We start from the raw sequence: 144,179 nt of genomic DNA, 5'->3' as shown, positions 1-144,179 counted from the left end.
GAAAGAAATAATTTAAACCAGCACAGTTCTTACATTTCAATTTTACTGGATGCCTACACATTTATTAACTCTCCCAGGAAATAGGTATTAAGTGCAAGTGAACGGTTTTATCCATTACAATCTTAGTGACATACTGTATGAGACCGAATTTATGTCATAAAATTATGTTCACCAATTTTGCAATAAACAATCTTCTGACCCAGGTGAAATCACCTACCAGTTGAGAATGCTTAGTTCTGCTTGGGCCCTTTTATGGCTTAGTGCTTTCAATTCTCAAATACTGGAGCGAATTTTACAAAAAAAAAAAAAAAAATCTCAGCATATCCACGGAGTCCTTTCGTGCTTCCGTCCGTCTATTCGTTCTTGCTTCTGTCTGTTCCTGCGTCCTTTCGTGCTTCCGTCCGTCCATCCATTCGTTCTTGCTTCTGTCTGTTCCTGCGTCCGTCCGTGCAACCATTAGTCAGTCCGTCCGACGGTGCATTTTCTGTCCGTCCTTCCATCCGCCCATTGTTCGTTGGTCTGTGCATCTGTCCATCCATGGGTCCGTTGATCCCTCATCTGCTTGTCTGTCTGTCCGTCTTTCTGTCTATCCCCTGTGGCACATACCCGCTCTCTCGGGTATGTGCCACCTGCAGTTACGCACACCGACAACAGGGACGCACAAGCCACGTCATAAGGAACTTCCCCTCTAAAAAAAAAAAAGTGCGAGGCTTGTACTAAGCTATGCAAGGGTTGAAATAGAGTAATTAGATGATTCTGAAGATTAATCTGGTTGCTTCTAGCTTGCTGCTAGGCTTTAGCTCAATGATGCTAAGCTGTTTCTACATTGATTCTTAGCGCAAAGAGGTTCCAATTACACTATTCGTGGCAAGATCGGGCTATAGGTGGCCATCCCTGCGCAAATGTGGATAGGCGGTCGGCGGCCCGTATACAAATACACGCAGCGGCGCTTCGTTGCGTGCGGTCTGAGCCGATTGTCGGTGGACACTCCATGTCGGCGGATAAAATGCGTTGAATACAGTTTACTGTTAATATTTACGCTCTTGTCTACTGAATCCGTGCACGTCGCCTATGCAACGTTAACATTACCCACGAGTAAAGCGCATTCTGCCTTTCATAGGGATGCTCACCCTGGGTGACTCTTCATGCTTATGCACTAAATCACGCCGCTGCTGTGTTGCTGGTACATGGTTAGCTTGTCTTTTGCCTGCTACGCACTGCTGTAGCGTAACTGAACAACTTATTTACATCTTTGTCCTCTGCATACTACAAGAAAGACAGAAAGAAAGATCGTAGAAAGCCCGCATATATGTGCGATTAGTTCAGTACCACCCCTTGCACCTTATACATATATGATTTTTTTTCTCTCATTTATAGTTCAACAGGAAATGTGGGACAGTCGATTAGTCTAGTCAGGAGAGCTGTGTGGCTGACGGCGCTTTGCGCTACACTGCGTTTACCACATGTACGCACATGTTCTTGCACCAGTAAAAATATTAAAATATTATATAAGAGTTCGGGAGAATGCTTTCATCGATGGATTACGTGCATGACAACGCAACAAAGGCCTGGTAATGAGACAACAAGCACTATGAGGTTTCTGGATTGCTAATTAACTCTTCCGTTACCGCGCGAGAATGGTCGTTTTTCATATGTCTCGGGAATATCGTTTTTGCCTGTTTGAAAAGTACTTCAGCATGCATTGTAGCATACCAAACTTTGCAGAATAAAATGCTCTTTCCAAAAAATATAGGTTGTAGAAAAACAAAAATATTTTAGAATGAATCAAAATGTGAAAAGCGTGAAATTTTTGTCATTAGCTAGCAAACAGTGGAATAAAAACACTATATACCCATATTCAAAACAGAGAAAATTTTGAATATACACTTTGTAGATAAATAACCCAGGACTAGTATGTATAAAAATAATTCATGCTGTACAATATGTTTCTTTTCACATAGACAAAGAAAATCAGAACCAAGGTGCTGCTTCACTGCTCATGCCATGCGGTGAAGCATTGCATGGTTTTTCGTGAGAAACAAGTGTACTCGTACACTTTTCTCGGTAAATTTTCATTGCCTTGCGATAAGAGTCTCTAGGTGTTCCAATATAAATGAAAACCCGTGATGTCAATAATCCCTCTATATATGAAATGTCCAATGAATTTCGCTATTTCATTTAGCGTCACATCTTTTCATGAGCCACCTCACTCAGCACAGGTTGGCGTTCCAGTATATGCATACAAGCATGTTCCTTTACATCTTTGCACATATCGTAATAAAAAAGGACAATATTGCGGGCAGTTCTAAACTGTTTCGCACTGCTCTATAGTCAGAGCCAAGATGTGCTCCGAAAGCCTTCTTGCCGTTAGGAGAAGCTCTACAGCCACACGGTGCCCTAGCGAAGTGTGGACCACGCAGGTAACCTGAGTAACTATAAGATTATGCACAAAGGTCAGAAGCTATATGCACTTGCGGCATAGGAGATATCTTGAGGATGTAAACAAAACAAACCCATGAACGCTACGGATGTCTCAGGCTGACGCAAAACATCGTTGCCATAAAATTTAAAGCTGAGGTGCTGTCATCCACGAAATCTCAGCTCGTTCTCAATTAAGGTGGGGTCACAAGACAGTTTCAAGCAGTGCATGTGCTTTGCAGCGCTGATGCGCACCAATGCGCGCGTGACGACTGCGTAATAGGAGCGACTTGTGACACTAGATGTGACCATGTGTCTGAACGATACAAACAAAACCAGAATGAATTGAGACTATCTGTGAGAGCCACGTGCACACTTTATACATGCGGTGGACCTTGGGAAATATTTATTTGTAGAATTAATTTTTCCTGACTTTTAGCAGTGGCTCTCTATTGATTAACTGGCATAAATTTCCGACAATCATTACTGCTCAACTCAGTCAAATTGTGAAGCCAACACATCAATTTGATATTTAGCTTGCAAAGTTCCTTTTCATTACAGAACTTCGATGTTACTGTAGCATTATCACGAGGGGCACGCACTTCTGTCAAGTTTGCCAACCTAGTGCATTTTTCCAACTACAAATGCACATTGGTTTGCGCGGAAGTCTGTAAAAAATCGCTATGTTGCCTAAGTTGGCAAATTAAAAAAAAATTCTGAAAGTTGAGTGGCTGAACTAAATACTAGAAAGTGCTGGGTGCACGAGAAACAAATTTAACCTGCCAAAATCGATGACCAAAAAGTGTCGACCATTGGTGATCAATTTGAATAGGCATGATAACGAAAGAATTAAACAACCCACATCAATTCCATATTTACTTTGAGTGGCACTTCATGGTTTTCAAAAGGCACAAATAATATTTTCAGTTTTACAATGTGTTACAGTTGCATGCTATTGGTTGTATAACTTGGCTAGGAGACCTTAATTCACACAACACACAGATAAATGCCATTTGGCATGTTTGCAGTAAAATGCACTGTGTAATTTGTTCCTGGCACTCAAAAGACCCCTCAAGTAAAGCAATATATACAAACATCATCATTCTTCAATTTTATGTTAGCTTTCACACGAACGCCGACGAAGTAAGAAAGCACTTTTCAAAATATAGTAATCTTCTTTCATTACCAAGCAAGTTCTACAATTGACAGGGTTAAAGGTAGTTAAAAAAAATCTGGCTTTTATGCTTGTGGAACACAATAAAAATTTAAAAATGACAGATAATTTATCTAAAAATAACAGACACGGATAAATAAACCACTACGACAGACACATTCCACCTGTCCTCTTAAGAGCCAGAAACACAATGCACTAATTCTTCACGCTGCAATATGCGATCTTTACAATCTAAAGTTAATCTGAATATAGACAAATATAGCTCACCTGTGACACATTAACTACAGCTTTCACATTTGTGGCAAAGGAGCTGCAGTGAGATGCAAAAAAAAGAGCATTAGCCTCGAAACATTACCACACAGTTGACTTTTACAAGAAAATTTTACACTCTTAATCCTACAAAAGACACAAAGAAACTGGCCTGATATACTAGCAATAAAACAATGCCCCTTACATGCTCCTTATTTGTTAAAAAGTGATATAATTCCACCTAACATGTACTGTATTGATTTACTAATGTTACTTAGACCAAATTGGGCATAGGACTGTTAATCATAATTTTGCAAAATATCCCATGCTTGTCAGCAAAAATATGAATGCTAGTAGATAAGATAGAAGTAAGGTCATTGGTGCAAACTGAAATCAAGAGACATGCAAGTACTGGCCTCTGTGGTGTACTCAGGTATAGTCCCATAGTAGGTGATTAGTTATAACCATTAGCCATTACATATCGTAGTCAATCAATTAGGATCTCATCTACTTGAGCATGTTTATGTCTAGACTAAGTAAGCACAGCTTATATAATAATAAATTACAAGAGACCTTGTCAGAAGCCTTACTTAAATCAAGAAAGGTCCAACCAACACACGAAGTATATAAAACTTGTTGTACTTCATGTGTGAACAACATAAGCTACGTCTTGTATGAAGAGGATTAGAAAAGTCCACGTTGCATTGGTGCAAAGGATAACTTCGATTCAGGGAAAAAAAATAAGTTAGTTACAGTCACATGCTCTAATAGCTAGCAAGTGCAAGAGAGATTGGACAATAATTAATAGGATAAGGTGTGCTGCCTCATTAAATATTGGAACCACCTCCCCAACTTTTCATAATTTTTTTAAATGGCAGAGGCATCTAAAGACTGCTGAAATATCTTTTGTAAGCATCAGTGGACTACAATGAGGTATACTGTGATGAGTAGGAGATAAGTGAACATGGTGAACCAATGACTACTCGGTAAACAACTGACTACTCGAAGCATTGCAACATACTCATAGCACTATGTAATTTGCACAAAACATTTCTAATTGAGAGTGAGTTAGGAATGTGCATTCAGAAGGTTCACACATCTATTATATTACAATTATATTATGCCATCTCAATTCCCTCTGTACTGCCTGGTGAGCCTTTTGAGTATTTAAAATAAAAAAAGAAAAAAATATGAAGGTTTAGAAAAGTGCTTCATTACTAAATACACATCTCACATATCAAATGACTCTGGCTTGATTTCTCCCACAGGCTCCAAAATGGCAACAGCTGCATTGTTCACAAGCAGATCTACAGGCCCAACAGTGGAGAATGCTGTCTCAGTAGCATTCCAGTCAGCAAGGTCAACACAAACAGGCACTATGTTAGGTACCTAGAGAGAGCACAAAATTAATCAGCAATCAAGCAATACTTTAGGAAATGAGTAGCACATGCCACAACTGAAAATCACTACACTGCAATTGAAAACCAATTAGTATATATAGACCTAGTTTAAATCTCAGATTTATTGAAAATCTATATCTATACAAGCAATTGTATCACAAACTTAGTTCAACCTCAACTTCACCAATGATGAAGTTGAAGCTACTTACATGTGAGATCTGTATAATAGTTACATATGAGCTCTGTAAAAGGGTCGTGCATTTTCTGATATGTGCAGAATGTCCTTGGTATTAATGTACCCCTTCACAGGAACCACTTTTTAACGATATGTTCCTAAATGCGGTTTGTTTAAAAACAACAAAATGTTCCCACTATCACAGCCTAGTTATCATTCAATGCTTTCCGTGATTTGAACTACAGTCATAATAAAGCTTTGCTACTTTTAAAGCTCAACCACTTCACTTTTGCCCATAAAGTGTGGCCTCACTGCATACAGTACAAACTATTTACCATAACTTAAATGTATGTTACTACATGTACAAATGCCAAATATGTTTATGCCATAATATGTTTGCACTTTTCATGCACAATGTGTGCCATGTTAGCCTAGTGGCTATGCCATTATGCTGCAGAGCTGAAGATTTTCAGTTCTTGAGGTCGATGAGGGCAAAAATGATAAGGGTAAAAACATCCATGCGGGTAAAAATGCAAAATATGCCTATGGTGAAAAAAATGCTACATGCAACACCTGACAACTCGCAATTTTTTGCACTCAAAGGCAAATGAAAATCTCAAAATGGCCACTACTATCCTCACAAAGCACCACTTGGGAAAAAAACCTGAGTACAGCTCTGCAGCCACAAATTAATATATCACATGTCCCTTTTTGTCCCTTTCTGTCAACATGCATTGGCTGTGTATTTGGAAGACCCATCCACAAAATGCTCAGTTACTTGTACCGGATGGTGGGCAGCAGAATTTCATTCGTAATTACACACCTGTTCACCAAATCATGACAAAATGGGTGAAGGAAGTTAACAACTCTTAACTTCCTCAGCAGACTCACCTGTTTCTGCAGCTCCTTGAGTTTGTCAGCCGATCTGGCAATGGCTATCACTGTGGCTCCATGTTTCGCAAGTTCTCGTGCAATTACATTGCCTATTCCTAATAAGGCAGAAAAATGGAATGGTATTAGTATGCTTATAGCATCCTTGCAAAGGAAATGCAGGTAACCTCATTGCAGCTTGCAACGCTTACAAAGCAACAAGCTCACTTGCTTTATTCGCGATGGCAAGTATTCAGTAAAAGCTCATTAATTTGAACTTAGTTCATCCGAACTAATGCTCTGGTACTGGCACAGCCCTGTGTATTTCCATGGGAAAAAAACTCCCGATCATTTGAACACGTCAGTAGCTACAATGAATAATTCAAACTGGGAGCCCGCTGGCTTTCTTCCCTCCTCGCAGAAATTGGCCCAGAATAATCACTCATATTACTCATTACTTTCGTCTGAGTAAAACAAGTGTAATGATTGATTTTTATGTATGCATTTGCGGTTTTAGATGTTGTCTGTCCGCTGCTACTGCTGTATGGATGGCACGGCCAAGTCAGGCAATGTTTGCCTTTAGTCGTGTCCCCTTGGACAACTTCGATATTGTTTAATACAAACTAAGAAAGAAAGACTAAATTTTGATTGCCTTAACTCTACCACATAAATAAACGTGTTTTCGAGTACAAATAACTTTGTATATTTTGGCATTAGGGCTCACATGATTGCAAGTCGCTGCTTGTTGTGGCATATCAATGAGTGATCAATAAATCCTGTTTGCTGCTAGAGCCTAAACTTAATTTAAGAAATTATCTGCCACAAACGTGTAGTATTGCCAAATTTGTGGCAACAAGTCCAGAGGTGGCTTCTCTCCGCACAGTTTGGCACAATGTCTGTTCATTCTAGCACCTGTCCGCTACTTTGAACAATTATGTAGTCTCCTTCAAATTAACGAGCTTTTACTGTACTCACTACGGGAGATCATCCAAGAAGCCAGTGGTTAGACTTTGCAGGAGTGATATAAATTACAAACAAAAAGTACAGTACACAGTACAAGGTCAAATAGGCAAACTAAATATAGCCTTAGTGGCATTTTTTGAGATATTTTCAATGAAGCCAAATGTATATGACTTTACAAGAGAATCAAAATACTTATTACAATAACGATAAATGAAACAAAAGGAAAATTAGAGACACAAGCAGTTGTGTACATTGTTTCACGTAGGTCTTGTTCAATGTTTTTGGATTAACAAGCTTGATCATGGGATACGAAATCTCCAATTTTACGAAAAGGCAGCAAAGTTGAGAATATTGACTTTAATTCTATTTACTATTTTTGGTGTACCGACTAATAATTATAATGTTATCCTGGTATCCTTGTGTCCCAAAGTTAACAGATGGCCATGCAGAAATCAATCGTACGTACGGAACGTTTCTTATCGGGATTTGTTGCGGCTTGCATGCCTGGTTCTACCTGGTTGCTTTATCGTCGCTACGATTTGTTCATGCGGACACTGCAAGATGCAGCCCCGCCGCGGTGGTCTAGTGGCTAAGGTACTCGGCTGCTGACCCGCAGGTCGCGGGTTCGATTCCCGGTTGCGGCGGCTGCATTTACGATGGAGGCGGAAATGTTGTAGGCCCGTGTACTCAGATTTGGGTGCACGTTAAAGAACCCCAGGTGGTCAAAATTTCCGGAGTCCTCCACTACGGCGCCTCTCATAATCAAATGGTGGTTTTGGGACGTTAAACCCCACAAATCAAATCAATCAAAATCACTGCAAGATGCAGTACTCTCTCAGTGATTTAGCCGATTCTACTTTATACCTGCGAGCGTCTTGATTTCGCCACTCCATCTGGCAAAAAGGAACTTTGCCCTCCATCTAACCCTCTGCCGTCCTCAGCTATACGTTTCCCATATCTATTACATCGCTCTGACTAGTACCGGTTATCTGACCTTCGCATTACGTAATCTACCCAGGTCAAAGCGTCCCAAGAGATAGTAGAGAATTTTAGAATAATGTATGCAAAGTTCGCGGCATCACTGCGTTTGCTGGGGAACTCGCACGCTAGTAACAAGCGAAGTGTCTAGGATCCCACGCACGCTCACAATACCTATGAACACTTTATTTACTCAAGGTTGCGTTTCGCGACAATCAATAAACTAATTTGAGGTACTTGCAGATCATGTAAAACAATTTTAGCAAAGCAGTTGTAATGTCATCACAAACGAATAACTGAACGAAACTTGCCTTGGCTAGCACCGGTCACCACGGCTCGCTTCCCGCTAAACGAGAGCTCCATTGCAACCTCGCCGCCGAAATTTCGCTGATGATTGGATAGCCTGTGGATACGACGATGTACTGTACGGGAACACCTGCTTCTCACATAACCCTCTTTCCAGAAAGTACTTACTTGAGACGCTTCCAGTAGATCCAAAGATCAGAGAGGAGGAGGCACCGGACGAATGAATGACAACCAAGCACGCTGGATACGCTAGACATCAACATCAAGCAGATGACTCCAAAACCGAAACTTGAATAAAAGTTTGCACTAGATCATTGCACATCTATTGACGTAATACCTGAACTAACTTAAAAAATATAATGCATGGATTTCAAACATTGTAAAAGCTCACGTCCTTCACTCCAAGAAACGATGCCATAAACTCCACTGGTAAGGTCACCCTAGTGAGGTCGTTCAGAAATACTGGTCGAAACCGGATATTTGTGGTTCATGGAGAACACCAGATAATATATTTGTATTGTAATTACATTCCACAGTGTGCTCAGTGCTCATATTATGGTTCTTCATTTACGCGTTCTTTATTTAGATCTCTAAGGTTCAGAAATGCGTTGCAGTGAGCCGTTGACGTTATTTGCCATAGAGTTATGTTTAGAACCTCAGGGCTATGTTTATAGAAAAACAATAATTTCAAGTCGTTGCTAGGTTTTCGAAACATGAATGTGTCGTGCACGTGGTGAATGTAGAAGCCCGCACATGGGCACGCGTGGAACGGATTGTTGTTGTCACGTGACCACGTTTAGGGCACGCGTTAACGTGCGACCGCGTTGGTAGGTGTTCTGTGACCGCGTGTTTCGTGTGACTGGTGCTACCACGAGCATGTGTTGTGCTGCGTAATCTTTTTAACGTAAAATGTTGTTACAGTTCGTTTTCGTCTCCTAATCTACAAAGTTGTTCCAGGAAGAACGAAATGGCAAGAGATTACTGCTGATATGCAACCTTGTTTACGTGGCGGAATCGAATGTCAATATGTTTTGCCATTGTAAAAGCATACCTTGATGGTTAAACTGTTGGTTAAACTGTAGTTGACTGTGTGGATCGTACTTGTATAAAGTGGTCAAATGGCCTGCTGCGGACGCTGAAGCTAAAAAATTGTGTATGTTGACACTCTAGATCAGGGACTAGACATGCGGTATAACTATTAGGGCGTCGATATCCTTATTCTTTACTGTAAGATGGGAGCTGGGCGGTCACTCTAGCTAAGCGTGGTTCAGACTTCACTAGTTGGAATAAGCGTGCATCGCACCCATAACGTTAATAGGCTCAATTCCACAAAAGCTATTGCTTGCAATTTCCTTCTTTGTCCAAGCTACTTGTAGTTTTCTGTGGAAATTTTTGTTTTGCATCTCTAGTTGCTGTAGATGAATTAGGTGAAACTTGCCTAATTGATTCTCGTGGAAATTGTTATGTCAATCACTTAGGAGTAACCTGTGCAAGGAACAAGCTGTACGATTGCAGGTTTTGTCAAATGATGCACGAAAGTTAAGCAGCTATGATCTGCGCAAATCCCTTTTTTTTTTCTGCTTCGCAGGAGACTCCTACAACCCACCAGTGACTTGAGTGTCGCACGAGCAAGTGAAATGCAGCCGGTACCATCAACGGACCCGTTTCAAAACCATCACAAGGAAGCATCTGATCATGACAGCATAGTGGGGCAGCAGGCCTCATCTGCTCAAGGCACGAAAAGCTTGGAGCCAAAAGTGTCATCTCGTCGTATTACAGCCCAACGTATGGTAGGAGCCTCGGTAGCTGAAGAGAGCATAGAGCAGCAGGCACAAGTACTTCCTGATGATGTGCTGGAACAAGTAGCAGAAATTGAAGCACATTGTGCCACTAAAGCTGTAAAAGCAGTAGCCCCAAAAAGAAGGCGGAAGAGGACTGCAGCTGCAGTGTGGACAAATGGGTGAGCAAATGACATATGTTCTAGAGAATTTCACGAATGAATGTAAACAGTAGCCATTAATCATTGATTGTAGGCACATTCGCTGGTTCAGGTACAAGCTGTTGGCAAAAGCCCTTTAGTGGGTTACAATTATGTTGCCAGGCTGGCACGCTACTCTTCCAGACATTGCATTGAAAATAACCTTGGTTGGTGGCTGTTGGATACTTTGCCAACACCAAGTTGTATGTGAATTCGCTAGAAACACCAGCAACAGATATTGCCATAACATTCTCCACTTCATTTTCACATGTATTTAATGATAGCAGCACTTAAGTCGATACAGATTGTCATTGCCCTGCTGTAATGTGGCTGCTGTAATACTTCAAAGAGTGCTCAAACCATTTGCGTAGCCAGAAATACAGGAGAGTAGACAGGAGGGCGAAGGAGATCCAACCATGTTTGCAACCGTCGTCTTTGGCCCTTCCAATGTCGTTGCACCTTGATATGATGTGTATTACATTCAGGCACAAACATTGATATGAGGTGTCGGACCTACACTTTAAAGTGGTTCCAGTTGTGTAGAATGCTCACTTGAGCTATTGCAGGGGGAAATCCAGGTCAACCTGTCACAAATGTTTACCTGCTTTTAAAGAGTCCCTCACAAGGTTTGGGCATTGCAAACATGCAAGCAAGCAATTTGCATGGATGTTGATGTCAATAGTGCATTAAAAGTGTGATGTGCCCATGTAGCGTGAAAATCATGGGCAGTTACAGTGACTGCTTCGTGGGAAACTTAGGCCTGGACAGCACAAGCACTGCAGGACTTCCAATAAAGTTTTCACTAACGAAATAGTGACTGGAGTTGCATGGGTTATCTATTATTATCATAGACCTGTATAAAAAGTTACGGTCCCCTCACACCATCTGTAGTCAAGCTAGTTTGAAAAAAAAAAAAAAGCGACAACAGATTGCTGCCATGCCATATGCAGATGTCATACTTATGTAAGCACACCTAAGCAGAGCTGAACCCAGAAGCCTTAGCAGCATTTCCAATAAATGAAAAATAAAAGCAAGTGCTAGAATGGAGAGTGATATCTCTAACCTATTTACTTGGTCTCTTATTTTGCTGGAGAGGGTTTTTCTTCCTTTTTATATGTAAAGAATACTTGTCTGAATTGCTTGACTAAGGCATCTGCAGGAGGCTTATGGATCACTTGAACTTGATACGTGAAAAAAAAAAAAGGAAACGACAAATTTCCTTTCTGTTAAGCCTTTCATCAGTGGCTTTTGTTTTAATTTCCACAGATCAAAGAACTGGCGGGAAAAAGTGCTTCTCCTTTTCTCTGTTTTGTTTCTTTTTCCTTTACACACTCTAAATGTTTTTTCAGCCAAACCGCTCAAAATCTTTAGAGTTTTGGAGAGCTATGCTGTGCGGTCAGTACTATGTCAGCATGGCATCCTTTGACAATAGATAGCTTGTACGTGACATCATAGGCACCGCTTGTGAGCCCAGTGGAACTCCAAGGTGGCAGCTTTTTTGAGAAACAAGTTGCATCAATCTTTTTTTTTAATTCTCCTAGTCCGCCTCAGTGGATCAGTGGCTAGGGTGCTCAGCTGCTGACCCAAAAGTCACAAGCTTGATCCCGGGACCCGCATGTTAAGGGTTCGATGGAGACGAAATGGTAGAGGTCCGTGCACTGTGCGATGTCACTGAACCTTAAAGAACACCAGAGGGTCCAAATTTCCGAAGCCCTTCACTACGGCATCTCTCATAATCATATCGTGATTTTGGAATCTAAAACCCCCACCTAGTACTATTATAATTTTTTTTAATTCTCGACAATTTGTGTCCTATGCCTTATTATGTAATATCCACTGTCTTACACTAAATGTTCTCTTTTTCCTAACCTTATGGGAAATGTGTGTTCAATATGACTAAGGTATGATGTTCTTTTATGATGTGTGGAGGGTATCTTGTTTGTTTGCGTGTTTCCTTGCTAGTGGACTTGGTTGTCTTTCCAAACTGAAAAAGTGAATGTGTAAAAGTCATTTCTTAAATACTGTTGTACAAGTCACCCATGTATATAATGGCTGTTGGTGAAGTGAAAGTAGTGGCTCATCTAGTCTGCTTAAAATGCAGGGCTCTGTGCCTTCAAGCAGTGGAGCTAAGCCGCCCAGCCCCAATTGCTGAGAAGGCTAAGCAGTTCCGCGAAGAGAGCCTTTATGGTGGTCGGATTCGCAGAATGACAGGTGAGCTTCCAATGTTTGACTTCTTTGTAGTGACATTTCGGAAAAATTTATTGTGACATGCTCCGGAAAGATACTGCATGTAGTTTTGAATTCATGAATGACACTACGACCAGTTGTTCGCTTTGGTACTCATTATTGGTTTTGAAAACGAGGTTATAAAATGCACATCCATGTGAAATCTGCTGTATAGTTTGTCAGTAGATGATTTGGGGATGTTGACATAATTCATCTCGCACTTGCAGTTCGAGCACGACTGAAACGTGGGCCAGACAGTGTAATGTTATCTTCAACACTGGGCTGCACCTTACTCCTTCTTTGAAAGCCTTAATTCATAACTAAATGGACAGAAAATGTGTGGATAGTCACCATGCATATATGGTTTACTGAATTGTGCCAACTTATTATTTTTTATGTTTAGTGATTATGTTCTTAATGTTGCACAGGGTAAAATGGGAGGAAAAGAATGGCGGGGAGATTAACCAGTCTATCGCAGTATCGCCATGTTCGTTGCCTATGACGCCGCAGTGACTTCGCAGCCACTGAAACGTCACATGGTGCCCTTTCTCGTGGGAAGTGGGAAGAAGGCATCGAATTTCGAAAACAAGCTGTTCATACGGCCCGCAACGCAGTGCTGAGAGCACAGATTTTAGGGCAGCCTTTGAGTTGCTAAAAATCGACCATTGTTACAGTGGTTTCCGATTGACCACACAAAGTGCAGCGCGCAAAGCAGCTAGTTCCACTGCTGTAGATGCCGTGGAGTGGTCAACCCTAAAGCTGATGGTAACACCTTTTGCTGGGACAACTACTGCACCAGACGAACACTGGCAGTTTGTGGAGCCATCGGTATATATATGTACACTGTCTGAAGATTTCTCGTGCAAAAGAAGCAGAGACAGTTCTATAGCTCGGGCGACGAAAGCTCAGATTTCCTCCCGATCCCTGGTACACTAAGATGCACTGTGGGTCGAATAAGGCACTAAGGGAGTATCGGTGGTTTAGATGCAGGAGTCGTCTGCATATATTGAGATTTTAATGGTACTTGGCAAGTATTCAGCAAGGCCAATAAGTGCAAGATTGAATAGCGTCGGGCTAAGAACTTCGTCTTGAGGAACACCCCTGGAAGTATAGGGTCATGTAGTTGGGCCATTTTCTGTTAACACAAAGAATGACCTTGCAGCCAGGTAACTCGAGTTTGTGGAGTAATGAACCTGAGATCTGCTAGCAAAATTCAAATTCTTTTCGATGTTGTAGAAACCAACTCTCACCACTCGGCGCCCGAGACGCACCACCCGAGGCGGTACAGCAAAGTGAGAGGAGAAAAGTACTGCCGCTTTGCAAATAGCGGGGATTGACTTGCTGGTCACTTCAAGATGAAGCAGAAACGCTGGAGAAGTTCTAGAAGGCTGAGAAAAACTTGTATTTACAGAATGTACAGAAGTTACATAATTACGGACATCAAAGTTACGAGAATAAAAAAAAGAAGAAGAAAACACTTTGGAAATGAACCGCCTTCGGCAGGGCAACCCTGCGGGATTCGGCAGAGCGGATGGGGTCTAACACCTTAAGCCCGGTTCATAACCCTTGGCCGAGCTTCGGGGCCTTTTCTTATTCCCTCAGTGCTGCGCCCTTACACAACTCTTGGTTAATCGCCGCTTCTTTGTCCTCTTATAGGGCAGTTCCTTGGTCAATCAAGAACTTGTCACAAGGAACTTGTCACAAGCCTTCATGTACCTGAGGGCTCACGCCCTCTCCCCAAATAACACAACAACCAAAATGTGAAGAAAACAAAACTAGAAAAAAGTCAGAGAGGCAAGGGCCAGCTCAGCGGCACGTCATTATCTAGACTTAGAGCTTGCTCAGATTTGGGCGCACGTTAAAGAACCCCAGGTGGTCGAAATTTCCGGAGCCCTCCACTATGGCGTCTTTCATAATCATATGGTGGTTTTGGGACGCTAAACCCCACATATCAATCAAATCATTAGACTTAGAGCTACACGTACTGGGTTTTGCGGCCATAGGAACGGCTTCCCTGGAAACACGTCAACTTGTTGTCAACGGGGAAATCATGTGCCTGACCCCTGTGCACTGTAAGAGGACCCGCTCGCTGACTACACGTGGCTCCACTTACAAGCTCATTTGTAAGGGTTAACGCGGAAGCAGTTGAAGACATGTCAATGCGACAATACGCACCAAATCACCGACCGGGCGCCCCAGCATCGCGACATCAGCCACGCTCTCACGTGTCGCCAGCCTGGCTGCTACCGAAAGCTACCGAAGCTAAGCCAGACTGGGATGAAAGGTTGTCGGCGGCTTCCGCGTTTTCGCAACGCGCGCTCCCCTAAAACGGCGTGCGCGAACACAGCATGCGGCTAGGCCGCAGCTGAACCGATGGGAGGAGTCCCCACGACGTGCTTGGTTTTTGAAGAGGCCCATTGATATGCTGGCTGAATGCGCCGTGAGGCAATTAGGGGTCGTCACAATGATGTTTTTGATCCCCCCCTTTTGTCGCTCACGTGGGGGTCGGTTTCTTTTTCCTGAGTTGACAGGAACTCGGAACGCTCGGAAGCCTCAGGCACTGCAGCACCTCGTGAGGGGTCATGCGTGCACACGGTATCTATGCGGACAAGGATATTCCGTCGGACACGCTTCGACTGAGTGTCATGGAAGCAATACTGCAAGCCAGAGCAAAATGCAGTGCGACGGCTGACATGCCTCACCAAGCTTACGGCACTCGTTAATGAAAGTAAACCAAAAACTGCTGCGCGACCACATCTTATCGCGGTCCTACACTGCTCCTTCATCTAAACCTATAAAACCATACACATTGATGTTCGAGCATGGTGGAAGAATAAGAGACAATGTGTGTAGTGTGTGGCGTGTGACACTATAGAGAGCATGAAAAATGTTAGCTATTGTTTGTTGCTCTTACGTGGAGATGGTATCATTTTTAAAGGGCTTGTCTTGCACATTGAGCTATTGGGAAAGTTTGAGCTCAGTATTGCATAATCGGTAAAAATGTTTTGTCCACCACTGTAATATGGGGTGCAGGTTGTGCAAGAAGTGCATGTCCTTTTCTGAACTGAAAAATGACAGTCATCTGTACAAGAAGAGGCATGTAATCTCAAGGAAAGATCGAGTTCTTCTACTAACAGATTTTTGTCTGAAAAAAAAAATATTTCAAGCCAAGACTGATGTATAATTGACAGCACACTGCAAAGGACACGTTCTGATAAACATACCACGATGGGCGATGCTATATAGATGGCTTGCACTGACGTCACTGAAACCACCATGCTGAAGCACCAGTATGTGAGGACGCGACGTTTGCAATGTCACATTAATGTTATCGGAGCGACACATGCAAGTTTTTTCGTTTTCACGCTCAGAGACGTTCTTGCCATGTTGTTTCAGATTGACACAACTTGTTTCTCATTAAAGCAGCCATCGTGGAATGCCACTGTGTTCAGAAGCAATGCCTATAATGTCACGTGCTAGCTATCTATTCGCAACTTTCACAACCTGTACGTGGCGTAACTGTACATCCAACATGGTGGTCGTTGAGATGATCGCCCCAAGAGAGACGATACTGGAAAGTACACGTTTGGCGAAAAGTGCAATTATTCGCACTTTGATGGCTCTTCGATTTATGTTTTGGGTGAAAGTACAGGAGCGCTAGCATACTATTTCAAGTAAATAACTATCAGGTATCACGTTGGGTAAACATGTGCAAAATTAAAAATGAGGCAAATATACTGGTCACATTGCTGGCTGTGGGTAATCGCATGCAATGTCTGCTGTAACGTTAACAAAATATTATAATTGGAGCCTCAGTACAAATTTCTCAGTAATGTCAGAGACATTTTCGAAAACGCACTTCATTTTACAGTTTTGCTTGCATTGCATTCTGCCGTGAAGCTTGTTCAGATCACCCAAAATTTTGAAGTAAAATAAGCAGGCAAAAATAAAAAAAAAAAGGTGTTGCTTTTCAGTACCAAAGCACAAGCACCAAGTTAGGCATGTCCTATTACTTACGATATGATTTTATGGTGCTTTTTTGATTAATAAAAAGAACAGCAGAATATGAAGAGAATAAAACCCTGGCAAGCAGCAAATGAAACCAGTGGCAATATGCAACTTTCACGTTTAAGAGCTGATGTTCCCATTACTATTTTCTGTTTTCTGTGCTTGAGAAGTACGAAAGATAGCATGGTATGGGGCAGAAAGGAGAAAAAAAAAATGCCATCAGAAAGTAATATCGAACAAAAATTGCTGCAGATGTGAAGGTCATGGAGGTACTTTGAAGACGCTTCAGATGTGGAAGGATGCGATGAATGTTTTGAAACTGGTCCTTTCATTCTATTCTAGAGGCGGAACACATTCTTAATTAGTTCTGGTACTGTTTGCACAGTGACCGTGTCGAGCGGACGAACTAAGCGCAAAAACTGATATTTGAGGTGCATACCTAGAAGTTGCTGTAAAAAGAGTCCTGCATACATTCACAGGCCTTGGTTGTTTGCCTGCTAAATTTAACCCTCTTAACAACTCATGGCCCTTTGGGGCGCTAATTGGAACTGGAGGTTTACTTTGCCTCCCAGGGTACAGGCTGTGAGCATTGATGCTTGCAGTGAAATCAGTGAGCTTTTTCTTTTCTTTTTTTCTTCTACTTTTCGTTTAACCTGACAAAGTGAAAGGATCATGATAATATTGGGGCCATTCACAATGTTGCAAAACGACCACAAACACGGGAAAACAAGCAGAAACATTTGCTGTTCAAAGCAGGTCCAAAACTTGAATCATCTTTACGGAGCAACTTTCATGGTACTTGGAAGTTGCGAATTGTAAAAGGGTGCCATGCTTACATCGTACTGACTGCATAACATAGCTCTCTAAAACTCCACAGAGCTGGAGTGGTCTGGCTGAAAAAAACATTTTCAGTCCTGTCAAAAGAAAAGCGATTTGTTCAAGCTTCTTGTCAGGGAGATTCCAGTAGCACTCATTGTTGCATGTCACAACATCTGCAATATGTAAACTCATTTTGCTTTTGCTTTTCGATGCCAATAAAATTTCTTTTGCATATTCTGTAGCAATTGTGTATGCACATTCATTGAACCTGCTAAGACATGTGTGAATTTTGTAAACATCTGTTCATGTGAGCCAGTAACACACACACACACAAAATTTGGCTGATCCCTCTTTGGAGGAATCGGAATAACACGAAAATGAAATGTGTCTTCACAGAGGTAATTGAGCATTTATTGTGCATTGTTTCGCTACAAGGGCGAAGGAATAAATGCTACAGAAACAAATTACTAAGTCACGCGAAGAACAGCACCCAACTCTAAACTTGTAGCATGCACCTATAAGCAAGCATGAAATGAGCATACACATGATGAGCACGGACTAATAACTGTCACAGCTAGACACTTAAGTGCACCATGCAAACAGAAAAATGGACGAAAGGAATGCATAAGTATACACAGGACAAGCATGAACGACTGTCACAATTCTTCTTCGTGTGTGAGCAGCCTGCTCCTTTTGTAAATGCGGCTGCGAGCGAAGTGACCTTCGAGCTCTCCCAAATCAACAGTCTAATAAGTGCACACGCAGGAGAGACCCTGCTCCATGGAGGCAGAGCTCAGAGAAACTCAGAGGCGACGACCGTGCCGAATGTGAGCCCGTCGCACCATCTCGCCACTGATGACAAAAACGCGCTGAAGTTGCAGTGCCCTGAGGACTGCCAAATGGTGTATGGTGTATATAAATGGCTTCCCATTAGCAGTGCAGGCTGCATACTCTGCATGTCTTAGTGGCCAGCGCCACGGACTGGAGATCGCGAGGTCGCTGGTTCGACGCCCTGCTACAGAACTTTTTATTCGTGCTTTTTTCTTTGCGATCTGTTAGTAAATATTTTACGTCATATCTATACGGAAATGCGTCAGCACAGCTGTGGTGGACCCCAGCATTAAACACTTTCATGTTAAAAATTCGTGCATTTTAGTGGCTTTGTATGCTTTGTAGTGAAATCGCATGAGATGAACTTTCAACACTTTTTCTACCACTTGCATTACTGCGAATGCATCATTTGGTAGGAGTACAGAAAATGTCTGGGATGGCTAAATTCAGTGCTACGCACACACAACTTGACTACTCATTCCTCCTACAGAAATTATGTTAGTATACCATATTTAACAAGTGTGATGCAAAAATAGTTATCGGAAATGAGAGCACAACTTGGGTGGTGATGTTCAGGCACTCATATACTACAACTAAAGAAGATCTGAACCAACACCATGTACAACAGTGAATAGCGTTATTGCAGGGTGCAGATGTTCAAATCTACATAGCAATATAGGATATACTGCATGAATGATATGAAAGATCAATAAATGCCAATCACACGTCTTTTATGATACAATGCTGATGGGGTCATTATTTAGTGTAAAAACTGAAGACGATGTAAAGATGATATAAATGTATCAAAATAAATGCTACCACTCTAGCACCCTTTGCTCCATTTTGCAACAGCACAAAATGTACTTCCAGCGCAAATATGTCAATATAGGCATTGTCTTGTGAGCAGAGGGCTCATGTAGATGTTGGGTGGCGCCTAATTTCAAAGTCACTGTTACCCAACGCACTACAAACCACAGGCTAGAGAAACTGCTTGGCTCCCTGTGTTTTTGTGACGTCTATTGATACGTACCTGTATTACTTGAGTGTCTTTTCACATGAATGGAAAATTCACAAAAAGTATTTGTTATATAACATGTAGCTTGTGCATTTTATATTACAATATTCGTCCTCGCTGTTTGTGATTGCTTGAGCCTTGTACTTAAGGTGCCCATTTGTGACCGTTAGTTCGTCCTCACTGTTCGTGATTGTTTGAGCCTTGTATTTAAGGTGCCCGTTTGCGACGGTTAGTCAAGTATCAACCAATCGCAAACGGCAGGGGTTGGCTACCTTTTGTAGCGGAAGGCTAAGTTGCATGATGCCAACATGGCACAGGCCAGGCTGCAGATCGGAGAGTGAGTGGGGCTTGCAGGCAAAGAGGAAATATTCAGTGCATTTACAATCATGTATAAAACTAGAATAGAATTTATTTTTCTTTTCAGCATGCATGTCACAAGGTTGAAGTTCAATAACATAGGTTACATACAAAGATTCTATGTGAAGTCACAACTGCCATGTCGCCCTTCATATAGGAATTGACACAAGAAGGGGCAATAGGTTCTGATGACGTGCTTCAGGCCACATAATACTGCCCCTGGTTTCCGACCCTTGGCATTTAGCAAGAATGAACATTCTTTGGTACAGTGGATACAAGATAGTGACCCTGTTCTTGTTGCAAACAGTTTCACTGAGCTTGCACATTGTGGGCCCCCAGGTATATATAATCTTGGTGGTTGCTGGCGGTACATTTTGAAAATTCATGTATTTGTCAAAAACCTCTGCAACTATTTCCATTGTTGTGCTATTGCTAGTGAGCTGATGTTGTTTTTATTTTTCTCTCTCTCTCTCTCTAATAGCTGAGACTTTTCGTGGGCTGCAGAAGAAGAAAGCAGTCAGAAGAAATATGAAAGCAAATGTGAAACACAACTAAGATTTTGACTGCATTGATGCTTTCATTATGTAAATACAGAGATCACTTTTATAGTAATAATAATAATAATAAAAAAATAAAACACTTTCATTGGCTTTGTATTTTGTGAATGTTTTTGTGCTCTAAAAATTTTTACTAGTGCATGGTTGCTGCTGCTATGGTTTATGGACAAATATAATGCTCTTTTTTGTCTCCTTCCAAATATATACAAAATAATCTAGTCGTGCTCATGGAAGTTGTGCACATGATTGGTACATAAAAGCACTTAGTCTTGATTGAGCGTCCTCTGTCATTTATTTCCCCATTGGTCTTGGTAGAGTTCATGTTAATGCAACATAGTAATCTAAAAGCATACATTTGCCCACTGTAATTACACTACTTGCATGTGAAAAAAAACAGAACATTGAGCAGTATTGATGCCAAAGTCAAAAACTCTCTGCCTCAATCGTGGTAGCTGTCATTTCTCATATGTGCTTGCGTCTAAAAAATGTCCACATGGCACTGTACCACTCTAGCCCAAAAATAATGCTGTTATTCATAAAGTGCTGCATTAGCACTTTTATTCACTGTAGAGCAAAACCAATACTTATGAATTATGAATGATGTTTACGGAAGTAATATTGTAGGAAGTGGACCTCCAAAAAAAATAGGTATTAAGTAGATTGCATACTCTGTGCCAGCCACAGAGTTGTGTAGGAGGTGCAAGTGTTAGATTGTGTAAGATGTACAATTGTTAGGTTCTGTAGTGGGTAATCATCAGCGGTCAGTTAACTCCAAGATTGCCTGATATTGAAAGAGGAAAAATTGGAAGAAGTGGGCTAATAGCAAATGAACTAAGGCTTGTGCACATGAATGCATGGGTGTCCGCAGGAGGGTGCAAAAAGGGCATTTGCCCTCCCCCCCCCCCCCCCCAAACCACAGCAGTACTTGCTCCCAGCCAGACTATACCAGCACTCTCCCCCTTCCTCAGCCATCGTGCAACACGGGTACCCCAAGACCAAGTCCTGCCGATGCCCATGCATGAATGTTTATAAATCTGTAGAACAAGAGCAAGAAAATAACATATATGTAATTTATGAAATGTGAAAATGATTTCACATGCCCATATCAAAATTGTAGGTTAGGCAAAAATACGGTTAATGGGCAAGCTCTCTCATGTAAAATGTACCTAACAAATGACAGGTTACAATAAAACTGAAGCGAATTGACAAGGTGAAAATTTATTGTACTTAAAAGTTTGATGTTGGAAGAAATTGAGAAATTATTTCAAGAAATGAAAACAAAATGAAGTTGCCTGTTTTATTGATATAAATATGGTAGCTACATTGTACAGTTCCCAGAACAGTGATTTGATTAAATGTGGTGTAATAGGTGATGGGACCCGTGGCAGCGCAAGGCATACTGATGGGAAAAGTGGCAGATGGAAAAATACTTGACTTGAAAAAAAAAAAAAGAAAAAAGAAATCTGGGTTAAAGGGAAGATATTGTATTTTGTGGCCATTCGTTCACAGTGCCTGATGACCTCAAGTTTACCGAAGACTTGTAAAGATGACATCTCATGAATCTACCAGAAAATATACATTGAATATTTGTACATATAGGCCTATTAGCTTGTACAAAATGTACACTCAGACAACAGGTTGGCTTAGCAAGAAATATTCAGCTGTTGATCGCATCAATATCATTCAGGCAATTTAATTGTGTGCAGTACAGGGCAGGCCTGTACACTGATTTCACTCAATTTAAAAGGCATTCAATTCAGTAGATGCCAGCAGTCATGGAGACATTACATAGTCAGGGGTAAGCAAACAGCTTAAATGTTTCTACAAATACCTGCAAAGTTGCCGTAGTTGCTTTAACTCTTCAAAAGTAGCAAAAGCAATTATTAATAAAAATTCTGAGTGATTCCACTCTATGAAGATGGATGACCAGCAAGGTTGTTTAGCACATGATGCAAAATTCCAAACCATAGCTGATCACACACACTGCAGCTAAATTTGATTCTGTCCAGAAAGTTCCTCTGAATTCAGCTTGTGCTCCTTTAAATTTGTCCATTTGTATGGCATGTTACTTGCATCTTTTTGCCATATTGTCCTATTCATGGCATGTGTCGTCTGGCTTGCTGCATTTGGGCCGGTGGTGAGTGCTGGAGTTTGGCCATTTTGTGTGGAACACACATTTTTCTTTACTCATAGTAAGGATACATGAAACCCTTGCAGTATGCAGCTTCACTGTAAAGTGAGGTTAGGCAAGAAACAGAGCCTCTCCTGTTGTGCTGTACCGTTTAGTGCATTCAGAATTATTTTGGCTGTTGGGCTGTGAAGGACCAGCAGGTAAGTATTAATGACGGTGTTCTTGGAAACCAATAATTTCTGGGCAACATTCTCTTGTGTAAGAAGGCTGGTGCCAATTCGACGTAATGTTGCACACATCAACAGACAGTCTAAAGATAGGTTTCAAGGACCAATAGGCAGAATACTATGTTAATGTTCAATGCTCTCTTTGCTCAGTAAAAATTTGTCTGGAAGCTGGCCTCTAAAATCTACACAAAGGTGCATTTATCTAGGCCACTTGGCTATATATGACCTGAGTCATCTGAAGGTAACAGGAGAAGAAAGAAAAGCTATATAAATGCATGACAGTCTTAAATAGTGGCCATTAGTAAGGTAGGAAAAAAATAAAATTGTGTTGAAGTGCATATGGCTGGCACCACGAAGGCCTAACTGTTAACTTACTGATACTTTGCAAAGTGTAATCTTCGCATTCTGCTGCTACACTGCACCAGATACTTGAAGGTTAACAAAACAACAAAAAAAAAAAAACTTGGGAAGTGAACAATCTCACAAGAGTGATGAAACAATAATTATTGGGCGTAACATTAAGAGACCGGAAGTTAATGTGCATAGGTGTTTTTGTAATGTCTACCTGGCACTGCAAAAAAAAAATACTAATGGTCCACATCACAGCCTTTGTGGAAAATTAGTAGTATCAAATGAGCTCTCCTGGAAAAATTGTTAGGGCTAGAGTGTCTTGTTTTTAGTTGTGTTGCAGCACAGTTTTCATTGTGTATGGAGGACCTTGGAAAGCTATTCCGCCCTTCTGCATCACACAAGGGAAGAAAAACTTGGCTAGACAAGCTCTGACTATGGCGCTGTTTAAGCTTGCTGCAGCTCACAAGTACGGTGAGGATTGTTGCATTCATGGTAAGGGCTGCAACATTTTCTTGCAACTAATTTCTCCATGTTAGACTTTTGCCTATATAATGTCAAGGCAGTAAAGTGTGTGCAGAATCAAATTCAGTCAGTATTAGTGTTCATAATCAGATATACGAAGCCCACTTCATTGTGGGCAAACATTCATGAGCGGCCTTTGCCTCTCTGATAGCATTCTCGCATCAGTACTTGATTTTTGTGGATTTAGCCATATTATCGTTGCATCTTCGAACCTTTAGTTGACTGCTGTCTTCTATTTTTGATTATACGCAAAAGTGGGTGGGAAACATGTTTCCTGGCTTCTGCAGGGTATAAATGCAAGCAAGGAACAAAAAGACAGCTGCAGATCTTTGTGTTTTCTCAGGGCTGCCATGGCACACTGTGTTATCCAATATAAAAACAGCAGAGTAGCTTATTTACAAATTTTTGTGAGTGGTTGTGTATTCAAGGACACCAATTTTTATTTAGCATCCTATCCATGAATAGTGCATATCCAGCATTGTTACCTGTTCTTTGTTCAACTGGAATGAAATTTGACAAGGGAAAATCTAGATCCATTCATTGTTGCTTGTGACGGTTGATGTTTGTTGGCACCACAAAGTGCTGTAGCACTCACTTTAATTTTCTGCATGTGTCTGGTGAATGAGCTGATTGGATCCTCTGCTACAGCTTGGCATGTGCAAAACAAATATAGATATCGTGATATGTGGAGTTTAACATCCGAAAACCACCATATGATTATGAGAGACGCCGTAGTGAAGAGCTCCAAAATTTCGATCGCCTGGGGTCTTTTAATGTGCATCCAAATCTGAGCACACGGGCCTACAGCATTTTCTCCTGCACCGAAAATGCAGCCGCTGCAGCCGGGATTCAATTCTGCGACCTGCGGGTCAGCAGCCAAGTACCTTAGCCACTAGACCACCGCCGCGGGGCAAGTGTAGATTTCTTAGCTCTTCTAAATACTAAATGTGCCTGAAACATGCAACACATGAAATAAAGTTACATCACATCTGATAACTGCACAGCTGCCTGACGAAAGAAGTTGAGCTTCCCACGAGCCAATTTTATTGTTCTTTGTGTCAGCAACTGGCGCCGAGTCTCTCATAATCGTATGGTACTTTTGAGATGTTAAACCCCATACATCAATCAATCAACTGGTGGCACAGTTTTTCTTTTTTAATTTCTGTGCAGGAGGCATGTTGGAGGGGCTTTATATAACAGTTGAGCACGCAATGCAACAGAGAAGAGAGTAACTCTGGTGATTTGGTGTAGTAGTGGAGTTATTGCTGAGGGAAGCAAAGTATACTATTACAAATTAAATTATGGAATTTCCTCACACAGGATGAATAGGCCTCTTTGAGTGCACCTGGGCACTACTTACTCTTCATGATCCAAAACAACCGTTATCTGCCACTTGTGGCTTGGAGTGTCATTCATGAACAGTTTTGCTTACTGAATCAGAATGGAAGACAGTGCTGCATGTGATCACTGTGGCAGGGAGGAAACCATTGCACACTTTCTTTGTAATTGTCCTCATTACAGCTCTCAAAGACAACAGCTTTCGACAAGTTTAGCACAGCTCGAAGGCCGGCCACTTTCCGAGCAGTCAATTTTGGAGTGCTAGGACGGTTCCAGCTTCTAGAACCGGCAAAGAAAGTGACAAAGGTGCTGCTGAATGTATTGCGGTCAACCTGACTCTCAAAACGGCTGACACTCCCGTGCTTGAGTGTGTGTGCATTTTTTCTTTTCTTTTTACCATTCATTTTTTTCTCTTTACTTTTATATATCCCCTTCCCCAGTGGAGGGTAGCAAATAAGAAATTTTCTTGTGGTTAACCTTCCTGCCTTTTACCTAACCTTTTTCTCTCTATATATTTATTCATTGATATTACAGTAGATGACCCAGAGAAACATTGACTAGGGCAAGTAACAGTAAAATAACAAGCAAGGCATAAAAATGAACAAACAAGTCAACTGAAAAGTCCCTTATCACAAGCAATAAAGAAATTTGTGCAAATCAGTTAAAGAAGCACACAAAACAGGAAAAGCATATAGTTATACAAATTCATTCTCAAATACTGGGCATGCAGACACGGACACAAGAAAGAAGTTGCAACACTACGAACGCCAGTGTTTGTAGTGTCTGTGTTAGCACGCACTGTCTTTTAGAATGAATATACTTAACCAACTAACCCAGCTCTCCGCTATTAATACAAATTCAAGCTTTCACATTTTTCAGTGTTGTTTTTTCAGTGCGGTATGATTTGGAACATTAATTATTTCACGACACAAAGACTTATGGCAAGCTACAATTGTTGAATGCCTGTGAATGACCAAAACTGTTTCTGAAGTAGAGTGAAATCATGAAATTATGAATGTATTTATGGAAAATTAAGGCATGTGAAATAAGGAGAACAGTGGTATTCCATGGCAAGTAATAGGTGTAGTGTAAATGTTCAACAATTCTGGATAGAACATTTAATTGCCTTGTACAAAGGAGGCAGCATGATTTTGGACAAATTCTAATTAATTTATTTGGCTAAATGCTTTTGATGAAATCAGATCGATGAAGCATAATTCAGGTGGGTAATGTTGTAGATTCTAACGAAAGAAAATTTCAGTGTGGTTGACCTGGAAAGGTTAGAACAAAAGAGTTAGATGCACTAAATCGGTCTGTCTTCCCTCCGTCCCTGAAGCCAAAATACGCGTTTGTACGTGGAAGCAGTTCAACAAATTTTGTACTCGAAATATCCTACAGCTGAAAGAAATCACGCGGTACTTAAATGTACTTCTTTCTTTTTTTTGCATGGCCCCCGGCATACATATCGTGCCACCAATCCTCTGAGGAGGCTGACACATTGATGGTGGTGGCAAATGTGTGGATGCATGCTCTGCATGATGATGATGATGGCCTAAATGCATGACTCACACCCACTGTGGGGGATTGGTCAAGAAATGAGTAATTAGATAGAGGGAATCATGTATTACTTGTAAATCTAATTAACTATAAAATGGTTAGAAAAAATTAAATTTTACTAGATGAGAGATTTGAAATCGAAACCACCTTGATTTGATTAATAATCTTTTCACAGCTGAACAGATATCCTGGTGACAATGACCTATTGAGGAGGCTCCCATGAAGAATATATTAAAAATAATAAAATTCAATCTAATTCGATTAAAAGCCACTTTATGAATATTTTTCCTCAGTAACTTGGAGCAACTACATGATAAAAAATAATGCTAAATTGTTTCATCTTTTTTATGCAATGAGCAAAGAGGGGAAGGAGCCATATCTGCTCTATGCATGTACTAGTAATTTAGTTTTGGAACTCTGCAACGTAATTTCGTAAAAATAACTTCTTCTTTGCATGTTGACCAGAACTTCCTATGCCAAGAGAACAAGAGCTAGGTGTCAATACTTGTTTAGGTGAGTGATTAATGTTTCACCAGAGTCTTGAATTGTGGCACTCCTTCGAAATCTGTCCCATATTGTGAGTGCTGTTGTGGGAATAATTGAAAGTACCAGACCACTGAGGGTGGCTTTCGCCAGAGTGTCCGCCATGTTATACATTTTTATCCTCTTGTGTCCTGGAACACAGATAAATCTGATTAAAGTTATATTAGTTGGTACCGTAAAATGAAACTTTTGTGATAAATACGAATCGCTATTGGAAGTGAGCGCCGAACACAAAAATAACGAACTGGTAACTATGGTTACACTTGAGGCTGGCGGGCTGAGCTTTCTTAATGCCATAATCACCGCCATAAATTCTGCCTAAAATACTGACAATAAATCTGAAAGTCTTAGAGAGAGGGACCAGTTGAAGGTGTCAGAGAAAATGCTAATGCCAGATTTCTCTTCAGATTGTGAGGCATCTATAGCTATGGTATTTATTATATTTATCTCTTCGAAATGCTGTTGCAAAAGGCCACTTAATAACTGTGAAGACAAATTTTTCGCATGATTTAGATATATATCGTCAAAAATAATTTTTAGATTCTGCCTTGCATTGCCAAGGGGAGGGATTTCACAGAGTTTAACATCTAATGGACCAACAAGTGATTGTACGTATCCCATCTGTGGAGTCTGAAGCTGAGGCCAATAAGATAAAAACATAACTTATAATTGCACTTTTTACCATTAAGGCTTAATTGAATAGCCTTGAACCAATTTTTAATGGCACACATATACAATTCTAAGCGAGTATATAACAAATGTATATCAGTATCTAAAGCGAAAAAGGCTATGTCGTCTGTATATACTACATATGTGTATACTCAATCATGGATAGGAATTGTGCTTAGTAGTACATTAAAAAGGAGAGGCGAGGTAACTGCTTCCAGAAGAACTCCTCAGGACTGTGAATGTATATTTGAGGAATGACCTTTTAGTGAGCAATAAAACACCCATCCATTTAAAAACTCACTAAACCATTTTACCATGTAGTTAAGGATGCCATAATACTTTAATTGATCCAATAATATTTTATGTTCTACGCTATCGTAGGCTTTTGAGACATCCAATGTTACCAGGGCTGCTATTTGCCTGCGACGGTGCGCTAGTTTGATTTGGCTTTCCAAGTCCACATGGGCATGCCAAATAGAGCATCCAGGTTTGAAACCAATTTAGAAGGGGCTTAGGGTTTTTTTTGTCTTCTACTAATTTAATTAGACGAGCATAAAAATTATTTATATTAATTTAACCAGATTATAGGCTAATACAATGGGTCTAATATTTTCCAGGGTGTAACCTGCACAGTTGTTTTTAAGAACTGGAATTATTTTAGCAGTTTTTCAACTAAAATTAATTCATGAGCATTTTATAGAATGGTTAAGTATGGTTAATAAAATATCAGGAGCCTCATTGAAAAGGATTTTAAACATTTTTGTAGTTATTCCATCACCACCTGGTGCAGAATTTAGAAGTCCTTGCATAACCATGGCCGGCTCAGTAATTGATATCTCACTGAAATAATCACTCTGTGTTTTGTATTTAGTGTAAGATAAAAGAGAGATAAAAATCTGTTTTGTAGACCACTTGCTATATCATTCAACATTTGTTTGATTTCTTGGTCAGTTAAAACTGATGAATTAATGCTTGGACTATGAAGGATTTTTCTACTACGGAGAAAATTGAAAAGCATGCTCTTATTTTTGGCTTTCGATAGAAAATTATGATGCTTAGTGTCATACGCATTTTTTACTTTAGTTACTATGTGTTTGAATATAATTTGGTAGAATTTTTTCTCACTCCAATTTTTCGGACACTGGTTATGTAGTAAGCTTTTCCAGGCTACTTTCCTTCTCTTGTAATCTTGTGAACAATCCACGTTCCACCAAGGGTTTAACGAATGATCTTTCCTTGATTGAACAGTAAATTCTGGCTTTTTTCTAGAAGTTTCTAAAAGACCACAAATTTGCTTTAATTTTTGTTCATCAGAAGCATCGGAGTGTCATGAAAGTGTTGACACCAAGCAATTCTTGAATATGCTGTAATTTATGAAGCTATTAGTTTTTTTCAGCAGCGAATGTCACTGAACAGACAATATCATAAATTACAGGAAGATGGTCACTATAGGTGGCAATATCAATGATCACCCACGAAGATAGAGAGAGGCTACTGCTAGAGAATGTTAGATCGATTGTAGAGCAGGTTAGACCTCTCACGAATGTATAAGATGCAGGGCTTTTGTAAGAGAAGATTTTATCTAATGACCAGTTCCACAGCCGGTTACCAAAGAAATCTGTCTTTGAACACAAAGAAACATGATGCAAATTTAAGTTCCCAGAAATCAATATAGTATTGCACCCGCAAAGATTTAGAGCCCTTTCAAGATGGCTAGCACACTGAACACCGTAAAAAAAAAAAAATGTTTATATCTCTGAAAACATGCTCGGAGGACTAGCTCTATACGGTTAAAATTTGACAGTCCAGATCCATAACTTGGAAAATGATTTCATCTTATGATATATTTTACCCGCAATGAATGTGGTTAGACCTCCACCTATAGTAGGTCAGTCCAATCAAAAACACCTAGCTGTAAGACTTTAAATGGAAACTTTTTCCCCCTAGTTAACCAAGTTTCTTGTAGCAAAATTACATTATGTTGATTTCAGCTGAAACAATTCGCTCTTTTTTCTTCATTACTTTCATCCCGCTACTTCATAAAGCCCATATATCTTCTGGACCACCTGACCATAACCACGCTGGTGCTTGAGCAGCAAACATGGCAGCAAATAAACCAAAGGTCCGTTCGATTCACCTGCACCAGTCGGAACCGGTTCACGGCTGTGCACGCGAAGTTCAGAAATTGTGCAGCGCGAGTTCAGTGGTGCAGGCACAGCGCGACCCCCGAAACGAATGACGATGTGCCAACAAGGTGCAGGCCTTATTTCTGTTCGCTTAATTTACACTGTTCAGTGAGCACTGAACGATGGTGAACCGCACATGTGGACAGTTCATGAGGCGCAAACATCTTGGCAAAACACACCGCGTTAGTAGAGGCGGGTACGGCGCCTACGCCACCTACGTCTAAGTGCTGCGTCGTCTGCTCAGCTGCACGCGCGCCTGCACCAAGCCGGCACCGTCAGCGAAGGAGGTGCAGGAAAATCGTGAACCGGTGCTGCACCTCTTCTGCACCTTTCGAAACGAATGGCAGGGTTCAGCGGTCGTCATTGCTGCACCGCTGAAACGAATGGTAAGGTGCAGCACCTCGTGAACTGGTTCACGTGGTGCAAGCGAATCGAACGGACCTCAATTCGACGCTGTACCACAGAACACCTGGTGTACAGTAACAGTGTAGACGCTGGCATAGCGTGTGAAGCTTAAACGAATGCGTAAAGATTTCGGGCTCATCTCGCGTCATCGATGCCATTTTTTTTTTCTTCTATGCTTTCGGTCTGGTCTGCGGTGTCTTGTTTGAAAGTATCAAACTGTATGGTGGTGTCCGTAAACATGCCGTAAACCATAGCGTTTCCTAAAATTAACGCTATACTATTAGGAAACTCTATGCCGTAAACTGGTAGGTGTTCTGTGACCTGGCCACGGTGATCTTTGCGCAAGCCGGTCAAAAATTTTAGTGTCGCCAAAATTTAATGCTAAAACGTTATTTTAATGTTAACACTGTTTTACTTTGGACGTTTTAATGACAATTTAATATTCTGACAAAAACATTTGTTGTTGCTCGCAGTGTGCAGTTGCCAGGCGGCGCTAGCGTTCCGCGCATGCGTTAATAGTATCGCTTTTACGTGGCATGTCGCTGCTGCGAGGATTCTGCTCGCAGAAGCGGCGAAAATACTAGTTATTCACTCTTGTTTATAGTAAGAAAGAACAAAGTTATCCGTCTGTTTAGACAAGTGAGTCAATTTTACTCTTTTCTATGACGCTTACAATTAGTTATTTAGTTCCATAGCCTTGCCGTAAGTGATAAGCGCTACTGGTTGGGCCGACTGAGCACGTTACATACGTGCGCAAAGCGAGTGGTTCGAAGGCAATCCAGCTGATTTGCCGCCCCTAATGCCCCACGGTTCATCTTCGACTGACAAAAAAAAAATAGTGTAAAATAGCCGCAGCGAAAGGCCGTGACCGTACTTTGTGTTTTTTTTGTGAGATCTGTACTGACTTTGATTACGTGTAACTTGTGGAGTAGGTGACGTGACTTGGTGGAGTGAGGAACATTTTTCCTGGTCCATCACGTTTCCAGTTTGTCGGAAGTAGGTCTCCTCATGCTGCTTTTATCTGATGCGTAGAAACGGTGGTTGGGTACGCACGAGTGGGACATGTTCTTGCGCTAGCCAGAGTAAAATGTTGACAGATGCGGTTGGTTGCGGATGTGCGGTGGCATGCTCCGGCCGTACGCTGCAGTGACCGTCACTGTCAAGAAAATGTTGTCATATACCCAAACTAACACTGCTCTATTTCTACATTTTATGACACTGATTTTTGATAGCGATCACAACACAGCGTTCTGTGTATTATGTTTTATTTTGGTGTTTCCATCTGCTATTAGTACATGCATGTGTTAGTCCCGTTTTTTTTTTTGTGACGTGTAATGTGTATTCACTGTTAAGCGCTTTCCGTTACTGTGTATTGCCAGCAAGCAAGCTTATTTTACCAACTGAAGTAGAAGCCATGGGCCAACTGAGGCTGAGGGTTGTTTTACTTATCAAAGTAAAAAAAACAAACACGACTACCAAGTCTCCCGACATTCATATCTACTAACAGCTGAGCCTGCGGTGCGTCCGTCATCGCATTTCAGTCCGCTCGGTATTTGTGTTGTCAGTCTTCATGATCTTGCATCATTCATACGGAACGTGTGCAAGCACGCTGCCTTCATTGAAGGTCCCATAATTAGCACGGTAATAACAAGCCGTCTTGATAGCACTTTCAGTGTTATTTTTCAGCTTCTTTCACCTAAAGCTTCTATTTTGGTACGATCTGTCTACAAACAGGTGTCACAAAATTGTGCTGGCTTTACCTGCCCATGTGCACAATAATCCAGTCACTCTTCTATTTAAGTTGCGTTGTGCCACCATGAAAAGCCTTAACTTTTTAGTAAAAATAGAGTAATTTCATTTGGCTCAGTTCTCAACATTTTTACCAAATGGTCGATACCAGTTTTATCAAAGTTGTGGTGTCAGTGATGAAGGGAAAACGGTGTGGAAAATTGCAAGGAAGCTTACATAAATGAGCCTCTTGTGTCCTGTGTAAGTTTTAATTATTGCATTTGTCAGGGCTGAAGGTAGTGTGAAATAGCACAGGCAACTACTCATCGTTTGAGTAGCCACCCTTTAAAACGCTTATCTATTCTGACGTAAACAACTTGATTTGTGTTGCTGTATTCAAACTAATGGAAATGCAGGGAAGTACCCTTTCCTTTCAATTTTGCTGTATAGAAAATGGGAAGTGAAGGAGTGAACGAATAAATAGACATGAAGTCGTATGAAGATTGTGAAATGAAACCTGTTGTCACTATAACCTCCTCGGTCCCTGGTTACCTAATTGGGTACCGTTGTTTTAAAGGCTACAGATACCCACAGTTCGATATCCGCGTGTCCAAATTTGTCTTGGCACAGTAAGGGTGAGTTGCTTTCTCGAAGCCCTGAGAAGTGGCGCTGCATGTCTTGTCATATTCACAAAACGAGCGAACGAAAACGACTGAGTACTGCAGGAGCGCTCGGATGTGTATTGCACGAGCACTTGGCTGCATCCTCGTCATAAGTGAAAGCTTTTTTTCTTTATTTGTAGCATGAACAACATCGTCTATAGTGTATTCCTTTAACTGTGGATGCCTTGTAGATCATATTGAAAGTCATTTGGGTATGATATTTTTGTTGCACTCAATCTTAGAGACTTCAAAATATGAGGAATATGCAAATGGGTAACAGCACATTTTGAGACAATCGTTAAATTTTTTTTTAATTCATAATTTTTCTCCGTGTGTTTTTAAGGGCAGGGAATCAAATAATACAGCTTTGCAAAAACTTTTTTTATTGGTGCATTCTTGGGACTGTGGAGTATCGATAATGTATGGGACCAAGTTTTCAGAGTTAATTATGGGTGTTGTTTATAAGCCACGCCACAGAGAAAAAGTGTTACTTTGAATATTTTTCACCTCAAAAAGAGTTTGTTATACATTGTGCTTTTATTGTACAAGATATTGTCTTGTTCTGCTTGTGTGTTTTGCTGTACAGTGCACAGCTGAGTAGCAGGTACTGCTGGGCTAGTTGGTTACTCGAGGTATGAGAACCATAGCACACGTTCAAGAGCTGAGGACAGCACTTTTTCACACAACACTTGTGTCTAACTGCAACTATGGTTTTATTGCTGTGCAACTCATATTTATAGGTGCTGCCTGTGACAAGGAGCATGTGCATGCAAAAAGGCAGGAATAACAAAGATATGGGAGCCATGAGAGATATCACATGAATGTGATACCTTTCAAACATATAGAAATGCTCTGAATGAAAACCTGACCACTCTACAAGGAATATAACTGATCATTTTGCCTAATAAGGGGACCCTTAAGCTTTGCCTTTAAGATTGGACGTGACAGCAATATCCTGTCCTTAGTGCGTTCTTCAACTACTTTGTGCATACTCTTTATTGTATGATGTTACTCGAGAACTTTAAATTGTGGATTACTATGATTATTGATAAAGTTGGATGTGGCTTGCGTCAGTGAAGCTTTTGAATGTGGCTGCATACTCTGTGATGGGTAGCAATTATGCGTGTGAAATATTTTTGAACTTGCTATGCACCCAATACGTTGTCTTAAGGGCATAGTAATGTGTGCCTTTTGTAATGGGTGTCCGGCTTTATACTGTGAAGTCGTTATGATAATCACATGTTCTGACACTAAAAGGCAATGTACTCTTGTATCATGCAATATTACTGCGATATTACATTTATTGTGAAGCCTGTATTCAGGACGCAATCGTGTGTAAAGCATGAAAGTTATTTTCAGTGCATTTCCAAGCAGAGAAAGTTATTTTCACTGCATTTTCAAGCAGATGCATGGCTGTGTGGTAGAATGCTTGCTTGCCATGCAAGCGGCCTGGTTTTTGATCGTCACTCAGACCCGGAAATTGTTATTATTTGTTTTATTTACATCTTTCACGATTTTTGTGATTGCAGACAAAATGATGATTTTTCACTCCCAACCAGCAACACTGTCGCCAAAATTTCTGTGAAACTAGGTTTTTAACGCTATCATGGTAATACTAAGTTGCACGGCAGGAAAATAATTGTAGCAGTTCAGCACCAGTGTTGTGTCTAAATGTGTTGTCCTTGTTCTGTTCTGTTTTGCTCTGGAGAGGTTGAGGTTCATGTGGCCTTGTTTCTTGTCTCAGAATTGGCTCTGTACTTCTTGTATAGCTGAAATCTTTAAATGCATGAGTTAGCGGGCACCAGAAAGGAAGATTATTTGTCTGTGAGCTTCATTTAGACATTAACTGTTGATTTTCTTTCCTTTTGTGTCCTTTAGCTGTGATGCTGCTCATTCACACCTCACGAACAACCGAAACACTCACATCTACCCCTGCAAATATTTAATGCTTTCATTATTCTGCTTATGCCATTTTTGATTATCAACTTTTTATTATTGCATTTGTTACTCCATTTATTACTTGGTTTATGAAGATAATCACAGGAGGGCTGTTTGTTAGAGCTGCAGTTAAATGGCCCCTCACCAAGTCCCATTGCAAATTTTTTCATATAATGGAAGGTACAATAACCTGCCATCTAGGTAGGAGCATTTTGCCAAAGTAATTTCTGAGATTGGTTCATTATTGTCCGACATAGACGAAATTGAACTATTCCATTGCCACGCCTCTAGGAGGCGACCTTCACTGCCAGAGCAGACTCCTTTTTCATTGACTAACATCTACAAGCTGCATACCTGCGCTGCATTCTCCTGATAGCCAGCTGTCGTGTTCATGGGATGAATCAGACCTCTTTTTTTTTCTTGTTCTCTTTTTCATATTGCTTGACAGTGCATTTCTTGTAGCGGAATTGCAAACTTTGCATTGAAGTCACATGGTATGGTGCTTGATGTTCCAGGATGTTATATAAGGAATGCATGCATGAGACTTTCTTTTGAAGCACAGTTCTCATGCCATGCAAATGTTCCATGCTTTGCCAAGCACAATCACCACAAAGCAATCTGAGTGCTACGCTTGTTTGCAAAACCTGAACCTGATTATCGGAATAAAAAATGAAACATTACACAGGTGATAAACTAAAAGGGAAGATGATATGTTAATTGTTCAGCACATTGTTGTCACCTGAATGTGTTGAAATGGATCTTACATTCTTCTTCACTTCCATTTTCCTTTTTGTATTTAGCATGAATCCACCACAGATAGGAGGAGGAGCAGTGTATGGAGGGCAGCCCTTTGGTGAGCCCCACATGCAGCAGCCTGGGCCGCCTGCTTTTCCCCAGGGACCACCGGCACCTTTCATGGCCCCACCTACTAAGGCATACAATGGCGTGGATGGTTATGCAGCTGGTGCAGCTAGTGTTGCCGGTGAGTGCTTCAAAAGAGGCGACAGTCAGCAATTTGGTCATCTGGTTGCTTTACTTTGCCCCTGCTGTGTATACTTATTTTTTAAGTGAGCTCGGTCTGCTGCATTTCATTTTACACAATGGAAGTTGTAAGGTGCCGTCTGGGAAGCATTTTACGGATAGAATTTTTAGATTAGATCTTCATTGAAGGGGTTTGAAGAAATTGAGCTTTCCTGTTGCCATGCTACCAAAAAGCAAGGAAAGCCACTGTTAAGAGAAATGCTCTCCCGGCTAGCAACCACAAGTAGTGTACCTTTTTAGAATTCCCACATGTGCTGGAGCTGCCAGAGGGTGTATCTGTGTTTGCGCTGCATTAGCTGGTGAAGTGGCATCCTAAAGCCATCTCAGTAGTGCACGTGACTTTGGCTATGGCTTAAAGCACATTTTTCTTTTTAAAATTGCTATCATATGCAAGATATGGGACCATTCCATACTAAGTGGACACACTCACCACTGCCTGACCTACGCACAGCAAATGTCTGCAGTGCCCAAACCCAGTGAAGGACACTTTGAAAGGACACAAATTAAAAGCACTTACTCCGATATTTTGAAACAAGCGTCTGCTCAAAGTTGGTCTTTTTCTCAACAGGGTTGAGCAAAATGCCAGCACTCAACCATTTCTGAAAATAATGTCACATTTCGCAGTAAGTGCTGTCGAATAGCGCTCTTACAATACAGTGACCCCTTCTGCCGAGGGGCAGTGCTGCCATCGACATTATTGTTTTAAGGTGAAGTGTGTAGTGAAGGGACCCTCTAGAATAATGAGGCAGATAACGTTGAATTAATCAAGTATTCTTTAAGAGACATTTTTATTGATATATTGCCTTAATGAATTCATTATAAAAGAAATTGAAGATGAAAGCTGAATTTTCTTTATATTTCAAGTTGGAGCCCCAGTGTTTATACATGTCTAACTACTTCAGAATTGATTTTATTTTTTCATTTTCAAGCTGCCATTGGCTTAAGGTTCTTAGAACTTGCCCCATACAATCATTGGCTCCTTCAAAAATACAATGTATTTATTACTTACAAATTAACAATAGACTAGGCTCAAGTGGACTTTGAAAAAATTTGTGGTGTAGTGATAAGCAAGTGGACAACAATTAGCTGGCTTAAAATAACTTCTCGTTGGGCGAGTTGGTGTACATTCATTATGTGTCACTTGTCCTCTTCTTGCACCATTTCTGGTAGAAAGATTGCACCATTTCTGGTGTATTGTAGAAAGACCATTTACTAATACAGGGGAAACGAACATCTTACTTATTGATTCTTATTGAGTGCACGTGCCAGTGCATTATGAACTAAATACTTCAAAAGCCCCTCACCATGCCCCATTGCAAATGTTGTTATGCACTGTAATCTTCAAGGTGCTGTCCAAGGACCTTTCAGCTGAAAGAATTTTTATCGGTTGGGTTTTGATGAAACTCAAGTGCCGATTTGCCAGGAGCTCAGCTTCATTGCCGATGTGGGCACTGTCCTCTTCTGGCTTGACTAATAGTTGCAAGTAGTGTTCCATCCCTGCTTTCTCCCAAAATGGAGGCGAAATGATGGAGTCCCATGTACTGTGCGATGTCGGTGCACATTTAAGAACACCAGATGGTCAATATTTCTGGAGTCCTACACTATGGTATTTCTTATAATTATATCGTGGTTTTGGGACGTAAACGCCCACATATTATTATTTCATGTCCAAGAGCCGAGAAACTACGCAACATTCATGTTAAAGTTGCCATTTTCTTTTTTTGTTACCTATTTCACTTCATGATTCTTTTCAAGTGGTCGCCTCGTGCGTTCCACACTGAACGATTAAACCAGGTCATATGGCATGATCAGTAACATTACAAGCAGCTTGGGGAATGTGTGCATCTTACTTTCATAGTCACTTCAGACGCTTTTCCTCAATTGGGAGGGCACATGTGTCTTTCACTTTGAAATTTATGCAGTTTCTACATTGGACTGAGTTTTGCAATGGCCAAATGTGGAAGGGTCCCTTCAAGCAACTTCTTTTTAAAGCAAGTTGTTTACACATGGAACTAAACTGTGTATCAAAATGACCTTGTAACATACTAGTCTCTGCTAAAAGGGCATTACATTGTGCTGATGATAAATAATATTGATGAGCCCCTGAGCTATGTACTGATAGATCGGCATGCACAATATCACATGGGACTTCTTTTAAACCTTGAAGGCTCTGTACCTTTGAAAATGTGTAAGCCAAGCTCTTCAGAGTATATTTTGAAGTTAATATGTAAGTTTTTTTGTTCATCGAATAGTATATTTCCTTCCATTGTCAGTATTATTCAACCATCTGCAATACAGCCGAAACCCGCAATAACGAAATCGCCGTGAAAACTGAAAAATTTGGTTTTCGCGAGAATTTCGTTGCCGCGAGTATGAGACATAAAAACAGTGATACAGCCAGCAGAACGAAAATTTATTGCCAGAAGTCGGTCAACTTACTTTGCCGACCCTTGCCATGCAATAACTTCAAAGCTCTCCCTTCGCACTGGAAAAAGGGGTCCATTGCTACGTCGTCGTCATGTGTGCCGAAGAAGGAGTGAAGGGTGTCCAGCGCATCCAAAACAACCCGCGGGTTGGGTTTCTCCGCGTGCGTCTCTTCTTGGTCCTCGGTGTCGTCAGCTTCGCGCATGCTTTCGATAACGGCCTCGTCGGTCATTTCCTCGTACACAGCTACGTCGTCATCGGTGCGAACGAACGCATCAACGGTGAGTTCATCTCGGATGTCAATGTCGATGGCTCGAAGTTCCCCCAGGTGTTGGTCAAGATAGAGGCACTGCACTGCCACCACTCTCGCCGTCAAGTGCGCCTTCGTCCAAATCTTCGTCTGGTGAGGCCGAAGCGCAATCCGTGTGTGATGCTTGCGCAGTGGTGGTGAAACCCACATGCTTGAAGCAGTTCTCAATCAGCGACGGGGATGTTGCAACCCATGCAGCGGGCACCATCGGCGGCCAGGCATGTTGCCGGACACAGACCCCATTGCCGTTTTAAGTAAACAGAAATGGTGGTACCCACGCTAGCACGGCAAAAGGAGACATTTACAAATTCTGAGTGCGCATAACACGCATACGAGCATATTTTCGACAGTTAACCTTTGGCGGGAGGGTAAAATAAGGCCCGCGCCGTGGTAGGAAATTCATTAATACGGGAGCGCTGTCCAAAAACAATAAGTTGCCGCGAGATACGTAATGCATGGGCTTCTATGAACGTTCGCCGGGGATCCAGAAATATTTAGTCGTCGCAGGGATTTCGTACTCGCGGGGTTTTGACTGTGTATATATATATAGCTTGCGGCGAAAATTACTCGTAATCATGGAAAGTTGAGCGCCAGTATCAACAGGAGCAGTCACATGCATGCCGTCTACTTGAACGTCTACAAGGTTCCGTTTCGTCTGTATGGTCAAGAGAGGATGTTTTGTCAGTCCGAGCGATGCAGCGCCACCTCTGGGGCTGCAACATTTATAGTTTTCTGTGGAGGAACCTCGTAGTAACGCTGGCAAAGATGGTGGTGGGGCAGCGGAGAACTAGACTGGAGACGTTGGGGAGATGGAGAGTGGGAGTAGGGGTGTTCAGTAGCAGGTTCCTGGGCAACGTGGTCGGGGCTGGACTCATGGCGATAGGTGGAACATGCATGGATGGTACGAGGGGAAGCTTGTGCAGGAGGACCCCAGCGACTTTTGCATTGGCAACAAATGTGCCCTATTGGCACATATTGGACAAATGTGGCAGAGCAGGAGGTCGGGGGATTGGAGAGGATGTAGGCGAGTCTTGAGTGGTCATGTTGAAAGCTGTGAGCAAGTGCCCTTTCAGAGTTCCGTCGTGAAGATGGGGATCGCACAACTCCACCAAATATGTTACGAGAAGGAGACCGACTCGGAAGAGTAGACACAGATATATTTACACAGCCGGTCAAGCGAGCAGCGCCAGCCACGCAGATTCGCTCGCACCAGTCTATCTTCTTTATCTTCATCTCCATGCCACTGGCATATATATATATATATATATATATATATATATATATATATATATATATATATATATATATATATATATATAATTTTTTTCGACACGAAGCAATACTCACTCTAGAACAGTGGTGGTCTGACACTCAATTCAGCTGGCAGGCCACAGTGACACAATTTACTCTCTCGGAAGGGTCAGGACAGAGAAGAAGCTAAAAGCAAAGGGGTGGTGAGGTGGGGGTGCTTGGTTTGTACAAATTGTCAGCAAATGTTACCATTTGAAAGAAAACCTTTCCCTTGTGTCATATGCATGTCATTTCTTAATAAAGGAGATGTAGTGCAAACGTTCCAACAATATGCCGATACCTATCCGCCAAAATGACTAAAATCTGAACAGCGATTCGGAAATATGGTTTTCGTTTCTCAGTTATGTTTCAACACAGGGTGACCACATGAAGTGCCTCATGAAAACAATCTTATAGACCAGTGGTTCTCAGCCACGGATCTGTCAGGCACCCCTTGTGGACTGGTGGAAGTAATGGGGGACCCCTTGTAGCGTAGGGTAGCAAGGGGGGATGGGTATATAGGTAAATTAACACAACTGGAGTGGGAAACAGGTGCCTTTTAATGCTACCAAAAACATCAAACGTGCCACATCACTTCATTTTGGACAGTAACATCAATACATGGCACAATCGTGCTTTAACAGAGTTGCATATGTAGACATTTTTTTTTAATGTAAAAAAAAAAGCGGGTGAGGGTTTCCCGGGTCAAGGATCCACGGACCCCCATTTGAGAACCACTGTTATAGACCATGGTCATGCCTGTGTGGCTGCAGAAAATTTTTAAAATGTGAGACGTAGACAGTCATGTGCAGGGCGCGGGCTGCAAGCGAGAGGTGTGTCGGCCGCATGTTTGAGACCCCTGCTCTAGAGCACTCACATTTTCCTTTCTTTGTTGCTTTTGACAAAATGTAGCCTCTGTCTTTGTTTTATAGTATAAAAAATTTAAGCATCATCAAAATAACAGTGTAAACAGAACCTTAAGATGGAGTACTGTACTGTGGTTCTTTTGTTCATCCCTTGTTATCTGGTTTGATTTTTTGCTGATTAAAAAGAAGCTGGTAATCTGAAAATTACTTGTGTCAGAATATTTTTCTGTGTGAAATACCTCATATATACATGAAGTTCTTGGTGCTGCAAAGAGCTAAAAAACTTATTTTTTTTTGATATTGTGCTGTGTATTTCGTATTCAATATCTTAGCCTGATATATATTGATTATGAGGGTATTGTTTATGCAGGCGTAGTAAGAACATTAGCTAGGTGTCTTTTAGTAGTAGTGCTGTCTTGTCAAAACCATTGTCGAAATAACAAGTAGTGACTTTCCCATTCTTTTTCTGTTAAAATGAAGATTAAGTGGTATAGACGCAGAGCTTTCTTTGGTTTGTGGTGCAAAGGACAAGACAGAGAACAAGAGCCAACCAAAAGGCACCTCATGTTTTTTGCTCGTGGTCGTTGTCAGAGCTTGTACACAGCAGAGCTATATGTATTGTTGGAGGAGTTAATGTTGAGGCAGCTTACTTTTAGCAACATTGTGATGTGGATCTAAGTTATGGATTGGGCATATGTTGATCTTTACTGCAGGTGGCCTACCAGTGGGGGTCCCTCCCCCTAAAATGGGAATGGGAGCTCCACCGGGTGTTTACTCAGGGCCTCCACAACCTCAGCAGCCGCCTCCTCACATGCATCAACCACAGCCATTGCCACCACAGCACTCACAGCAGCAGCTGCCACCGCCTTTGCATCAGCATGCGCCACACATGCACCAACAGCAACCTCAACTACAGCAGCCACAGTTTCAGCAGCAACAGCCACAACAGCAGCCAGGTGCACCACCCAAGGGCATGCCTTTTCAGCAGCCAGGTCAGTTTGCACCAAGACAAATGGGTTCTCAGGAGCCTCCTGGAGTTCAGAGAGCACCCATGCAAGCGCCGCCCATGCAAGCACCGCCCATGCAAGGGCCACCCATGCAAGTGCCACCCATGCAACCACCACATATGCAACCACCGCATATGCAAGGCCCACCACCTGTTGCTGGCCAGAGGCTCCCTATGACTGCCACACCGGAACAGGTAAAACTTTTGTTCCATTGCTCTGGTCTACTAGCTACATTTAGCTACAATCCCTTAGAAGTCACCTCTCTGTTAAACAACCTCATGGCCTGAAATGGGTGATGAAGCAATAACTGTGCACTTGATGATGTCAACATGCTGCTGCAAGAATTTTACGAATAAGTGCTACAGTAAGGAAGTTCACGAGTGTAGAACAGCCCGCTTCGGCTGGTTTTGGGTTCTTTCTTGACCTTCCCATCTATCTTGGCAGCTAAGAGGGGCAGGCGTAGCCAGCTGTTGTGATGATGCACACTTCAGTAACGTAGCATGGAATTGGCAAATATGTCATCAGCACACTTAGCCAAGGGCCAAGCAATGCTGCCTTCATGGGTCGCTCATGTCTGAGTGGCGCTAAGGTCACCCTAGCGGTGCTGTGCAGAAGTGTGACAAATGCATAGCCAAAACTGTATCGCAATGGGGCCAAGGTGCCAGAGGACCACTCAATAAAGGTGGTGTTACATAATGTTGCCCATGGGCAAGATTACATCACTTGGTCACAAGGAGGAATGAGCAGGAGCTGGAAAGGGACGCAGAAATTGCTTTTCAAAATGTAGCTTTTGTATGGTGCACCGCGCTGTGGTAATCATGAAGTGTGATCATTGTGGCTGTCTGCATGAATCGGCGAGCTTGTTTTGGAGATATAAAAAAAAAAAAAAGTTGGGGAGCCTGTTTAGTGTACCATTTTTATGTGACCCGTGCAAAAAGTATGCCATGTGCAGGGTGTCTTTGAATGGGGAAAAAGAGGCCATCTAATTGAAACCTGTTGCAATGGTCTCATGGTAAAAACATTCGTTCATGCACCCGTAATATGGTATTGCCAAAAAGAGAGACCATTTAGCACTGAACAGAACAAAAGAAAAAAAAAGTTTCCCTTCTTTTATAACAAAACAAAGCAAACAATTGAAAGGACCTATTTTACAGTTTTTTTCAATGCGGTTGTTCTTTGGCTCTCTACCACTTCACTGTGTTTACTGTCGACCTTTAACATTATTTGAAATACCTCCAATGTACAACTTTGTTGACATGATTACTTTTTTTTTACATTCAAAGTCGTTTCACACTTGAGCTCTGTTTTTAATAGGCCGTTCGAAAAGTGCTGTAATCACTTTAGCATTCTTAGACATGTCAAAAGACAAGTACTAAGGTCTTTTGAGTATGGCATCATGCGATCACAGGTATTCCTTGAACAAATTTCGTTCTATGACCATTAGCGCTCACTTTGATAACGCCTATGTGATGAAAAGTGCTTGCTACCGCTTACTTCACGGCATATACAAAACTTGGTCTTACCCAGCTTCCAGTGCCAGCCATATAAAAAAAACATTATCGATGAAGTCATCAGCTTCTAGGCCTTTCGACTCACCGCCAATTGCTTAGTGAGGTCACCTGCACGGACAGCCATGTAGTCACAGCCGAGCCAGAAGAGAGGATGTGTGCTCCCCTTTGTCACTCTGCACATAATCATGTGACCTTTGATCATGTCACTCCTTTTAAACAAAACCTGAAGGGACCAGGAAAAAGTGTTTCCTTTAAGAGGAGTTTCGTTTACTGAGAGATAAATAGGTGTACAATATTCAAGTAGAAAACCAAACATATTAGTGCCACTTGTTACATTTAAGTAGCAATTTCATTTAAGAGAGTTTCGTTTGACGGGAGTCTACAGTATATATACTACTGTTTATATATATGTAGTTTTTTTTTCTCCATATATCATGCTTGCAGTTGAAACTGTCTGACCATTCTTTTTCTAGTGATAGATGGGATTATTTAAGTATATTGCTCTTTGTCCCAGATATTTCTGTCAGGAAACATATTCACGTCTGATGTAGAAACAATATACCCTCACTGCTTGGTAGAAAACCTGGTCTCTAGCTTGAAAGCTAGACAGGTCTTCTTGTGTAGTGCTTACAATTTTTTGGTGCAGGAAACCCTGCCTTTATTTTTACTTTCTCACTTGTTTTCTTCAAGTTGGAAGATAAAGGATGACAGAAATTTTATCGGTGTTTCTTTTCTTTCTGCAGCTGAGCAACCAGATGAGCAACTTGCAGTTGAACCAAAGGCCACCACAACCTATGGGACAAAGGCAGCCTATGGCCCAGCAGCCACCATATCCTTACCCCCCTCCTCAGGGTGGTGCACCTCCACCTCCACAGTTCTATGGTCCTGGAGGTGTCCCACCTCAGGTCAGGTTTATCTCAGTTGTGTTACTACACTGTGCATTATTGCCACTAGAAGGTGTGCCGGTGTACTTGCTTCATGCAAAGGAAGTGCTTTACTTTGTGCAGAGGAAGTTGTCCTAAAGGGCCCTAAACTGTTCAAGGGCTCTGCAACACTTTTCCATGTAATCATCCTCATTGTTGGAGCATATTGCCTCACGAATTGATCGGAGCTCAAATTTTCATAATCTGTCAAACTCGAACAAAGTTCGAGGAATTGGTCGCATGGTTTTTAATTTATGGAAGCTACACAAGGGAAGGGGGATTCTTGATGACAAAGGGGCAAAAAGCTACCACAGTGTGTGTCATGACCTTGCCCACTTTGTCCTTTTTTCTTTGATTGTGTCAGCTGACTCACTGTGTGATTATGAGTGTGATAGTGTGGCTACTGTGCAATTCTAACGCACTTTAGAACGCAGCATTAGCGCATGGCTTCACCCTGTGGTGGCTGCACTAACTATACAGCACAAAAATGCTTAACTGCATCATAAGGAAAATTTTGCTCTTGAATTATCGCACGGAACCATCTTTTGCAGATGTTGATAAGGTGTTGATACTGCTTGTTCTACTCAAGTGACCAGAAACATGTTATAGACATGATTGGGATTACAGGATGTCTTCCATCTCAAAAAGCCAGCTTCCCCTACCACTTGTTGCAAGGAGTTGGAGCACATGAGTTGGCCTCTGTATCAATACAAAAAGGTCACGAAAGTGAGGGGGGGGGGGGGCACTTATAGAGTAAAGAATAAGGTGAGACAAAGCAAAGCAGAACACTGTGGACCCACCCAACCAATGTAGGACTCAGTTATCTCCCTGTCCCTCACTTTTCTTTTTCTTGAGACTTGTTGTAAATAACAATCTTAGTTACAAGAGTGTAATTTTTGTGGCCCTTAAATATTTTGATAGGTGGGTTCAGCTAGACAATCTCACAGTAAAATCAGTGTATAGGTTATAAAAAATATATCTTATCATAGCAGTTTTACCTAATGCTTTGGGGAAAGTGGGTATATCTTTACTAGGGACAACTTAAATAGCTACAAATTCTGTTGCTGGTCGGTGGTTCCATTCTTTAAATGTGTGAAGAAAAGTGTCCGTATTACAGAATTAAATTTTGAGGTAATCAATACAGTCAGTGCAGGATCATGAACAAAACAGGTGTTAACCCTAGATCTTTAGGAAGCAATTATGCTCTTCCTAATGGTAATTAGTTGTGCTTTTGTTTCTATTGCTTTTTGTTTTCTTTTTGTGGATGTAGCCATGGTAGTCTTCATTTTTACCTTGCTGTGAGCTATGAACTGTGCAAGAACGCTAAGCAGTGTTGGCTGTAATGCGTTACAAGTAATGTCATTTCCGGTAACATGTTACTCGTCGAGAGTTTTGAAACTGTATCAAGGAACGTACTTACGTTATCATTTTTCGGTAACGTGTGGTGTCACATTACTCGTTAATTTTTCATCTTGTAGGTGCCATTCTCCCAGAGCTCGTGCTCACAAATTCTTTTGTCACAGCATTGGATAGCTGCTGACCCTTCAGCATGGACAAAGAAAGCAGGGGTAGAATCGCTTTTGTTTGTGGAAATTGTGGATGGAAGTATTATAAAACGTGCCGACTTCATTTGGGGAGTTTAGGGCCATCGCTACACTAAGCTTGAAGAAAGCCGGTCAATCCTCCATTAGAAAGTGTACAGACGTGCTTTTGGAAGGGGATTGTAGGGGGCCGATAGCTGGCACCTGTGCCTTTCCGTGCCCAAAAGACAGACTGCCTGAAGCGAAAGTGTATGGGCTGGTTTACTCCATACCACGTGCTCACTGTGATGCTTCGTTTATGGGGAAAGCAAAGAACTTCTTCGAGAGCCTGGTTTGCCACCCTAGCCTGGAGTAACATAAAATGACGTCCACCAGTTTGAGTGTCAAAGGAGTACACTCGCTGAGCACATTGTTGTGAAAGACCACTGCTTTGAACTTGAGAAGTTCCACGTCTTAGACTTTAAGGCCAATTACTATAAGTGACCTTTTGTGGAATACTGGCCCTTCCAGGGGAGAGCCGGTATGTTTAACCAGTCTACAGGTGCGCATTGAAAATCTGCCCGGCATGGACTACAGTGAAATCTCGTTAAACCGTAGTTGGCCGGAGCACGGAAAAAGTACGTACTAAACGGTAGTACTGCTTAACCAAAATAGTGTCAGGTCACTCATTTACCTGTCAAAAAAAGAAACCTTCAGGGAGTGCGATGAAACAACAAAAAACGTGCAGTAATTTATTAACTTCGCATGACAAAGTCTGTAATCTTCATTCGACGACGTGGCGGCCTAGCAGCAACGACAGCGGCCTCAAACTCACTTATGCTGTGAGCCAGCTTTTCCGCCAGCCCCCTCTTTTGGCAAATACCTGCATGACGCTGACGCAATGTGCAGCTTCGGCCACTGTCGGACATGGATCACCCGTGTTGTCGCTTTCCATGTCCGTCCTCATCACTATCATTTGGCGACATTTCGACAACCGAGGCAACAGTGGCTTCGTCGGACATGTCTGGAGATGTCTGCACATCGCTGTCTGCGTCTCTGAAGTCGGGGAAGGAAATGCCTTCCGTAACGCCCTGCCGCTCCAGCACTTCAGCTAGCAGAGCTTTGCAAGCTTCGTCTACAATGTCCAAAGTCTGGTCGATGGTGTCACTGGCGTCATCTGCATCGCCCGCACACACACTGAAGCCAGCATGCTTGAAGCAATCTTGAACTGTCGTTGCTTCAACCTGCCGCCACGAGTATTCGAGCAGGTGAATCGCGCCAATCAGGTTGATGGAGAATAATTTGCCACATTCAATGGCGAGAAGAAATCTGTGCAGCAGATTCTTCTTGTAGAGCTGTTTTACAGCTTGAATGATGCCTTGGTCCAAGGGCTGGGCAATCGCTGTTGTGTTGGGGGGCAGAAACGCCAGCTTCACAGCCGTCAGGTTGTCTAGGGCGACGTGCGCCGAAGCATTGTCTAAAATAATAAGAACTCTTCTGTTCTTAGCCGCAAAGCGACGATCGATGAGGCGCACGTACTCCTCAAAGAGTTTTGCCGTCATCCATGCTTTGGTGTTGCTGGGATATATGACCCCTGATGGCAACTGGGTGCCTTTGAAACATCTAGGCTTTGCCGACTTTCCAATCTCGAGGAGCGGAGTTTTGTCGGTTCCAGTCATGTTTACGCAAAACGCCACTGATATTCTGTCTTTTGCATGCTTGCCGCCGGTGCAGGTCTCGCCTTTGAACACGAGCGTTTCGTCTGGTAGCAGCTTAAAGAATAGTGCCAATTCATCCATATTAAAGATGTCATTAGGTGCGTAGTCTTCCAAGATGTTTTTCAGCTGACCATTTTGCCACTGCTTCGCCCCATCTACGTCAGCAGCAGCACCTTCTCCCGAAACAGTCCTCGTGGTAATGCCGTGCCTCGCCTTAAATCTGGCCAGCCAGCCATTGCTGCACACGAAGTTGTCATGGTTGAGCTGCGAGACAAAAACCAGGGCCTTCTCCACGAGCAGGGGTCCGCTGATAGGCAGATTTTTTGACCGTGCAGCTTTTAGCCACTTCACCAGCGCCTCCTCTACATCCGAAAATGCCGAACCGCATAGCCGGCACCTTTTTACAGTTGCAGCAGCACTGCCAAGTAACTTCTCTTTGGAATTCCAAATTCCACACACCGTGGTTAACGGCAGGTCCTTTTCGCGTGCCAGCGCAGATTTTTTTCGTGCCACTTTCAATAGCACGAATTATGTCCAATTTCTCCTCTATTTTCAGCACTCGATGCTTTTGTCCCTGCTTCGGAATGACGCAAGTACGAAGCAGCACAAGCACACATACACAACACGTGAAAAATGACGCGAGAGCTGTACGGCACGGATCAACCAGAGAACACCTATGCACGGCGCCAAAGGAACAAAGAAAGCAAAGCAAGCGCATACTGTGTTTGTGCAAAGCACCATCGCGTGGACAACACCAGAATCCTAGCCGGCCGAGTGCTTCTTGTTGCAGAAAAATTCAAGAGATGGCGCTCACCAACACAGCCGCCATCATCATCAACACAAACAAGCGAGGCGTGTTTCGATCTCTGGGGCTTGCTGTTCTGTGGGGACGCCTAGTGGGGGACGACATGCCGCGGCGAGGGCGCAACGAAAATTGGAAAAACTGCTTATTAACCTATACATACACGATAAGCTGGTACGGCTTATGCGTATACAAAATGCATTATGTTCAATGGCCGCCGAGTCGGAGATTTGACTTCACTACTTTTAAAACGAAACTACTGTTTACGCGGGTACGGTTTAACGAGGTTTCACTGTACTATAAGTGTGACCCATGGAAGGAACTTGGTGATAAGAATGCAAGTGAGGCGCGAAACATCGACTTTTTTCTTGTAAAGCACCAAAAAAAAAAAATTGTTTTTTTTTTTCTCTCGCAACCTCGGTTGGCATCCCTCTTGTTTCAACTAAAGCCCATTAATATTGCTGTCACACGATCACTACGGCTAACCACAGGTTCAGGTATCTACATAGTAGACATAACCGCAGCTAGTCTCTTTAACTGTGGGTATTGCAGCCCCGCCGCGGTGGTCTAGTGGCTAAGGTACTCGGCTGCTGACCCGCAGGTCGCGGGTTCAAATCCCGGCTGCGGGGGCTGCATTTCCGATGGAGGCGGAAATGTTGTAGGCCCGTGTGCTCAGATTTGGGTGCACGTTAAAGAACCCCAGGTGGTCGAAATTTCCGGAGCCCTCCACTACGGCGTCTCTCATAATCATATGGTGGTTTTGGGACGTTAAACCCCACATCAATCTGTGGGTATTGCAAGTGGGTGATTTCACGAGAGATCAACAGGACATGTTAGATTTGATTGAGCATTTCATATTTTGTGCAAATATCACCCAGTAGCTCAAAAAGGAACTCGTTTTGTTCTTGCTGCATAATTTACAAAGTGAAAAACGTTTAACATTTTCAACACGAAGGGACTAATTTTATCATCTGTCATTCTTAAAAGTTCATGATAATGTAACACACAGTTATTACCATTACAAAGACATCTTGTGCAAAAGATATATGCACAACAATGAGTGAAGGAACATTGTTTAAAACTTGTAGAGTGAAAGACACTATTTCTCAAAAGTGCCTAGATATGCGACACTTATGTTAGTTGCTACATAATAGTTACTACAAAGTTGATGACACTTATCAACTTTGTTTTGAGAACAAGCTTTGCTTCCTTTTCTTTACAATGGCAGCTAAGTTTTTTTTACTGAACTCCCGAGCCAGCGAGGCTGATGTTTAACACCCTCACATAAACGCTGGCAAATTTTTGCGGTACATATAGAGGTTAAAGTGAATAAAAAATTTTTTTGCACAGATATTTTTTTCTGTGACTAGGCCGTAAAGCATTTCTTTACTCCTACAAAAAAACGCCCCGCCGCGGTGGTCTAGTGGCTAAGGTACTCGGCTGCTGACCCGCAGGTCGCGGGATCGAATCCCGGCTGTGGCGGCTGCATTTCCGATGGAGGCGGAAATGTTGTAGGCCTGTGGGCTCAGATTTGGGTGCACGTTAAAGAACACCAGGTGGTCGAAATTTCCGGAGCCCTCCACTACGGCGTCTCTCATAATCATATCGTGGATTTGGGACGTTAAACCCCAAAAAATCAAATTACTCCTACAAAATTGGCGCATATAGTTTGATAGTACTAGCACGCTCCAGAATGGGACGTTTCCACTGAGGTAGTCTGCGCATGCATGGCATCATCGATGGGGCACTTGCCGGGATTTTTGGTGGCCAAAATGCAACGACAGGTGCGAACCAAGGGACATATGATGTCACAAACATGCAAATGTCCTCCCCTCCCTCCTTCCAAAAAAAAAAAAAAAAAAAGCTGCCTGCACAGGCCTCCACGATTGCCTACTGGTGCGGGGCGGGCTATTTCGAAGGCCAAAGGCCACTAGTTTCGATTTGACAATCATCGAGGTGCCGTTGAAACCCATAAAAGGCTGATCACTGTAAATTTCTTGAGAGTTCAGCAATGCTTTTTTTTGCGGATAGCATGGATGATTAAATCTCGTATTGTGTGTAATGTCGCATTGAGAAAAATGGTTTCACCATGCCACAGAGCTGGAAGCCATTGCTTGTAACTTTATGCCACTGTAACATTGCTTAAGTCTGGTACATTAGTGCAAATGATTCTCATTCCTTAAAACTGTGGGTGTGCATTTCATATTCTTAGTGGCTCTTCCTCTGCCATCTTGAATTTTGCTCTATGACCGAGCAAGGGGCCTCCAAATCTTGTTGAATTATCTTTCACGGTAGAAGGGGGAGACACTTGCTTGGGGTTTTATGGTAGTGCAAGTCTTACTGCATGCTCTGTATGGTCTGGGCGCCCTTGAAGAGAGGCATATCAACTACTAGTGCTCAGCAGTAGTAGATACACCTATGGTAATTTCAACATAGCTGCTTTTTAAGTGTTTGCACATGTTAAAAGGTAAGGATGCATGACCTTAGCTAATAGCCAATTTTTTTTCTTTTGCAGGGTACACAGGCTAATGGACCAGGCAGCTTAGGCCCTCCGCCAGGTGCTGGCTATGGTGCTCCACCCGGTGCTTCAATGCCTCCTGGCCATCCCACGATGACGGCACCACCACCACCGCCGCAACAGCAGCAGCAGCAACGGAAACTTGACCCTGATCAGATGCCGAGTCCAGTGAGTGCGCAACTTTAAAAAGATCCCTCTACCTACTGGCTTGGTTGCTGCCTATGATTAGCATTCATTAGTTGAGTGCCACAGTGGTCGTGTATTAGCAAGGTTTTGCCTTGGGTGGTGCAAACCAGTGTCGCATCGCGGTGGCGTAGGGTGTCGATGTGCTCTGGTGTAGTTTGGGGGGGGGGGGGGGGGGCAGTGCCATTGTGCTCGAGGGGGCAAGTGCCCCTTTTGCACTCTCCTGCTGATGCCCATGATAGTAATTACCACTGTTTCAGGAAATTGCATCTTTCTGGTAAGTCATGTTCTGCAGGGGAGTTGATTGGTGGGCTAGTTGGTATAGACTCGTTATGACAACTTGGTAGCGCAAAGCTACTTTTTACTTTGTTCTGTTTGTTTGATCTGCCAAGTTGCCATAATGAAAGTAATCTTCTGAAGACTTGTAATAAGTGCATGCGGCATCATGGACTTGATGTACGACATGTAAACAGTGGCACATCTCGTTGAAGCAAAGAGCTTGCTATTGTAGTGTGCAGCCATTGCCTTCCCCTGCCACGGTGGTCTGGTGGCTAAGGTACTCTGCTGCTGACCGACAGGTCGCGGGATCGAATCCCGGCTGCGGCGGCTGCATTTTCAATGGAGGCGAAAATGCTGTAGGCCCGTGTGCTCAGATTTGGGTGCACGTAAAAGAACCCCAGGTGGTCTAAATTTATGGAGCCCCTTCACTACGGCATCTCCCATAATCATTGGTGGTTTTGGGTTGTTAAACCCCACATATCAATCGAGAGGTACTAAGCTGTGAAAGCACCTATTTAGGTGCATATCAGCTCGCGTGTAATCCTCTGTAAAGGGTTCTCACTGCAGTTATGAGTTGGTAAGCCGTAAAAACATCTATTCAAGGAAAATCTGCACTGCCTCGAAGCCCACCTAATGGTTAACTGAACGTAGTGTGCTCGCACCAATTTATGATTTTTTAAGTTTAAGAGCTTGTTTTAATGGCTTATATGCTCTAAGTATACTAAATTTTAAAATGTAGCGTATTTTATAGCCTATCACTTTCATTCTGCCAAAAGTCAAATCCTGCTACCATTCAAAGTTATTTCCACTTCCTTTGGACCAAAAATAATGTAATTTGCACAGGTTTGTTTTTGCACAGCTTTTAGAAAATATTGGGAAGGTTAGTTGGGTCATGACAAGGTTGACAGCTGGGCTAGTTGGTATGGTTCCATATGATCAAAATCGGTGCAAACTACAAAACAAGAAGTAGACATTTACAATACTTTGTAAGGGTTGAAACTACTGCTTCGCTTGTAGTTTGTGTTGGAATAAATAATATGGGCCATGACAAGTATGCCTTTCTTTAAATTATATGTGATATATGCTATTTGAATTTGATTCAAATTTAGACAACCGAAATCACTACATACACTTTAACCTCATTAAAACAGAGTTGTATCTTACAAAAAAATAGGTTCGTTATATCCGACTATTTATTATAAAGGTCATTCCTAACACTGTATTTATTGCAACACTAGTTTTTGTTTACTTTGTTATAACCAATGTTTCGTTATATTCATGTTTGTTATATTGAGGTGTGAGTGTATTTGCTTTGAATGCACTTTGAACCTTAAAATTCTCACAAGCCAGTGATGTGAAATATTGTCTTATGCCAGTTTAATGCTTGTTGACCATTTTGTGGCCGATTAGCTAAGTATCTAAAGATGCCATTCGTACATTCCATAGAAATTGTGTACAGGCATCCTTCTATACTTAATTTCTGAGTTGTTTTTAGGTTTAGATGTAATGCTTCGTGAACCACCTTCAATGAGAATGATATTTTAATTAGGATTGTGTAAATGTATGAAATTTGTGATACAAATTGAATGAGTCATGCTATTCATTTTTTTTTAATCTATAAAAAATGCATCATTAATTAGAGTCTTGAGGGTTAGAAAAATGGTAGAAGTGAAGGCTCTTCTAAAGGATTCCCCTTCTAGATAATATTATTATAGTACATATTCTGGCATTCATTAATCTGTACACATGAATGTATGATGTAATAGCATGTATGTATGCCAATGTATTCAAGCTCAAGGTCTTGGTAGATCCAACAGAATTCATGTAAGCTTCATACTTGCTACTTAAGAAATGTAAAAATATAGTAGTTTTTTTTTTAATAGAACCTCAACAGACTAAGGAGGGGGTTCAGTTTATCAGGAGTTGCACTTACTGAGACACTAAGCTTAAGAGTAGACAAGGTGCTCCTGTTAGAGAGGCAGATACTTTACTGGCAACATCAGATAGTGCCTGCTACATAATCGCAAGAAACTGTGAAATGTAGTTAGTATATGTACTTAGTTTGCACATCGTTGCTGACAATCTAGCACGATAAATAGTTATTAGCCATGAGACTAAACACTGATTCGGGCTTCTTGTTTATTGTCAGTAGCATTCTTCCATTGTCGAGCACTATTCTCAAAAGTGTGCCATGTCAGAATAATAAAATGCCAATAATATATATTCCTGTTAAAACATAATTGCTGTGGCCAGGAATTGAAGCAGTGGCCTCAAAGCCTGCTAGTAGTTTCTGATGAAAAGGATGGTGTAACTAAACGTTACACCATCCTTTTCATTGTGCTCTAAATCTTTTGTGGCACATATACTTGAACGCGATTGATAAGTGGGTATGTGCCACACTTGACTGTGGGATAGTGTTTCACAATACCTGTTACAGGCATATGCCTATTCATGTCATTCATGTTAGCCATGTTTATCATACTCTCATACCTTTTCTTGCAAAGGAGACATCCATGAGTGCACCCAGATGTAAGCAGCTAAATGGGTGGAAATAGTTGAAGTGCCTTTAGTTCTCTGTGAAATGCTTTTAAAGCTAGTCAGTTTGTGCACCGCTTTGTAAATTTTGATATAAGCCCTTTATTTGAAGGAGGAGCCTTGCGATGGATTTAATAGACAGTTCTGAAAGGTTTCACTGCTCAGTCATTTCTTTCAAATGCCTGTCGTATTTACAAATTTTGTGCGATGTTTTATCTCCAAATAAATGTAGTGTAGGTTATTTCTGCAAAGCTGAGTGCTGTCCTCTTTGTTTTTGTTTTATTTATTTACTGTACCTTATAATACCCGTGCCCCGCCACGGTGGTCTAGTGACTAAGGTTCTGGGCTGCTGACCCGCAGGTGGCGGGATCGAATCCCGGCTGCGGCTGCTGCATGTCTGGTGGAGGTGGAAATGTTGTAGGCCCGTGTGCTCAGATTTGGGTGCACGTTAAAGAACTCCAGGTGGCCGAAATTTTCGGAGCCCTCCACTGTGGTGTCCCTCATAATCTTATGGTGGTTTTGGGACGTTAAACCCTACAAATCAATCAATCATAATACCTGTGCCACACGGGTACAGGAAATGACATTCGGTAGTGAAGGCATTCAGTTCTCGAATGACATTTTTTTTGGGCGGAGTTGCTACACCTTTAAAATGAATGACATCTGACTCAGATGATGTCGATCACACCATCTTCTGTAGTAAGCAATTGTGGAGTAGTAATAGAAAAATAAACGTGCATTTACAAGCTACATATGTCTCCAAGAAGAATTAAATGTTGAAATAGGCATATTACGCTGCTGTTGGATTTCGTTTGTTACGTTTCACGATGTTGCAACCGACTGTGGAGCAACTTAAGTCAAAGCTAGTCAGATCCGCAGCATAAAAAGAAAATGGTGCCTGTCCCATTTATTTACAGTGTCTGCCAGTTGAAGATGAGTTTTCAAGCACTTGTTTAAGTGATTAGTATAAATAAAATGCTCAAGAAGTTTCCTTCCAGTCAAATTAAATGTTGTTTTATATAATTACTTGATCAGCTGTGCCGTCGAGAGTACGCATTTCTCAGTCGAATGAGTTCTGGCGGCGGTATTAGGTGACGAATGACATTTGGGCGAATGCCATTTCGTTCATTCGTGTCGCACCGGGCGAATGACATTCAATCTGAAGGCATGAGGAAGTAAATGCTATTTTCTTTATCCGTGTGACACGGGTATAAAAGTTATATGATTCACTAACGTGGAATCAGATTTGTTATACAACAGGCGATATGTCTTAAAGTGCTTCTGAAATATTTGGAGGTACAACATATACAGATAGTGTGTCAGGGTAATTTGTGCTATTTGCTATTTGTTCCAGATCCAAGTGATACAAGATGATCGCCACGCCCACGGTGGTCCCTTCTACACAAATAAGAGGGGCCAGGTTCCACCACTGGTCACAACTGACTTTGTTGTGCATGATGAAGGTAGGTTTTGGTTGTATATATATTTTATTTTTGCTGTTTTCATGGAACTTCTAAACTACAGGCATAATTGTGCCCTTTTAATTTCATCAGCACATTTTTATTTTATTAAGACTACCTGACAAGAGGTGCATTTTATAGTAAATGCATCTGTAATGCATATGCTCGTAACTTGAAAATTTTGTTGACATGAGTGTTTAAAGCCTTGTCATCAGTGTGCACAGCTGCCTGAATTCAAAGTACTGCTTATTAGATTATAAGTAGCTTTTTGTTCTATGGCCTCTTGTGACATGATTGTTCTATAATTCAAGCTACAGTGTAGTTTTTTCATGTTTAATAAACCAAAATACTGGTAGAATTTACTCCTGAGCTATGGTATGTTAATCTAATATGGCTACTTCTTCTCTGTGCAGGCATCTGCAGCCCTCGATTTATTCGTTCTACCATCTATAGTGTGCCGTGCACACCAGAGATGCTGAGACAAACAGCTCTTCCGTTTGCCTTGTGCATCAGCCCTTTTGCACGCCAAGCTCCTGGTGAGGTGAGCTGTTGGGCCTTGTGGTGATTATCTTTGACAGATCAGAATCGTCATGCGAAGAGAATGAATCGTTCTTACAGCTGTCACAGAGTCTAAATAGCTCTTCATAGCACTGTTCTGGTTGTAAAGAAAACCTTGAATGAATGTTTGGAACAAGACCCCATAGGTCTATTATATTATTTAAACCTAAATCTTTTAAGTTTACCTATACTTTTATTTCCAGTTTTAATCAAAGCATATTTATTGCATCTTTGTTCTTTATTTTTAGCAGTACATACTCCTTCTGCTGTCAAATTATAGCATGTTGTTCAGCTTTGGCTGGTAAATTACTGTCTAGTACTCATAAATGTAAAACATTTCACTGTCCTCTATCAACACAGCCTTGTATGGATCTGCCTGAGCAGTACATGTCAATCTCTGCAGAGTGCCCTGCCACTGAGTGATTTTGGGGAAGAAGGTCCTGTGCGGTGCAATCGGTGCAAGGCCTACATGTGTCCGCTGATGCAGTTCATAGATGGTGGACGCCGTTTTCAGTGTGTCTTCTGCAAAGCTACCACTGAGGGTAAGAATGTCCAAGCTCGCTAATCACTGCCTCTTTGTGTAAGCCTTAATTTGAGATCTAGTGTAAAAGCTTCTTTCTTTGATATGCAGTCAAGCCTGTTTATAATGAACTAAAAAGTGCTACGAGAAGTGGTTATTATATCAGTAGTGCATCGTGTACGAGTCTAAACGAGAGTACTTGCCCCGCCACGATGGTCTAGTGGCTAAGGTACTCGGCTGCTGACCCGCAAGTCACGGGATCAAATCCCGGCTGTGGCGGCTGCATTTCGGATGGAGGCGGAAGTGTTGTAGGCCCGTGTACTCAAATTTGGGTGCACGTTAAAGAACCCCAGGTGGCCGAAATTTCTGGAGCCTTTCTCTACGGCATCTCTCATAATCATATGATGGTTTTGGGACGTGAAACCCCACAAATCAATCAATCAAAGCGAGTACATATCGCAGCCCTGCAGTGTTTTTTTATGTGCATTTTTTATTGCAGTGCTAACAACCCCTTCGGTGACAAGTTGAGCACTCTCTCATTTTGAAGCGACAACCGCTGCATGCTCAAAAGTGCATTAAAACTGCTTTTGCAATCAACTGATACCGCTTTTTAAAGTGCGGCACCACCGCGTGAAAGCAATTGTTCCTGGCTAGTTGCGTGCAGCACGCCGCCTACTCTGCTCACCTAGTCATTGCAGAGGTGCTTGCTGTATACCATTCGTCGTGCCTGCTTCACTCTGGAACATGCACGAGTGTGCTGTGTAGCTTGGTCATTCAACATGGCAAAGACATACATTTTGGAAGGAACGTGAGCTCAACGTCTCCGCAGTGCTCTAGCGGTCCTGCACGACAAGCCATGGTGCATTTGGAATGTTGCCATATATAACACATGCAGTCTGTGCTTGCTGCCAATGCGTCAACACTAGAGACCGGATTATAGGCAAATGCCTATTTTGTTTCTTGCGTTCCTATCTTGCCATTTTGACATATGAGCACGAATTAGAGGGTAAGAAGAGCTTTCATAGTTCTTATAGTGCCTATAAATGTCTATTTTGGACATTGCTGCCTTAATTCCTATGTCTATAAATGCCCGTTTTCAAAATCGGTGCCTATATATATATATATATATATATACATATATATATATATATATATAACCTAAAATTTTACTCTCAAGTACCGCTGGAGTCTGGTATTCCCGTTGACTGGCAAAATTGAGCATTCGGAACACTATGGGGTGCAACCACTACTCTATCTCACAAAGCCTACAAGGCCTTTCAGTCAATAGGAAGGTCGATATAGCCTCTACACATGTATTTATCCGCCTTGCATCGTCCACTCGGCATATCTCCGGGGTGTGCTCGCTTGCGTAGGGAGCAGGAGGTGCTTCTGTACAGGGGCAGGATGATGAAGAATGAATGTGAAACAGTGGAGTGTCATCAGGGAAAAGTAGAGTAGGTAAAAAAATGATACTCATGTGGTTTTTGTTTTACTTGTCATTTACTTCCTAAATGATTTCTATTAGGTCACATGAGAAATTTTACTTAGACAGTAAAAGTTGTTATACGCCCAATGAAAAGCTTTGTATCACTAGAATTTTTTAATTGGGTCAATACATGCTGCATAAACATGACGTGAGGAGGTGAGCTTGAAACCTTCACCACTCACTCGATGTAGACTTCGCAAGTCAAGTTCCTTCCCTGCCCCATTTGGTATCAGAGCGACACGGAGCAGGAGGATAACACGACGTAGATGCATCTGCACGTCATGCGGGCGTTAGATACATTCGCATAACATGCCTGTGTCAGGCCATGCAAGGGGTGTTCTGTTGTTTTGATGTTTTCAGTATTCTACTGCCCGTTTCTGTGGGATGGATTCCTCTATGCGCCCACGTTTGAAAAGGCTGCCATGGATCACGTATCTTTACCATGATACACAGCATCACACTGCTGGAACTCTTCTAAGGAACGATGTACCGAAAACATGCAAAGCGTTGTGAATGCTGGCACTGGCAGAATACGAGAATGGCGAGAACACCAATGCAAACGAAATGGAGGCAGCTTAGTCTCGCATCTCGCTCAATATGAAGTTGTAAGAATAACGCACATGGATTTTGTCTGTATGTTTTAATATTTCAGTCAATCTTCCCACTTCTATTCAGGCAACAGATTGCACAAATTACACTCGTCGTCTCGAATAGTTTTTGCAGAGTCACGTACTACTTTGACATACGCAGGACCATTCCTTGTGTATACATCACCTCCACCATGTTGGGGTGCACACCCGTGAGATGAAGTTCAAGCGGTGTTCAGTCTGACATTTCATTTCATTAATGTGCGTGTAGCACAGCAAATCTTGGCAGATGAGATCGTGAGCGCCCAGTGCATGCATTCCTTTTGGCTTCTCAGAATTCTCAAACCTGCGTAAGGGCTCTTTGAGTTGTTCAGAGACAGAAGAAAAATTGAGCCTGTGCGGTTAGACCAAGTTAATACTAAGCAAACAACACTTCTGGCCTATTGCACTCTGGCTATTTGCACCTGTGTAGCCCTTCTCAGCGATGCTGAAAAGAGAAAAACGCAGACGCATGTTTATTTGACAGTGGACACCTAACTCACCATGCTGGACTAGAAATGGAGAGACCGTACTCCGCGAACCCTGCGGTGTAATAAATGCATGGCTATGCTAAACCATTAGCACCTCTGTACCATTATGTATAAACTAAAGCATTTCTGTTTGGTTGTATTTATTCGAAAATTAAAATTTTGTCGAAGTTTATTGTGCCTATATTTATGATTCTGGGAGCCGAAAACAGTGTTTTGCCCACCTACTTTTGGTGCCTAAAACCCGGTTGTTTAGTGCCTGTAAATCTGGCCTCTAATCAACACCTCTCTGGGCTCTTGCTGTTCAGCACCAATGTGCTACTTTCTTTCTACAGAGTTACCTGTACTTTAAAGCGATCTCACACCATGCAGTCGCGGTGGAGAACTTGCAAATTGCAGCATGGCACCTTGTACCTCCGTCAGTCCACACAGTTTACACCATAAGTGCAGCTGAGCAGACAGCTGCATTTAACTACAATAAGGTGTTGTCAATGATCAGTCGTCATGGTACTTTCCTTGGCGGCTGCCACCTTTCCTTTGCTCTTTTTAGGTGTTTTGCTATCACACAGAAGTTGGAATCATTTATTGGTCTCTGTCATTACTGAAAATACAGACTACTTTTCGCCAGCGCATTGTGGCGTAGACGAATTGAAGGGTGCAGTGGCCTCTCAAAACTTATCACAGTTATTGCTTGTTGCATTTATGGTTTCTAGTGTTAGACAGAATTCTTTGGCTTACCGTAGGCAGTCATAGCTGCAGAGAACAGAGCCGTAAAATGTTGCGTTGCAAAAGCTGACAGCAAAGCCTCATGCCGCCTTCTATTTCTTTTTCTTTTCTTTTTCTCACTGCAATTCCATCACTGAGAAAATGCCTGAAAAGTGGGCAGGTTGTTTAGTAATGATCACAACTAGGGCTGCAGAAGTTGAGTCTTTCCTCTCCTCATCCTCTCCTCCTCCTCAGTGAGCGATGTACCTTGCTCGCAGCATAGAAAATCTGTGTGTGCTGCTTGCCATTCCATGATATCTTTGTCGCAAGTAAACTTGAGTGGGGCACACGCCAATGTGCACCTCTCTCACTTTAGAAGGCCTGATCCAACTTTGTTTTCCACTTCATATATGCCACATTTCTATCGCGACCATGTCTGAAGTGTTTGTTGTAAAACTAGGAGGCTTTGAAAAATGTTTGCTGTACGTGGATGCTTTTTCAATGGGTAGCGTAAGAAAATTTCAATTGCACCGAAGTATGGTCGTTATACGCAATGGATTATCATATCTGGGATTGTTATAAATGGGTTTGACTGTATGGTTTGTTAAAGTATGGTCGTTATACGCAATGGATTATCATATCTGGGATTGTTATAAAGGGGTTTAACTGTATGGTTTGTTATTATTTTCTGGTGAGGTGGTGGTGATATTGATGTTGAACACAATTAACGCAGGAGAATAGTAGCTTCAAATGCATAATTAGCTTTCTATATTTCAAAGCTTGGAATTACTTATTAACGCCCCGCCGCGGTGGTCTAGTGGTTAAGGTACTTGGCTGCTGACCAGCAGGTCACGGGATCGAATCCCGGCTGCGGCGGCTGCATTTCCCATGGAGGCAGAAATGTTGTAGGTCTGTGTGCTCAGATTTAGGTGTACGTTAAAGAACCCCAGGTAGTCGAAATTTCCGGAGCCCTCCACTACGGCATCTCTCATAATCATGTGGTGGTTTTGAGATGTTAAACCTCGCATATCAATCAATCGAATTACTTATTAACACAATTTTAACATTTCAGCTTGGGACAAATGAAATGAGGCTGGATTTAGGTATGTGGCTTGATTGATGTTCATTTAAAATTGGAGCTGAGCACATTAGAAAACAAATATGTAACAGCAAATCCTTAATCGTTTGTTCTGGACAAATGTAACTTACTCTTTGATAAACACTCCTTGAAGGAACACTATTGCACTATCGGCGTCAAATGAAACTTGAACAGCGGCAAGCATTTGCAGTGGTATTGCGCATGCTGTTATCACCATTGGCAGGTACATGCACCCAGTTTGGCAGCAGCGTGCATATGCGTGCATGTCTCTGGTGATAACTGGAAGGTGCACTATATATCATTGCAAATGCTTTCCGCTGTTCGGTTCTCGTTCGACGCTGATAGTACATATGCATTAATCTAGCTTATGCATTTGTTCCACTCTCTTTCCTGAAACCAAGCAAAGTACTTGAGAAATTAAGTTTAATAATTAGGGCATATCCCATATTATAAATTACTTCTGATTTTCTGGTAAGCTTCAGATGCATAATAAATGGGAAGGTAAAGTGGAAGAGCAGAGCCTGCCACTGGCTGAGTCCAAACCTGTGGCAATCTCTGCCTAGCACCTAGAGTATTTTATCAATTGGTTTATGTTGCTGTCTGTCCCTCTGTCCACTTTCTTGAATATTTGTATATTGTAGCAGTATTCGTTTAGTATATCCCTGATAGTGTTCTCCAGTGGTAGTCACAACTGCAGTGGCAGATTTAGAGCATCCTTTATGGCATCATGCAGCGATGCTCCCAGTTGCACCAAAGTGCCCTGGCAACTACATCCTGCTGCATTTCCTCAAAATTTGTTGATTCTGCGCAAACCTGTGATAAAGGGTATTTTTCGACTTTCAAAACAAAATTAACTACTTGCAGTTTTTCTATCAAAAGTGACATTACGGTACTCTCTGCATATGGTGCAAAGCCAAGATAAACTTAGCAAAAGGTCTATGTGCGATGTCACGAACTAGGACCATGAAATCATCCCAAAAGATGAATTCATGCTGTTTTTATCCCGCTCAAGTGGTCAAATCACCACAGCCACGGCCGAAATAGTTTCAGTTCCTCCCAGTAGATTTATATCAGGCATTTTGGTGCACAGCCAGGCTCTCGTGAATTCATCGGGACTTGCCACGAACCCCATAACCACATCCAAACAACCCGTTGCAAATTTACATCTCGTGATGAGTGCTTCTGATACCAGGAAAGCGTGGATTGAATTGTCTCGCATGTAGCGTTTGGAAACGATGACTCAGCAGACAGAAAAGTCGACGACTCGTTCGAACGATTAGGACTTCGCTGATGCTTCTGTGCCTCGTAACAATGCAAAATCTCTGCTGACAAGCAGCCTTTGCTGCCGTGTGAAGCTGATCGTTTTCAGTTGTGTGCAGCACGTTGCTAACTCAGTTGGCACAGTTACTGTCGGGCCCTTGCTGTGCCTCCCGCTTTTGTCACGAAAGTGTTTTTGGTGCCCACTCCATTACTGACAGCACATGGGCACGGTGACGACGACCTGCTTTCGTTAGTGCAACGGTATTGCACACAGAGGCAGCGTGAACTGCTGCTCGACACTTTTGGCTTCTCGCTTATTAAAAGCATTCAGTATGCTTACAACTGGGCCAGACCACTTGCACTACCGAGCAGTTAACTGAAAATGCTTATCATAAAGGGATGCTAGCTATTAAATGGTACTGGTGCATTTTCTGCGTTGTCGACATTCCGCCTCTGTGTGACTCCGCTGGTTATCAGTAAATACATCGCCGCACTGCGCTGCGATTGTGGTGCTATTTGTTTTTCGGTCTGCTTTTCCCCCTAACATTTAAGCATTGCGGCAAAACTGACTTTCGGACACAGCTGTGGTGGCAAGAAAGTGCTGATTCAAGCCCATGTAATGGTAGACGTAGCAGAGGTGGGGCTTTCAGTAATGCTATTTCGGACCTGACAGGTGGGTGGACAGTGCGACAAACTGGGCACCGAAGTGTTTTGGCAACCGAAATTGCAGTCATTCTTGTACGTTGCCATGTATGGGGCTTGCGACTGTGCCATGAAAGCATCTGAATTTTTAAGAGTGGCTGAAAACTTTGGCTTCCGGAAAATCGGCACATCTGTATTTGCGAACATTTACGTGGCCGGCATGCAGGTTGCTGGGTGCACACCGAGACGGCTACTAGACATCACCAAAGCTTTTGAAGCGTGCTGTAGCAACTAAAGTCAACTCAACCAACTTTGGAATTCACTAGTTCAGGAGACTTTCTGCTTGATCATGCATCAAATGCAGTGACTCTTTTTGTGCTTGGGATGACCCGTAAAGGCATTGCTTACTTTTGGACTGATACAGTAACTGCCCTTTATCCAAAAATGTTTACGCTCAAACAGTCATTCAAAAGATTTAAAAAACCTGACACAGCTTCTGATGGTCCTATAGGCTTCAATAAAAGAAGTGATATTGAGCCATATGTGTTTTCTTTTATTGCTATTGGCCACAAGATCGAGCAGAGTCGCAGCCTGGCGGCAACCGGCCCAAGTGGTGAAATGTGGATTGCTCCGTGCGTCGTCAGCTAGCCACGTTGTGTTTCTGTGTGGGTGTATATCATGCACGTTCTCAAAGTGTGGTTTTTCCGGTCATGTCAGCGCGAGTGTAACTTTCCATGTGTGCATGAAACGACGTACGAAAGCATTTGGTCTTGCTCGGCTGCTAATGCATTGTAATAAGATCGGCAAGTGCAACTTTCCAGAGTGCTGTTCATTGTTGTCGTACCCTCCATTCACCAGAACAATTTCAGAGTTAGTGCCGCTTTCTGTTTCAAGAATATTGCAAAATGCTCTTGGCATCCTCCCAAACATGGGGACTTTTGAAGTTAAATGGTGTGTGAATGCAGCGTTCTTCAGCGACTCGGTTTAAAAAAAGAAGGTTCTAGGCCATGCACTTGCGCACTGTTGGTAGGTGTACAACTATGGCACGGTAGTCTATCAATCATGCGAGGAGCCTTAGTTGTGTTTATCTGGCCGTGGTACAACTACATACAATTATTACTATCACATAAACTATGAAACTTTGGTACTTCAACTGTAGTTAAAACAGAGTTACTTTGCGCAACCGTGTTCTTAGATTAAACAATGCTTCACAGAGCTCAGACGTTGAAAATTAGTTCAGACGGTATGCCTTATATATAGTGTCGTATACTTTCACTGAAAATTTCATTTTTTACATTCTCTTCAGCATTTGTATGGCATTGTTAGGGACCGACAGAAGGCAGTGGTAATTTTTTTGTCTGAAAAAAAAAAAAAAAAAAAAATGTTGGCTCGTGTGTTCAGATTTGGCTGCACGTTAAAGAACCCCAGGTGTCCAAATTTCTGGAGCCTTTCATTACGGCATCTCTCATAATCATATGGTGGTTTTGGGACGTAAAACTCCACATATCAATGTCTGAAAAAAAAAAAGAAAACATGCTTGTATTATTAACCAGGCCTTTCTTGTAGCAGTGTCATGTACGTAATCTATCGATGAAAGCTCTTTGCTGAACTCCTATATAAGATTTTTATATTTTTACTAGTACAAGAACATGTGCTTACAAGTGGTAAACGCACTGTAGCGCAAAGTGCCGCCAGCCACTAAGCTTTCCTGACAAGTCTCATCGACTGTGTCAGACTGTGTCAGAATTCATGGTGAACAGATTGAGAAAAAAAAAAAATTGTATGCATATAAGATGCGAACAGGGGTACAGAACTAATCGTACAGATATGCAAGCTTTCTATGATTCTTCTTTCTCTCTTTTTTGTGGTATACAGATAACAAAGATGTAAATAAGTGGTTCAGTCACGCTACAGCAGTGCATAGCAGGCAGAACACAAGCTAACTGTGTACAAACAACGCACCAAAGGCATGATTTAGTGTGAAAGCGTGAAGAGAGTCGCTCAGGGCGAGCATCTCTATGAAAGGCAGAATGCACTTTACTCGCGGCTAGTGTTAACGTTGCATAGTTTTCATGCACCTCTTCAGCAGAGAAGAGCTTAGATAGTAACAGTAGACTGTAGTCAACGCATTTTATCCACACGCAACGATGCGCCGCTGCGTGTATTTGTATACGCGCCGCCGACCGCCTATCGACACATTCAGAGGGATGGTGCTGCCACTTATAGCCCGATCTCACTGCGAATAGATAAAACTTGGAGGTGTAGCACAGACCTTTCTGTGTTTATTAAAGATGATTGTCTTTTTTGGGGTACTTCGATGCAACAGCTTTGGTCTGTCTGTTTATTTTTCTATCTGCCTGTCTATCTGTCCGTTTGTTTGCTTGTCCTCTGAAATGATACCCGAAATGGCCAAAATCCAATCCCATTCGCAGCACCCACCAATATTGCTCATGTTTCAGCGTTCATACTTGTACAATTGTCAATAAAGAGCAATTATTACTTATATCAGAGGCACAATAACAACACGTCAATATTCTGTGGTGTCTCTTTACTAGAAAAGGCATACATAAGTAATTCTAAGGACCGTTGCATTTATCACGCTTCGCTGACAATGCAATGCTACGCACAAAAAAGGGAAGTCTTTCCATCGCTTTGCTAAGATGACATGGTGGTGGCACCTACCCGTCCATTTGTGCTCTACACCTTATCGCTTCCGAGAAGGGCGCACACGCCGCGCTCTCGCTATATCAAAGGCCATACTTTCGTGTTTTTTTTTTTTTGTTCTAATATACAAGCTAATCTGTGATGATGATGTCACCTTTAGTCATCTTATAACAAGGTGCTATGGTTCTATATTTCACCATTGGCTTTGACTACTATGTCGGGTTAGACGTGGCTGATGTGTATAATTCTGTGCTTTTTATACTTTTATTGTGCTTGAATAGTGTGTAGAAAATTGTGCTTTTATCGGTCGTTTGTAATGAATGCGGTACATGTCTTAAAATTGCTTCTAGCGATATGTGCTCCAAAAGCCAGTTTCGCTGTTCCAAAATGCATTTTTGCCTGCTCCAAAACTTGCTCCAAAAACAACCTAAGCCCGTAGCATCACTGCATCATGCCATAGTACATAATCTTAGCATCAGGCAACTGACCAGTAAACCCTCGTATGCTACCTTATAGTGTCACGGTTATCATGGTTAGCCTTTTCTCTGCAGTTTTTGAAGATTGGGAAAAACTGATCTCATCTGTTCTCTAGCTACAGGTCCTGCATCTCTGTACCTTGGTAGCTATGGATTTTTTTCAGTTTATTTGCAGCCTAAATGCCTGCCTGGAAAGTGTTTGGTCATTGCTGATATTGGTTCATTATTACTGTGTTTTATCACGTTGGAAGCTGTAACGAAAAAGCGCTGCAGAGATCTGCCCTGAGTATGAGTGACTGCTTCGAAAGGATGTGCAAGACTGATGTTCTGGTGTCAAAGGAATTGACATGAAGCTGCACCTCTCACAAATACATGGATATTCAGTATGTAAAACTGAAGTCATTTAAATGCTAGTGCCGTGGCTCAGCAGTAAGCCAGATTTAAGAAATTTGAAATGAGCAGATTTGGCGGCATGTAATGTGACCCTTGCATATTTGAAAGCTAACATTGACGTTGTTTCATTGTCTACATAGCAGTAAAAAGTTGTTTTGTCTGAACTTTAGGGGTACGAGAAATAGAAAGAGAGAGAAAAAGAGGGTGCAGGGACTGAAAAAATCACAGTTCAAAGCATCAAAGTTTTAAAAGTTGCTCCACTCTTGTATGGAAGTTTCAAAGAATTGACTGCTGGTGGAATATTAGCAGTAATTTCAAACACGTGGCTTCGCCTACAAAATGCCGTGTTTTAGAATGTCTGCGATGCTCCTGCTGCAGGGAAATCGCAGCCAGGGAAGTATGAAAACACATCAAGACATTTCTGTGTGCACTGGGAGGATGTAAAATCTTAAGTTCAACCCTATTTTTTCTGATACTCATCAGTATGAAGAAAGCTTTTTCTGCTTTTAATTCAGCATATGTCATGCAGTGTTATAAATTGTTTGCGAGTGGCATTATTTCTTTATCTGTAGCAAGTTGGTGGGATGCTGCAAGCACGTAACATAGTATTTGCACACACTAAACAGTGGCGTCGGCATGACTGCACTGAAATTGCTATTTGTTGTGTGCAGTGCCTCCTTCTTATTTTGCCCACTTGGACCATTTGGGCCAGCGGTCAGACAAGTTCCAGCGACCTGAGCTTTGTCTTGGATCCTACGAAATCGTTGCCACCAAGGAATATTGCAAGGTACTGACAATACAGTTTGAAGCTGTAGCATGAATTGATGTGAATTTTTTATTGTTCATTTCTTTTCCCAGAAAATATTTAATTTCACAGGAACTATGTGAGAATAACTTCATTAGCAGCTTGAGTGTACACCATAGTGTTTAGTAGGACAGTGTTTTGTTACATACACAAAATATTAGTGGAGGTGATCTGTTCTACATGCCTATGTATAAGTTATTGTCCTTCAACATTAATTGGCTATGGAGTCAGTGAAAAGCCAGGCTATGGCTTCCTTCGACCCTGCTTCGAAGTTATTCTTCCGACACATTGATGATAGCTCTTGCATCATAAAAAAAATGCCTTGGCCACATTCACCAACCATTGAATAGCATTGAGGAAGCTATAAAATTCATCATGGAAGAGGAAAGCTCTGGACGTCTACCTTTTCTTGACGTAATAGTACAGCGGGACCGACAGCTTCTGTCGTTCAGTGTTCATAGGAAGGACACACATAGTGGGCGTTATCTTCATTTCACGTCGGTCAACCCTGCAAGGCACAAACGGTCTGTGGCCTTTTCTTTAATAAAAAGGTCCCAACGAATTCGCAGCAAGCCAGAGAACTTCAACTCTGACTTAGCATGCATCCGACGTGAACTCGGCGCCTGCAAGTACCCCAAAAGCTTTCTTGCTTCGTCCGAGAAACGAGCCTTGGGCCCAACTGAGCCACGTGATTCCCTCAGCCAGCATCGTGCCTCCACATCATACGTTCACGGCATCAGCAAAGCATTGGCACGTGTCCTGCCTGCATACAATGTGCAAATCACCCATAATCCGAGCCACAAGCTACGTCACAAGCTTGTCAGCGTCAAGGACAAACTAAAAAAAGAAAAAGTTCCCTGGCGTTCTTTATAAGATTTCTTGCGCTAACTGAGGTTATATCTACGTGGGTGAAAGCGGAGATTTCAAGCGACGCCTGAAAGAACACATACCGTATTTACTCGATTCTACCGCGCCCTCGATTGTAACGCGCACCCGATTTCCACTGCGAAAAAAAAAAAAAAGTAAGACATCGATTGCAACGCGCACCCATTTTTCTCGCTGGCCCGCACGATCACACCACTCAAAAAAACAACTCCTTTAGGGAGCGTCTTCCATTTGAATATGAAGTACGGGGGAAGCTTGTGCCCATCTGACGTGTAACAGAGCATTGCCATCACTGTAGTTTTACCGTGGACCGATGTCAGCACGCAAACTTGCTTCGCCCCCTTCTTCTCGACGGTTGTGGTGCCAGGCATGTCGAAGTAAAGAGGCGTCTGATCGGCATTCCCGATTTGCCCAAGCAAGTAGCCGTTGTTGCGCCGCAAGTTTAGAACGAACCTCTGAAAACTGTGAAGCTTTTCATCGTACTCCTCCGCAAAACTTTTCGCATATGCATGTTCCCTTTCGGAGGGAAAAGCCTTTCCTCTTCATAAAGTTAGTTAGCCAGCACCTGCTCGCTTTATACTGGCTCCGCATTAGACCTTTTTCTAAGACTAATTGCATAGCCCGCACTTGGAGCAGTTCTGTCGTCCCAGGCCGCTGTGCCGCTCGCTGCTCAAGCACATACTCGCCGAGCAGCTCTTTAATTTGTGAAAACCGACCCTGCTCTGGTCCACTGAAGCCTTTGCGTGAAGCTTTGCTGTCGACAATCTTCTGCTTTTGTTTCCGCCGGTCCCGCACGCACGTTTCGGGAACTCCGAACGACCGCGATGCGGCCCGATTTCCGTCCGTTTCTGCACACGCGATGACTTTTCTTTTAAAAGCGGCATCGTGGTGCGCTCGAGTTTTTGGAGTCGGCCCTTCGACGCCGTCGATGCTAATGCACTACTAGATGATGAACTCCTCAGCACACGTACGAAGTGCCGCACATGGGAAACACATAGGCAGAAATGGCCGACGCGCCATGCCGACGCACGTAGGGGGCGGCCATTTTGGATTTGCCGATGGCAATAGATTGACCGTAATTTTTTTGTTCGTACTCGATTCTAACGCGCATGCGATTTATGAACTGGCTTAACCGGAAAAAAGGTGCGCGTTAGATTCGAGTAATTACGGTAAATGACGTGAAAAGTAGTCACTTTCAGTGCTCTTGCAAAGCACGCAGAAAAAATGCACCACTGCTTTGACTGGGACCGTGCTTCAGTTATCGCCAAAGAAAAAAACTGGACAAAATGGCACTATCTAGAATCTTTGACTATCCAGACAACAAGGAACACACTTAACTGCAACGTCGGCACTCTACCTCTGATGTATGCAAGATTCCTCAAGCGCTTACTTTAGCGGATTCAAGCTGGAAGCTTCGAACTCTCAGCTTAGCGAACAATGCTTCTGTGTATAAGCCTAAACGTCTTTTATTATATTTTTGATACCCTCTTGGTCAGCGTCCTGTCTTTTTCTTTCTACAATGCCATTACTTCCCGACCAGACGAGATTTCGTTCAATTCCCGACTTCAACATTAACTGTAGCTAATGGCCTCTTGCTTGTGACAGCATAGCTTGCCAATTCATACGTGTGCCCAATAGTCATTGGTTATCATTATTGTGCAGTGTAATGTCACAGTTCACATTGCTATTACAGCGGTTGAGGAGCCAGGTATGCACTATTCGCGATGGTATAGTGCATGTCATCCATTTATCGGCATGGACAGGCACACATATATGCGCAGGGCTGCCGAACAGGATGCACGTGCCTGTCAATGGTGATAACTAGACGGTGCATACCATCGCAAAGGGTTGCCGCTGTTCGAGTTTCATTTGACGTGGATAGTACATTGGTGCGTCTGCGTGATTTCTGTAAATTTTGTCCTGATGTTTCACCTAAGAAGAGAAATCTTGTGAAATTATAGTTTAAGGAAAAAGAACTTTTTGTCTTTTTTTCTTCTTTGGTAATCCCTGAAGCTATTTACTATTAAATTTGACAAGAATGTTGGGTGTATTGAATGAGTTTAGTTGTAACTAACATGATGCTATGATTTTAGAACATTCAGTAATATGCTGCTGACATTGAGCAAAGGATTTGAGTTCCTTTGAACATGCCCAGTAGTCAGTTTTCTTCGTTTTACTATGTTGTTGATGGCAGATGTGCAGTAGGTTAAATTTTGCAGTTGTTCAAACCTTGTGTCTTTTACTCTCTCTCTTTGCCAGAACTCAGTGTTTCCTCAACCTCCAGCCTTCTTATTCCTGTTAGATGTCTCCTACAACAGCATTCGAAATGGACTGGTGCACATATTCTGCAGCCATATTCAGTCTATCCTACAGGAACTGCCAAGGTGAGGTAACCCTAAATTCCAGTTCCCTTTACGTTTCCTTTGTACAAACGAAAGAATTCGTAGCAGGTTGTGTATATAGTGTAGGCATAGGCAAATAGTAAATTTTTGGTTCGAAGCGAATAGTGATTCGTTCCAATAATTTCCAATAGAATTCTAATGGTATATGTCACATATTACATAGTTTATAGAAAAATGAGCATGTTTGTTATAACCCTACTAACCTGCATAATATTTCCCAAAAATGGAAACTAGGCATATGGATAAGTCATTCTTTATGGTTCAAAGAGAAGTAGAAGCAACTCTATATAGTAGCAGTATTTGACTTTCGGTAGAGTGTAGTGATGACCTGTACAATACATGGCATTTTGAAAATTATTATAACTAGTGCATGAACCAGTATAATAACCTTTTATACTTAAAAAAAATAATGAATTGATATGAGGTTAATATGTTCATTTAATATGTTCATTTAATATGTTCATTTTTTCTGGATAGGTGTATTCATGGTAGAGCACCCCTCCACTGCAGTGAAAGCATTTTTACATGGGATTACTTGTGGTTTACATGTTTATTCGCTCATTGTGAATGCACTTAAAGCTCAATATATCGAACCCATATATAAAGAAATATTGGTGTTAACTAAGTAAAGTAAGAATGGTAGTCTTGCAATAGATATAGTGTGAGAAATATACCTTTCTAACGTATTTTCAGATGGATGGATGTGAAACTTGATTATAATGAACTTATTTTGCTGTAAGATGCAACTTTGTTATAATGAGGTTCGAGTGTAGTTCGAAGTCTCAAACAATAGTGAATGCGAATACTGTAATATTTGTTCAAATATTCAAAGTGCTCAAATAGTCGCACATGCATAGTATGCTGTCTTATTTCTTGTAAAGCATAGGCATTTGTCTGCATTGTTTGAATGCTTTATGCACTGCTTTTTTGTTTCTTTTGTACAGAGCCGAAGGTGAAGCTGAATCCAATGTGCGCGTAGGCTTCATCACGTACAGTAGTGTTGTGCATTTCTACAATCTCAAGGTATTTCACAATTTCAGCTTTCTTGCTTTTCCTTGCTTGCTAGCGATTAGTGTGGGCCATTGCAGAAGTGTTTTGCAGTACTGAAAGTTGTGCTTAAAAAACAATATACAGCATGTATATTCAGCCACCAGTAGGGATCAAACCCACAACCTTCCCATTAGGCATGTAATGCTCTGCCAAATGAGCTACACTGGTGGTTATTCCCCCTTCCACATTGTTGGGAACTTCTGTATGTGTAACCCTGGGAGCCACTACCACTAAGGAAGGGTTATGATTTTGCAGGCAAGCCTGGCTCAACCGCAGATGCTGGTGGTACCAGACGTACACGACATGTTTGTGCCTTTGTTGGACGGTTGTCTCGTGACAGTTCAAGAGGCATCTGTCCTCATTGATAGGTAAGTGGTGTAAAATTATAGTTTAGCTTGTTTTTCATATTTTGAGCAATCGATAAAATGTAGGTAAGCCCATACAGTGGAACCCCTTTATAAGAGACGCCGATATATAAGAGACAAATAGGTACAAGAGATACCAGTGTGGCTACAGTAAAATACAGGTTGATAAGAAAATGCATACGAGCTACCCTGCTTATAAAAGGCATCCCATATAGAAGACAAAAAACTGCTACCTGGAGCATATCTCTTTATAAAGGGGTTCAGCTGTATGTGTCATGTGCAAAAGGCACACACACAACTGTTCTTGAGCCAGAACGTCAATGCTGTGTGTAGCTTCTTGTGTGATGTGCGTGCTCGAAATTGGGTTTTTAGAGGCTTTTGTTAAAATTTTTGTCGAGTAGTAGTAGAGCCATTGAACGAGCTGCTCTAAGGGAACTCATTAAATAAACTTAAATAAAGTCTTTCATAACATTTCTTTTCTTAGCCTCTTGGAGCAGATTCCTGCGATGTTTGCGGAAACCCGTGAAACAGAAACAATCCTTGGAGCAGCTATTCAGGCTGGCTTGGAAGCCCTCAAGGTAATGTTTATATGTGTTTTGTTTAATGTTCATGTTGAGTAACAAGCCGTTGCTTAGTTGTCTTTGAGTGGCATTGTTGTAAAGAATCGCCATCTCATGTTATACCTTGTGTACAGTAATTTTGCGACTTTTATAATTTTATTGCTGGTTATAATGCTGTATATTAAACTCTTTTTATGTGCCTACTTTTCATATAAAGTTTTTGCTGCAAACTTTGATGTCATGCTGATACTCTTCAAAGTAATTAAAGCCATGCACTAATGTTTTCAGGCAGCAGAGTGTGCAGGCAAGCTCTTTGTGATGCATACAAGCCTTCCCATTGCGGATGCCCCTGGAAAGTTAAAAAACAGAGATGACCGCAAGGTACTCGGTACTGACAAAGAGAAGGTAGGTATTAAGCTCAATATTTAATATTTAGCATAAGAGCGTAGAAGTGTGCTTTTAAATGTTCACATCTCCTCATCTCCTTGTGGGCAAAGCTAAGCTGGTGTGAAGCATGCTGTTGCAACTCGCTAAAAATAGAGATTTTGAGGCATGTTAACTGGTGATAGGTCGTTATTGGAACTTAAGCCGTACTCATAACTGTTTTTTAGGTTACTAGACACGGCTGGTAGTTGCTGAAGTGGGAAGTGCTAACCCAGGCCTTTTTTTTTTGTTTTCTTGCTCCAGTCGGTGTTGATTCCCCAGTCACCCTTCTACAGCCAGCTAGGACAGGACTGTGTAGCGGCTGGCTGCTGTGTGGACCTTTTCTTGTTCCACAATGCCTATGTTGATGTGGCAACGATAGGCCAAGTGGCCAAGATGACTGGGGGACAAGTGTACAAGTATACCTACTTCCAGGTTAGCAGTGAACTCTGTTGAAAACTAGTCCTTTTCTTTTTTCATTGTTTTTGAAGCAAAGGTTCTCCTGCATGAATATTTATAAGTGCTTCTCTGTTAGTGGTGGAGTGCTGCTGTTATTGAACACAAATGTATTTATGCAGATAACCTAATGAAACCAACAGACAATGAAGCCATGGTATAGGGTACATTATTTGTACTCTTTAACTGTAATGTAGAAATAAATGTAGAGGCTCTAAATTAATGTACATAAAAAGACAACTTTTTTCAGTAGGGTTTGTGTCTGCAACCTTTGAATAACATGTCCAAGGCTCATCCTGCCAAATTTCTAGCCTTGTAAGCAGCTTGATGACATTTTACTTATTATGGATAGGGTTGCATCTGATATTCAACCCTCAAGAGTGTTAGCCATTTCAGTGATAGCATTTGTTGGCCTCTGAGGACATGCAGGCAACACCACCTTTCCTTCTCTTAAATGTGCATAAAGTATTTTTTGTTTATTACTTTTTTTTCAACTCGCAGGAGCCATTATTTTGCTATTCAAATGCAGTCTTTTCTTAAATAGCTGTATTTTCTTACTTTCAGTAATAGTGCAGCTGGCTTTCAGGCTTTATTTTTTTGTTGACTATATAATTAATACTGAGATATTTTGATGTTTCTTCACCTATTCTTTGAATATCAGTGTATTCTAATATGAAAAGTTTCACATTGAAACGGTTTTGCATATTTCTGGTTTCTAGAGAAAAAAGTGTGTGCCACCACCAGAATAATAATTGCAGCACTCTAAATATTGAGCTTCTGGCAGGTTTGGCAGAACAGATTAGCAAAAGTTGGCAAAAGGTGCAGTATTATGCCTTAATATTTTTACCTAATAGATTGACTATTTTATAAAGAAATGTGATTAAGAGCACACATACCTAATGCAGTAGTGCCAGCTTTCAGAGCTATATCAAACATGGCTGGAGTGATTTGATCACTTGAGGAAAGCAAGAAGCTATGAATATGATAGCCCAAAAACTCAGATGTTAATTTATAGTATTAATTTTGCATATGCATGCAGAATACAATTTATACCTTAAAGCAAGTGTTTTATTTTCACTCATAAATGACTGATACCCAAACAGTCGGTATTTACATTTTTTGCACAAAAAATTGAAAGTGCTTCGAGTAGAAATGGCCAAAAATATGTTTGATGCCTGATTTGGGCTAAACCTCCGCTAACAAGAACTGTACAGCACTTTTCAATTCTGCATTTCTAGGGTTTAATATACCAAATGTGCTAGTTTTCATTTTTTTAGTTTATTTTACAGCATAATAAGTGAAGATGGAACATGCACAGCTTCATTAATTATTTGGGAAATAAGTTGTTTCTCATTGTCTATGCTCAAAAGTTTGCTAAAATTCACAATTTGCCTGTTTCTTCTGGACAAAATGAAATGAAAGGCATAAAAACAAAAGCATAATTTCAAGGGGAGAAAATAAGCGACTATTTCAGAGGTGCTGGCAAATCTTGGGTGATTTTTGAGACTGCCTATGCGATTCCGATACTACATTACTACATCATTTTGTAATAAAATCGATTTGTGACAACTTCGTCAGTTGGCTGCTGATGCATCGAAAAAAAAAAAAATGGTTGAAATGAAAAGCCTCTGCAAAGCCTAGTAAGGGCATATAAAACCGGGTCGAAGCACAGGTTACTTAGAGTCGAAGCACAGGTTACCTTGTGGATGAAAAGCTTCTACATCTAGGAACAGCTGCAAGTGCATTACACTCTCTTCCAGAACACAGGTGACAAAGCACTAGTCCAAAGGGAAAGTAACGTCCAGGGTCTGCAGGTAGGCCCCGCACTGTTGGGTGATGTACACATTACAACAGCTTATGCTATACTATGTGGTGGCAGGTGTGGGTTCGTTGCTTCCATCAGCTTGGGCAGGTTCCTTGGGGGTTTGTTCACATTTTGAGTCCTCCTTTCTTTCAAGGCATGCAAACAAATTGCTCTGGGCTGCACAATGAGCTGTGGGTTAAATTTTAAAGCATGCGACTCTGTGGTTTGTACACACCTTTGTGTCGCCGAAGAAAAACGGGGCAAGGAACTCTGACGCAGCTCTCTCTTTTTTTTTTTGCAAGCATTGACCGCTGCATGGCATTTTTGTTACTATTTATTGACATCTGTTTGCAGAGCACACTCCATCATGCTACTTAACTGCATGAGAAACTTCAGAAGCTGCCCCACCACGGTGGTCTAGTGGCTAAGGTACTCGGCTGTGGCGGCTGCATTTTCGATGGAGGCGAAAATGCTGTAGGCCTGTGTGCTCAGATTTGGGTGCACTTTATAGAACCCCAGGTGGTCTAAATTTCAGGAGTCCTCCACTACGGCGTCTCTCATAATCATACTGTGGTTTTGGGACGTTAAACCCCATATATCAATCAAACTTCAGAAGCCTATGCAGTACTTGAGTGCACCTATCGTCTTTTTTCTATGTGTTGCTAAATGCCATAGAAGTGAATGGGTCTGAATATGTCTTGGGCATCAAAGTGTAATCAGTTTTCAAACTGTGTTTTAAAGGTTCAAAAATACGAATCCACATCTTTTCTGGCAGGGAAAAGGTACACCTGAGAGATATTTATAACAAAGAATAGAACTGTGCATTCTTTTGTGGTCTTTATCACACTTTAGCAGCACAAACTGAAGTGTTAAAGGATAAATCGGTTTAAACGAAGGGTTTTTATGTATCTTTAAGCATTATGAAATTATGTACTTAATGTATCTTGATAAATGAATCAAGTTGCAAGAAGCTTCTTTATCATGAAAAGAGAGAGAGTGAGAATGAACTTTTATTAGCAAGGTTGAAGAGAGCCTTCATTAAACTACATTAATGGCATTTTGGTTAATTCAGCCAATTCTTATTTGCTAAATGTTATGCTGCCATAAGCTTTAGCAAAATGAAAGGGGCTGTAAATGGATGTCTAAGAGATTGTATTCAATTGAGCATGCTGTTGACTGTTCCTTTTATTATGTGTTGAACGGCACAGCCTTAGAGTAATGTTTGATATAAGAAACGTTTGAGAAATAATAGTCGCATAGAATGTAATTTTTTATATTCCGTAGATTTGATGTTTATTGGGAAAACCTTTTTCATGGGATTGTGGTTGAATTTTTTCTAATGTTTCAACTAACTTTGTTACAATAAACTTGCCACACGAATGAGTGCTTACAGAGCGGAGTTCACAATATCAATGGATCACAGCTGTTCTTTGGCGACATAAAAGTTTCGATTTTTACATTCATATATAGTAATTGATGGTGAAAACTTGTTTGCAGCATCTGCTCTTGAAGGAAATATTTCTACATGAGGGAGCACTTTCTGAGTTAAGCATATTCATTTTGCAGTGACCCAACCAAGGATGCTTACTTTATGAACAACCTCCAGATTTCACCATCCTGACTAATTCAAAGTTCAGTATTTAACCAGCCTTGTATTTTACCTGTCCTTGATATGCCGTTTAAGGAATTAAGAAAAAGGTACATACTATACAGGGTGCCCCAGCTATCTCTAACCAGAGTTTGAAAATTCGCCAATACAATTTATGACGATGCAACCAAATGCATGTTGGCGACTATTGCATGGAGTAAGTCATGCTATTGTCTTATTTCTAATTACATCATGAGAAATTTTATTTAATTAGCAGTTGAAGCACAGAAGCTGGGCGGCCCACCATGGTTGGTCTCCGGGTTATAGCGCTCGACTGCTTACCCACAGGTCACGGTATCGAGTCCTTGTCGTGGAAGCCACATTTTAAATGGAGGGAAAATGCATCTGGAGGTGAAAATGCTCAAGATCTGTGTACTTAGATTTAGGGGCTCGTTAAAGAACCCAAGGCGGTCAAAATTTCCAGAGCCCTCCACCACAGTGTCTCTTATAATCATCTCATGGTTTTTAGACGTTAAACCCAAAAAATAGGTAATTAAAATGAAGCTGGGCAAAAAAATTTCAAAGAGAAAGTGTTAGATTGGCTTGCAAAACGTTTGATTAGACAGTTCGTAACTTTTGTGCTTTTTATACCTACTACAGATGCCCGTAAAATACGCGAAAAATACCATGTGACAAGTGCGCGGCGTCTGCTTATCGCTGTCATGGACTGCTGCGAGGGAAGTATATCGTTTGTACATGGAACATTAGGGAGCATTGCAGTCACAGCGTGCTGTCTGACCTGCCGTGTGGTATTTCTTGTATTTTGTGGGCATCTATAGCAAGCTGAAAAACTCCTAATTAACAGATATGAAGTTAGCAACTGTTTAACTGGATGTTTTGAAAGCCGATCTAAAATTTTTCTCCATACAACTTTTGGCTAGCTTCGTTGCTTCGGAAGTTAATTGAAGGGACCCTGAAACAGTTTTTCAAAGTTTTCTCAGCGTTTAGACTAAAGGACTGTCAAACCATTTGCACCACAAATTTAGTGACAGGCCATGTACCAAGGCCGTTATGGACAATTATATCATACCCTCCTTCTCATTCCTGCCTTGCCCCCTCATCTCATCAGACATGCTGACAATTGTAGGGCTCTCGAGAATGCACTCGACAATTCGAGCTTCGCCCAATCATGGCCTCCGGGATTGCATGCCAACAGGTTGCGCGGAATTTTTGAGACCATAGCCCAGTGCACCCGGCAGCATGTACGCCGTCTGAAAACAGAGACGGAGATCACGGAGTAGTTGATATCTGCTCCTACAGGTGCCACCACCCTACTAGCCAATCTTACTTTTGCATATTCCATGCCCAATCAGACCAGCAGCCTGGGTGTTGTTACGTTTCCTGTGGATATTGTACTGTGAATGGGAGATTGAAAAGACGTTTGGCTTAGCTGCAGTGATGGACAGCGATTCGCATCTTTAAAGCGTGTAAATTACACAGCTTACTCAGAGAGTCTAAACCAGTTTGTAAATGACCCTTTGGGACTTGTCCTCTGGCACAATGTGTTTGTACAAAATCGTAAAAATCATTTCAGGGTCCCTTTAAATATGCCTAATTATTCAGTTAAGCTAAAGAAAAAAATGTTAACTTACTACATGCAGTAGTAAGCAATATGCATTTAGTCACGTCATCATAGAGTTTGTCAACATATTTATAAACTCTGGTAAAAGTTAGCTGCGGCACCCTGTATATATACAGATATATGTATTTAGCTTCAACTGTTCAAAGTTATGAATTTTAGTACTACTTGAAAAATTGGACACATTTCTGAGGTCACGTCGTTCACACTCCCTTAGTTTTTTCTGACATGTTTTTGGCATGCTGCTTCTAGCTATCCTGTGTTTAGACTACCTACTCATATCCAACCACATCAATAGCCTTCCTCTCTATGTATAGAGGCTAAACAAGCATGTATAGATGCTACACAAGCATGGGGGGGGGGGGGGGGGGGGATCTGGCTAGCAGATGCATAAAGCACATCCTGTTTACCCACATCAACAAGGCTGGGTTGTTTGTTACTGCAGTACGGTTTCCACTCTGCATTCAATATGGCCCTGCATATGTTCATGTTCACATTTCTACAAGGAACCACTTTTGTAGCCATGTCTGTGAAATTTTATCTTTGTTGACAGGGCCAGAAATTTCTTTCTTACAGGTGGATATTTTTGTGAATCATTTTGGTGCTGCTGGCCTTGCAATTGGGGAATAGGTCCACTTGTGTTTGGCCAAGGAAAATCTTGCAAGTTGGTTGTAACGTGTAGCCATTACTTCACAGGACATTGAGAAATTTTTTTATGCAGTGTACTAGTTATTTACATTAATAGTGAAAGAAGGTTTACAAAAATAATTATTTTTAGTAATATTTTAATGTATGTGACTGGGGTACATGTTAAATGTCCCTAATTTTTATGTATCATCTTGCAAGTACATCATCTTGCAAGTACATAGGATAGTACTTGGCACACTAGCTCGTGAAAGTTTGTTTCCTGTCATGTAACGGCATTCTCTTGAATAATATTCATATCATGGATGTCTTCAAAGCTACTATAAATGCCAGTATGTAATGTAGAAAAAACATTGTATGCTAGCTGTTGTCGCAAAATTTGTGTAAAATAGGGGCAGTCAGAATGGGCTTCACTTGGGAGTAAATAGGCTTGTATGCTGGTTTATTAACTAAAATTATCTAGGTGGGGCATTAGGAAGTTGGCAGATATACTCTCGCATCCTAAGAGATGGGTAACTAAAATATTTAGGTGGGGCATCAGAAAGTTGGCAGATATATGTTTGAATAACTTTCGCATCCAAAGCAAAGGGATTGGCTGTGTACACAGCATCAGTACACCTTCCGGCTTTTAAGTGCAGTGGCAATGTCAGTGGCGAGTCTCTGAAGATATTTTGGCTGCATGTTGAACCTTTGTTGAGAAATTTATTTGCATTGCTTATTGTATTGTAAGACCAGCATTGAGCCAGACCAATTTCACGTGTAGTTTACCTGTGCCCCCACTGCTTCAAGACATTGTGGTAGTTGTAATCTTCTGGCCATTTTGACACAAGGGGACTGCATGGAATTTGGAATGTGCCCAGCCTGTTGCCTCATTTACTTAGCTGCTGTAGGTGCAGTGGGATTGATTTATATGCCAATATTCAGTTAAACCTCAAAAAAAAAATTGAACAGCTCTGCTTATAGTTATCACTGTTCCACTCAGAGTTTGCATAGATGCTCTTTCGCATTACATTAGCTTATTTCTGCAGCTTCAAGCACTTTTATATGTCATAGATAGTCAATTTCGGCATGTGGATCTACATTTTGGTTGCAGAATTATGGTGGAAAACTTCAGCCTTCTGACATACTTTTTTATCAAAAGCAACAAACTCTTATTTTCTGATATGCCTATTATTTGCTTCAGTTGAGGAGAAAACAGCTTGTGCTTTGAATGAATGCCAGCAGACACTGCTCTCCCTAAAGAAATGAAGGGCAGGTGCACCCTTTTTTTTGTTGTAACTAACTGGGGATGTTTTAACCTGCTGAAATGGTCAGTGTATTTACTCCTTTTAAAAAGACTATTGGTATCTATCATTAATGTGGTAAAATACTTATCAGAATGTTCTCTTTGGCAAGACCTGAAGCAAAGTGGATTTGCACGCTTTAAGTGCTTTTTCTCTCCTTTCATACCAGTGAGCGCTGTGAAAGCTACACAGGGTGCAAGACAATAAATGCATTTGTCAATGTGTGTCATGACCTTGAGCACTTTCTTTTCTTTTCTTTGAATGCACAGCTTACTTTCAGTGTGGTCATTAGCATGCTGGTTCAATTCTATGCTGTGAATCTGGCACTGGAAAGTGCGTTGCGGGCATGTCGCATCATCTCATGATGGCTCCAGTAACTATGCAGCCCACTATGCCCAATTCAGCTTATGGCCGTAAACCTTGTGTTTATGACGCAGTCATCTTGGATTATGGCATTATTTGTTGAGAGAAAAACAGGGTTTTTTGGCCATGCCCAAAAGTGTCGCAGGGTTCCTTTAATATAAGGTGCCACAGGTGCCTTATATTATAGGCAGAAAAATGATGGGTTATAGCATGCTTTGCATGGCTGGTGCATGTAAACAAGTGGAAGCTTTGAATTGCATGCTTTTCAAAGAGACCGATTAGCCTGGGTGAAAGTTCGTTGGCAAATATACAATCTTGTGTTATGTTGAGTGCTATAGCTGCAAAATGTTGTGTAGCAAAGAACTAAAGTTAGTAACCACTGGGCAGAACTGTCATGCCAAAAAGGGCTCGTATGCACTACAAGTAATACTGTGGTAAGGGAATCTGCATGTTTAGGTCAGTTTATTTAGCTGTATTGCTATGCTAGCATCATCTGTCTGAGAAAAAAGTGTATTTGGCTGTACAATAGCATAGTGAGGATGACTTGCATGACGTTCATGCCGTGCTCTAAGCTATGAATAGGGTTCATGTGGTTCCTTGAAAATTTTTGAATTTGAAAAGTTTCTTTTCAAGGCCTTTAATGTGCTGGAATTTCCACAAGTCCTTGAAAGTCCTTAAATTTCTGTTGTTGTTTTTTTTCAATGAACATTGTCACACATTTCACAGCACATTATTTTTGATGCCGTAAATGTAGCAGGTGGCACATGTAATGTGCCCATTACAAAAAAATTGAGAATATCAGTAGCTTCTGCGCAGAACGAACACCATGCATTTCTGGAAACTTAGAAAAGGCTGGAGAAATAGGATGAGAAACTGAAAAAGAAATGCTTTAATGAGGAGGAGGTCGAAATGCTTTGAAAAAAAAGGAAATTAAACCAGAAGCCTCTGTTAAGGAAATAACAGCTACAGCAGACTCATATGTAGAAAAGGCAGAGACAATCAGCAGCTTGAAATGCATCATCAAGTCAAAAAACCTCAAGAAGACTGCCAAGACCAAGCAGCAGGAGATAGTGAATAGCGGTATAAAAATTCAGAAAAAGCAACAAGGTGTTGCATAATAACTGTCCCTTAGCTTTTCCTATTTCAATAAAAGTTTGCAACTTGTGTCATACTACAAGTGATTGCCTATGCAACTTTAAGAAACTATAATTGAAAGTTGTCTATAAAAAAATATAAATGAAGCCAAGTTTTTGATGTCTGCTCCAGGGATGTTATCCTTTTTTGATCAGTTCTAGCTATTTCAAGCCTTTATCCCCTCCTGAACATCTGTTAGTTGGCTTTCTAACAACAGACAGTGTGGTTCTTGAAAATTTGCACACATAGCCTTGAAAGTCCTTAAAACCCTTGAATTTTCGTCAAATAAACGAGCATGAACCCTGTGTGAACCAGCATCGAATCATGAAGGAGCAGTAGTTCATGAATGGAGGCATGCTGGGATTAGCCCCATGCAAACCGCCGTGTACAGGAGAACAAAAGTAGGCAGCTGTTGTAGCATAAGCAGTGGTGCAGGCAGGAGTTAAGAAATTGAGGAAGAAACATCGTCCACAATCGAAGGGATAACAAATGTAGTGTATAGACAAACAGTTATCTGGTATAGCTCTTTTTTTTTCATTATTATTATTTGTACACCCTAGCATATGTTGGCTTGTGTACACCCTGATAAATGATAGCATTTAGATATGTCAATATTAATGTGTTTGGAAGTTTGCACTTCATAAATATACCAGTCTTGTGGCCTGATGCGCAGTGATGTGTGGAATTCATCATGGATACTTGTAGGAGCATAAACTGTAGCAAATACTGATCTCAGTAGGAGATGTTTTGCAGGCCTAGAATTATTATGGGGATATTTTTGTCAGAATTACAGAAGAAATATCTCTGATAGAGCAGCACTCCATGGATTAGGACTGTTGTTTACTTAATTTAGTTGCATATGGTGGAGACAAGTGCACGTGAGTGCCATGTCAGAATTTTCTGTTCAGGAAAAATGAGCAATTGTATTTTTTTTCTGTTACATTGCCATGAGGCACCAGGCATTATAGGCTCAGCATTGCTTCGGCAGAGTCTGACTCTTGGCTACTGACATTGGCTGCAGCATTTCATGATAAGAGCTTCGTCGGCCAGTCTCAGGAGAACTTGCCAAGCTGTGCAATGTTTATTTCAAAGCAAAATGCTTGTTAGCATATGCTTGTGTACCAGGTGACTGGCTGTCATGGTTATCTTCCAGGAGGATGTCGAAGGGGCCAGGTTTCTTGAAGACCTACGGCGTGATGTCTCCCAGCCCACAGCTTTTGATGCTGTTATGCGAGTGCGCACTAGCACAGGCATCCGGCCAACTGACTTCTACGGTAACTACTACATGGCAAACACCACAGATGTTGAACTGGCTGCTGTGGACTGCAACAAATGCATAGCAGTTGAGGTATTAAAACTTCACGCTTTATATCTTGCAGTGAGACATTGTGTACATAATATTATGACATTATCACCAACTGTCCTTTTTATATTCACTGCAAGACATTTAGTAACCAGTGGTTATAATATAATAAATGCATATTTATGTAAAACAAAGGGACCGACAACTGTCCAAAACATGAAATGAGATGATTTCACGGATGGAAAGATTGTCTCTTATAGTGACTCAAACCAACCATGCTTTTCTTGTGAAAAGTAGAGTTATATTTTTATTTCTTCATTGAAAATCGTGAAAATAGCCACTGGCGCCACCTTGTGGCAGAAACATCAATTATCCGAGCTGCCCTGTCATGTGATCGCAGACTAGTGTACACATAAACAGTTTTCATGTTAGTGTTCAAATATTATTTGCTTCTTTATAGTGAAACCTATTACTCTACAAAACTGCACATTTAGGCCTGTGTCAGTCGTATGCATTAAAGTGGTGCTGCCTTCGAAGACATAATCATCTCATGCTCGTCAGCGCGTCTTGAGCAACTTTCTTGTGTGCTCATGAAACCGTGCAAGCAGTTTCTGGGTTGCTATGATTTTTGTAGCGACGTTGTTTTTCTATATACAATTTGCCTCGGAAATGACGTGTACTGCTAGTCGACACGGCCGCGCATATGCGCAGTAACGTTTTCGGTGACTTAGCTTGGCTCGTGTCGAGAGAGTAACGACAACGAAACAAGCCATTCACGACACAAGGGCAAGAGCCTAGGGTGCACACAACATCCAAGGTTGTTACATTGAAGCTGTATAAAGCCACATCGTATCATTGTAACGGCTTGTTATTTTGAAAAATAGTTGTATAACTCAAAATAAATGTGGTTAAGCATAGTTACAGGAACTCCTGCGAAAACATAACGACAGCGTGCACAAGTTGCTAGAAGAGCTACAGGCATCACTATCAATTCTCAGCATTGGTGGACAAAAGGACACATTCGTATTCAGAGCCTTTCAGATCGGAAAATACTGCTTATAAATTAACTAGGTGCTTTTGGAATACCTACTGCAGCTACGAACACTACGAAGGGTAAGCTTTCTGTCGCACTGGAAAATACTGGGTCGAAAAAAATCGGTTGTCGGTGCTTTTAAACATCAACCCCAACTTTGAAGTATGATCATTAATGATTAACATTCTCTCTGACAATCTGATTGAATCCTGGATATTTTTAAGTTCCCTACTTTGGGGAGTAAAATAAGCGGCTAAATTGTATTATAAAATATCATGTTAAAAGCACGAACAGAAAAGGCAGGGTGTTACAGTTGTGAGAAACCAGAATATCAGCCTTGTGGGAATATTTGAATGCTTCAAATATTTTGATTAATATTACAGTATTCAAATTTGCTTTGATTCGAATTTAAATTATTGAAAATTTCAAAGTATTTGAAATGAAAGAGCAAGTGTATATTAGTCTGGGTGTAACCCCTGTAAATGTGGTTTCATTGCAATAAAAGATTGGTAAGCCATGAAAACACCTATTCACGGAATATTTTCATTGCCACGAAGCCCCACTTCAGGGTTAAATGAACATATTACCCTTACATCGCTTAATTTTTTAAGGTTAAGGCCTTGTTTTACCAGCCTATATGCTCTAAGTATGGGAAATATTTAAATGTAACATATTTTACAGGCTATCACTTGCACTCTACCGAAAGTCAAATCCTGCTGCTATCAATTTATTCTTGCTACTATTTTTGTTTCCATTTCTTTTAACTGAAAAAAAAAAAATATTGTGCAGGTCAGCTAGGTCATGACAAATATGCCCATTTTTTTTTATAATACCTTACATATTCCCTTCAGGTACGAATTATGCACTGTCTGGAAAGGCGTCAAATTTTATGACATGATTTCAAAGGCACTCAACATTACATTTCACAAAATAAAATAAAGGAATGTGTTGTTTTTTGTGAGTTTGAGTCATTAATGTTAATTAGTCACCTTCAATCCATGCATAAAAAATCAAATATTAGGCCGAAAGTGTATGCATAGTTTGATTTTTGGTTCCACTCTTTTGGAACTAAGAAAAAAAAAACTTTACGTTGGCTGTGAAACGTGCCTCATTGAACAATCGTCAAACACTCTAGTGTCTCCACCAAAGTGATCATCTGCAGCAATACGACAGCAATGAAGTTTAGTGACTGCTGTTTGTTCACTCAGGAAGCCTGTACGTATGTGCACACTTAGTTTCAAGCCATATGAAGAAGCATGCTGTGTGTGACATTTCTTCGAATTTGATGCGTACAATTGTACACACTGCTGCTGGAGGGGATATACTATTTGAATTCAATTAGAAAGTATTCTACCAACATCACTTTTTGCTTCGAATTCTCTTCAAACCTGAAATTCACTATTCGTGTATGCCTACAGGATATTTTAAAGAATCTATACTCAAAAAAGCGTGAAAGCTTCATTGCTTCATATTCAGTTGCGCTAGCTTTCTCAATAGGGAATGTGGATTTCTGAGGCATTTTAATTTAATCATAGTTAAATAGTGCATTTGCTTAAAAAGACGACTGATTTGGCTTGCAATAAATTTTGCTCACTGAGTTTCAGGTTTTGACAATTTTGTACTAGCACATTGAGTTGTAGAGGAAGTCCTAAAGGGGACTTTTCATGAGTTTTTTTGGCAATGATGTCAGTTTACATATCATGAATACAAAATTAGTACAACACACGGAGCCCCAAAGTTGAAAACTGTCAGGGCAGCTCCCATACATCATCTGATTGTGAGAAGGTGAAATATGCATGAATTAGTGGTTACAAAAACTTTACTGTAAAGAACAGTGTTCTGAAAAACGAGAAAATATAAGGCTGTCAAGTAGGACAAAAGTGGCAAAGGTGACATCTGTGTTGAACAAACACATGACAGCAATGAACGATCTAGTATCATCACATCAGTTATTATTATAGCAATATCTGGCCGATTTAAGCTCTCTGCGTCAACTGTGTAATATATTGCTAGGTTTCAACCCTGTGAATTGCTGTAGATTGTGCTTAGGTAAATTATGAAGTGAATAATTTAGTGATGATGTAGCCTAAGCTTTGACAAAGTTCCTTAGGTGCATTTAGAGGCCACTTAAGCAGTTTAGTGAGTGTCTGGTTGGCATTGTACACTTATGTACACTCTCAGTTTGATCTTTCGTCTCTTGTTCATCGCATTGTGATTATCTTGTGCTTGTTTTTGGATGCAGATCAAGTATGACGACAAGCTATCAGAAGAAGAAGGAGCCTTCATACAGGTGGCTCTGCTGTACACGACATTTGGAGGCCAGCGCAGGCTTCGTATTCATAATCTTGCCCTAGCTACTTGCTCTCAAATGGCTGACATGTATCGAAACTGTGACCTGGATACTATTGTCAACGTTTTGTCCAAGCAAGGTTAGTTAGTTACCTCTTAACAGAGGATCACAAATGAAATGTTTTCTGCCAATAGATGTACGCAAAGAAACAGGGTAATAAAAGACATATAGGCACAACTTTTTTTTAGGTTTCTTTAATGGGGAGGAACTAAATGGTTAGCTGGCTTAATTGCTGATGTAGATATTGGCATTGGACTGATAATTGTGGAACATTGATGATAACAGCATAATTGATTCTTAGAGCGAAAAATGGGGCTTTTACTGAATAAGCTTTTAGTGAAATTTAGTGTATTCAAGCTAATACTATTGTAAATATATGTGCAATTTTTGCATAGAGATTGATTGCATTGCATTTTAATTGATTAAAGCATCTATGTGAACAAGTGTCAGCATACAATAGCTGCCACATAATTCAAATGCACTACTTCAAAACCACAACTCATTGTTTTGTTTTGAGTGCAGATAAAAATTCACTGTAAGCTGCAGACTGCTGTGTAGAAATCGGTCCACACGGCACTAGACAAGCATTGCTGGTTTTAGTATATAGAACCAGTAGGGCAGTTAAGCCTCAATGACACCAAGTTTTATCAAATTTACACATCGTTTCATTGGTATATCAACACTTTAGTGCTTTGTGTTAACTAAGCTTTTGTCCCATGCTGCCACCATCACTTGCCAACATTATCTTTGGTGTTTCTCCGAGTGGTATAACATGGAGTGCATACCTTGCATTAAAACTTCCAATTGATGAACCCAGTCAATGAGTGCAGCAACACAACTTACGGATGCCACAAAAACTGCAGGGCAGTGCTTTAAAATCATATGGAAGCAATGTGACAATGTGAATGATCAAAATGTTATTCACGGGCACCGCATTGCTTCAGTCAATTTTATAAAACTTATGCTGAGATTGTAGATAAAAATGTTTTATATGTTGGCATTAAGAGAACTACAACTAGAAAAATACAAAAAATTTTTTTTGGAAATTACTCATTTTTGTTTTTCTTGCTTTCAAAAATTTGGTTCCTCTACTTTTATGATGAAAAAAATCAAGGTTGTAATTAAACTTGGAGAAAATTAAAATTGCTTTGGAAATTCTCAAGGTTGCTATTAAAAATTGAAAAAAAGTTCATTGTCTATAGTCCCCTGAAATTTGTCATCTGGCTGCTTGCCATTGCATTTCACATTAAGCGTTCACTAAAACCACATTCTCAAAATAGCCATGATGACCAAGCTAGTGTGATAAAAGCCATCATTTTAAAAAGCATGGCCTTGCCACATGGATCAGCTCTCATTTTTAGGTTGAAAACGCGTTTTTCTAAAGATGCAATGTTGGACAACTTCTTGAGTATGCACATCGTGTTTCTGGTACTTCAGATGGCCAGGTCACAATAAAAATCTTTCTACGTATTCCTTAATATGTCAAGAATATTACATGTGGCTGGGAGATGTGACCAGAGAGCTATGTGACAGTGGGTATGGTACCCACTACTTCATGCACATTAATCTGATTATTTTTTAAATCTATGCAGCGATTCGGCAGCTATTGGAGCAAAGCCCTCGACAGGTGCGTGATGGCTGCATTGGTCGAGGTGCTCAGATGCTGGCTGCATATCGGAAGCACTGTGCTAGCCCCTCCTCGTCCGGTCAGCTTATCTTGCCTGAATGCATGAAGCTACTGCCCCTGTACCTCAACTGCCTGCTCAAGAGTGATGCCCTTTCTGGAGGTAAACTGCTCAGTTCACTTGTGAATTGTATGTTTAGTGACTGTTATTTATGTGGGTATATGTTAATTTGCTGCTGGTTAGCTGTACTGGATACAGAATGAACAGGACATTAGATGCATGTTTGTAAATAACATGTAAATAAGCACTGGCATTGCACTGTTGGATGCCCACATAATTGTTTGAAGCATGCAGAGAACAAGGTATTTTGTGAGCGATCCTAAAGAAACCCAGTAATAGTGTAAGACTTCATTTTAGGTGATATCATGCGTTGATGAGAAGTGCTTAGGTTTTTGAATCTATAGTATGCCAACAGCAGTCACAACAATCATTGTAGCATGATTGATGCAGTGCTACAGACAACAACGAAAGGAACGTAGAGTGCAAGTGCTGTGCACTCCGTTTCATTCGTCTTTGTCTGTAGTGCGGCATCAATCTTGTAAGCATTCCAGCAAGCCCAACTTTCCATTCTACTACAACAATGGTAAAGCATAGCATCGTTACAACTGATCCGCTTACAACAGACATTTAGTTACTACATACTAATTTGCGGCGTTATGCCGACCTCCCTATTTGTTCCATTGGTTGAGCTTCGTTTACTTTGGATTTTGGTACATCGGACATTTGGATATAATAGATTAAAATGTCAGGCCAGCAAAGTGGTCAGGACTCCTTTACAGCGGACTTTTCTACCGCGGACATCCCCAATTCAATACCTTCTGGCTTCAAACATCGCTTGGCATACTTTCAGGATGGGAATAGGGCTGCAGATATTTACGTACCGATTTAAAAACGAAGGCCGCATATCTCCAGTCTGTTAGTGATGAGTTATGCTTAGCTACGGCAACGAAAAATCGGCCCGCAGCGTAACTGATTTCGTGTGCTGGAGCACGGACGCACGAAATGGCTGGCCGCTGCCACCATTATGCCAAGTGGTCGGGTGCATGGCAAGCTTGGCTAGGGTCCGTTACCGATGCTCAAGGTTAGCGGTTTTAAGGATCCAGCAGTCGATGTGATTTGTTGCTTGCAACGAAACACATTACGGCTTCTTCGCTTTCACATATTCGCTAGCGTGACGGTCTTGCCGCCAAGTTCGGGGCGGATAGAGTTACGCCTAGACACAAATTCGAGCAGAAAGCGCGGCTGCAATGTGCATGGCCGTGGTGCGCGATGTTTCAAAGTACGACACACGACACGCTCGATCGCGGGTACAAAGATCTGTCCCGCAGTGGTCTTCGTTGCAAGGTCGGAAGCACTGATAAGCAGAACCTCCTCGCCAACAAGTCAACGCTATGACAATCAGTTTGAGATGTGCGCGTGCGATGTCCGACGCGCGATCCTAATATGAAGACTGATCTTCTGCTTGCACCTGTCTTAGCAACCCGTGAACGCAGAGTGAGCGTGAAAATGTCACTAAGTAGTGGGATTTTAGACAGCTGCGACCTCGCAACGCACAATAAGCAGATGTTGCTATCCCAGAGGCGTATCCGGAACGAGCATTAAACTTGCAAGGCGCACTGGAGCAATACGAAAGAAGCAGACAATTGGAATCCTCCAAATGAATTTTAAACATCTGCTTTTTGAACATGGAATGCTCTTTACAAAATACTTTTACGACGAGCCCAAAGTGGTGGTGGGCAGTTGTGCTGTCACAAAGCTATAAATTCTTGAAAAACGCGTTTTTCTTTTACTTCCACGATGGTTTTCACCACCTCAGAAGGTGCAAAAAACTTTTACAACACTTTTACATACTTTTCAGTGAAGATATTTTGGAATCGGATGGAAAACAGGCTACAGGCACTGAAGAATGATTTCCATAAAACCAACTTTTTATGCCCCATTGAGAATAAGTTTGATATAACTCGTGATTTTTTTCTGTGATAACAGACCCATTCAGTGTTTCTGTAAAAGTCTGTTGTAACAGTACTTGGATTTTGCACACCGTATTTACTCGCATAATCCTCGCACTTATTTTGGCGGAAAACTGATGCTAAGGGGGAAGTGCGAGAATTACGCGGGGAAAACTTTCCACGAAAACATACAGAGCGAAAAAAAACAAAACGAAGTGGCCGCAAATCAGGATTTTCACACCAGCAACTAACAGCAAGCTTTGAGACGTACTAATTAAATTTTACCTCAACAATAAAAGCACACATTCAACACAAGGCAAAATTTATTTGAGACACAAAAAGTGCAAGCAAATAGTCGAGAATTGGAATACCACACGCAAAGCTTGTGGGCGTTGCGGGCGTGGCAGTAGCGATCATTGCTCAAAAGGTAAGTGTAGGACGTCAGTATTGGGCTGATAACTATTTAGCAGAATCGTCCACAGTTTCTTTCTGAAAAAATAAACTTTATTATCAATCCCAGTTTTTGGCACACGGCAGGCCCAACGCGTCTTCGTGGCTTTAAGCTGCCGTCACCAGTAGCGAACACAAAACTCGTATGCTCCGAAAGGCTTACCGGCGGCCCTGTTGCCATTGCTTACATCATGATCTATCATTTTCAACTTGAAAGCAGCCTAGTAGCTTCAGTATCACCCCATAACGTGACAAGATTACCGACACAACACACAAAACAGGCCGCAACGCACACTAGCCACTTTGTTAAAGAACCCCAGGTGGTAAAAATTTCCGGAGCCCTCCACTACGGCGTCTCTCATAATCATATGGTGGTTTTGGGACGTTAAACCCCATATATCAATCAATTATCACTAGCCACTTTGGCTTAGCTTGGATTGGAGTGAATATCCGTGCAGTAATAGTACGCTTGATGTTTAAGAGATGGCGCTAGATGGCGCACGCTGTCATCATCAGTGGTTGGAACGAGCAGACGACATTATTGTGGCAGTTTATGGAGGTGCGATAATTACTCGAGGAAAAAAAGAAATCGTATTTTCGTTGGGCGATAGGGGGGTGCGAGAATTATGCGAGTGCGAGGATTACGCGAGTAAATACGGTACTTCTTTTAAAACATACCAAAATCCTCCTCACTATAGTGGTCTGTTGTAATTAGGTTATACTGTAATTTGTTATTTTGAATGAGGTGTAACGTTGCGGCCGCCACCGCACACCTCGCGGTCATGAAACATACAGAGCAGGATTCCAAGCAATGTGCTGCTCTCCTCTCTCTTCCTCATTCATCTCTTTCGCTCTTGCCACTTCTGGTGCACTGCACACACCTGCTCTATTTTCAACTCTCTGGTTGTCAGAATAAAGTAGACGTTACTGAAAAGACGTGTTCGTCTCGTACAACCTGGCTCTACGAAGCGGGAAGAGACTAAGGAGAAACAGAGAGGAGAGCAGCACGTTGCTTGGAATGCTGCTCTGCAGGTTTTTATGACCGCGGGGTGCGCGGTGGCGGCCACGTTGCTACAGAGGCTACAGCTCTCATTCCTAACCACAGCAGTGGCATTCTAATGGAAGCAAATTACAAAAACAATAGCGTACCATGGTTTGGGTGCACATAAAACAGTACCATATGGTTGAAAATTAATTTTCCACTACGGCATCTATCTCAAGCTGCGCTCAAACTTCATTAAAACAAGGTTGCATATTACACGAAAATAATTTCGTTATATCCAAAAGTTCGCTATAAATGTATATTCCTAGCAATTTATCTGTTGCAAGAATATTTTTTGTTTTTTAGTTATAACTAATATTTTGTTGTACAGTTGTCTCGTGATAATTCAAACTCTTATAATTCATACTTTCGGTTAATCAAACAAAATTCAATTTTTTGGTTGGCCCTTTATACTTTCATTGTATTAGAAAGCCTTTTAATTCAAACTCATCATTTGGTTAATTCATACTTGTTGCAGTTTCATGCCGGAAAATATCTGCTGCTTTCCCTCTACTATTTAAAAATTTGCGTGCTTATATAATCTTAATAGTCTAAAAATGACACATAAGCACCTTAGTTTTTGAGGAAAAAGGCTTTACTAGTAAACAAATGTTTAAATGAAGCACACGCACGGTGAACTGTGATGCTTCTCAACTGGTATCGAGAGGTTTGTGCTAAAGGCACGTATAACAAAGAAGCAGTTGGCATTTCACAATTTCTTTAAAAGGTCTGATCAGCAGTAAATAACCAATAAACTTGAGGACCCAACACCTCTGCTTTTTAGGGGCGAAGCTCCTTAGGCGTGGGCTGTGCGTCCCCTGTATGTAACCACCTCTCGTTTAGTACTTGCAGTGTCCACTAGATGGCGGTACCGTCTCCTGTATGTCGCCTCCTCTCGTTTAGTTCTTGCAGTGTTCACTAGATGGCGGCACCGTCTCCTGCATGTAGCCACCTCTCGTTTAGTTCTTTCAGTGCTCACTAGATGGCGGGACTTGTAGCTGATGATGAAAAGATGCAAGATGTTATAAACTAGACGGCGGTACTTGTAGTTGATGATGAAAGATGCGAGATGTTATAAAATAGGAATGATGTCACATATGGCACGTGTCATTGGTGGAAGGCAATCGTTCGATTTAGTGCGGCGACGTACGCTAGGGGGAGCATTGTAATAAAATCGAGTAGGCAAAATGTACGGAAGATTCATGGTTTACCAGGTTTTCCTCCAGAGCTTCGCCCACTCATCATCATTCACTTCGTGGATATGGCGGCACTTTTTTGCTCATTGGGTGCAGTTAAGGTTTAAAAATGCTTAAATAATTTTTGAATGTGACAAAATCAATGCCTATCATAATATGTTGTGTCCCCTAGCCCAGATTCATGTATCTGAGAACTTCTAATAATTAAAACTTCGGGATAATTCAAACGAAATTCTGAGGTCCCCTCGAGTTTGAATTAATGAGGGTCGACTGTATTCGGGTTTCTTATATCGAAGTCTCAGTGTATTATGTGTTGAGCTATGGGACATCAAACTACACAACTTTATTTTGATCATTTGGCAACCACCCTGGCAAAGAGGTAATTACCCATTCCTGCGAGCAGGGGAAGGGGGGGGGGGGTGTAGTCTCAAGTGGTAGGATGAAAGGGGTAGTTAGGAAAGGAGCCCATTGGTTCCTGCCACTGTTTTGTGATGGTGCTAGCATTAAGGAAAGGGAATGGAAGCGCAAGCTGTCTCACAACATATGGAAAAAGAACAAGGAAGCTTAATGCTGCTATACATTTTTACAGCATATAACTTCAGTCTGGTGCTTGCTAGGCACACTGTTCTGTTAGCAACACTGAAATGACCTGTCATGGAAGACATACAATGACATCAAGTGGCTGCCTTACTGCATAACTGTGTAGCAAAATGCTCATTGTGTGCTTGATGATGTGATAGACTGCATACCATGACTTGTAAGGAAACGCTACCCCTCGCTAATCCTCTTTATTACACAATCACTTCAACATACATTGGTGTGAAAAAGCTGCTGTGGGGGCCACACTGGCATGCTGATTTCTCCGTATATGTTCTGCACGAAACTGTACACACACAGAAGCCCAAATGTTGGACACACAGAATGAAGCCAGAGACACAACACTCCCCTGCCATATTTCATAAATGCATGTTTTAGGACTTAATGGCCTGCTTTCTTTTGTGGCTCAAGTGAGGTCTACGGATACTAAATCGATTAGGTGGGCAGTTTCGGTATTAAAGGGGCCCTGAAACACTTTTTGAAATTATCATGGAGTGAATTCTCTGGAAGAGCTTATTGCCTCACGAATTCAACGCCACAAAAATATTAAAAATTCGTCCAGTGCGAGTGGAGTTGGGAAGATTTGTCGCATGCTGCAATTGCATTCTCTCTTCTCTCATCCCGACGAAAGCATGGGAATCTAAACAGGGAGGGATGGGAGGGGCAAAGAAAACAAGTCGCCTGCGCCTCATGACCTTGAGCACTTTTTTTCTTTTTTTTTTCTTCGAATGCACAGCTTTTTCAGTGTGATCATGCGCACACGTATGGACAAGTCGAGGCCTCCTGCGGCGATCTCTGTAATGACCGAGAGCGTCATGTTCAAATCAGCCAATGGCTGATAGATAGGATTCCTACGAGTGATTTTTGAGCGTCTTTTGTCATTTGTCGAGAGAAGAGAAAGCAATTTTGAGCTGACTTTGATAATTTATTGTGAATTTCAGGCCGCATTCTGCACTATATTCTCAACTACCAATCGGCAGCATTTTCTGACCATGCTCAAAAAGTGTTGCAGGGCCCCTTTAAAGAGGTTGCAAATATCTATCATAACTATAATACTTACCGCGATTTCTGTTTAGTGTGGTGACGAAGTTAGGGCATTGTCTCAAAGCTGGAGTCGAAATGATTGCATGGTGAGCTGTATATTGGGCAACATTTCTTTGTCCTTGTACATTAACACCTATGGGGCAAATGGCGATGCCATGAAGTTGTCTGAACACTTCATGGCATCGCCATTCTATAAAAGTCTGTTTCGGCCTGTTGAGCGTTATTGAACAATTGGACATGGCCAAATCATAAACTTATTTTCACCAGTCACTGTTGGTCCTTCATTTTGTTATATAACCCTAGTGACTTCAGTGCGCATAAACTTCCCAATTCTAATCATGTTGTAGGCCACGTCACTCAACAAGGCGCACACAATACCGGCCTGGGTGAAAGGGTAGGGAGGGCAGGGCAGGTGACTGTACATCTCCTCAAGCCTCGTTCTGGTGATTGGACTGGCTCTTGCCCAGCTGAGTGCATAGGTGGCTCATGCACGTTATTTTGTGCAGATAACAATCTGCAGCATGTGCCAAGACTGGCCAATGCTGCTAGGTGCCTGATCTGTGCTTGTTTCTCGCTCCTGCCTTGTGCTGTGATTTGTGTAATTGTGAGATACACATGATATACAGTCGAGCCCGCTTATAACGAACCTGAGCGTGACGGGGCATTCGTTTGTTGTATCCTGAAGTTCGTAGTAAATGAAACACAGCTTTTAAAAAACGTTGTGAGTGAAAACACAAACTTTTTTTGCCCCAAAAGTCCGTGATGCACGTGTTTCGAAGAGCATAACCGATAAGGACGGTCTCGAGTTCATTTAAAACGGCAGGCTGCTCGTTCGCCGAGGCCCGTGGCATAAGCTGCATGAGGCGCTGGCTCCAAAGCTTCGTCGTTCTCACAATCCGATTCCTCCAAATCGCTCTCGCCACGTACTTCATTCACAATGCCCCAATCCGTGCACATTTCCGCAGTGTCGGCATAATCATCGGCCGTAATTAAATCATCGCAACAGATGTCCCACCTGCTCTCCCAGGTCAGAGTCAACGACGCGCTGCCACAAATCGCCGCTGCAGTGGTCCTGTTAGGAAGCTTCGGGCTCGGCATCAGGCCCGACGATCGACGAAGTCGGCCTCGCGAAAATAGTTTCGCGCACATGTAGCCGTCACCGCCGCCTACGAAATATTCACCATCTCCACAGCTGAATACCGGAACGCCCAAAGCGGCAAGTTGGCTGCCAGATGATCAACAGCTATGAGCAAGCGCTCCGCAACGCGGCACCAAACACGCGGATTACACTTTCGGTGTTTTGTTGAGCAGCACGAAAAAGCGTGCTAGTCCTCCCGTCAGCCATCATGACCACACCCGCACACCAAGAGCGAGCAAGACATGCACACACGTGGAACAGCTCTGGGCGCGTCTCCAGTCGGAAAATGAAACTAATTCGAGCCAGCGTGGCGGGCGTCGCGGAGCGGTGGAGACGGGCGAACGGGTTGTGATCAAGAGAGGAGAGCAGACTTGCGAGAGAAGGGCAAGGAGTTGCGATAAAGCACGGAGGAATTAAAGATTCCTTCCTCCGTGCGATAAAGAGAGGGAAGGATGCGGCGGGAGGGCGACCTTGAAAACCAAAACACACGGGTAGGATCAGTAGTCTAGGTGGTGTTGGTAGGAGGCAGGTGGGGTAGCTTGCTTGAAAGGGCCGCGAAACTCGCACGTAGAAAAACTTGAAAAGAGTGCTAGCGCTCGCAGAGGTCAAAGCATGGCCACGTCGTTCGGTGCGCGCGGCGGCGTTCGAAGAATTGGCGGCCGTGATCAAAAAATTGTTTTGTTGCGCCGGCGGGTTTGCGTGGTTTCACGAACTTCGATATTTCGCGATTCATTCCGCGCAAATTAATAGCCGTTTTGGCGCTTCCGCACGCGCGCGGAAGGCATGCTGAGTCGAGTACGAAGTGAGCGAGAACAAGTCCTAAACACGAAACGAATCGCAAATTATCAGATTCGGTGGGGTAGCGTAGGCACGTGCACTAGACGCAGACTATTTGATACAGTCGGTGGCCGACGATGTTGGCAAATTGTCTGGTCACTCCATGCCGGTGACGCCAACGACAGTACCAGTGATCAAAAACAGGGTACGTGGCCGACCGGTCTTCGAAAGATCGGTGGCAGTGTGAAAACACGGGCCTCGTCTGGCGATGCGGGGTGCTCAGAGTAGCGGGGGGACAAAGGACGGAGGGGTGCGTAACAAAAAGCGGTCGGGGAGAGTAGCAACTAGAGGGGCGCGGAGGCAGAATTGGCGTTTAACAATAAGAATGTGTGGGCACCTCGCCGAAGCCTGATCGGTGGTCGAAATCGGTTTCCCGGGAAGTCGGCAGACCACTGACTCCGTTCGCTGTAACCGATCAGCGGCGCTCGGAGACGTTCGTTGTAAGTGCGATTTTGTGCCATTGAACCAATGTATATTTTGACGGTCTCGCGGATATTGTTCGTTTTAAGCTTAAGTTTGTTTTAAGTGGGCTTGACTGTATGAGCGATTAGGCTGCTTTGTGCTGCTTCATGTCCAGAGCAGTATATGCTGTTGACAAATGCTTATAAATTCTTTGGGCAACTGGTAAATTAAGTTTTTGTTATTTTACCTATATATATATGATTTATGATATGAATTTCAAGTGAAGTTAATATTCTGCAGCATCTTGTTAGATTCTTGTCACCAATTTTTCACTTTTATGGAGATCCATGAAAGCTAAAACACGATTTAGTTTTTGTGCAAGTTTTTTTTAGTGTGATGTTCAAGGAGTTCGTTAATGTGATGGTTGCAGTACAAAATAAATTTATTAAACCAAAATTAAAAGTGCCTGGTTTCCTACACAGTGCATTATTAGAAATTATTTTCTTATTCTGAGTACCTTACAGGCCCAACAGGGCATTGTGTAAGGGGAGCATCAAAAGTTTATATACATGGATTAGCACAACTTACATATAATCAATAATATAAAAAAAGTTGTCGATGATTATACAAAACCTAACAGCAACAATGATGAAAAAAAGAAAACTTGTAATAATAAAAATACAACTGCAATGAAAAGCAGATGATCATACATGTGAGATATTGATGTAAAATAAGCTATAAACAAGTAAACACAATTTTTAATAGCACTTTCTGTTATTCAAAACAAAACATTGCTCAAGACTATACACAAAATTGAATAGCATGTTAGCATTCCAACCTTCTAAAATTCCTAAAATAAGAAAAAGAAGTGAAAGAAGAAAAGAAAAAAAATAACCCAAAAAACTAGCAGTCATTAATTGCATAAGTGCAGAGCTTGATATGAATAAACTGAGCAGTTAATCCGGCAAATAGGTGATAGAAAGGTGCCAAAATTTTTCTTGATTGCGTTCAGCAACGATGGCATCGGGAAGGCCGTTCCACATACGGATAACGCGAGGAAGGGCAGATGAGTTAAAAATGTATGTTTCAGCATAGATGCACGTGAATAAAAGGTGATTGTGCACTCTTTTTGATGTAAATGCAGATGCTTGTAATGTTATAGGTAAAGGCCTTGATTAGTGCACATATTTATGAAAAAATGAAAGAAGGCTTATATCACGACGACTGCCCAAAAGGAAAAGTCATAAGTTCCTTTTAATTTGTATTCTTACAATGTGATCATAATGTTGGGAGATGAATCTAGCAGCTCTATTCTGGATCGACTTCAGCATGTTAGTTAAATAAGTGTAATGAGTGAACCAAACTGACTGCAGAAGCAAATTAGAGTTGAAGGCAAACAAATGTTATGGATGCTAGGGCATGTATATTTGTGGGCGTCTTATGTAAGTTGCGGTGTAAGTAGCGTAATGATCGTGAGGCATCTCTGCAGATGTTGGTGATGTGGACAGTCCAGGAAAGGTTCGATGTTAAGGTTACTCCTAGATATTTAAAAGAGTTAACACTAATAAAGTATGAAAACTTCGAGTTGGAATGTTTACGAGAGGACATTTCTTAACATTTACTTGGATTAAGGGATATAAGCCAACAATTGTAGGAATTGCTAATGAGGTCGAGGTTGTTTTGAATTATTACATTATAACTATTACTGGTTATTGCTCGGTAAATTATACAGTCGTCAGTAAAAATATGCACCTGTTAGGATAAACTACTCGGTAAGTCGTATAAATGATATAAAGTAGCGGACCGAGAACACTGCATTGCAGCACACCAGAACAAATGTATGAAAGTTGTGTGGAAAAATCATTAACAATGGTGTTTTGCAGACGGTTAATAAGAAAGCTCTATATCCGTGACATTGTCAAAGAGTCTAGACGCACGGAAGATAGTTTGGAGATTAGTCGACAGTGAGCAACGCAATCAAAGTCTTTCGAAGAATCCAGAAAAAGAAAGTCAATTTGCAGGTTTAGATCCGAGTAGGTTAGTTGTGAATTCGAAAAGCTGTGTTTTGCATGATAGGGCCTTTCTAAATCCATGTTGGTTTGGAAAGAAAAAGTTATTTTGCTCGAAGTGATTGTAAATATGGGAGGCGATTATATGCTTGAGCATCTTACAGCAGGTGGATGTTAGAGAAATAGGTCCAAGTTTTTATTGCAGCTCTTAAACATGGGGATGACTTTCTTGATTTTCCAGTCGTGTGGAAGCTGTCCTGTTGATAGTGATTGCTGAAAGATGTGACATAATATTTTACTCGAGGGTGAGGTCGTACTTTTTAGTATCTAGGTGTTATTCTCGTCAACGCCTGCTGACATGGACAGTTTAAGATTATTTACTATACAGGCGAAACCCGCAATAACAAAATCGCCGGGGAAACCGAAAAATTTCGTTTTCGCGAGAATTTCGTTGCCGCGAGTATCAGACATAAAAACAGTGATACGGCCAGCAGAACGAAAATTTATTGTCAGAAGTCGGTCAACTTACTTTGCCGACCCTTGCCATGCAACAACTTCAAAGCTCTCCCTTCGCACTGGAAAAAGGGGTCCATTACTACGTCGTCGTCATGTGCGCCGAAGCAGGAGCGTAGGGTGTCCAGCGCATCCAAAACGATCCACGGGTTGGGTTTCTCCGCATGCGTATCTTCTTGGTTCTCGGTGTCGTCAGCTTTGCGCACGGTTTCGATAATGGCCTCGTCGGTCACTTCCTCGTACACGACTACGTCGTCATCGGCGCGAACGAACGCATTTTCTTTTTCCACGATCAACGGAGAATCGGCTTCCGGCGTCAAGCTTTTCTCCGGCGCAATTGTAAATTCATCTCGATTTCACCACCAGTTCCAGTCTTCTCGTCGTTTTGATTGATTCCAACTGTTGGTGCTGTTTCGGCCTGTTGAGCTCATCCGACGGCGCCATCTGCACTCCAGCATGATCATTTGCCATCGCCTGCTGCAGTGGGACCAGGCATGCTGCCAGACACAGACCCCACCACCGATTTAAGTAAACAAAAATGGCAGTACCCACGCTAGCGCGGCAAAAGCAGACATTTACAAATTTTGAGTGCGCATAACACGCATACGAGCATATTTTCGACAGTTAACATTTGGCGGGAGGGTAAAGTAAGGCCCGCACCGTGGTAGAAAATTCGTTAATGTGGGATCACTGTCCAAAAACATTTCATTGCCGCGAGATACGTAATACATGGGCTTCTATGAACGTTCGCCGGGTATCCGGAAATATTTCGTTGCCGCGGGGATTTCGTACTCGCGGGGTTTCGTTATTGTGGGTTTCGACTGTAGATGCGACTCCATCAACAGTGATGTCAATGAGCTTTAAAAAGGGATAGTACAGATTGGCTACATTGGGGACGTTTCTATGATCTTCAATAGTGTAAACTGAAATAAAGAAAGTATTGAAAGCGTTAAGACAGTCTTGATCTCGAATGAGAATGTGATCATCATTGCGCAACGTGATGTTGTTATCGTGACGTTCTAGGCACACTTGTTTCCAAAACTTCTTTTTGTTAGTGGTGAGCAGTGACGGTAGATCCTGAGAAATATACGCAGGCAGCACGTACTCCAGAGCAGTCGTTATTCAAAAAGTTTTTGTCTATTGCCACGAGGCAGCAGTTTGCGCATGTTTAGCCGCCGCGTACAGTCTCTATTATTTTATCTCTTAATCTGATTTGTATAACCATGGATTTCATTTATCATTTGTTATTTTGATTATAGGATTATATTCACTAACTAATGAAGCCAACTTGTTTTTAAAGAGTGTTATTTCAAGGCAGTGTTGTACACGTTCCTCTACCACACGAATGAAAGCTCAATTTTCATTCCTTCCCAATCTTGGAACGAGTTCCCATTACAAGTTTCTGTAATTCGAAAGGAATGCGCTACAATTGCAAATCAAAAATTGGAATGTGTTGTTACATTAACGTTACTTTCAATTATTTTTAAAATGAACTTGGGTGTCAGATAATCCTGAAGCATAATAAGGTAAGCAACTTAAAGCTCACATCAAGCTACATATTGCCACGTTCCATTTCCCAAGTTTTTGTTATCGTCCCAAAACACCACACGATTCTCAGCGCAAACCGCGCCTGCAGTTTTCGAGAAGGTTCCGGACTGTAGTAGATCATTTCGATAAGATCACGCCCACTGTGCGAATGGTACAGATTGTTCTGGAACCTACGCCACCGCCAGCGATAACGCTAGTACATTCGACAGCAAGAGTATAAATGCCAACGCGCTTCGCCGCTTGTCAGTTGTTGATCGAAGGCCGACGCTCCGTTCGGCGCTATCAGTTCGAGACTGCTATCTGTGCGAGACTGCTGCTGTAATTGGACTTTCCGTTTACCGGGCACAGGTTCGTCCAAATAAACAGTTAAATCCCAACACGAAGTCTCCTGTCTTCGGCCACGTCACAACCCCGTGACAATATATTCTATGAATTTGATACCGCTGACAGCAGGTTATACGTAGGTAAAAGGCATCTAAATAAACGCTTCGATTCGAATTTTTAAGGGACCATTGGCCATATTACAAGCAAGTCTAACTGCAGCTTGCATGCTTGTCAATTTCAACTCCCACAGGTATGCACTTTACAAGTCGGCCTTCAAAGCTGCAGTCGCGACACTGCACTTTAGATATAGACGACGTCCGATTTCCCGGACCTTAAGGGACCGCGAAAACGTGCACGTGAATGCTTGTGAAAATGCACCTTTTTTTGTAGGTATTTTTCGCTGACAGAGAGGGTAACAGCCGGAGTACAAGATTTCTATTGCAGTTCAGGCAATGCATCGTTTAAGTGACTCTGAAAAGAGTCGTTTCTATAAAAAAAAGTTTGACGTGGCCGGTGCTACCTCATAGGTCACCACTTGGGCGCAAAGAAGTTGCCTATTTTCTTTTGCACGGCGTTTCGCTTGCTCGCGATCATGTCTGCCTCAATTTCAGTCAACGTCATGTTGCCACTGTACACTGACGACAGTGTCATCAGTGCTCACGTCAACTCCGAGCTCGTTGGCTGTGTAGGAGATGGCTCTTCGCTCTCGGTGTCGGAGTCGTTGGAATCCTCCGTAATTGTTCAGCGAACTGGGAGCGCGGGAGGAACACAGACACGAAGCAAAGAGGAGGCACACAGCACGAGCGCTCGTGCTGTGTGTCTCCTCTTTGCTTCATGTCTGTGTTCCTCCCGCGCTCCCAGTTCGCTGAACAAATATGAAATACCAACTAGCTCACCTTTTCATCCTATTGCCATCCTCCGTAACTTCACAAATGATTTCGTTATCGGTCAAGTTCGCACATAGCTTGAGGTCTTTGTCAGCATTGGCAAAGCCGTCAAAGGCTATCCCATCTGGAATCGACATGCCGGCAGCACGCAGATCGTTGAAGGCAACATCTGCAGATAACAGTTTGTCACACACGCTGTCCACTTGGGGCGAGCTCGGCATCGAGTGTGAAGCCCGTGTGGCAAAATCAGTTCCTCAGAGTCTATTGCGTAACTGCCTTCCACGATTCCGTTCGCATGCCGACAGCAGACCTGAGGTCAGCAACGTAGCTTTTCCCGTTATTGGAGCTGAGCACCATGCGGCTGAGCACGCGTTATTTCTAATGATGCTTCAAGTTACCAATTACGTCTTGGTTCATCGGCTGCAGGATTGCTGGGCTGTTCGGCAGCAGAAATTCAATCTGTATAGCCTTTAGGTCCTTGATGTGGCCATGCGCAGTGCAGTTATCTGCAGACAGCAGAACTCTTCATTTTTGCTGCTTGAACCTTCTGTCCAGCTTGCGCATGTACGCTTCGAATAACTGCTGCATTCATAGAGAACAGGCAGAGTCACTGCCCCCTTGGAACATCTTGGAGGCTTCGACTTGCCTATTACTAGTAACGAAAGTTTGTCGCTGCCTGACATGTTGGTGTTAACGAGGACAGTGAGCCGCTTCTCGCTGTGCTTGCGGCCGTGGCAGGTGTCACCAGCAAATGCAAGCGGTCTCCCTGGCAGCAGCTTGTAGAACAGTTCAGTTTCGTCGCAGTTGAAAATATCATTTGGTTGAAACTGCTGAAGCAAGGACTGCAGCCTTCCATCCCGATATTCGGCGACAACGGAATTGTCGACGGCGCCGCTTTCCCCACACATCTTGAACTTCAAGCCATTGCGGCTCTTGAAATTGCGAAGCCATCCATCCCTGAACTTGAAGTCCTTCACGCCCATCTGAAGTGCAAAAACCTCCGCCTTCTGCTTCAGGATGTCGCCTGACACCGGGATTTTCTTGGCGATCATAGCCCTGAGCCACACGAGTGCTTCCTCGAGCTTTGGGTAAACACCTTGGTTCGCCTTCTTCTTTCCAGCCCCGGTTGATTTGGCAGCCACTTCCAAGATCTTCACCTTGTTTTTGATGAAGTCCGAAACAGTTTGCTTCGAAATTCCAAACTCCCTCCCCACCTCTGCCTGCGACCGACTGCGTTGGACCTGTCCAATGATGGCGGCCTTCTTCTTCATCGTGAGCCTACGAAGGGGCTTTGTGCGCTTCGAAGGGGTGGGCGAAAATGAAGGAGCAGTTGGTGCCATCGCTGTAAACGGTGAATCCGCTGGACGAAAGGCGCAGCACAGTACAGCTAGGAATTCTGTGGATGCTGAAGGTCGGGAAACGTGATCACTGAAGATAGCGCGCAGCAGCAAATGATCAACCGCACACACGACCGCAGAGCTGACAAAACAACACGTGAACGAAAACAGTGACATTTGGCTTGGTTAAGCTGCTAAGCTATGGCTGGCAATGGATTGACACGTGCCTTTTCGAAATTACGGCAGCCACGGCGTGGTGTGGCGGCTGGTGGCGGTGCTGCTGGCCCAACGCCTCCTGGAAAAAAATATGCCTGGAAGGTCGCTCTCTTTTCAATTGGAAGCCTCCTGCCAGCACGCGATCTCGGAAGCCATGCCTCCTGCCTTGTGTTGCGACCGGCCGCTGCGTAAGACCGCTCGCCTCCATACCGCTCAGTCACGTGACATCACAGCTGCTCGGAGGCAACTGTTAGAGCATTGCTGTGTTCGCAGGGGGCGGCCGTCGGAGACGCTCGCCTTCGTACCGAAGGAGGTAAAATCAGAGGGTAGGGCAGCTTGTTAGTGGCTCGCGTTCCTGGCATAATTTTTTTAGAAGACGTTGGCTGGCGATACCTGCGATGCGAGTATGGCAGGTTCGAGGATATAAAAATAACCAAAATGGCAGCATCGGTGGTGGCTTTGGGTCAGCGGTTAACAGTAAAAAGTCCAGGAAATCAGATGCCAAAGACTAAAAACGTCCGGAATTTCGGACATTTTAATACACTGGCTCTATGAGGAACTTGACGATGCCACAGGTAAGTCCGGGAAATCAAGCATGTCCGGAATTTAGGGAGTCCGGGAAATCAGACGTCGGCTGCATTCAAATAGAAATCTCCACCCATGCACCAATGTAATTCAATTTTTTGCACAGGAAACTGCATTGAAAGTGACTCTAATTCAGCGTTTTAATGTTCATGCTGATAGATTTCAGTTGGATCTCAGCGCTAGTCTTCGTCGGTTCCATGTCCTTGTGCGGTGTAATTTCGATTATATGTCCCTCTGTTCCGCGGTGACCCGCATTTTACGACGAATTGGTTTGGTCCCAACAAGATCCCTATAGAAACAATGTATTAAAAACCTTGGTTATACCATACAGTTTTACACCGATCTCGCATCTTACGAAGACTTTCAGAATCCGTCCGAAAAAAGAAATCACATTTACTCGAATCAAACGTCGACCAAATATTCAAAAGTGCGAAATATGAACTTGTGTTGGCCTACGTTGACGGTTAGAAAAGTAGAGTGAGACAGGATGTCTTAGAATGGAAAATTTATTCTCCTGAAAGTTTATGCGCTTATATATGCACCTTGATCACGTGAGTGCGTATTCGGGTTCATTAGCTACTTAAGATATATCTACACGAAGTAACTTTAGCCAGCCTAAAAGCTGATATTTTCACGTTTTCGGTCCGTGGGAACTTTTCCGGGTCAACATATAGCTCATCACACCCCGCCGCGGTAGTCTAGTGGCTAAGCTACTCTGCTGCTGACCCGCAGGTCCCGGGATCGAATCATGGCTGCAGCGGCTGAATTTCCGATGGAGGCGGAAATGCTGTAAAACCCTAGGTGGTCGAAGTTTCCGGAGCCCTCCACTGCGGCATCAATCATAATCATATGGTGGCTTTAGGACGTTAAACCCCACATATCATATAGCTGATCTCCTGCCTTTGTTGCACTTATAGTCACAGGCTTGTGCATGCATAATGGCGTGACGAAGCTGTTTTCACCATGCAAAATTACTTTCACTTGACGTCAACATTCATATTGTAATGGAGCATACGCACTAACGCGTATGCGCCTTCCAGACAGAACGAAAAACCCCGTGCACAGTGGAACATCATTAGTTGCACTTCACAAGCCAACAAATTACAATGCGCACAGCTCACTCACACGAAATGGGCATGAAGGCATTCTTTGCAAACTAGTCGTCCGTTGCCATTATGTGATAGCGATGACACTAACTCTTCTGACAGGAGGCTGTTGCCGACACAGTTTCTGTTTCGTTTTTATGTACACGCAATTTTCAGACTGTTTATCGGTAGAAAGGTGCGCATTGGATTCGATTTTTTTTTAGAATAAAAAGTTGCTCGCATTTCCTCTATGTGATGCTGCTATTAGCTGCCACTGGCAAGAATAATTCAATCTACCTTCTTTGCAGAGGCACGAGGTCGTGCCCTGATGTTACTCAGGAGGTTTGTGCCCATTTTTTGGGCAAGGCTGAGTGTCACTGCCTATAACCCTATTTTTTTCGATTATGGGATGCCTGGTAGTTTTGCGTGGTCCCATGAAAGTCGTATAATCGGTGTTCCACTGTATGTCTTGCACACTGTTCAGATTGCCATAGAATACACACTAGCCAGTCAATATTTCAGTGCCAGAGGAAAATAATGTCCAGGGTACACATTTGCGACTTAGTGATGTCTCCTGTTTGCCATCAGCCAACATAATTCTGAGTATTTTTCCTTGTTTTTCTGTCTCCTATTCCTTCTCCTTCTTTAATAAAATCTCTCTTTCATAAATCTCTCTAAAATCTCTCTCTAATAAATATCTCTCTGTAGTCGTTCTCTCGCTTTCTTTCTATTTCTCTCTTTCTTCCTTTTCTTTCTATTTGTCTTTTTCTTTCTCGCCTGCTGTCTCTTTTTATATTCGTTGTCTCCCTCTTTTTCCTCCTCACCTTCACTACTCTTTCCCAACCCCTTGCTATGATAAGCTATACTATACTATACAAAGCTATGGTACACTCTGATAGCGTGCATGCATGTTGAGGGGAAACGCATAGCTAGTAATTACCTCAACATCCCACTTCATTAGGACGATCACTTAGCTATGAGATGCATACGAGTAAATGGAAAGTCAGCCAGAATGGTATTTACGTTGGTTCAGGGGCTTGTAGATCTTTACCACCGTTGTAGTGTATAATTGAAAAATGCCATTAATTGATATGTGAACTCTATACATGAGTGCTGATTTTTTTAGCACTATGTGTTCATCGTTGGGCCGCGATACGAGCAGAATGAACATACAAGTTGGAAGTTTCATGCCTATGATAAATAAGTACAATGAAAGAAAAAAATTGGATAGCTTAGTGGTTACGGCACTCATGTTGGGATAATAGATAGGTGGTTTCAAATCTCGCCTTGCGGAGAATTTTTTTCGCCTAGAATTTCTTTTTTCTCTATATCTTTTTCACTCTCCTTTTACTCGTTCTCTTGCCCACTGTGTTAATACGGCCCACTACAGACAAATCAGTGAACGTGTTCAGAGAGTGAAGCAGAAGAGAGAGGATCAAGAGAGGGTGTGCTAGTTCCGGATTATGATCATTTTCTTTCTACAACAAATGGCAAATTGCGAGGCTGCATTGCAGCTCTGCTGTTAAAAGTCAACTTCCCCATCGGCATGTGGTCAGTCTTCTTCACTCTCCATTTACTCGTTCTCTTGCCCACTGAGTTAATACGGCCCACTACGGACAAATCAGTGAACGTGTTCAGAGAGTGAAGCAGAAGAGAGAGGATCAAGAGAGGGTGTGCTAGTTCCGGATTATGATCATTTTCTTTCTACAACAAATGGCAAATTGCGAGGCTGCATTGCAGCTCTGCTGTTAAAAGCCAACTTCCCCATCGGCATGCGGTCAGTCTTGGCGTCCGCATTCCAGCAACTTGGCTGTCCCCATCTTTGCTCACAAGCCAGGCCACTGGGTGTCTTTCAAATTGTTTTCTCGCTAGTAAGGGTGAGTTAATTTCAGGTGGCCTAAGTCTACACATTCATGTTCTGGGGGTGAGAGGTGGCTGCCAAAACTACAGACGTATTCGAGTATTGCCTGGGGTGGAATTTAATGCGATAGTGTTGAAGAGCTTGTTTGCCTCGATTCCAGCATCAGTGTGGGTGTTGTTGGCTATGAGTGAGAAATCTTGACGAATGCAGATATAATAATAAAAAAATCATTAGTCCTAGCTAGAATCAAGCACAGGCACTCTGTATGGCAAGTAAGTGCTCCACTTTAGAGCCACCCCTGTGCTTGAAACTGTTCTTGAAAAGCCTATCCAGGTGTTACATGCTGCGAGGAGTCATGCAATATTGCTTGACAGCCGCATAGAATTGCACCAGGCATCACATCGTATGAATTGGGCAACAAGTGCGGGGTTTAGAGGCACACCCATTACAAAACACTGAGGCATAATTAATCATTATCATCATCAACAGCATAAAAAACCACGCAGCTGCATAGGTTTGTGTGTTGCCTTGCAGAGATGTAGTGGCCACTTCGCAACCTTACTTGCAGTAGTCGTTATATATATGAAAACAGCCAATGTTGCTTGTACAAACCTTCCATTCCTTGCGGCACAGTTGAGACGCCCACCAAAACACAAGGCCTTTCTGGTGAATTAGAAGGTGATGCAACAAAGGACCAATCATGCTACCGCACTCTACTCTAAAGCGAACATTGAGCATCCTCCAGGTTTTTATTGAGGATTTATAGATTGGGGTACCTGTTTGTGTTTAGTCAGTGTCAGTCCCTGCCTGCCCTTGATCAAGTTTTGGGTGTGCTATGCAAAGCAAGGCAAAATTACCACAAATGCAAAACTTTTTGGTGGAGGTTAGTTGGTAGTGAATGCCTTTCGTACTGTGGCTGCTTAATGCTATGATGTCTTTAGAAGTTTGATTATTAATTTTACATTGTGGTTTGTTTGCAGGCCCTGAAATGACCACTGATGATCGGAGCTTTGCTATGCTCTCTCTGTGTAGCATGGATGTGGCGAGCACAGTGGCCTACTTTTACCCACGCCTTCTGCCTTTGGTAAGTTTATTTCTTGTTACCTTAAAGTCCAACTCTTGTCACCTTCACAGTTCATGACAGATTCGCCTAGGCATATTTCAGTTCACTTGGAAATTGTACCATCACGTCATTTTTTTTTGTTTCAGGCAGCGTGCTTTTCTTTAACTGATCTTATGTAGAACCTGTGGTTAATGTGTTTGTGCAGCATGACGTTGACGTGGACGCTGTGGACCTGCCAGTTGCCCTGCGGTGTACTGCTGAGAAGATTCAAGAGGATGGCTGCTACCTTCTAGGTAAGGGCCAAGTTAACATTCACATTGATTACAGGGCTGCATTAAAGGGGCACTCAAAAGATAACTTGAAGGGGTCCTGAACTACTTTTAAAGCAATGTTTTTCCCAGTATTTGAGTTTATTGCCTCATGAATTCATTGCCATAAAAATTTTTGGAATTCGTTAAAAATGAGCAAAATTGCAGAACTTTGTTGTGCACTTTAAGTGCTTGCTATCTTCGCTCGTACGACAAGCGCACTGGAAGCCACACAGGGAGGCATGGCACGAGGGAAAGAAGTTATGTCAGCGCACATGCCTCAACACGGTGGCTCTCTCCTGTAGTGACTCAATGTGTGATGTTAGACTATGAAGCGCGGTGCTGGCACGTTTCAGCACTCCATGGTAAGATCTGATCCGAATACTGCTTGTTGGATATTAGGTAGTGCCCTGCTATCTGCTGTTTAACATCAAATAGCAGGTGCTGGTGACTCTGATGAGAGTGAGCACAGGCCTCAGCTTGAAAAGAGGGCACCTGAGAAAATGGCGACTTGTGTTCCGCTTCTAAGCTCTCCTTGCAATGCAAGACTGAAAGATTTGGCTGAGCTTTTCATAGCAATATCTGCTAACAGCGGGATGTGTTTTTGTACCAAGTCTGAGGGTTGAATCATGATCCCTTTAAATTTTCGGTGTGTGTTGTGGACTAATTGTATACACAGACCTCTTGCCGTTAATGACATATGCTGGATCCGGTCTTGCTACGTCCATTTTAAAAGTATGAACAGCACCAAAATTTTTTTTTTGAAATATCAGCTTACATAATGCAGGTGTGAACTGCATAACTTATGGAATAGAGAGAGAGAAATGGAGAGGAAAGGCAGGGAGGTTAACCAAGCTTGGCATCTTGCAAGCAGCCCCGTCGTGGTGGTTTAGTGGCTAAGGTACTCGGCTGATGACCCGCAAGACGCGGGATCAAATCCCAGCTGCAGCGGCTGCATTTTCGATGGAGGGGGGAAATGCTGTAGGCCTGTCTGCTCAGATTTGGGTGCAAGTTGAAGAATCCCAGGTGGTCAAAAATGTCCAGAGCCTTCCACTTCGACGTCTCTCATAACCATATGGTGGTTTTGGGATGTTAAACCCAACATATCAATAATCATAAATCATTGGCATTTTGTAAACACATGCAACATGCAGCAAAAGTGTTGAAAGTGTGGTATATTTTGACCTGTTTTAGCTTGTATTATTTTTTGCCTTAAGAAAAGCATGTGAATGACAATTAAAATACATGTACTTGCATGCTTGTTGATGCATGTGTAAGAACATTCAAAATTACTCCCACCACAGTACCACCACTGGTGAGATTGGCAGGCTTCATTATAAAATTGAAATAGGGCTTCTAACACAAGTCAGTGTCTTTATAATTGCATGCTTTAGTACCATTGTGAAAACGCTTTGCATGTGAACTGGCCTCTCATTTTATAGTAGTCTGTGAAATGTTCAATGCTGAAGTGATGATGCCCTTTGAATGGGCATGTAGCCGCATGAGCTTCCTGAAGCACTTGCCCTCACTGGAAACTACGTGCTTTATATATATATATGTATATATATATATATATATATATATATCTATATATATATATATATATATATATATATATATATATATATATATATATATATATATATATATATATATATATACATGGTAGTCACATTGTAATAGCGACACGTAACATCCAATATAAGATTTTTCTCACCCGAGTTCTCTCTCCTGAGCATATTGCTTGGATTTTGGATTCATGAGCTCAGATTCAGTATTCACAAAATTTGTGACAGCCAGCTGTGAGACATTAAAATACCAATCAGATGGTGCAATCAATGTACTTAAGAGGCATCATGTCGCAGTCAAAATTAACACTTTTGAGGTACTTAATTTAGCTCGGTGTAAATCAACATTGCATTCATTTTGAAGCACATGCAGCGAAGTGTTCAAAATGCCAGAATTGACATACCTGGTTTTGTAAAATACTAATAGGCTGTACTAGTATGAAGCAGAAACTGCCGTATTTACTCGAATGTAAGCAGACTGTGACTACAACATGAGAGGTAATGTTCCAGACACATGACATGAACGTTAAACAAAAGAAAAAGTAGAATTTTTATTCACGGAATCGCACATTGACAATGAGGTCACTTATCATCATGCATGAGGAGGAGCTGTCCTTGAATGGTATTCTCAAGTGATGATTCAGTGAGAATTTAATTTTTGGAAAATATAATATTACTTGGCTCCAGATGCATCTGCAGTTGTATATCTGGCACTGGGCCAAGTTCGCTATGTTTTCAGTGTGCCAAGAGAGACGTTGGCCACATGCTTTCGCTAGATGAGTGTGGAGTTGGGCGGAGTCACAGAAAGGTGAAATTGTATTTATTTATTATTAATGCAACTGCATCGCCCGAGTGGGCATTATTGTATGGTAATCTCTCGAGAACAAAATAGAGTTCATTTGATGTCGTGCACGTCCTAATAATTTATTTCATTTGAGAAGCAGTACCAAGTTAGAGTGTTATAGAAATAGGTAGTCAGCTGACTGGAGGCAGTGCACTCATGCACTTTATCTCATTTGGTAGATGGCACCACCACCACTTGCAATGGGAGCGACGCGTTGCTGCCCTCAGTGCGGTTAGTTGGCCGGTGCTTCAAGAATAAACTACTTTTATGCAATCGCTCTTCATAGCCATTTTCGTTGCTTTTTTTCTTTTGCGTGAGCATATTCTTGCTTTAGTCGTCGTTCTTGTGCATGAAGTATCGCTAAGCATGAGTGCATCATCAGCAAGCGCGGGATGTAATATACGCTGTAAACCACTAGTTTTGTATTGCGGTGGCCAGCTCTCACTTAAAAAAAAAAAGATCTCGAAGTTTTATTGCCATTAGATAATTAATTTATTTATTGGGCTTTATGTGCTAAAATCACTTTCTAATTATGAAGTACGCCGTTATAGTGGACTCTGGAAATTTTGACCACCTGGGGTTCTTTAAAGAAGTGTATACTTAAGGGGTCGTTTTTCCGTGTTTGACACAATGTTAATGAGATCTAACAGGCAATAATGCCAAGGAAAATATAGGGGAAGTTATTAGACCGAACTTTATTGTAAATGTGTCCCAAGCAGCAGCGTGGTTCTGTGGTAGTGCTGGACTCGCACCCAGCGGACCCGTGTTCGATCGATTGCCTTTAGATGAAAGAGACTAATATTTTCATGCTAGCGTTTTTACTCGATAGTAACTTCAGTGACGTTTACTCTCAATAAATAAAACAATATTACTACAAACTTAAGCACCTTACGGTCTCTCAGCTGATATGTTCTCCTGAAAAGGGCAAGAAAATGTGTGGGAGTGCCCAGCAGTAAAGACCTATCCCAAATGCCCATGAAATGAAAGACCAAAAGTAAGTGTAGGCCACCCACATCACATCCAATCAGATTTGGCTTCTTGAGGACCCCTCACTTGCTGCAAGTTATATTTGTGTAAGTAATTGCATGCAAACACTTTTACCATTTGAGTGCAAAATCCAGTTAGAAATTCTGCTAACACTATAATATACCTAAAAAGTTCATTTGCACTCTTTTCCGCAGAACTATTTGTCCACACTCTTGTATTTATATAAAAAAATTAGTTTGTAATGAAGGTGTGAAAAAGTGTAGACAATGCAGATGTTCATGGAAATAAGTAAAAAGTTTATTTGGTGGGGGTAACACAATGATCTTACTCCACAAAATCGATGCATATCAATTACTTTCATTTGTTTCCTTGAAATGAAAACAGATTAAAAAAAGCTGCAATAGCTTGAAGAGAGCCTTGACCTATTTTGTACTTATGAACGTGTGCAGCAAAAAGCATGTCTCCTAAAACAGCCCAATAAATGTTAGAAAAATATTCACAACTACAAATTATCACAAAGAGGCGCTAATAGATATTTTCAATAGCATACTTGGCATTGCATAAATTTGAAAAGTTCACAAAAACACATGATTAATCAACAGCTATTGTTCTTATAGTAAGTGGACACTGAATCAGAAGACGTACTAACAAAAAAGGCAAATAATAGACACATACCATTCAGATAACACATGCATTTTTATAAAGATCTACTGGTGTTCTGGTAGATTATATTAGTTGCACTGTTGATGGTATGCCAATGACCAAAGACACCATTCACAATGGAATTAAGCAGAGTTGGCTCTTAGTTCCTTTTTCGAGGCGGCCTTTCTTTCTTCACTGCTTTTTTGGTGAGATATGATGGCAAGTTTGGCAAAATAATAGAAACATTGTCACTGCTCAACACAGGCCTCCCGCATGGGATTTGCACTTATTTACCGCTGATGGTGTGTACATAATTGCAAATTACATACCAAGGCTCGAAATAAAGTTCACAAACTGCACTTATGGCTTCAAGTGGCTTATCCGCACGATGTAAATTATTCTCCCACAGTCTTTTGAGTGTCTCATATCTGGGCATGACGAACAGTGATGGTTTTGGAGCACCTTTCACGTGAACACAGCCTGTCTGGCATCCGGGCGCATAACAATTGTTCTGACAATGTGGTGCCATTCCGCACCAAGAGTCGATGACCACGAGGTGTTTATTTCTAATTTACATTATTCACAATTATAAGAACTGAAAAATGAAACGTATTGATGAAGTATGCTCGTCCGAAAACCTGCAGCGACGACGAAACACAGCAGTGGGGCGAAGCAAGGGCAAAGGCTCCCATTGCTGACAATAGTAGTGCCGCCACACGGGCACTCAGGAAAACGGAAAACTAATTTGCATTTTTTGCACCGTGGCAGCGTACCCTTTCTCCGGAGAGTGAGCCCACTACTCTCTTCTAAAACACTTTAACCAAGTCAAGAGGAAATTGAAAGAGTATTTATGATTGGCCTCGTACTTGAAGACGGAGTTCCTCCGGCCCTGCCACATGTAAATGATTGACTTATTGAAGTCTGGTGGCCAAGCTGCAGCACTTTCTCAACATCTCGCTTCTCGAAACTGGTGGTTGCACATTGTTGCCATAATGCCACAACTTGACTCTCGAATGAAGAGAGTTGAAGCATGAAGAGCACCTGAGTACAGCATCGTCCCGTATCAGCTCATCAATTCGATCAAGGAACAAGTTTTGACCATTTGTTTAAAGATTGGATTGGAACTTAAGTGTCTCTGTTGCAGACATAACACTAACATTCGAAGTATTTAGAATATTTGTTTTCGAATGATCAATTTTATACTCAAATGTAACGTTAGAGTTGACTTCAAGTGATGAAATTCAGAAAAGAAATATTACAGTCATGTAAATGCTGTATATGCTTGGAGCAGGGAAGTGTCGCACATGGCAGGCACAACAGCATCAGGTTAGACAGAATGTAAAAAAAAATGTTCAGATTTGCTGTATCTCAGTTCGTTGCAGATATAAGTATGTCATGCAGACACTGCATATCTGACCAATGTATTCTAAGAGCAGTGTTATTATTTCGTTGTTTGCTAGAGTCACCAAAATAAGTGCACATCTTGTACTTTCATATGAGGCATTAGAGTTGTCGGCTCAGCTTAAAATAAGTGGATTCCACCTTTTTTTTTTTTTTTTTCGCAGAGTCTCATTTAGAATTTCCCGGTTGCACGTCGAGTTTTTTGGGCTTACTTTGTCACATTATGATACTCATTATGATTCTTCGTCACATTATGATATTTAACACAGGTCATGTTTAAGATTTTTAAAGCCAATGTATTTAATTGTTACAGGAAAATTACAAATCCACACTGGCGCATCAACACAGTAAATGAATTTGATGTAGAGAAACAAGGCCATCTGTTTGAAAGAACTTTACACTTATGAGATTGCTTATGATTAGTGAAAAGGTTGTCTGTCTCTGTGCTACTATGCACAGCAGTTTCTCTCTCCTTTCATTCTGACGAGTGCACTGAAATCTATGCTGGGGGGGGGGGGGGGGGGATGACAAAGAGGCAAGAAGATTCCTCCTTTCGTCAGCTCGTGTCATGACTATGAGCACTTTAGAGTGCAGCTCTTAGGTGCCTATTTCTGCATTGAGCGGCGTCACCCTCGGTGACGTAACTGATAGACATGAAAAAGTAACTGATAGCCATGAAAAAATTAGAAAAGAATGCCTAGCATGGAATATAATTTCAACCTGGCCCATGAGCATGGCAATTTAGTATACTATCACAGAGGGACCATGGTTCTTGAAATTCACTTGCAAAAAAACGCTATACAGGCATCATGTCAGGCAAGGAATTGCGTTAGCCTATGTAATAGAGCGTGGCACAAGAGTAAAATAACAACCAGTCATCGCACAATGCTAATTGTACGAGTGTATGGTTTATTGCTTCCTCCACACTGCAATGTCCTCAGCCATATTTCTTCGTGATCAGCCTTATGCAGCCATATGGGCCTCTTTAAAGGGACACTAAAGGAAACTATTAAGTCGACGTTGATCGTTGAAATAGCAGTCCAGAAACCTTGTAGTGTTAATTTGTGCCAAGGAAGGACTTATTTTGAAATAAAATCACATTTTAGTGGCCCGCATTGGGTTAGCACGCTTCAAATTACCCGCCTCAAGAAGCGGAACGTCTCAGGTGACTGTTGCCGTGCGTAACGTTGCCCGGCTTTACTGCGCGGCCGCCGACACTAGTAGTAGCAGAACGAAAGCAGCGGGAGCCACAGCAGCAACAACGGCCATTGATCAATTTCCTGCCGTTTGCTCCGAGATGGCAGACAAGATTTGGTTCGACTTGGCCCCGCTATATGGCACAACCTGTCCAGTTAAACACACGAAAATTGAATTTTTGAACTACTCGCACCATTCCCCATAGTAACTTCCAGCAGTATTTTTTTACATGAATCAAACAGAAATGAACAAGCAGCATTTTATTGCGTCTCTTGATGCACGGAAGGTTTTTTATTCAGTGCAGCTAGATTGCTTACTAGTGATTAATTGTAGGCAGTTCGTCTGTTGTCATCGGTATTATTTTGAGAATGTCCTGCTGCGGCGAATGTATTCTTGTGCATTTACCTTAATTTCACCATAAGTAGAGCACTGCTGTTGATAATATTGTCATTTTAGATGTTGTCATACATTGAGCTTTCACTCTGATGTAAATTTTTATTTCCGTTTAGTGTCCCTTTAAGGACTCTGTAGTAGTCTCTATGTCTGTAAATGTTGTAGGAGCCTGCCATAGTTCTTGTGTTGCTTTGGCATGCCAGGTGTGTCAGTTTTTATTGAGTGCTAAGTGCATATTTCTCGTGAATCACTTTTTGCATTGCCAAAGATGAGATACTGATTTGTAAGTATGCATGCAAATTGTACTCACAAGTCACTTGGTAGAGCTCAAGTAAACCTTGGCAGCATGTAGTATATTTAATTATATCCTAACCTGTGTGTAGAAATAAATTCTGCAGCAAAGTTTGAATAGGAAGGAAAAAATTGGCTAGTTTTATCCTTATGATTCTGTTTGAGTGCCCTTTTGGTTACTGTGCAAGCAAAGTTTCTTTTACTTCTCCAGGGGTCTTGTCATCTGTATCCTAGGACGACCACGAGTTGGGCGCTGGGCTAATGGAAGTGTATACTTTGATGCTTAATAAACAAGGGAACTGTGACATTGTTGGTTGTGTGAGGAACCACGTTTTGTACTTTTTACTGAAAGCGATTTATATGATAGCCACAGTAGTCTGTGCATTTGGTGGCACCACCCACAACCCTCCGTTTTAATAGCTCAAAGTGGCACAGCGACCATAGTTGGATTGTGATACCATGTTATCAGTAGACAATCACAGGCACATCTTTCCATTTCCAGTTATGATGCTCATTGGAAAAAATGATGCAATTAAGCTAAACATGGTACCCTTGACTTTTCAGAAAACGGCATCCATATGTTCCTCTGGATTGGAATGGCTGTTGACCCAGACTTTTTACAAAATGTGTTTGCACAGCCTGTGGCTGCCAGGATAGACATTGACAAGGTATGGATAAAAACTTTATGAAGCAGCTATCCTTGCAAGGGTTTTGAATAATTTTAGTCATGTATTCTACTGTGGGATCATCCAGCAGATTGATTAATGCTTTTGCTGCAATATGTTGTCTGGGTGTTTTTATTTTGTGTCTAATTACTCTGTCAATAAATTTATGCAGATTAAAATTTGTTTAACACTAAGGGATAAGATGACCACATGTGTTAAAAATGTTATGTGCCATTCACAGAGGTCTTGCACCATTGATGTTTAATCTGTTCAGCTTGAACAACCCGTGGAACTTCTAAATATACTTTCTTTGTTTGCTAACTATATAAATAATACTGCTGCTCCAGTACTAGAACATTAGAGACAGGAATGCACATCGGAGAATCATAACGGGCTTCTTCAAGGTTGTGCCACTCTACACAAGTGCAGTGCATTGACAGGTGAGGTGTGATAGGCGTTGCTTCTCAGGGGCAGGACATCATATCGTCAAGCAGATATGAGAGGAAGACCATAAAGGTGTGGCAGTGGTAGCTTTTGCTTAGTCTGATGCTGTGCCTTGGTAAATGTATTACTATTTACTGAGGCACAACAGGAAAACATAGTCTTTGAAAAATGTCTTGTGAAAAGGCGCCCTGTAATGCGAGATATACTTACACTTTTTAGAAAAGGGCCTTTAAGGTCTATAATGTTACGAGTAACTTGTTTAATTATCTATTTACAGCGCACAGAACTCGACGAGCGAGATGGTGCCAGACCAGCATCAAACGAAAAACTCACTTCCTCCTCTTTCATGCAGCCGTGTTTAGCGGCTGTTATGTATCATAACCCCCGGCGGTAGAAGCACCGTCCCGGGGCTAAATTTACGCAGGTGATGTCGAAGGGGGGTAATAGGGCTTTAGCCGAGCTACGTGAACGGTGTCGCTCGCAGCTGACGATGACTTTGTTGGATCGGTTGGAACAATCTCGTACGTGACGTCTGTCACTTGGCGAACAATACGGAATGGTCCAGTGTAGGGCGACAACAGTTTTTCAGACAGTCCCACACGCCGAGTAGGTGACCAGAGGAGCACGAGAGAACCCGGAGAAAAGTGCACGTCCCTATGGTGAGAATTGTAGAGCTGTTGTTGGCACGCCAGTGAAGCCTGTAGACAGTTACGGGTGACTTGGTGCGCGTGGTCGGCGCAGGCAATGGCTTCCCCAGTGTATTCAGTGGCCGCAGGTAGTAAAATGTCTAAGGGTAGAGTTGGGTCCCGGCCATATAGTAGATAGAAGGGCGAATAGCCGGCAGTGTTGTGACGAGATGAATTGTAGGCGAACGTCACATATGGCAAATGAATGTCTCAATCATGGTGGTCTGGCACAACATATTTGGCAAGCATATCGGTTAGGGTCCTGCTAAGGCGCTTCGTGAGGCCATTTGACTGGGGATGGTACGATGTGCTAAATTTGCGCTTGGTATGGCAAGACCTCAGGATTTCATGAACGACAGCTGATAAGAACGTGCTGCCAGGGTCGGTGAGAAGTTGACGGGGAGCACTGTGCACTAATATTATGCCGTACAGCAGAAAGTCCGCAACGTCGGTAGCACAGCTGGTCGGGAGTGCTCGTGTGATTGCGTACCGCGTCGCGTAGTGCGTGGCAACAGCAATCTATTTATTTCCGGCTGTGGAGAGTGGAAAAGGGCCCAACAGGTCGAGACCAACTCGAAAGAAAGGCTCGATGCGAACGTCGATCGGCTGAAGGTAGCCGGCTGGGAGGGCAGACGGCGTTTTGCGATGCTGACAGGGCTCACAAGCGGCGACATAGTGTCGAACAGAGCGGGCAAGTCCAGGCCAAAAAAACCGACGTCGTACTTGATCGTATGTGCGAGAAACGCCCAAATGGCTCGTCATGGGAGCGTCATGAAGTTGATGCAGGACAGTGGAACGCAGGTGCGCTGAGATGACAGGAAGTAAGTCTGATCAGAAGGAATCAAGGTTACGGCGATATAGGATCCCGTTTTTCACCAAAAACATTCGTAGGGACAGGTCACGAGGCGTTGACTCCAGTTTGTCAATGATGTCTCGTAAAGAAGCATCCCGACGTTGCTCTTCGCCAATGTTCAACAGCTGCGACTGTTGAAAAATAAGTGACACCGTACAGGCAGTCGAGGGCGTCGTCGATGCGAGGTAAAGGATAAACGTCTATTTTGGTAATTTTGTTAAGGTGACGGTAATCGACACAAAAGCGCCATGTTCCATCTTTCTTTTTAACAAGGACGACTGGAGAAGCCCAGGGGCTGCATGAAGGCTCGATAATGTTTTTCGCAAGCATTTTGCCGACTTCATGTTGTAATATTGCACGCTCCGACGCAGACACACGGTAGGGGCGTCGGTGAATGGGAGTTGCATGGCCAGTATTTATGCGATGGGTGACAATGGTCGTTTGGCCTAAAGAGTTGCTGGCAGAGTCGAAAATGCTACGATAGCCCTCAAGAACGTGGCAAAGTGCTGCAGCTTGCTCAGACGTGAGGTCCGATGACACCATTCACTCGATGTCGGCGCCCCAAGAACGTGATGAAGTGGAACCACTGACTGAGCTGCAGAAATTGTCAACTCTGAAGGGCTCGACATGGTCATCTTGGAGAGCGGTAATTTTGGCCAGGGAGATACCCTGTGGCAGAACTTGGGTGGTGAGTGAAAAGTTGACCAGTGGAAGGAAGGTGCGGTTTCTATTAATTGTCAGAATCATATGCGGCACAGCAACCCCATGCGTAAGCATCACGGCAGGAATCGGGGCCACCATGTAATCACCATCAGGTACTGGCGGCCAATGTGCTGGCCCAAGCAGGAGTGGATATATCAAAATGTAATTGTAGAAAACAACAGACAACAATACAAAAGAAACAAAAGGTTAAGAAAGAAGGTAACGCTCAAGGTCACCAAGAAACTTATTAGAATAAAAGATGTCACACGGCAAACAATTCCAGTCATCGACAGTTCTAGGAAAAAAACTATATTTAAAAGCATTTGATCGGGCAAAAATTGGGGTTAGAGCATGTTCATGACCGTGACGAGTACGTCGTACTGAGAGCGGTTTAACACAGTCAGGGAGATCAATTTTTATAATACCACACAAACAATTGTAAAGAAAGGAAAGACGACTGAACTTTCTCTGAGCTTCTAAAGTAGAAATGTCGTTTAATTGCATTAAGGTGGTCGGGGAATCAAACCTACGATATTTGCCAAAAATAAACCTTACAGCCTTTCTGTTAATACGTTCCAGATTCATGATATCTTTCTTGGTATGCGGATCCCAGATAATAGAAGCATACTCAAGCTTAGAACGAACACAGGGATTATAGGCTAGAATTTTAGTACGCGTGGGTGCAGATGCTAGTTTTCTTTTTAAAAACCATAGCTTACGTAATGCAGAAGTGGTAATGTCAGTTATGTGGGTCGACCAAGTTCATTTGCTTGAGAGTGTGACGCCCAAGTACTTATATTTGTCTACATTATTTATGTTAGTGCCTCTTAGAGTATAGTGGAATTGACTACGGCTTAGCTTCCTGGTGATGTGCAGAAACACAGTTTTGTTAGTGTTTAACTGCATGCCCCCGTTCTGACACCAGTTATCGATAGCGATAAGAGCATCTTGTAAAGCCACATGATCACACGGTGAGGAAATTAGCTTAAAAATGACGCAATCATCCGCGAACAAACGCACAGACACATTTTCAGGAATAAGAGAAGCTAAATCATTAACATAAATTAAAAACAAAAGTGGCCCTAGCACACTTCCCTGTGGGACTCCAGAGGACACACGAAGAACAGTCGATGAAGAATTACCAATCACTACATACTGACGTCTATCTTGAAGATAAGCCTGAATCCACAGAACAATTTTTGTAGAATTGCGGCAGTTCCTCCATCGGCGACTCGTACAGCTCGGTTGAGGGCGGGTGTGACAACTTTTCTAAGTCGACGGCGAAGGTTAGCACTGCGCAATGTTAGCAATGTTCGTGTCAGCAATGTTCGTGTCAATGGTTAGCAATGTTCGTGTCAGTGCATTGATAGATACTGGCACTGCGTGCCAGTATCTATCAATGCACTGACACGAACATTGTCGACAGTAACGTCCAAAAGGTTCCGGTTCGTTGTTAACGTTAATCGAGGATTTCTTACGAAGGTCGTCAACGCAGCTCCACCTCCAGAAGATGCACGGCCTAGTTTTCCGGTCGGAGGTGCTGGGAATTGGTCGGGGAGGCAGCACGGCGTTGTGGGGGCGACCGGGACTGACGACGAGCAGGGGACGGTGACCGGTCGTAGCGAGGTCTGCTCAGAGGTGCTGTAGGAGTGGAAAATGTGGTTGATGGAGAAAGTGATAGCGACGACTGGCGAGCAGAAGTGGCGTTATACTGAGAGGTGCATAATGGGACGGTGGAGCCCAGCGGCTGCGGCAGTGACGAGCGCTATGACCAACGCGTCGACAGTTAAAACATATGGGCCTGTCATCAAGAGTACGCCATTCGGACGGATTGTGTTGTATGCGAGGGGCAGAAGGGGTACGATAAGAAGGCTCAGCAGAGTATACGGTAGGAACAGGATGTAGGCCGACATTCGATAGCTCTTGACGAACAACCGCTTGTATTAAAGAGATCGTGGTCGGGAAAGACGCAGGCATTGGTAATGGCGTGGCTACCGGTTGTGCTGCCTCGACCTCTCGACGAATGCTGCGTGTAAGGTTGTCACATCGAGGGGCCTGGTGGAAGGCGTCGTCACACGAAGAAGTGGCCGCTGTGTTCAGAAGGCGCACGATGCTTTGGGCTACGCGGCGGGCTTTAGCTTGTTCGATACGTCGGCATTCTTTAAGGATTGAGTCGATGCTCGAGACGTTGTTAAAAACCAGCAGGTTGAAAGCATCGTCAGCAATGCCTTTCAAGACGTGGTTAACCTTTTCGTCTTCCGACATGCACTGGTCGGCCTTGGAACAAAGGGTCAAGACGTCTAGAATGTAGGAGACGTACGATTCGGTAGAAGACTGGGCCCGTGGGGCAAGAGTCTTTTTCGCAGCGAGCTGACGACCAGATGAATCGCCAAACAGGTCACGTATCTTTTCTTTGGAGAGATCCCAGCTCGTTATGTCGGCTTCGTGGCTTTCAAACCATGTTCGGGGAGTGCCGTCCAGGTAGAAAAGCACGTTGGCGAGCATGAGCGTGGGATCCCAGCGGTGAGTAGCACTGACGCGCTCGTACCGCTTCAGCCAAGTGTCAAGATCGATCGTACCATCACCGGAGAAAGTGCCGGGATCCCGGAGGTGCGGGAGTGTGACGTAGGTGGTGGCTTGGACTGATGAGGGCGGTGTAGAGGAAGTATCAGCAGTCGAAGCAGTCGAAAGGTCGCCGATGGTGCGACCGCTGCACGTCTCCATAGAGGTACGGTGGTCGTCCACCTCCACCAATAATGTTACGAGTAACTTGTTTAATGATCTATTTACAGCGCACAGAACTCGACGAGCGAGATGGAGCCAGACCAGTATCAAACGAAAAACTCACTTCGTCCTCCTCTTTCATGCAGCCGTGTTTAGCAGCTGTTATGTATCAATATTTTTATTGGGGCCCTTAAAAATATCTGATTTTACAGTTTTTGTGTAAATGTGTCAGTTCATTTTGAAAATTGAGATTAGTGCAGTTTTTTAGAAAGAAGCTCAGAGGGTATGGGCTACATACTGCCTCTTAAATTATCAGAATGTTGTGTTGCAAGAAATCTTTATCCCTCCAAACCATTTAGCCAACTCTCAGTATTTAAAAAAAACCGTTTTTAAGAAACATAAGTAAACTAAAACAAGCACGCTTCTTGCAGTGGCACTTAATGCTTTATCTTGCTAAAAGTGTACCAGTTTTTCAGTTTTCTTGCAGCTTGGTAATGATGGTGCAGTGACTTTATTTCAACCTTTTTGGTAGCAGCCTTTTCATTCTTGAAGCCAAAATATTTCCATTGTGGTCCAGTGGCTCTGAATTCTAGAATAAATCACTTTTATCGAATCAGGTGCCTGAAGGCACCTGAATGTAATCTACAGGTACCTGAAGCATAAAATTGTCTGTGGTTATGATAGTAACCAATGTTCCAAACTGGCATTATGGCCAGTAACAACTTAGGTAGTGATACTTTTGAACAAAGTCATTTTATTGCTGTAGTTATTGCATATTAAGCAGGCTTTGTCCTCTTATCATGCTGTGGAATACCTATATATTCACAAAGTTGTATAGAGTAATGATCTACAGCATTTTTTGCTACAAACAGGAGTACTTTAATAGTCAGTATATAGTCAGTATATGCAGAACATGGGAAGCATACTTATAACTATGTTATTAATACATGTTTGCTTATTTATTTAATATTTATTTACAATGCATCCAAAACTAAGATTCCTTGAGGTCAAGCTGCATTACAATATATGTGAATTGGCAAAACTTCTATATTACTAGCCTAGGAATTTCTGTATACTATACACTGCATATGTTACATGGCAAGGGCTTTACATTTGTTATTGTCCACCACGGTGGAGCAGTGGTTATGGTGCTTGGCTGCTGACCCGCAGGTCACGGGTTTGATCTTGGCCGCCCCAATCCAGTGATGTTCCGTGCAGGGAATTTTCCCTGTTTTGGGAAATTTTCACCTGTCATTTTGAACCAAAGGGAAAGGGGGAATATTCGTGATAGTGCACGGAATTTCAGGAATGATTAGATGCTCCTATGATGACCAATCAGTAGCGGTCACAGTGCACCTTCATCTGCTGTAATCGATGATGATGCAAGCACGGCCTTTGAGATTTGTTTCTGATATTTTGCGGAGCGATTTCTAGTTCACTAGTGGTGTTGGACTTGAACCCCACAGTGTGCAGTGTACTAACAGTGTATGAATTAATAAAATCATGCTTTTGTTTTGTGGCAGTGGATGGGCTAGACATGATTTCAAAAATCACCAGTACGTGAGACACGTATAATTATAGTGTGTGTGTGTGTGTGTGTGTGTGTGTGTGTGTGTGTGTGCGCGCGTGCGTGAATGGGGGGCGGAAAATAGTACTGTTGTGCAGGGAATTTGCTGGAAATTACGTCAATGTTTACAGAAAAACATTTTCGAAATAGGGAGTTCTCATTTCTTTCAATGGGAATTCTTCGGCGTAGTACAGAACATCACTGCCACAGCCACATTTTTGTGGAGCCGAAATGCTCGAGGTCCATGTACTGTGTAATGTTAGTGCACATTAAGGAGCACCAGATGGTCCAAATTTCCGGAGCCTTCCACTGAGACGTTTCACATGATCATATGTTGATTTTGGGATATAAAATCTCAGATATTATTATTATATACAGTCATTATTGGCCTGAGCTTAACAGGGAAGTTGTGTTACTGAGCTCGAAAGCGTGGGTTCAATTTCCATTCAAAGTGTCTGAATTTCGATAAGGTTAGAATGAGGGATGATAGAATATTTAAAATTTGGAGTATGGTCCTTTAAAATATTGAAGGACCAGTAAACAGGCTCCGACTTTTTTACCCCCCCCCCCCCAAACAAGCTCGCCAATTCATACAATAGGCCGCGGCGATTACATTTGCCGAATATTACGACACTGTGTGCGGTGCAGACCCATCATTTCAAAAAACAATCCCGTGCCTGTTTCTGTTGCCTGACCAATCCTGCTCATACGTGCAGCCTAACGAAAGCTTGTCGATGGGCAATTACGGACCACTGAACTGGTCGATTGGGTATTTGCCCTACGAAACAGCGCCTGGGCCCTGCGGCAGCAGTTTCAGCCGCACAGTTCGCATTTACATTTTTCTGTACTGCCCACTACTGTTTTATAGAGCCCGAGTCTCCAGAAGAAGTGGTATTGCCAGAATGAAAGCCTCTGAGATAAGAGGCATCTTGAGCGAGAGGGGAAAAGTGCTTCTCGCTCAGCGTTTCTGCCATTGCCGCTATAACATGTGCTCATGTGGGGGAAAACTCGTTCGGTCCTTGGTTGTGCACCGATAACGTATCATGCACATCATGTCTGTTGCCAAATTAGGTGGACCTCCCTATGGCAGAGCAGGATGGGGAGCGGTGGCCTGAAAATTCGAAACTGGCTGACACAGATGTTCTAACCCCCGTAACTTTCTTATTATGGCACGTATTTGCAAAATTCTTGCGGTAGCATGTTCACATAGCAAAAGTATACATATTTCTCTTCATTAAAATTTTTTGACCTGGGGTTGTTTACTGGCCCTTTAATGGTGCCTGCTATTCGATTCGATTCGTACCATAATTTTATTATTCAAACCCTTCGAACTTCCCAAAGACAAATACAGCCAGCATTCGATGGGCAGTGGCCCCTCCAGATTCTCAATATGCTTCAACCTATAACGCTCTCGTATTGTGGCAAAGCAACTTCTCAGGCTCTGCCACACTTTCAAATGTGTCGACTCGAGAAAACGCTTGTTCCAACATGGAGATGATAGAAGTGGCAGAGGTGGAGGATTAATGAACGCGATTTAGGACCTGGAATTTGGGCTGGAAGGCCAAGAAATTGGACGCTGAAGATTTTTTAGCATCAAAAATTTTGGATGTTCTTATATATAGACATCTATGAGGCAGATTTGGAACTCTGGATTTGAAAGGAGCACACCTTTGTCTACCCGATCAGTGGGGCTTCTACAGAAGTTAAATGAGTAGAAGAGGCTGAGGAAATCGCATCTTCGCCTTTTACATGTAAAAATTTGTCTGCAACACTTTAGTTGCATTAAAATGTCTACTTAAGTAATATTCGACCTGAGTTTTGCCTCTTTCTTGATAAGACAACTAAGAAACACCACCCCTGCCAGTGCTTCATCAACTCTTTCATGTTGCTATCTCATAAGAATATACTTAGGAATACTCTGCAGCATACTTTTTCTACAATTTCAGTTTAAAGTATCGGAAACACATTCCACAAATAGTCAAGAAATATTAGAAAAATATTAAATAAATATCAGGAAAATATTCAATTCGATTCTCACTCACACTTCAGTATTTGAATTCACTTTGCACCCAAAATTTCGCTATTCTTACAGCTCTAGTTTAAATGCAAGAACAGCCTTGTACTTAGATAACAACTGCAGGTTGTCAAAAGTGATCCCGAGTTCTCCACTAGGGTTTACCTGATCACCAATTCACATTGTGGTTTTCGCTTGTAAAACCCCAGCTATTGGCATCTTTCTCCATTAAGCACTTTTATTCAAGTAGAGTATCATTTCATCAACTACCCTGTTTTTTGTGTGTTTTTTGAGCAGTCTATGTAGCTGCCTCTATGGATAAACTTAATTTGGTGTCTTGACCCAAGGGCGCATCTTAACTTCATATCTTGTGATGGATCTGAATTTTCATGTGCAGACATCTCTACTAGAGTTGAACACACCTATCTCCAGACGTGTGCGGGACATCATAGCCCGAGTACGAATGGAAAGGCAACGCTGTATGCGGGTGAGCTGTTTAATCTGATTTTTGTTTTGTGCTTGCCTTAAACACTTCTTTTGAAAAGTGGATGTTAGCCTAAGTATGCCTCTAAAAAGCACTTCCAGCATTGTGCAAGTTTCGCCAAGAGACAGTACAGTTTGTTGAAGGTTTTTTAAACTATAATCACATAACAGTTTTTAGTAGCATGCAGTTAGACTTCTTCAAGCTTTAGGAGGGGTGAAGTTCAATGCAGGACAAAAAAAAATAAAATATGATGACTAGCTATTCCAGGAGCACCAAGATGGTATAAACTGCAACTGTTGTAAGTAAGCTGCTGTAATAATAGACACTTCTTACAAAGAAATGTTCATTTTGAAAAAAGTTGCATCTGTTTGTTGTTTTTTGCATATTAAATGCTTGCTATCAACAACAGTGGAGTGATAAAGAATTGGACAGTGCTGCCATTGAGGGCTTCAAAAGTGCTAGGAAGCAGCTTCTGAATGAGTGCTGAACCTCTACAGGATGAAGTGCAACATCACGCTGAAGAGTAGATTCTAGAATGGTTCCCTCTTTTGAATGCTTCCCTCCTAGGTCGCGTTAAGTTTTTCTGGAAATGGCGAGAAAACGTCAATTTTCAAAAAATTATAGCTTTGCGAGGGCGCGGCTGGGAGCCGTCGTCTTAAGCTCATCAGAAAGAGCGTTTCTCCCTGTTCAAATTTTCTGCCTCAACTGGCTCCTCTCTTTAAAAACAAGCGCACAAAAAGCAGATATTTGAAGGTCAATTCAAGGCTCTGATTGGCTGTGGTCACCATGTTGCCCCAGCTCGCCTCGCCATTGGCCCGATGCTCGCTCCGGGAGATAGTCGTTTGCTGCTTGTGCGTCGCGAGGACATGGCTGTCAAAAATCGCTACTTCGTGACGTGTTCACGGCTCGACGATCACTTAGGATATAATTACGCTTTAGTTAGGAGCTGTAAGCGGATGCACGATCAGATTACTAGGAGCGAGCGCGTGGTCTACGAGCGCGGCATGTCATCGCGAGCGGGCGCGCGTTGTACGAGCGCGGCGCGTTATCGGACTCGTCTTTAGGCCAAAACTCTGCTGGCAGAGAGACTATGGGCAAGATTGACGCGCTAGCACACTCCTGCCGACGTGCTTCTTCGCAAGCAACAAAGCTGTAAGCGGATTCACGATCAGATTACTACGAGCGGTCGCGCAATCTTCGAGCGCGGTGCGTCATCGAAGTGGTTTTTAGGCCTAGCTTCGCTGACGGCAAGTGGTTTTTAGGCCTAACTTCGCTGACGGCTAGATGAACTTTGCGGACAAGAACGCCGCGCTAGAGCATTCGTGGCAACGTGCTTCTTCGCAAGTAACAAAGCACACCACTCGCTAGCTCCTCGGAACCGCGGACGGGCATTGTACGCATTGGCAGCAGATCCCACTGTAAAGCTCGTCACACCCCCACCTCCACTGCCAAGGATTGCTCGGAACAGCAGCTAGCAGCTTCACACGTCGGCATTCGAAAATGCGATACCAAGCGCAGTGAGCGCCAGTTTTTTGTCACTGTCGGTACGCATTTCACACACCGTCACCGAGCGCCGCCGGCATTACGCACTGGCTGCGCTGTCCGTGCAGTCGTGCACTTCACGGTCATATGGAGGGCTGTCAGTAAGCTTTTGTGGTTCAATTTAGACGTGCTTGGAGCCTTGCTTGGTATCGCCGCGAGCGTCTATGATTGTTCTGAGACTATGAAAGCCTCGTAGATTAGCGTTTCCGCGACCGGCCGTATGATGGTGCGTTTCACGGCTAGGGTGGCAAAAAAGTATGTATGAAGTAGGGGCATGAGTTTTCATATGCCCGACTCACGTCATTAAATAAACTGCTAAAAAAAATTTTGTGCCACCAGTTTTCTGCTCATAACTGTTAGTCATTCGAAAAGAAGGCATAGGCTGTCATGATGTGAGCCAGTTTTCTTATGCACTAAACCTTTCCTTATAAAAAAATATCCAGTATTTATTTTTAATCAAGAAGTACCTAATTACGCTAATGACAGCTTGAACACACGAAAAAAGTCTAATCATTGTAGTGTATGGCCTTATTCAATTACAATCTATTCTGTCATTTTTATTATCACGCCACTCCGTGATACAAAGAACTTAGTTTGAAATCCATATTTGTTCTTTGTAAATAAAAAAAGGGTTATAAAAAAATATAGGCAACAAAGGCACACTGGGCAGAGGCCAGATGCCTGAGAAGTCAAATATCACAAGACAAACCTAAGATCACAATTTTTAGGTGTTCTAGAGACGTGAAGAGAAGGTGAAACTTCAAACGCCGCTTTCTCAATGCTGTTTTGTTTTTGGCATTATGCTCAGCTCGTGGAGCAGATATCCCAGCAACCACTGCACCGATTTTGATTTCGTTTGTTTTGTAACGCTCCTTGAATTGTGCTTCAGGGGGCTGCTGTCTTAGTTTTTCATTTTACTCCTTAAAGAATTTTTCGTAGGGTTTCTTGTTTGTAGTGCAAGTGTGCTCATTGCAGTGTGGCTGGAAAAAATGTTAACTATAAAATTTAGTGTTGCAAAAAAATTATTTTGAAAACGCTGCCCTCTTCAGCATATATTTGGCTGTGCGTTCAGTAATTACTATTTTTGTCATCTTATATATCCGCCAGCCCCTCCACATATGAAGATTATATATTTATATATGAAGATATATAAATATATAAAGACGTATAAAGATATATAAATTATTTCTTCGCATATATATATATATATATATATATATATATATATATATATATATATATATATATATATATATATATATAATATATGTGTGAAGAAATAATTTGTATCTCATTAAGTTTTTCTGTTATCGCCTCAAATTTTTTATGGAAGCACTGTGAGGCCATTTTTAGTGCCTGCGCCGATATTCATCAACATCCAACAAGAAACAAAGTTTGTTTCGAAAGGCACATCCCATCTTGAGCACTTTCCTTGTCTGTACCTGTTCTCACCTTTTGGCTGAAGGTAATAACTGATTAGAAACCACAAAAGGCATAGAATTACATAGAATTGAGCACAATAAGAGCTCTAAGTATAATGTTTTTATCGTCACTTCAGTAAAGAAAAAGTTAAAAAGTGCTTAGAGTAGAAGTTTTTACCATTAGCAGCGGTTATATAAACAAACTGTGATGTTATAATGGTCCATATTGCTATGACATTGACACCAACATAGTCGAAGTCAATTTTTGCATTGAAAAAAAAAAAAGCAGCTGTAACGCTTCAGCTGCAGTTAGTAAAAATTGTGGAAGTATGGGGGTGCAGTTTGCATGGTAGTGGTGCTGCAAGGAGAGCTGCATGAAAATGGGTCATGGACAGTGTTGTCATATTCTCCAAAAGCTTGCACGCTCTCAGAGATTGTTGCCATATGGGCCATATGCTGTATCCCTGCAGGGCTGGACTTGGCAAGCGCGAGTTCTGTGTAGCATTAGCTATACCCATTGCATGTGCTGTACTGTCTACCTGATTAACACACCTTGAGAACAAGTGGCCTTTCACATTGCTTCAGAAATTGGTGCATAGTGCTCTTGAAGGTTATATCTTCATTCACAGTTGGACTGATGACTGCAGCTTAAATGGCCATGATTGATAAATTGGTAATGCACTGAAATGGGGTCATTTTAACCAGGTGATCATTTTATCTAAGATCATTATTAGTTGTTTCAAAATATTGTATAAGCATACTGCACTGTCGAACCAGGTACATTACCTGTCCATTTGTTTCTGCATTCTTTCAGTTATCTGTCATAATCTCCACTCAAGCTATGTGTATCAAGGAAGTATGTGTAGCTTTGCATACAAGTCACATGTTCCAACAGCTTATAAATAGGGCTCCGTGTTTTTGGATAAATCCGGAAAACTCCAATAAACAGTTGCCGATAAAAATTTTGACAATTCAGATTAATTGGATAAGCTCAGATTTCAAAAGGGTATTTTCAATGCTCAAGGGGCATTTTCAAAGCTGTCAATCATCAGTCGAAAGAAGCCACCCTCCATTAGTGACAGCCATGCCATAAAGTATGCTTGCGTCCATTACAAAAAGCTTTATGTTTGTAATTATAACAAATGCAGGTATTCTTTATTCAAGTATTTGCGCTTCTTGTAAATACATGAATTTGCACATTCAAACCTTCCAGGCATCTAAAATGCACTGAGTGTCTGCAGATGTTTTCTTTTCAGATATCATTTTGTGTAGGGTTTCACAGAAAATAGTACTAGTTAGAGGTCGTTTATTTTTTGTCGAGAAGATGAGGGAGATGGGGAGAAAAAGCTGAGAAGGGGTTTGACCAGCTCCTGATACGCCCAAAAGTACACTTTAGCAGCTTTACAGCAGTGCATATGAACAGCTTTATCCATAGGGTAAATGAACAGGAAGTGAGAAAAAAATATGAAAGGATGAAAAAACAGGACTATCATCAACAATGCATTTCATAGGAAATAAAATAGACATTGCAGCAACTTACAATGCAAATATAATGCCAATGCCGAATTTCGGAAAGGTGGACATTTACAAGCAATAAACTCTGATAAGCAGCTAATTTCCTTTAAAAAATTAAACTTATAAAACTCAGAGCCCTAAAGAAGATGCAGCAACATAATAGCAAAGCAGGTGAAACAGTTATAATGATACTGACGTCATGAGGTCTTTGGTAAGTTACTTGTCACCGCAGTTTTGCTTAAATAGGACTTGCTGAACCAGCTGATAGAAATTTCAGCACTGCTTAGCAGTTGCAGGTCGCATGAAAGCATTCATAACGGCTGTTATCAGGTGAATCGATGCAGTCTGTGAGAAGTTGGGTGCTATTTATTGTGCTAATAATAAATAGTCTTACTACACATAAGAAAACATTTGTTCAGTGTTTATTTATGTTAAGTAAAGTCATGTCCTTTTAAATGCTTCATTGTGGCTGTGTCATTGACATTAAGTGTGCTGCAAAGGTGTGTCAGCTTGGAACTACAGTAGACTGCTGTTGAACAAAACCTGAAGGGACCAGCAAATTGTGTTTCATTTAACAGGAGTTATGTTTACTGAGAGATAAACAGGGGTGCAGAATTCAAGTACACAACGAATCATATTAGAGACAGCTGTTCCATCTAAGAAGCCATTTCGTTAGAGATTAAAGTTTCGTTTGCTGAGTGTACTGTATGTATATATATGCAGCTGACGCTGGTGCGCCAAGGGGACAAGATGGAGCTGGTGTTTCGGCAATTCCTTGTGGAAGATCGGCATGGAGACTTGGGCCCTTCGTATGTGGACTTCCTCTGCCACCTGCACAAGGAAATCCGCAACCTGCTCAGCTGAGGTCCCTGTACCTGTGCCTCCAGCCCCAGCTAGCAAGCTTTTGTGCAACATCACTGCGCCTAGGAGATGGGCTTGGTTTTTCTGCTCCCCTCAATGGGCAGTGCCCACACTCTGGATGTCGCCGAGTAGCTGAAGCACCTGGCAACTGACACTTCTGCTTGAAGTGACCACCACAGAGGATGGAAACAGTGTCTCAAATATGTGCTGTTATTATGCGTCGATGAAACATTGGAAGAGGTTGCCTTGATATTCCTGGTTGCCGAATCGTTTTCCCATTGTAAACATGAAAGTGACAACTTGATTGTGAAGCGCCTTCCTTTGTCCCCTCTAACTTTTTTTTGTGTCACACGTCATCCTGCCAAAGTGACCTAAATCTTGAAAAGGGTCTGTAAAAAAGTGTTCGCCCTGTAGGCATTACCACTCTTTGTTGACAACGCCAGAGAACCTTCAAAATGACAGCAGAGAAGCCTACGAAAGGAATGACTGTACTAATCAGAGCTACCAACAACAATTTCTTTTTAAAGCTTCTTATAATACTTGTTTTGTTACTTGTAGTATAGGCATGTTTTTTTTTCTTTATAGGTATCTTGTAAGCTTATCGATGTTTCAGTGAAAGATTTATGAAATACTGCTGGAGGACATTTAATAAATTCAGGCCTAGACATTGAGGATGTTTCTGTTCTGATGTGTAAGAACATTCAAAAAGTCCTTTAGAACCGCTCGCTTTATTGTGCATTTGCATGTTCTTTATTTTACAGAGTGTGGCTCTGAGAGCACTCTGAAAAGAATTGTAATGGTGTCGCATGACAATTTTTAAGTCATGCTAAATTCATTGCTGTCAAAGTGGAGCCATGTGTTTAAACACAGTTGGCCCATATTGAATAACATCCGTTTCATCTCAGCTGTGTGTGGTCCAACAATAATTGCTGTAAACTAATGTTTTCAGTTGCTTGTGGCTTGGCATGGTGTCTGTGGTTTGATGGAGATGGCCATGTAAGAAGAGAGGTTCGAATGAAATAGAAAGCTAATAAAGATTTTTCTTCTATTTTTTTAGTGTCAGTATTCTGTCATTGCTGATATCTGTTGCTTTGTGCATAGGTTTAACGGGCCCTACAACAGTTATTGAACATGTTCTGCTGCCAATCAGTAGTTGAGGCTTTTGTGAACATGTGAGCCAAGTATTATAGCACAGCACGTGGCAGGCATTTTGCAATTACATAGACAGCCAGGAATCACTTGCTCTTCTCTCGACCAATTACGTCATCAGCGGGTTCGTCAACGTCATCTCGGAGTGGAAGACACTGCCATTGGCTGATTTGAGCCTTCTTGTTCAGTAACATTAATGCGGCTGCCACGTGCTGGCGCCGCGCTGCAGTGCGCTAGAACTGCACGGTCGCGACACTACCGTGCTCGTGGTTGCTCAAAACAACGAGTCAAAAGGCGGGAGCTGGCAGGTGTGCTTTCAAGCAGTTAGGAAGACGCGTTAACACTATATCGACGCAACGCCCATGCCAACTTCACAAGCTGATCGACAGATAAGTGCGGCTAGTGATGCTGCCGGATGGTGGGGTCGTACTAGGCCTCCGAAAAAAGCATCGTCGTGGTGTAATATGATGGCCGGCCAAAAACACCAACAAAATGCATCGGGCAAGAAGGTTCTTGGCGCTGATGGTAAACAAGCCTTGCCCAAACCAATTGAAGGGGTAGATAAGGGAGACCCCTGCAAGACCTTAAGACCATCTCGTGCCCTCTCACCTGGTCATCTTCACCCCCGATCCGCGACGCAGCGGGGGTGCGTCAAGAACACCGAGCGGGAGTTTCACTGGTATCACGCAAAAAGAGATGAAAATTGGCCATGTATCTGCATGTTACACTGCAAATGTCGTCAAAGCATGATAGTCTTGCATCTGGAGAGAGTGAACAAAGCGTTTATTTGATGTTCTACGCAAGGATATTGGTGAATGGTATTCTGGAGGCGCTGCGTTAGAGTGCCTCGAGCGTGCAGTGGAGGTGAACGAGCGCGTCAATGCACGTCACACGTGAGACATGAGCACTATCTGGCAGTTATCTTTGAAAACGCAGCGCGCACGCCTTGCGCGTCTGTCTCGGAGGTGATAAGGTGTAGAATGCAAGGCGATGGGTAGGTGCCGCCACCACCGTATCATTTTAGCAAAGTGTTGGAAACATTTGCCTTTTCGTGCAAGTGTTGCCTAGTCAGCGCAATGTGATGAACGCTAAAGTCCTTAAAATTACTTATGTATGCTTTCTCTAGTAAGAGGTACACATACAGAATATTGACGTGTTGTTATGGCGCCTCAGATATGCACAATAATTGATTTTTAATTGACAATCACACAAGTATGAACGCTGAATCTTGAACAATATTGGTGGGCGCTGCGTATGGGGTCGGCCGTTTAAAGTAATGTTTGGCCACTTTGGTGCCGTTCTGGGTACCACCAAGGGCGGATAAACAGACAAATGTACAGACAGACCAAAATTTTTGTGTCCAAGTTCCTTAAAAAAGACTATCGTATTTAAGGGGAGATGCTACTCAAAGACACTTTTTTTTTATTATTCACCCTACAGCAATGAAACTTGAGCTGTTTATGGGACATTTTATGCTGATTTCCAATTTATAATTAGTTTTCTTTCAAGTTGCTTACTTTCAGCTCTGCAAAATGACAAAGTGAAAACCTTAACCCTTTTGCCCCCCCTCTTTTCATCCCTGAACTTCCGTAATTTTTTACCATTCATAGTTCATAATGTTTGAAATAAAGTTTAGAATGCAACTAACTAATTAGGAAGCATATACAAAATATGTAATGGGCGTGAAAAATAATAGACGTAAAAAGTCCATATTTTACCTACCCTAGTAAAGGTTTACATAGAATTTTTGATTATGCAATATATTATAGAAATTCAAACTAGATAATTGCATTCGCCATACTTTAGAAAAAAATTGGGCAAAATTTCATGCAGATCAAAGCACTAGAAGTGCCCGAAAAAGGAGGGGCACATTGAAAAAAATGCCAAAATTTGTGTTTTGAGAAAAATGAGTGTTTAAAAAAAATCGAGTTTTTATTTATGAAAGATATCATTAAATCTGATGAAATTTGCACACCAAAAAGAACAATCTTTCTTGTAGTGGCCACTGCGACTAAAATACGCCAGCCCCATGAGTTTGTCCCTTTCGGCTTTTTCGAGCCGACTCACAGACATTTCGCTCACAGACAGCCATGAAACGCTTGCCAAACTTCCGCTCCATCTGGCAGAGCCTTGTGCCAACTGCAAGCTAGGAAGAAGTTCGACAGGACTGCGAAATCCAAACTAAGTCCAGTGTCATGCAATCTTGCGGCCATGTCTGTGCCACATACCGTCCTACATAATAGCAATGTCGTCCCTGCCAACGTTTTTAGAACAATTGTTCTAAAAACGTTGGTCCCTGCTAAGTTCTCTCACTGCGAGCTCTTTCAACCTCGCAAGATCGGTGCTGACGTCATCCATTGCCGCATCAAGAACTTTCCGGCTGACGGGTGTGAATGACTTTTGATGCATTGGTTTTGACTTTGATGCATTGACCGCAAGTTTGGCATTGGTTGCAAGATGGTTTGATTTTGATGCATTGGTCGCAAGTGAATTCCCCACAACGGCTTTCACTTGCGAGCAATGCATTTTTTCTTCATAACGGAGATATTTACACGAGAAAAGCATTGTTCAGCTGCGCTGCCTGACAAGACATGGACCCGCAAATAGGTTTCACAGCACATACAGGCGCGCAGCGGCCAATGGTGGTCCCGATCCGTACCACGTGATGAGCCAGTCGCGGCGCTCGAAAAACGCGCAGAAGCGTGCTTCTTTTTATTATTTCTCGCGCCGCATCAGCGAGGGAAACTGTTGTTATTTGAAGAGCGAGGCTCGACTCTTCGGCTCATGCGATCAACAATGGCGAGTGGCAGCGCATTATCGTCGGCAAGGTGCTCGAAGACTGCACACTTTGGACCTTTTAACAGGCACCTTGTGCTCTTTAGATGCAACTTTAAAACATTTCCGTTTAAGTCTCGACCTGTAATTTTTTTTCATAACAGTAGAGGTACCAATCTTATCAAAACAGGCAAAAGCTAAAAATCGGTAATTTTGAAAAAAAAAAAAAAAACTCACGTTTTTCGACCCGCATCTCCCCTTAAAAGTTTTAGTTCAGGGTCTGCAAAATTGCAAACTTGCCGGTTTGAATGTGGCGGCAGCTGACCAATTCGCGATGTGCTTTTTGCGCTCCCGAACTGCGGTATCCCTGCCACCCACCTCTCACGTTGTGCTACAGCATGTTTCGCACTCAGCTACACGTTGACAGTGCTTCCGCACACGCATGCAAGCGCACTTTCCCTTCAGGCTAGGAGTGAGTCGCCGCGCCTCTTTTTGCGTGCCAGGTGGGATAACGTCGGCGCACTAATCATTGGTTTAGTAGTCAACGCTCTACGGAAACGCCACATGTAAGTGCGATATCTGCCTAGTTGTGGTTCCATTATTAACTTGCTCAGCGCGAAAAGTAGACACAACATGCATAATTGATGGCGATGGTCCTCGTCAGCTCTGCGCGTGTTGGCTACTTTACGCGATAAGCAGGTTAATAACCATTCGGAAGCCCTCCTGGGCATTTCTGTGAATGCTATAGTTGAAATGAGAAAATCTTAGGTAGTCGAAATGTTAGTCTTGAACAGAATTGTAGCTCAGAATTGTTTACACGCGCTATTTGTTTACGGAATATATACAGTGCGCGTGCATTGCGCGCAGACGCCCCAAAAAGGCGACCGTCGCCTATTCCCTACCTTTCATGCAAAAAGCACTGATTTCATTTATATGCGGGGTTTAACGTCCCAAAACCACCATATATGAGAGACGCCGTAGTGGAGGGCTCCGGAAATTTCGACTACCTGGAGTTCTTTTAACGTGCACCCAAATCTGATCACACGGACTTACAGCATTTCCGCCTACATCGGAAATACAGCCGCCGCAGCCAGGACTCGATCCCGCGACCTGCGGGTCGCCAGCCTAGTACCTTACCCACTAGGCCACATTGGCAGAGCGTGCAGAAAACATGATAGGCAGGGAACCCATGAAGGCGACCTATGTGACATACATTCTTACGCTGGTTCGTCTGTGTTTAAATAAATGGCGGCTACCAGAATGAGGTCGCAATTGAGCGATCACGCGGCCGCTGCGTACAGAAGTATTTATATTTGCATACACAGGTGACCGCGTTGTTGCGAAGACGTTATCAAAGCTTTTTAAAGACGATGGTCTTTCTTGGGGACCTTCGACGGAAAAAATTTTGGTCCGCCTGTCTATCTGTCTGTCTGTCTGTCTGTCTGTCTGTCATTTGTCTGTTTGTCCGCCCTAATGATACCTCAAACGGCACCAAACGGCCAACCCCATTCGCAACGCCCACCAATATTTCTCAAGGTTTTGCGTTCATAGTTGCGCGATTGTCAATTAAAAAGCAATTATTGCGCATATCTGAGGCGCCATAACAACACTTCGAAGTTTTGTATGTCTGCTTTTATACTAGAAGAGGCTCACACAAGTAACTCTGAGGAATGTAGCGTTTATCGCACTGCGCTGAGAGTGCAACGCGATGCTCAAAAGGGTGTTTCCAACGCTTTGCTATGCGACGTCACGGTGGTGGCCCCTGCCCGTCACTTTGCGTTCTACACCTTATCACTTCAGAGACTGGTGCGCATCTTTCTCCGCGGGCTGCACGCCTTGGTTTTCGAAGATAACTGCCAGATGGCTGTTGTGTGTAGCGTGTCTCGATGCGCTCGTTCGCCTCCGCTACACGCTCGAGGCACTCTAACTCAGTGCCTCCAGAATACCATTCACCTATTTTCTTGCGCAGAACATCAAATAAACGTTTTGTTCACTCTCTCCAGACGCAAGACTATCGTCTTTCGACTACATTTGTGGTGTAACATGCAGATTTGGAACCAATTTTTTAAAATTAAAAACTACCAGCAAATGGGCATTTACGGTGATTTCACGCGCCGTTAGCAAGATTCGTTTTTGCTTTCTTTTGCGTGTTCTTCGTCATTTCATTTGCATAAATACTCAAGCGGTGTCAACGTTTATTTCTAGATTTACAGAGCGAGTGATTTCTCTCTGCCTTTCTTTTTTTTAGATGCAAAGTGGATCTTTTGCTAGCCTGTGCAACGCTGTCCCTCCGTACACCCCCACTGCCCATGCTCGAGTCTCGTGCTGGCCCCGGAAGACACCCGCATAACTGTCGCTCCCCTGCCCCGCTCTCACCTCGCAAGGCCAACGCAGGCAGTGTCTGCTAGTAAAAAACCGACTGCTCGCGCTGAACAACCGTTCACTTGTCACCCCGTACATCTAGGCACTGGATCGCGCGTTCGGAATTCAGTCAAGGGCGTCTTGGGTTTCTCTTGATGAGCGCCAGCATCAATGTCACCACCAGTGTAAGCGTGAGAGCCCGCTGCTTCGCACATGGTTGCCTTTAGCGGGAGATGGTCCAATCTTTTTATCTACGTAGGAGCGGCTCGCGCTCGCCCCTTATTAAACGGGGTTGGATTCCTTCGGGACCTCAACATTGTCTTTTATCTATCTATATAGTGTATCATTTGGTTGTTGCTAAGACAAACATGAATGAGCATACATCGTGCGTTCTTTTTTCACCATTTCTGGGCCAGTGACGTGCATGTATGTACGCCTATATAGGCGAACACCATCAACGACCTACACTCAGCGACCTACAGGGGGGGAGGGTCAGTTTTCCAGCGATTTTGGTGACGAAATAGGGTCCAAACGCAAGAGGCGTGGCATCTTTCCGACAAAAGTGTATACGGCTCCGTATAATACAAAAACAAGTTGGAATAGGCCAACTTGAATTTGGAAGTGAACCTAATTTTGGTATGATATAGAGGTGGGCAACATATGGGCCAATTCGCAGACAGGTGCGTTGGCAGAAATTTTTTTCGGGGTGGGGGGCTTCATCTCATTCGGGGCCAGGCAGTGCATTATGAATTGCTGGTGCGGTAGCGCATGCGAAAGAGAAATAAGAAAGACCGAGGAGGGAGCCAGTTAGCCCCGCAGGGAGGGCTTGGGCCCCAAACCACCTCCGATATTTGTTTTCAAAAGTTTCAAGTAACCAGCGCATAGTGTGCAGAATGCTGTCATGATCAACGGTGCCACACGTGGCAGCACTTCGAGCCGCGGGCGCTCCACAAATTTCAAGGAATAATCCTTCCTCCTCTTCTGGCCTTTCTGGTCTCCGTGTGACGTCGCGAAGTTGAATCTGTGATGCGTAGCGCAAGTTGTGCAGCGATTGGTCGAGCAAGAACCTGCGATTCTGGTTAGCCATGTTAACAGCTACCTGCGCTCCTTGTTGCTCGTCGTGCTGCGGTATATAGTGGCGGCTCCTCATCTTGCGCGGAGGTGCTCTGGCACGGCGTGTCACCGTGCGGATACATCATGTTGGCGATTTTTTGAAGGCGTGTGTGCAAGAGCGTGGGATGGTGCGACAACAGTGGCTAAATAGCAAGGCCGGAGTTGATGAAGTCGCGACAACCGGGAGTAGATGGTGTTTCGAACAACGCGTCGGCGATGACGGGGGAAGGGGGATTTTTTTTCGGGGGGGGGGGGGGGGGGGTTTCGACGGAAAACTCAGAAAATGAGACGTGGAGCGCACAAACTGTTTCTCAGGCGGACTGTCTCTCCTCAACAGGTACACTCGCGGGGCCACGCGAGATAGGCAATCGACGACGATGGCGAAGCCACAAAACAAGCGGCTAGGAGACTAGCGGATGATAGCGAAGGAAAGGGCGAAAGGAGTGATCAACCCGTTAAACGCGTATTACTCCGCGATCACGGTGCCGTTTCGAAAATTTCTCACAGCTACGTGTTCGTTGTAGACTCGTGTACAACTTCCCCACCACAACTGCATTTCAGGAGGGGGGGGGGGGGGAGGCATTTAAGGTCACGCGGCGTTGAGCGCGCGCACGAAGGAGGGCTTACGGCTGTTCCATCACACTGAAACACCCTATCGCCACGCCGCAGATTCGCGCGCCGATGGCACGGGTGAGTGGGTTTCGATAAAGTGATGGTTTCAATGAAGCAACGTGGTTCCGACTGTCAACGTGAGGCACTTCCGTGTAGACCGGATGGCGGCGAGAACGAGTGATCACCAGCTACAGTCAGACAACCAATACGAGATGTATGTTTGGCAGGCAAACGCGGAACTAGCTCTCCTCACACCCTTGCTTGTGCAGTGTTTTCGCAGAGATCAAGACCAGTGCAGCACGGATATTGGCACCTGCAGCCACTGCATTACCCGAGCGGAACTGGCGCACCTCATCTTGGAATTCCCGTTCTAGTCTGGACCACGGTGTAAGATACAAACATTTTAGGTGAGGATAATTCTTGGCTTTGTTATGGAACGCGATCGACCAGATAAAGTAACATAGACGCGCATACGTCCGTAGATGGATGAATTGGATGGACTGATATGGCTGTACCACCTAGGCTTAATACTTATTGAACCAAAAATCAGATTTATCTTTTTTTTTTCTTTTACATTGTGATGTTGAGGATTGGTACTTTGCAGTGAAGGATATAATTTTCACTCGCGCCTTGATTTTAGCCGCCAATCAGATAACCTCCTTTTGCCCTCCCTGTCCCTGAACCCCAGTGCTTTGAAAAAAATTCCGCCATATCCACGAAGTGAATGATGATGAGTGGGCGAAGCTCCGGAGGTAAACCTGGTAAACCATGAATCCTCTGTACATTTTGCCCACTCGATTTTATTACATCGCTCCCCCTAGCGTACGTCGCCGCACTAAATCGAACGATTGCCTTCAACCAATGACACGCGCCATATGTGACATCATTCCTATTTTATAAGATCTCGCGTCTTTCATCAACTACAAGTACCGCTTTCTAGTTTATAACATCTTGCATCTTTTCATCATCAGCTACAAGTACCACCATCTAGTAAACACTACAAGAACTAAACGAGAGGTGGCTACATACAGGAGACGGTACCGCCATCTAGTGAACACTGCAAGAACTAAACTAGAGGTGGCTACATACAGGGGACGGTACCGCCATCTAGTGAACACTGCAAGAACTAAACTAGAGGTGGCTACATACAGGCTACAGGGGACGCACAGCCCACGCCCTAAGGAGCTTCGCCCCTAAAACTCTGCGCCGAGCCCTTTACAGAACATTATCAGGTGTTCGGCCGTTTCCTCCTCCTCTCCACACATGCGCATACCGTGTCTACCCCTTCGTAATTGGCCCGATAAGTCTTGGTTCGCAATACTCCCGCCCTGGCCTCAAACAGTAGAGAACTACCCCGAGTGTTATCATACATTCTTTCCTTGGCAATCTCCTGCTTAAGAGTTTGATAGATCTCAAGTGCGGACTTCTTATTCATGCCAATTCTCCACATGTCAATCTCCTCTACCTTCTTCTACTGGATAGTTCTTTTGGTTTGGCTCACTGCTTTTTTCGAAGTATTTACCCGTCAATTTTATGTTTTGCTTCCTCCATTTTGTATCGACATTCCTCATGTACAAGTAGTTGAAAACCTTCCTAGCCCAACGCTCCTTCCGCATTTCTCTCAATCGCTTGTAAAATTTCATGTTGCTGCTACTTTCCCTGCCCTAAAATGATGTCCATCCCATATCACCTGGTACTCCCTGATTTGCGCAAAACTGCAAATCACTTTTGCGCTATCCTTCGAGTTCGTAGAAGAAGATGAAATAGAAACTGACAACGTTACAACTTTTCGGCAAGTATATATAAGCAGATTTTCCCCTAAAAAGTCTGTATTAATTATAATGTGGTCTAGTGCCACAAGCAGGTTGTTGTCATTTTCTCTTTCTATCTAGTGTGACTTGCTTAATTCAGGGATTCACCCACCACGGCTGTATTTCATTCGGTCCTTTGTCAGTGTTCAGTCTACAGTGATTTCTCGAGTTGAGAAGGCAGCCGCACAACCTTCAGTACGCGCATTACGCACATGAATATATATTAGTTGCGTGAAGGTGCATTGCTGTGTTCCGTCACGGCCGCTCGATCGCCATGGTTCCGTATTGCAAGCCCCGTTCGGCGAAATCACCCGGTGTTTCTTCTCACCAATTCCAAAAGAATACTGAGCTGTCGCCAAGTGACAAAAGAATATTGCGAGAGAAAGCCTCATCATCAACGACAAGTCTGCATCGACAGTCGTACGCAGCAGACACTTGCGCGAGGAAGTCTATGTGCTTGCGTTCCGCATCAGAAAACTTATTCTTGAGTCTGCGCCTATATTATTTTCGAGGACCATTCTTCCTATTTAATTTCAAGTGCATAGAAGCCTCACAAAGATCCTGCTTCACGAGCTTCGACCCTACGTCAAATATCAAAGAAGCGAAAAGTGAAAACCAACGAAACATATCTGGATGTTGCAAAGTTCACGAGTCGCTATCACTGAACAGGAAGCAGTAAGTGTTGTCGATACCAGACTATGATAGGATGATTGCGCTCCCAAGCATCGCACCGTCGTTCAAAATGCGAGAAGGTGCAGCTATTGCTGAAAGAAGAGAAAAAGGTGCCTCCCAATATTATCGCGAAAGCAAGCACCACGCACGTGTTAAGGAAATTGCAACCGAGGCACAGAAAGGAGAGAAAGGGGCCGTGTTTCTTTCGCATCAAAGAAAATTTGACGGAAGAACGCATCCAGCGTATCCTAATGAACTTGTAAGGGGTGTGTGATATGGCGCTTTCTGTCACAAAAGGCTACAATCATCTGCGCACTTCGGGGCTTGTGGCACTACCAGCATAGTGCACTCTTCAGAGGTATATATGTCCAAGCCCAACATCAACGGGTATGAGCAATGCCATAAACCATTTGTGCGTCTTCAACAATTAAGCAACTTGTTTTTCAACGCACGGTGAATGAAGAAGCGCGCCCCTAACTCATGTGCTGGCATTGCGCACGCTACACACAGTGGCGGAGGAAGGTCAGAATCGCAGCGCCCCCCTCAAAGCAGCGCGAGAGGCATGTACTACACTCGATGCGAAGGCCGTAAGAAGAGAGCGCGCAGGTGCAGTGGCAGTCTACCCCGGCTTTGTTTCTGGCTTCAAGTTGCGTCTACTCGCCGATAGGCATTGCCGGTAACGGTCTGACAGACGCACGTCGCTGTTACTTTATTTGGTCGATCGTGGCTGATTGATGATTGATATGTGGGGTTTAACGTCCCAAAACCACTATATGATTATGAGAGACGCCGTAGTGGAGGGCTCCGGAAATTTCGACCACCTGGGGTTCTTTAACGTGCACCCAAATCTGAGCACACGGGCCTACAACATTTCCGCCTCCATCGGAAATGCAGCCGCCGCAGCCGGGATTTGAACCCGCGACCTGCGGGTCAGCAGCCGAGTGTTTAGCCACTAGACCACCGCGGCGGGGCATCGATCGTGGCTCTTGAGGGTCTTCAGCTAAAGTGTTTGTATCTAACACCATGCTCTCGACCTGGCCAACGGGCCATTACCTCAATCCCATCGGAATGGCACCCGACTTCTTTCCAGGCCTGGACACAACCCGGGTGCATCACCGGCGCTGCCACCAACGAGCTCTGGCTGCTGCTGCTCTAGTACCTGGACAACACCAAGGCTCCAATCATTAGCACCAGACTACGTCTCCGGCGTGACAGCCAGAACGTCAACTCGCAAGACGCTCATTAAGAATGCTTTTTTCCGTATGAATGCAAATACGAAAGGAACGTTGGTTGGCGAATCGTGTTGCATTTTTTCTTCCACCAACACTGCTGCAGCGTTTTTTCGGAAAACACATATTTGTTTCAAGGCTTACATATCAATACCACCACTACTGATAAATAAAAAAATTTGCCATACAGAATTGTGTTTTCATGCCAAAGAGATAAGGAACGCAAAGTTTATGAATAAACGACCAGAAGCACATTGTGTTATAAACATTGTAAGTCCCGCATACTGCACGTGCATGTCTTGTTACTGCTCTCACTTTCTAAATATTATGACAGTTTTAGGTTCTGAGAGAAATAAAGATACTACCACAACCGCACATACAACCTCATCGGATGCTCGTTCCAAACCCATAGTCTAGCTACCAGCTAGTCAGCTTCAGGCTGTTGCCTTGCGCGCACAAAATCAGTCATGCATCTCATGTTTGAGCTAATATATACATGTAGAGAAGCCGGAACACTTCTTACTGCTCTTCTGGTTATGTGGAAGAATGTCTACTGAAGAAGACGCTTCAGAGAATTCTGTTAAGGATTCGTCTTTTCTTTGTCAGACACTGCATTGATTAGAACTAACCGAGAATCAAGACAAAGAAAGTATATAGCAGATGTTATTTTTAGTGAAATGACGTAAATGTGAAGAATTTGCAGTGGAAGAAAGCACAACTTGCCGATGGCAGGCAACGAACCTGCCACCATCCAAGAACGCGTCCAATGCTCTACTAATGAACCCCTTCCAAAAACAACGGCAACACTGGGCGGCGGCGGCCATGTTGGCGACGACAACATGGCCGCCGTCTTGTTGTCGTCGGCCATGTGGCGACGACAACAAAAAGAGAGCGTCCGCCGGGCTCCGTTCTAGTCTAGTATTCCGTCTTTGTTATGGCATCGGCGTCCCACGCGATTCCACGCTGAAGTTGTAGCTGCGGTTTCAGGAGCGCTCTGTCGTCGACTTGCTTCTGTAAAACTCAACTAGCCTGTCTTCGTTTGGAGGCGGAAGGCAAGAAAGATCACTTTCCCACCCGGACATGGGGAAAACAATCACGTGGGACGCCCCTGTCATAACGACGGCGCAGTAGACAAGAACGAAGCCCAGCGGACGCACGCTTTTTGTGGTCGTTTCTTCCTTTACCATGGACGCCGCCGCCCAGTGTTGCCGTCTTTTTTGCAAGGGGTCTCTTTGGTAGAGCACGAAAACCATTTGCCCTGTAAAGAAGAGGAAGTACTCCGGCGCAGAGGCAGCAGCATCGAGTGTGCAGCAGCGGCTCGAGCTCGGAAATGGCGGCTGGTGCATCGCCTTCTAAGCCTTCCAAGCATCAACCTTTCTGCTTAATAAATCTCCTTTATAATTGGTGGAGCCGTGCCGGGTACCGTCCCTTACACCTTCCCGCTACCATCCTGGAACTCCGTTCTCGTCGGCTACCTTCTGCTATGCCGGACGCCGATCAGCAGACGCTTCCATCTCTTCCGGCCACCTGTCCAGGCAGTGTTCCTCAGCGGGAGCCTCCAATCTTCAGTGGAACAGATGACAACGACGTTGAAGATTGGCTCTCGA

General features: G+C 42.6%; 3 protein-coding genes across 8 annotated transcripts in view; 2 read left to right on the top strand and 1 right to left on the bottom strand.

The window, feature by feature from the left end:
• Positions 1-8,968, bottom strand: part of LOC119177345 (L-xylulose reductase) — a 16,325-nt gene extending 7,357 nt beyond the window's left edge. Inside the window, exons 1-5 of one of the 2 annotated variants that reach the window (XM_037428821.2) lie at positions 8,702-8,968; positions 8,539-8,649; positions 6,308-6,405; positions 5,076-5,230; positions 3,860-3,902 (exon numbers count right to left, since the gene is read on the bottom strand). In XM_037428821.2, the coding sequence (XP_037284718.1) occupies positions 3,860-3,902; positions 5,076-5,230; positions 6,308-6,405; positions 8,539-8,590 (348 nt within the window). In that variant the 5' untranslated portion in view covers positions 8,591-8,649; positions 8,702-8,968. The remainder of the gene's footprint in view (positions 1-3,859; positions 3,903-5,075; positions 5,231-6,307; positions 6,406-8,538; positions 8,650-8,701) is intronic. The other variant, XM_037428820.2, reaches the window with a different exon arrangement.
• Positions 8,969-9,201: 233 nt separating this feature from the next.
• Positions 9,202-20,412, top strand: LOC119177346 (uncharacterized). 3 transcript variants are annotated; one of them, XM_037428823.2, is made up of 4 exons: positions 9,202-9,360; positions 10,122-10,493; positions 12,613-12,722; positions 20,249-20,412. In XM_037428823.2, the coding sequence occupies exons 1-4, from the start codon at positions 9,251-9,253 to the stop codon at positions 20,320-20,322; spliced, it is 666 nt and encodes a 221-aa protein (XP_037284720.1). In that variant the 5' UTR covers positions 9,202-9,250; the 3' UTR covers positions 20,323-20,412. The 3 variants fall into 3 exon arrangements, with proteins under 3 accessions (XP_037284720.1, XP_037284721.1, XP_075734533.1); XM_037428824.2 differs by lacking the exon at positions 9,202-9,360 and adding an exon at positions 9,367-9,503; XM_075878418.1 differs by lacking the exon at positions 9,202-9,360 and adding an exon at positions 9,533-9,686.
• A 6,405-nt stretch (positions 20,413-26,817) lies between these two features.
• Sec24CD (COPII coat complex component secretory 24CD) lies at positions 26,818-131,329 on the top strand. 3 transcript variants are annotated; one of them, XM_075878412.1, is made up of 24 exons: positions 26,818-26,963; positions 35,382-35,563; positions 41,226-41,713; positions 43,774-43,935; positions 50,509-50,679; positions 54,863-54,971; positions 55,382-55,509; positions 55,930-56,068; positions 66,557-66,672; positions 69,835-69,959; positions 70,922-71,000; positions 71,283-71,395; positions 71,877-71,970; positions 72,241-72,357; positions 72,640-72,810; positions 74,592-74,645; positions 82,441-82,635; positions 85,866-86,052; positions 87,566-87,760; positions 107,659-107,762; positions 107,947-108,034; positions 115,937-116,040; positions 125,425-125,514; positions 130,713-131,329. In XM_075878412.1, the coding sequence occupies exons 1-24, from the start codon at positions 26,905-26,907 to the stop codon at positions 130,851-130,853; spliced, it is 3,411 nt and encodes a 1,136-aa protein (XP_075734527.1). In that variant the 5' UTR covers positions 26,818-26,904; the 3' UTR covers positions 130,854-131,329. The 3 variants fall into 3 exon arrangements, with proteins under 3 accessions (XP_075734527.1, XP_075734528.1, XP_075734529.1); XM_075878414.1 differs by lacking the exon at positions 26,818-26,963 and adding an exon at positions 30,754-30,892; XM_075878413.1 differs by lacking the exon at positions 74,592-74,645.
• Positions 131,330-144,179: the final 12,850 nt, after the last annotated feature.

Source organism: Rhipicephalus microplus, chromosome X, assembly GCF_043290135.1.
Source record: "Rhipicephalus microplus isolate Deutch F79 chromosome X, USDA_Rmic, whole genome shotgun sequence".
In the NCBI taxonomy this organism is placed as follows: Eukaryota; Metazoa; Arthropoda; class Arachnida; order Ixodida; family Ixodidae; genus Rhipicephalus; species Rhipicephalus microplus.
The sequence above is the reverse complement of the archived record's forward strand: the minus strand, read 5'-3'. Positions and strand labels throughout refer to the sequence as shown.

Coding starts and splice junctions, on each gene's coding strand:
- LOC119177346 (XM_037428823.2), top strand. CDS start 9,251: ATGTGTCGTGCACGTGGTGAATGTAGAAGCCCGCACATGGGCACGCGT. Junction 10,494..12,612: donor GCTGCAGTGTGGACAAATGG/GTGAGCAAATGA, acceptor CTTAAAATGCAG/GGCTCTGTGCCTTCAAGCAG. Junction 12,723..20,248: donor TCGGATTCGCAGAATGACAG/GTGAGCTTCCAA, acceptor TCTCTCTAATAG/CTGAGACTTTTCGTGGGCTG.
- Sec24CD (XM_075878412.1), top strand. CDS start 26,905: ATGTTGACCAGAACTTCCTATGCCAAGAGAACAAGAGCTAGGTGTCAA. Junction 56,069..66,556: donor CTGCAAAGCTACCACTGAGG/GTAAGAATGTCC, acceptor TGTTGTGTGCAG/TGCCTCCTTCTTATTTTGCC. Junction 72,358..72,639: donor TCGGTACTGACAAAGAGAAG/GTAGGTATTAAG, acceptor TTCTTGCTCCAG/TCGGTGTTGATTCCCCAGTC.